General features: G+C 47.4%; 2 protein-coding genes across 3 annotated transcripts in view; one reads left to right on the top strand and one right to left on the bottom strand.

Annotated features, from left to right (window-relative positions):
* SCTR (secretin receptor) overlaps positions 1-45,884 on the bottom strand; it is a 62,749-nt gene extending 16,865 nt beyond the window's left edge. Inside the window, exons 1-7 of one of the 2 annotated variants that reach the window (XM_081241570.1) lie at positions 45,450-45,884; positions 33,365-33,500; positions 16,039-16,146; positions 11,687-11,790; positions 7,172-7,269; positions 5,832-5,964; positions 3,694-3,847 (exon numbers count right to left, since the gene is read on the bottom strand). In XM_081241570.1, coding sequence (XP_081097696.1) covers positions 3,694-3,847; positions 5,832-5,964; positions 7,172-7,269; positions 11,687-11,790; positions 16,039-16,146; positions 33,365-33,500; positions 45,450-45,500 — 784 coding nt within the window. In that variant the 5' untranslated portion in view covers positions 45,501-45,884. The remainder of the gene's footprint in view (positions 1-3,693; positions 3,848-5,831; positions 5,965-7,171; positions 7,270-11,686; positions 11,791-16,038; positions 16,147-33,364; positions 33,501-45,449) is intronic. The other variant, XM_081241571.1, reaches the window with a different exon arrangement.
* A 13,928-nt stretch (positions 45,885-59,812) lies between these two features.
* On the top strand, positions 59,813-143,826 carry CFAP221 (cilia and flagella associated protein 221). Its single transcript, XM_081242407.1, has 24 exons — positions 59,813-59,907; positions 61,285-61,470; positions 64,049-64,149; positions 74,166-74,252; positions 74,413-74,511; positions 76,048-76,148; positions 98,036-98,139; positions 102,991-103,150; positions 105,377-105,497; positions 105,581-105,692; positions 105,855-105,963; positions 108,993-109,080; positions 110,833-110,922; positions 113,964-114,062; positions 117,612-117,717; positions 118,869-119,002; positions 120,517-120,597; positions 121,377-121,484; positions 121,570-121,704; positions 126,518-126,676; positions 128,047-128,138; positions 134,374-134,466; positions 136,643-136,738; positions 141,997-143,826. Exons 2-24 carry the CDS (start codon positions 61,332-61,334, stop codon positions 142,100-142,102), a joined length of 2,520 nt encoding a protein of 839 aa, XP_081098533.1. The 5' UTR covers positions 59,813-59,907; positions 61,285-61,331; the 3' UTR covers positions 142,103-143,826.
* Positions 143,827-144,179: the final 353 nt, after the last annotated feature.

The following is a 144,179-nucleotide window of genomic DNA, read 5'->3' as shown; positions in this document are numbered from 1 at the left end:
TGTGATTTAGCCCCAAACTGTGAAAGACTCTAATGGGAGGATGGAGGTGGCAGATGACGAATTTTATACCCTTCCCTTTAATCACAAGGAGTCAACAAATAATGCCTCAGGACTTCCCTGGCGGTACAGTGGTTAAGAATCCACCTTCCAATCAATGCAGGGGACGCGGGTTGGATCCCTAGCCTGGGAACTAAGATCCCACATGCGGAGGGACAACTAAGCCTGTGTGCTCTAGAGCCCGCACACCACAACAAAAAGATTCTGTGTGCTGCAGCGAAGATCCTGCGTGCCACAACTAAGACACGACGCAGCCAAATAAACAAATAAATATTTTTTTAAGTGGGCCAAGGATGTGAATAGACAGTTAAAAAAAATGCCGCAGATGGACAAATGAAGATATAGTAGAATATTGTTTAGAAACGTGAGAGCAGATATCAAGAGGAGCAGCTAAAGAGCTGGAGGATGTTACATCTGGGTGGCAGAAGTGGGAGCCTCTTCAGGAGGCTGCTTGCTTTTGTTTGTTTCTTCATTTTAGACTTGTAGCTCTATTTAATTCTTTAAACCAAGTACACGTGTGGCTTTGATAAAAAAAAATTCTCTGCCTCAATTGTGGGTACTTTGGGCAAACATGGATTCTGAGGGCCACCTGTTTATGATTATTTGCCTTACATTTTTAACAGTGAGTCAGTGGAAAAGTTTGAAAAGTGGATAATGACTTAAGTCGTGGTTCTCACTGTGGTCCCTACAGCAGCAATATCAGCATCACCTGGGACCTGGTTAGAAATGCAGAGTCTCAGGCCCCACCGCTGGCCCACTGGACTGAGACTGTGGGGTGGGGCCCAGGCAACCAGGTTGACGTGCCCTCTGCATGGTTCCAATGCAGCTCCAGCTGGAGCACCACCAGTCTGAGTTCCCTCAGTGAATGGGAGTTGGACGCAGCTCCTATAAAAGCCAGAGGTGTCCCTCTTTCCTGGGCATAGACTGACCCCCCAGCCACCTTGAAAAAGTGAAAGCTTTGGATAAGTAATAAAAACTTCCAAAGCTTGTGCCCTCTGACTCAGGGGTCCCAATTCCAGGATGCTCTGTTACACGTGGAACAAGCTTTGCCCCTAAAAGTATTCCTCACTGTGTTACTTATCACAGTGAAAAATGAGAAACAACCTAAACATCCAAAAAATAGGTATTTGGTTACATACATCCACACAGTGGTTAAAAATGTTTACTGAAGATTTGAAAGAATACAGAGCATGCTTCTGTGTTCATGGAAAGAGGCAAGATTCAAAATTCTACATACAGGGCGATTGCAACCATGTGGGAAAAACTGGGAGTATAAAAAAAGTCTGGAAGGGAACCCTAGAAAATGTTCAACAGATGGGACTACAGTAATTATTTTTCCTACTTAAAAAAAATTTTTTTTTTTGGCAGAGTTTTATGGTGGCCACATACTCATTTCAGCAACCTATCTCTGGGGAGGGGGGTGAGTACAAACTGAGGCAGGAGCCGCTGCTTTTGCAAGACAAGAGCCTCTCTCAGACAAACAGCTTTAAACCTTCCTGAGTCCATTCATGTCCCCTGGGGGTTGTGCAGGCAGAGAGGCACGTCGAGAAGGAACTGCTGCTGTTTAATGTGCTGCTCTATCCCCAGGGCCTGGCATATAGTAGATGCTCAATAAATATTTGAGGAAGAGGGACTTCACTGGTGGTCCAGTGGCTAAGGCTCTGTGCTCCCAATGCAGGGGGCCCGGGTTCCATCCCTGGTCAGGGAACTAAATCCCACATGCTGCAACTAAAAGATCCCACTTGCTGCAACTAAAGATCCCGCGTGCTACAACTAAGGCCCAGTGCAGCCAGATAAATAAACAAATATTAAAAAAATATATTTGAGTAAGAAAAGAAGGCTCTCATTATCTCACTTAAACCTCCTAAAAACCCGTGATGGAGATATTATCACAATGCACTTTTGTCTCCTTGCTAGACTACAAACCCCTGGAGCGATGGAACCATTTTTGGTTTTGATTTTGTAATCTCCGTAAGCCCTTCTGAGCACAAAGAAGTGCTCAAAGCAAGTTCAGCAAATTATGATCCTGATATTATAGATGACGAAACTGTCCACGTTCATACAGGGAAATCCTGGCAGACCTGGGAGTCAAGGCTCAGTGAGGTGGCTAGACACTGGGGGGCACCTGGACCAGAGTTAGCAGCATAAGGCAAGTCCCTTGTCCCAGGCTCTCTGGAACTGCTGGTCTATGTGGAAATCCAGATCTGCAGAGCCCTACATCTCCTGCTGACTGAGGGTCATGTGCTAATCAGGCTGCCAGAGTTCAGAAGCAGGAGGGCTCAGTGAACTCCGCTGGTTCAGGCAACTTCCCTGATGGTCTGATGAGCAGATAGAGCCCTTGCACATAAGGAGTTAGACAAGCAGAAAAGCCAGTGGAGGGCATTCCTGGCAGGGGCACTTCTTAATTAAAGGCACCAAGAAGAAAGTAAATGAAGCTAATGGCTACTACACATGACTACCCCTGTAAGCCTGTGAGTCACTCACAGAAACCTGACTCTGTCTAGAACCCAGTGGGGAACTTACCTATGTTTATCAAATGAACAACTGATGGATGGATGGAGGGATGGACGGATGGAGGGATGGATGTTTGTTTATGGCAGAATAAGAGTTAAGGGGCTTTGCAAATAGCCAGGCCTTGGTTTGAGTTCCGGTTCTACCCTTGTCTACAGTGTGAGCTGAGCATGTTATGTCATGTCTCTGAGCCAAGGGTCCTCTAAGAGGCCTCTGGAGGTTGTTGTGATGATTAAATAATGCATGCAAAGTGTTGAGCTCAAAGCCTGGCATACGGTAGGTGCTCAAGAAATCAGAATTATTATCATCTTCATGGACCAGAAAGGAAAGGGGGAAGAGAAGCAATGGGGCCTGCAGTTAGCTGTCTTACTACCGTTTCCCCTCCTTCCTGGAAACTGAATCCTGAATTTCCTTTGGGAAGCTATGTGGCTTGAGTAGCTTAAGCCCATCAGTGTATTCCATTCTCTCAGGCCCCTGTGATTGGTTCAAGGATGTGTATAACACTTCAGCTGGTCCAATCAGGGTGAATCTCAGAGTATTTGCCGGGAGTGCTTGGACACAGCCTCTCTCTTTCGTCAGATGTAACAGTGAAGCCAGGAAGAAGCCCAGAGCTGCTGGCAGTTACATTGGGAGCACTTAGTGATAACACTGATGTTACAGAAGGCAAAGCAGAAAAACAAAAAGAAACGTTGAGCTGCTGGATTCAGCCTCACCTGAAGCTGGTGATCCCTGGACTTTTTAGTTACATGAACCAATTAATTTCTTTCATGTTTAAAGCCTATCTAAGCCAGGTTTTACCTACAGTCAAAAGCACCCTGACTGATACAAAAGGAAGCAGGAATATGGATGCAACGTCTGGGGAAGACGAGGCAACAGTGTTGGGGGTATCAAACTGTAAAAGGCTTTGGATGCCAGAAATTGGGGCATCCAAATTTTAGCTATCTTTCCCCATATGACAGACAAACTGAGGCCAGAGAGTTAACCATCAAGCAACTTGTCTAAGATCACACAAGTTCACGAACGTAACTAAGTATAGAGCTGAAACTGGAACCCACACCCTTCTCCTTCTGCCTCAGTGCCCTTTCCCACATAGCATGCAGCCACCGTACCCCTGGAGAAACGTACCCCATCCGAGGGCAATAAATCCCTGGAGCCATTTCCTTTCTGAGAAGAAGGAGATGACGAGGAGTGTGTGAAGGTAGAGGCCTTCCACCAGCAGCCAGGAGTAGTTGGCCATGATGCAGTACTGGAAGAAGACCATGACCAGCTTACAGCCCACCTGCAAAGAGAGGCAGCTGAGTCCCAGGCTGGCGACCCTGCGCTTCCCTCCAGGAGAGGTGGGGTGCGGTAGGGTCAGCAGCCAGGCCAAGGAGCGAGCCCCTGGGGCTCACAGCCACCCCCTCTGGCCTTCCACTATGAGAAGACCAGGCTCATAGTGTTCTCTAGAGTGGAAATCCACAGGCGAGCAGGCTCGGTCAAGATGGCCAAAGGGCTGTTGCAGCAGCAGGAACGGCATTCAAATTCTGGAACCGGCTGCCAGGTGTCAAACAGTCAGATATCGCCCCACTCCCAGCAGCAAAGGAGGGCATTTTTCAGATGAGGGAACTGAGGCCTAGAGAGGGAAAGGGATTTCTGAGCAAAAGGTTAATAAAATCCTTTCCAGGTTTAGTTTTCCTGGAAATAGATGAAGGGACGAGCTAACACTGATGAGAATACACGACCCTGCCTGGTGCACTGCGTCTGGACTGCAGGCCTCTGAATACCCGAGGCGGGTGACAGGGTTGGCCTTGCCTGATGCTGTGACTCTTGTGGCAGGCCTGTCCCTTGCCGGGATCCCTGGAAGCTATGCCTGTGGGACTGTCAGGCCGAGGCTTCTATGCCAGCACGGCTCCCATTCCCGCACTGTGAGGGCCTCCTTTTCTTTCACTGCGCTGTTCCCTGAAGAGAGGACAGCTCCTGGGATGGCCCAAGGGCTGCTGCACAGAGCGCAGGTCACATCCACGTCCACAGGGGAGGAGCGCCCAGGGCCGCCTGTGGCCTCCCAGACACTCCGACCCCAGGCGTGGCCTGTGGCTGGCTCGTTAGTCTGCGGGTTAGTAGAACCTGGAAAGGTTCCCTGCTGGGCACTGCTGGACTTCTCCACTGGTCAGTGATGGGGTGGGGCCTGAATCTGTCTTCTGACTCCCAGGAAATTCCCTGAGACACAGGGGCCCTCCTGGAGGGACCTCTCCGTCTTGAGTCAGAAAACACACACACACGCACACGGAAAACTATAAGCAATGCAAACCTGACAGATCTGTGAGCAATTACAGACGTGAGTGGTGGGAAGTAGCGGGCAGGCTGACTAAACCACTCTTGATTTCCAATCCCCTTCTCCCTTGCTGGCTTCTGCTGTGGAGACTATGATAGTAAAATACTCAACCTCCCAGCTTCCTTTGCAGTTAGATGTTGTCACATGACACAGTTCTAGCCCGTGAGATGTAGACATAGTCTTGGGAAGAGGCAAAGCCTCCCAAAGAGAAAAAAAGTTTAACCTTGACTTTCCCGTTTTTTGCCTGGAACATGGCTGTGAGGCCTGGGGTTGCAGCAGCCATGTTGCTAACATGCAGTGTAAAGCATGGGATCAAGAATGGCAGAGCAGAAAGGGGAAACGACTGTGTCCATCATGGCATGGAGCCAGTGCCACCTCTGGGTCACCCACCTGTGGACTGCTTCTGTGGGGAACAACACCCATCTGTTTAAGGCACTGGTGTACAGTTTTCTGTTACCTACAGCGAAAGGGATCCTCAACTGGTACCCAGTGACATTGCAATGAACAAAGACTCATCTGAGCTTTCAGAAGGAGGACGAGGGTTAGATTGAACAAAACGATTGTTCTACTGCACATCTGGGTGTGCAGACACACAAGCACATGCTCACCTTTCTCTTTCTACAGCCCCAACCCTCTAGCTTAGCTATCTGTCTACATCTGGGACTTGGCAGGAGCAGGGAAGGGAGAGGATTGCTATGTGTCTAATTCCCAGAATGGCTAATCCACTCCGGGACACTGGGAGTTGAACAGCAGCCCCACGGGCTTCTCGACAGACTGCTTTCATGTGGGTCCCAGACTGTGCATCTGGGGACATGAGACTCCCTGAACCTCCCCAGCGCTGGCCCCCTGACTCTAGGCATTAAGTGCAGCCTCAGCAGGGACGGCGGGGGCGGCGGGGGCAGCGGGGTAGCAGGCAGGCCTGGCCACGCCGTGGGCCATGCAGGCGTGTTACCCTGTGGGCATCACAGTGGGCGACGTCGTCGGAGGAGAAGAGCACGGCATCCTTGATGAAGTTGGACAGGGCCCGCAGGATGAAGGACACAAAGAGATGCATGTGGATGTAGTTGCGGGTGCAGTGGAGCTTCCTGGAGGGAGAGGATGCAGGGCCGTAGGGGCCAGAGCCGGAGAGGCCCAGGGCTCGGCCGCCCACCCTCCCCCCACCCCCACGCACCACGGAAACCCAGGCCCTGGACGTGACAACTCTGTGAATCTCCCTGTTTGCAGAACCTGAATAAGCCCAGGCCCCCAGGTGCCCAGCGTACTCTCTCATGCTGCAATTAAAAAAAAAAAAAAAAAGCTGGGGTTATAAGGGCGAGATCCTATTCTGCCCCGACCACCACCTCCAGCTCCCAGAATTGTCAGAAGGGGGTGGGGAAGGGGGCAAGTGGCACAGAACGAACACAGGCTGTGGGGAGAAATCAGACGCGGGCTCTGCCACTTTTCAGCTACACGACCTAGAGCAAGCCCTTCACCAGCCAGAGCCTAGGTTTCCCCCTTGCTGTAGGGGCAGACGTCTCTTAACTGTTCCCCTCCTTCCGCTTCAGGAACCAGGCTTTCTTACGGGGAACGCATGCCAGCTCTGGCTGGGGATGACGCTACCCCTACCCTCATGACAGACCTGACCAGTCAGAGCCCCCTACCTGGCTGCAGTGATTGGCTCAGGGCTGGGCATGTGACCCAAGCCAGCCAGTGAGAATCCCCCCCCAGGACTTTCATTGCAACTAATGGCCCTGGTGTCACTGAGCTGGTAGAATGTACGTCTGCAGCTGCTGGTGGTTGTCTGTGCCAGCCCTGCGTAAAGCCTGCCCGAGGCCAATGCAAGGTGAAGAAATGGCAGGAGACAGACCCAGTTCTGCTGATACCTCTGAGCACCTAGATCCAGGCACACCTAAAGCCAGATGCCCCTGAACTTGTCAGTTGTGTGCATCAGGTCACCTTTGTTTTTCTTAAGGTGTTTTAAGGTGGATTTCTGTTTCTTGCAACCAAGAGTCTGGCTAATATACCTGTAAAATGGGGATGATACCTATCTCACAGCATTGTGTGAAAATTACAAATGATACATGTAAAGCAACTGGTGCAGTAAGTTCTAGTGATGTTCAGTAAATGTCAAATGAATAAAGGAATGAACAAGGTCACAGAAACTTCCAAGTTTTGCCACAGGTAAGCTTTAGATCAAGAGGGGACAAAGTGGCCCACCCAGACCTTCCTCTCTCTGGTCAGAACAATTGAAAGAGACCCGAAGTCTGTGCCGGGGAAGGCTGGGAAGATGGAGAGCTGGCAGCAGGTTCTTACCGAAAGGCACAGAGGATGCTGAGGGCCACCAGGAGCATCACCAGGGAGGAGCTGTAGCCCACGGTGTACATGACCTTCAGCTTCAGGAAGTACTCGTACTGCAGAGAGAGAGGGCCGTGTCAGCCCCACCCACCCACCTGGCTGAACCTGCCCTTTTCTGCCACAGAGTGCACCTGCTCCAGGCTGCCGAAACCCCTTCAACTCTGACCGCTATTCTGTTCATACCCCAAGGACACACATTCACAGACTCATGACATCTTGGCTTGGGAAAAGACCTTGGGGATCATCTGATACCAGTTTAAAATTCTGTCCCACACACAGGGCCCCTGACCATCACCCTGAATTCAAGCCTTTGCTTGAATACCTCCACGGATGAGGCGCTCACTGCTTTTTGAAGAAGTCGCTGGGTATACAACAGTGCAAAGTATTAGATACTTTTTTCTCAAGTGAATCTAAAATCTATTACCTTTAAATTGTACCTATTGGTCCCTTTTCTTCTTCTGGAGTCACTGAAAATAAATTGAATTTGTCTTGTACCTAGAGCCTATAATTATTTTAAAAATAAATTGTTCACTGTAGAATAGCTTTAGACTTATAGAAGAGTGACAAGGATTCTACAGAGAGGCCTGTCCTTTTTGAATACAATTCTTCTGCCCATCTGTCCCCTACTTATCGTCTGGGCATTAAAGATTCCCTGTGTCTTTAATCTCTTTCCATAACCCTTCACCACTTTTCTCAACTAATATGCTCCAGTTTGTGAATATCCTTCTTAAACAAGACACCCAGAACCAGAGAGCTGAAAAGCTCCAGATGCATTCTCTGACCAGGAAGAAATAGAGTGGGACCATCACTTCCCCTGATTTATACACTGCACTCTTAATGCAGCCAAGCAGTCATTTACTTGTTTAGCAGCCACCTCACAGTATTGGCTCATCTTTGATTCAAGAAGATCTCAGTGGAATGGAATAATGTGACATATAGAAATAAATGTGAAGACCTGTATTTTTAAGGTTCAAAAAAAGAAACCAAATTGTACAACAGTCTTTTATTTTTTTAACATCTTTATTGGAGTATAATTGCTCTACAATGGTGTGTTAGTTTCTGCTTTATAATAAAGTGAATCAGTTATACATATACATGTATCCCCACATCTCTTCCCTCTTGCATCTCCCTCCCTCCCACCCTCCCTATCCCACCCCTCTAGGTGGTCACAAACCACCGAGCTGATCTCCCTGTGCTGTGCCACTGCTTCCCACTAGCTATCTATTTTACGTTAAAAAGAATCAAAGAAATAAAAAGTAAAGCAATAATGCCATACCATTTTTTTATCAACCAAATTAACAAATATTTAAAAGTACTAATATTCTATGTAGGTGAAGGTATAGTGGGAGTGAAAATTGGTTCAGTCTCTCTGGAAAGTAGCGTGTATCAAGAACCTCTGAAACATGCATTCTTTCTGACCACCCCTCTACCTCTAAGAATTAATTCTATTCTTATCAGAAATATAAAAGCATACTTATATATAAAGATGTTTACCACAGAACCATTTTTGATGAAAAACACGCAAATGTCCAACAACAGAAGAATAGTTAACTAAATTCTTTTAAATCCAAAGGTAAGACTACATTAAAAAATGGTGCTTACCAAGAGTTTTAAAAGATGTCAGGACATAATGTAATGTTAACTGAAAAGGCAGAATACAAATTTTACCTGTACAGCGTGATTTCTGCTTTATGTAAAAAAGTGTTAGGTTGAATTGTATGAAATTGTCCTTTCCTGTGCATCGAAAAAGACTGAATATTGGCCATCTCGTGTGGTTCAGTCTCACGCACACACAGAAACGAGACCGTGAGGTGTGTAGACATTATTAGTGGTTAACTGTGGAGTATAAACTTGTGGGTACAGTCATTATTTTCATTTGTATTTTTTTCTGTACTTTTCAGTTTTCTTCAGTGGGTAAGTACTATCTTATAACCAGAAGAAAAGGGTAATAAAAAACAAAGAACCACAAGCACAAGAATACTATTGGGGAAACCTGACAGCTGCTCATATGAAAATGACCTTGAGGTTTGAGCGGCCCAAGCTCCATGGCATTAAAGAAGTGTATGCAGAGAGAACATGCACAGGCTTCAGAGACAAGAGACAAGGGTTCCAAACCCAGGACTGCTACTACTCACCGGCTGTGTGACCCTGGGCAAGTTACTTAACTTCTCTGAGCCTCAGATTCCTCATCTGCAAAATGGGGATAATATCTACCATGCAGGCTTTTTGGAAGAACAAACAGGGTATCAGGTAGCGTGTCTAGACAGTGCCTGGCACTTGGAAGACACTCAGCACAGGTTGATTCTTCCCCATCTCCACCCTCTAACCCCCAACCACCGTTCAGTCTAAGTCAGCAGTCTGACACTGCCGGTGTGAGGTATGGGTATGAGGTAGCTGCTAGGACAATTAGGTCCCTTCTCAGTTACATTAATGGAGTGCTGTGAAGCAGGCCACGTTGGAATGTCTGGAGTGTTTGGTCCAGTTCTGGGTATGTTATTTTAAGAGGAGCATTAGTAAAGTGGAGCATTTCCGGAGGAAGGTGACTGCCATCTGAACTGGCTACACTGCACCCTAAAGGAAACAAACAAGTTTAGGGAAGCCGAGTACTAAAACGCCTGAGACTTGATTGTGAGTCCCAGGGGTAGGGGACTGACCACAAAGTTGACGGGACTCAGACCGACTGAAAGTTTTCTGGCAGCAGAGGGAACCTTTGACGGGCTGGCTGCCATGTGACCCTGCGCTTCTGCACTGAGGCGACTTCTCAGCAACAAGCGGGGAGCCACAACGGCAGTAAGTTGCATTGGATGAATGGTTCCTAGACGTGGGGATGTCAAAGAGCAGTGAAATGTCAAAAAATCGGAGGACCGATGTGTCAGCCTAGGATCTCATCACGTGTGGGATGTGCCCCACAGCTGAGGGCGTCAGCCTCACCCCGGGGACACCTGGGTCTGCAGCCCCGGGTCAGGAGCACATCGGGTTAGCCTGTGGCAGCGTGAGGAGGCATGCGGTGACAAGCGAGCAGGGTCCAGGCTGAGCATCTGTCCCCCAGAGGGCTGCTGCCTGTCCTGGATCAAGCTGCCCATCTCTCTGCTGTGTGTCTCGACTGGGCCCCCTCCTTCTCCATCCTCTACATCAGGAGACAGCAGACGTTTTCCATAAAGGGACAGACAGGAAACATTTTAGGCTTTGGGTACTATTTGGTCTCTTTTGCAACTATTCAACTCTGCCCTTACAGTGCAAATGGATGTGGCTGTGTGTCAATAAATCTTTATTTGCAAAAGCAGATGGTGGGCTGGATTTGGCCCAAGGGCCCTAGTTTGCTAACCTCTGCTCTGGGTAAGCAAACTCCATTTTTTTTACCCAAGTGGCAGCTTTGCCTGGTCTTTCTGCTAATCTGAGTGCACTGTTGGCAACTGGTGTGTGCCAAGTCAGGAAGTTGCAAAAAGACAACCAACAAATATATACTTGCACCATCATTTGATTAAAAGAGAAAAAGACATTTCAACACTAAGAAAGGATGATTCAATTCTCAGAATAAAAGAAAAAGTTTGTGGGAATTCCCTGGCAGTCCAGTGGTTAGGACGCCACGCTTTCACTGCCAAGGCCTCGGGTTCAATCCCTGGTCAGGGATCTAAGATCCCACAAGCCCTGGATTTCCCTGGTGGTGCAGTGGTTAAGAACCCACCTGCCAATGCAGGGGACGCGGGTTCATGCCCCGGTCCAGGAAGATCCCACATGCCGTGGAGCGGCTGGGCCTGCGTGTCCGGAGCCTGTGCTCCGCAACGGGAGAGGCCGCAGCAGTTAGAGGCCCGCGTACCACAAAAAAAAAAAAAAAAAAACCTGGGAGAGAAGAATCTCCATCCTCCACGTCAGGCCGCACTCAATCTCCTTTGGGAAGGGCTCTGAACCAGACGGCCCCTTCAGGGAGCCCAGTGCACCAGCGTCCTGTTTCAAACCAGGCCTGCCCACTGCCGGGCTCTCCTGCCTCTGGAGCCCGAGGCTCCTCTGAGAAGGGACATCTGTGAGCAGGCACTGTGGCCAGGCACCCTTGCCTGCACTTCCACAGGTTCACGAGCCTGTGAGGTCAGGACTATTACTAACCCCATTTCCCTGATGAAGAAACTGAGGCACAGAGAAGTTACATCCTCCCCAACCCCCAAGGTCACAGGCAGGTTCAGACTCACCACCGGGCCCCAAGCATTTATCCCTAGTCTCTGCTCTTTGGGTTTCACGCCTGCCCGACCCCAGCATCCCGATGGCACGTGGCAGCTCTCACTGTGCCATGCTCCTCAGGGCCATCACCTCTGGGCTGGTGGACCAGGGCGGGGAAGTGGTGGGCCCATCCAGCCCAGGGGAGCAAGGAGGGTGTGGGGCTGAGAGGGGCTGCCCGGGGTCCCCAACCTCGCCCTGAGCCAGCTTCACTCTCTCCTCCCCAGCCACCTCTGCCCCGCAGGGAGGTGTTGGCAGGCTTACCCTCTTCTCGTTGGAGGAGTCGTTCACGTGGACCCCACAGGCCAGATCGGGCCTGGGGAAGGTCTCTGACCAGCCGCCCTGCGTGCAGTTCCGAAATATGGAACCTGTGGAGGCCAAGCAGCCTGCAGTGAGCAGTGGGGCCCGGACCCAAGGCTGGCTCTCCGGGTGCCCTTGCCGTGTCTCAGGGGCAGCTGGAGCTTCCTTCCGTCACCCTGTCCCTTTCTCTGAACCACACAGGCAGCTGCAATTGGCCCAGCTGGCCCTGGGAGCCTTAGTAAGAGTCAGTCAGGAAAAGCAGTGGGAAAGGTGCGCAGGCAGATGGCTTAGAGCGGATGCGCAAGCATGGGACAGACCCGTGGCTCCCGGATATGTCGACCTGCAAAGCCCTAGGCCGGCCCTGCACCGGTACCCCGCCGGCCCCCGCCTCGCGGCCACTGTGCCAGGCACCGAGCTCCACAGTGAGGGAGACGACTGACACGTGCCCCAGGCCCAGGCCCAGCAGGACTTCCAGCGTCACCACTCGATTCCCTGGGTGCCCCCGGAGAACCTTCAAGCTGGGAGGCACTGCAGTGTCTGCTATGAGGAGAGAGGCTGGATGCAGTGCTTAAGAAGAGCAGGTTACACACCTTGAATCAAACAATGTTGATCTCACACTAACGGCTGTGTATTTACTCAATTATAAAATTTCGTGCTCTGTTGTAACAATACACGGTCACTGCTACGTGTTAGGCACTGTTCTAAGCGTGTGATGGGTATTAACTTATTTAATCCTAACAGGACTAGGAGACCAGCACTGTTACTTTTACAGTAAAATGTACTGTAACATGTAAATACTACACCCATTTTACAGCTAGGGAAACTGTGGAACCCCGTGGTTAAATAACTTGCTCAAGATCACACCACAGTAAATGAGGGCCCTGGGATTCAAACCCCGGGGCTCAGGCCTACACTCCTGGCCGCAGGCTTTGTCCCAACGCCCTTTCTTACTCCTGGCCTTCCTGCTCGCAGGCCCTGCAGCCATCTAATGGGTGGGTCCTCCAGAGAATCTGCCTGGCTGGTGAGCACCCAGCCCCGCCCATAGCGAACCTTCCTCAGGCTCCTGGTCCTACTCCTGCACTAAGAAGTTCTATTTTACGTCTAACTTCACATCCTGCTCCCCAGCATCTGAAAACCAGCAGAGCTAGCCCTCCAGGCAGCCACCCCTGAGGATGGAATGATTAGCTCCTTAACACCAGGCCACACCTCTGCGTTTCTCTGCGTTACAAATCGCAAGGTAGCCGCAGCCCTTCCTCCCTGTCCCGGGGCTCACCGCCCCACCCCTCCAGCACAAGGCTGCAGCCTGCGCCCCACACAGAGGTGACAACGGCCCCCCTGCCTCCCTGGCAGACGACAGTTCCAGAAGGCTCCCCCGGGCCTGGCCAGAGCGCTTGCTCATCAAACATTTGCAGGCTGGCTGGCGAGACAAGCAGATGAGGGGGGATGAAGAGCCTGCTCCGAGCATTTCTACAAGAGGAGAGGGAAGAGCTTGCCCACGAGGAGCTCTTAGAACAGGAGCCCGTAGACTGGGGTACAGGAGCTGCCGGCCAAGAAGGAAGTCTGGGAAATCAGGGGGAGCTGCCCTGCCTGCACTGACCGGCCCAGCTGCATCCTCCTCTCCGGGCTGCCGAGGAGGGCCGAGTTCCGGTCCCCGGGTCTGGCTGCTGTGGAGGCTGCAGGGGTGCAGGGAGCTGACCCTGTACATAGGAGCCCTGCTGCTCCTTTCGCTCTAATCAGTATCCTGTCCAGGGCCCCCAGCCACCCCAGCTGGGCCTGGTGTGTTCCTCTCTGACAGGCCCCAGGGTCTGGGCCACTGGCTTTCAGGGTTCCACTGAGCTGGAGAAATATGGTGGGCATTTCTAGGACCAGCCACCAGGCTAACGTACTGATTCTGATCTCAGCCTCACAGCGCCCCACGGAGGGAGGGGCTGCTGACCTAGCTCACAGACGAGAAAACCAAGGCCCAGAACTGGGTAACAGTGCTCAGCCAGGGTGTGGCCCATCACTGTACGGCCCTCCTGCCTGGCCCTCTCTCTGAGGTCCCACGGGCAGCTCTAGCAGGAGACCGTGGCCTTTGGGCTCTAGGCATGCCAGGTCTAGAATGGCTCACAAGACCTGGACCACTGGTTTAAAACCAGCCAGATCTGAGTTCGAAACCCAGCACTGGCTCTTTGCTGCTGTGTATCCTTCGGGGCATCACGTCTCTGTGCCAAATGGGAATAATCACCCACACTGCAGCACGCGGCAGGAAACACGACAGCACACGGACGTCACGCGGACGTCACCCAGGCTGGTGCCAGACAGAGTGGGAGCCCCAGGGCTACTTCCCTTCTGCTCTTGGCCTTTCTAAGATGGACCAGGACGGTGGGGCTTGGAGTCTTGGAATTTAGGAGATGGGTGGAAGGTTTCCGCAATTAAATCAAACAAGCTAGGCTGTCAGAGAGGAAAGAATGGTGGTCACAGGTACACTGGTTGGATGAGAGGCTGAATTAAAAGCACACACACTGCCTGGCAGCCAGAAGCACTTATCAGACAGCGCGTCCCTGGAGGCTGGGCTGCCTGTCTGGGGGCCTCTCTTCACAGACCCCACAGGATTCCCAAGAGGATGCTGCATGTGGTCCAGGCCACGTGCCCAGAGCAGTAAACAAGGCGGTTCCCTCTGCTGACACGGCTCTTAGTAGAACTGCAGAGGAGACAAGGGGTGGGCTCCCTCTGGAGCCCCTTCCTCCCACCCACTTCCCCGGGTTTAATTCCTAATAGGTAAGGGATTCTGCCCCAAGTTCAGGTCAGTGAACACCTCAAGGGCCCCCGAAACTACAGTCAGCATTTCCGTTCACATATGTATATGTGTGTGCAGTCTGGGGAAGAGCCAGGCCAAAGCTTTTATCTGATTCTCATACGCCCCCAGGACCCTAGTCAGGTTAGGAATCTCTGCTGCTATGAGGCTCCCATCCCCACCAAGGTAAAAGGGAAAAAAAGCCAAGGCCTGACCCCACTCGGGAAGTGTGCTTTCTAATAAGGAACTCTGCAAGGCCAGCGCCCTTTTAAGCATCAAAGGAATGCATCCTCGGTGGAACATTCTAGGCCCTGGCACAGACAGACAAGGCAGAGTCCGGCCTGCAGTTTCCCCAGTCACACAGACACTCATTCCGTCTGGGCCCATGTAGCGGGTGCCCTGAGAAAGAATTAACTCATTCTGTTTCTTTCTTCTTTCAGAAGGAAGGGCCTGGAGTATCAGCTTGTTCTCACTGGGTGCTCCTTCCTTGCTTTGGCTGGGGAGCCCTGGAACCCTTGGGACACCACCAAGAAGCCTTCCTCCGGACCCCGGACCCGAGGTGGCTCCATGGGGAGGGAAGGGGTGGTGGGAGGATGGTTCCCGGTAACTGATGCTGGACTGTCCCGACCTACGCTCCTGGGCTGCCCGATGCCCTGCACCTGCTGCTGGGCATGAGCACAGTGGGACCCAGGCTGAGATGATCCCCCCACCCAGCCCTGGGCGCCGGGCAGCGCAGCCAAGGGGCAGCGCCTCCGTGCCGACGGGAAGGTGGTGGGTCCTGCAGCCCCACAGCGACACAGTGCGGCAGAGAGGACAAACGGCAGTCCCCGCCTCTCCACCTCCCAGCTGTGAACCTGAGGCCAACGGCTAAAGCCCTCTTTGACGCTGTTACTTTTACTCCTGAACTGGGTCAAGCGCAGGGAAAAGGTCTGCGGTTTGCAGTGGCTTTGTGATGACCGAACGAGCTCACGTCTCTAAACATGCCTGGCGCGTGACAGGGCTTTAGCCAGTGTTCGTCCCTGCATGTCCCCCGAGACAACCTCCTCACTCTCCCTTGCCTGAAATTAAGGGAACCCTTATAAACTGCAGCTTTGCCAGAAGCTTCCAGGGAGGGCAGAGTTCACCAGCAGGGCCTGGCAGAGAGGGCACAGAGGAAGTAAGTGTCCTGGAAGGCCAGCCTGGGCCCGGTGTGAGCCAGACACGAGGGCTGGAGCAAGGGCCCCGGGGGCTCAGGGGGCAGAAACGTGGAAGGGAGGAGGGGAGCCCCTTGAAGAGGGCACCGGGCAGGGAGAAGCAGGCCTGGCCTCCTTCAGCACTTCCCCAGTATGTGGCCCCCGGCCCCCTTGCTTGGCGCCCTGACAACTGAGGCCACACCACACCTCCCCAGCCAAGGCTTCCCATCCCCAGCGAGGACCACCCCCACCCTTCCACTCACTCCTTGTCCCCAGAGAAGTCTCCTCGGCCTCAGGCCGCCAGGCCCAGGCCCACCCAGAGGGCCACCCCACAGCCTCCCAGCTGGGCCCCTGGGCTGAGCGGTTACCGTTTCTGCCCACGAGCATCCACAGGAACCGCGGGCAGGCCACTTCCACCGTCTGTCCCAGCGCAGAGGAGGGCCAGCAGCTTGTGTTGTCCCACAGCCCCTGGCAGCCTGCCGAGGAGAGAAGCGGCATCAGACGGGTCGCAGTGTGGACGCAGGGCCTCCCCAGCACCGTGGCACCAGCACCAGCACCCGCGCCTGGGCGTCCCCACTAGCTGCACTCCCGGGACCAGGAAGCATGGCGTCTAATGGGCCCTGTCACCTTTGGGGCGGTGGCCTCGGCATCTACACGGTGAGTGCTCGGTGCTGAAGACACACGGGGACACACTGTCTCACATAAGCCTCGCAAGGACAGGGCTGGGCTCCTCCGGAGCAGAAGATGGAGCGTCTCCTGGCCTCTGCTCGCACCCACTGACCCCATGGCAGTGAGCCTGCACGCTGGCTGCACAGTACAACCACCAGGGAGCTTTAAAAACATACCTAACCAGGCCCTACATCCAGGCAGCCTGATTTCATCGGTCCTGCATGGCACTCAGGCATGATGCAGTGTTAAAGCTTTCTGGGTCATTCTACCGTGATGGCAGGGTTGAGAACTTTGTCCCATGATTCTCAGACTTCAGCTTGTATCAGAATTATCCAGAATGCTTGTTAAAACACAGATGGCTGGGACCCCACCCCCAAAGTCTTGGTGGAGCCTGAGAATTTGCATTTTTAACAAGTTCCCAGGGGAGGCTGGTGTTACTGGTCTGGGACCACACTTTGAGAACCGCTGCCTTGGCTATGGAAGCAGCGCTGCATTTGTGGTAGGAACATCACTGAGGACGCTGCTTTCACCGCACTGGGTTCCCTTGATGAGGCCCCCGCCCCACCCCCAAAGGAGAACATGGTCTCAAGGCAACGTGAAGCTGGACTTAACGGTGAACAACTAGTATACATCTGTCCTTATAGACACTGAATTTGAGGCTGTTTCCTTTTTGCTTTGTTTGGCGGAAGCTCAGAGCCACATCTGTGGCCCACTTCTGGTAACTGAAAGGCTTTGAAATGAAAAGATTATCAGGTGTCTTCAAGGCAAAACTAGGCGTTGTCTAATCACAGCCTTCTGGGTTACCTGATTCTGTGGATCTCTGGCCTTTTACGTCCTTGAGCTATTTTGCAACTCTATAAAATGTAGACAACTGATGTCCTGTCCAAAGGCATTTGAATCCACATTTCTATCTCTTCCTTTGCATTTGCATGACTATCAGTTATCTACAATTTATACAGAATTGTTTCCAGCCAGTTTGCATCTATTTGTAAATTCATTTTACCATTCTGCCTTATGCGTACAGTACTTTGAATTCTCCTGTGAACCCGTGGTAATACCTTACTGGTTCTCTCATTACTTAGGTACAATGTTTGGCAGGTATTCATTTTGCACTTGCCCGTGAGTTATGATTATACTCTGTTAAAAATGATCATTTAACATAACCACCCACCAATTCTCCCTAAGTTGATCCCGGGGGAAGAAAGCCAGGGAAATTACTCCTGTGACAGGCTTCTGGGGGCCCATGCCACCTGGGAGGGCATCACCCGGGGAGGTCTGGAGCAGACCGGAAATAGAGCTGAGGTGACACCCATGAGCTCAGCAGTCACCCCACATCTGGTTTGGGGAACACAGAGCAGACCACACTAACCCGGAGCCCCAACCTTCAGAGAGAACCCAGACTCCTGAGGCCCACAGACCTGGGTTCCAATCTGCCTCACCACACACGCGCTGCCCGAGCCCAGCTCCTCGCTCAGCTCTTCTGGGGGAAACAGATGCCCTCCTCCTGAGGTTGTCCAGGGGAGGAGATCCACCTCACATGGGAAGCCCAGCGCTCTGTGGGGGCAGGGGAATTACAGCTCCTTCCTGCCGTCCTCCCCAGTCCTCTTCCTCCCCAAGCCCTTTCTTGTTTCATCCTGGCATGGGGAGGGCAGGCCAGGCTGGGTCCTCTGAACTGCAGGGCACTTTTTAGCTCCAGGGACTGGCAGATGCGTGTGGCTTGAAGGGGGCCCTTGGATTACCCAGATGGCTAATTCCCAGCTTTTGTAAAGAGCAAGAGTCTCTTTCCAGGCATGAATAAAACCCAGGCTCAAAGCATCAATATCCTCCTGACACCCTCGTCCACTCCACGTAAAGTCCCCTGGTGATGTGCCCCACTTCAGAGGCTCTGATCCTGCAGTGGACGTCAGAATCACCTGGGAGATTCTAATTCAATCATCCTGAGCCCCAGGAATCTGCATGTGAAGACCTCCCTACAGGCACTGCTGTATGTGTCGTCAGGCTTTGCTTTGAGAATCTTTGCACTGCACCTCCCCACAGCGAAGGCCCCTGTTTCCGGGCTCAGACCAGCCTTGGGCTCCCAGGAGCACATGCAAGATGATGGTGAGAGGCCAGAGAGGTCACAGTGAGGTCACCTCCTGGTGCCTGGGTGCAGATGGCTCCCCCCCGACCCCGGGCAGACAGTCCGGAGAGCAGGAACCTGTCTGATTCCTGGCTGCTGGACGCCTGTGCCCGCAAGGGCTGGGCAAGGCACAGACGTCCACAAGCGTCTAAGGAATGGATGAACGCCCCAGCCTCCGGCCCCTTCCCTTCCCCATCACCCATCCCTTGTAAATGGCCTTTCGCTATGATGCCCACTTGACTTCTGAACCCCACGCTAAGGTCCTGGCCTTCCGGTTCTCTGCCACCAGCTCTGCTTTGGTCCCAGCAGGAGTCACTCTGTGCTTCACACACAGCAGCTCACTGAATGCACAGCAGCGCTGCCAGGCACCCGGCTCTGTCCTCGGTTTACAAACAAAGCGGCAGAGCAGGGAGAGGCAGGTTCCTGGAGTCACACAGCCAGGAATGGCCGGGCTGGGAGGCGACCGTCCAGCCAGGCTCCGCCCACCTGCCTGTCTCCAGGGCATCAGCCCTAGCTTCCTGGAGGAGGGTGTCTGGGGGGCTCTGGAGGTGGAGAGCCCCGGGAGGGACAGGGAGGCTGTGGCCCTGGACAAGGAAGGGGAGGGCGAGGGAGGAGAGCCGCCATGGGCACACAGGGCGGGGCCTGGATGGGGCTCCCACGAGGACAGTGAAGGCATCCAGGAGTCCAAGGACCAGGTGTCTGCGTCCTTCGAGGAATGTGGGACTTGAGACCCCCTTGGATATTCCCGAGGCTTCACCCCAGCTCTCACAGAGCACCCTGAACGAGGGCGGGCTGGACCTTCTCTCTTCTTGAAACTCCCCAGGGCACCCAGGCAGGGTTCTGCCACTTCTGGGCGCCGGTCCTGCAGATTTCCACCATGGACGTGGCTCACCTGGCCCCCGGATGCCCTTGGGACAGTGACACGGTCCTGAGGGCCCTGGACAGACAAGCACAGTTTGCCTCCACTCTGAGTTCTCCCACACCTGGAGGCTGGAGGGTGAGGGGACCCCACGGCCTCGTTGCTTCTAAAGAAGCCCCACCAGCTCAGGCACGCCGCCTGGGAGCAGACGGGCTATTTCCCCACTGGGGAAACACACGGGAGCCTCTTCCCTCACTTTGGGAGAAGTGGCTTCAGGGCTGAGGCTGGCCAGGTCAGCCAGGGCACTGGTCCATGGCCCCAGTCCATGAGGCCGGACGACCCATGTCCGGCTGGCCAGACAGATGGGAAGGGGGCCAGGGTGTCTGGCGGGCTTCCTGAGCTGGGGCATGTCAGGCCGGGCCCACAGGGACACTGGCCTGTGCTGGCAGAAGGCCGGGCGGGAGCGGCTGGTGGGGGCTGGGAGGGAAGCGGGATCCCCCTACAGCTGGTTCACACCCACGCCCTTCCTATCGCCCAAGTAGGCAGAAGAGGCTGGGAAGCGGCCATCCAGCCCTGCGCTGGACACACAGCAGGCACTGTGCGCCGCAGGGGTCGAGTAGGGTTGCTGTCCCATGGCAGAGACGAGGAACCCAGGCCCCAAGAGGCGAAGTGACATGCAGGGCGACAGCAGGACTGGCAGAGCTGAGGTCCCATGCCAGGCTGAGCACTGGCGGTAGGAGGCCTGGATGCTGACTCCACACGGCATCTCTCACGTCCCGAGCCCTGTGACATGGCCACAGTCTCCCAGCCTTGGCCTCACTGTCCGGGCAGGGCAGGGCAGGTGCTGACACACACCCAGGGGACCAGCGTGTGAGGAGCGCATGGTGGCGGTGTGCCCCTTTAGCTGGTACATGGTTGAACCCTTTTAACAGCTGTACATGTGTAAAAAGAGAATTGAACATGCATTAAAAGGTTACAGAAGAAGCACATCACAGTTGTGACTCTGAGGGTTCCTACTGTTTAGGATGAGGCTCAGTTAAAAAGAAGTCAGTTGAAAAAAAGGGAACCCTCATGCACTGTTGGTGGGAATGTCAGTTGGCGCAGCCACTGTGGGAAACGGTATGGAGCTTCCTCAAAAACTTAAACTAGAGCCGCCATATGACCCAGCAATGCCACCCCTGGACACACACCCAAAGGAAATCAAGTCACTGTCTCAGGAGCGATCTGCACCCCACACGCACTGCAGCGTTATCTGCCGCAAAGTCTGGAGACAGCCTAAGTGTCCATCAAAGGGTGAACGGGTAAGGAGAAGTACAGTGAAATATTATTCAGCCTTACTGGGATTCCCTGGCAGCCCAGTGGCTAGGACTGTGCACTGCAGGGGGCATAGGTTCGGTCCCTGGTCCTAAGATCCCTGAGATCCTGCGTGCCAGGCCGCACGGCCCAAAGCACACAAACGAAAGGGAACCCTGCCGTGTGTGACACCACAGCCGATCTCAGAGGGCGCGATGCTCGGTGAAGTAGTGACAGACACAGGGACACAGATACTGTTATCGACTCCCTGGTATGGGGAACCCAGGAGAGTCAGACGCACAAAAGCAGAGAGTAGAACGGTGGTTCCCAGGGGCTGGGGTTGCAGGGAGCGGTGGAGAGGTTGGTCCAAGATTCCAGAGCTCCAGTCAGGTATGATGAATAAGCCTAAGAGCTAACGTACAGCGTGCTGAAAAAAAGTCAGCCAATTGATTTAAAGGAAAAAACATTAAGGAAACCACGGTCCCTAAGGGGCATGGTGCAAGCGGGCTGGAGGGACTCTGGCCGGGGGAGCAGGGGGTCTGCGCAGCCCCCTGGCTGCTTGCAGGGACCCCTTTTCTGCTGCTCCAGGGTGTAAGTGGAGGGCCTCAGACCCCACTCCCCACAGGCTCCTGCTCTGAGTGCGGGGAAGGCTGCCCAAGTGGAACAGGAAAGGGAGGGGGGCGTCCTGGTCTGGCCTCCCGTGGGGCTCTGGTTCGGAAGGGACGAAGCACAGAACTCGGGTCACTGTGGGGGGCTGGGAGTTTTAGACCCAGAGCAGCAAAGCTCAGCGCCTGAGCCGGGGTTGAGGGGGACCCATGAGGTAAGGGATAGGGGAGCTTTGTAAACAGAGCCACTAGGGAGGGCTCAGCGCCTCTGGGAGGGCAGGGCTGGAATGAACGTAAACTGGCTGCTGCAGGGCAAGCAGGGCCAAAGGCATCCCCACAACCCTCCACCACCTCTGAGGTCATCTGCTGACACTGACTGCCTGGCTGGAGGGGAAGGGATGGAAGGGTGTGCAAGTTTAAGCAGGGAAACAAGAAAAGACACCATGGGACCACAGATGTCACCTGGAGGGGCCCACGGCACAGCATGGCATCCTTGGCGGAAGTCAAGTGTGGCGGAGACGGACTGAGCTTTGGACATGCCACTTACCTCTACGAGCCTCACTTTCCTCATCTATAAAATGGGCATAGTAACATCCCCCAGGATTTTGGTGGGAATTAATGATTTGTGTTTGCAGTGGATCTTTTTTTCCTTTTTTCTGTCCTTCCTCCTCAGATTACTAGTTCACAGTCTCCGAGGAGGGCAGGAAAACTTACGATCTCCCTGACTTGGGCTTCCAAAGGCCCCTGGGGCAGGGGGATCAAGAGGAATTCTGGTGTAATCAAAACGCTTAGGAGAAAACAGAAAAAGAGCAAGACTTCCCTCAGACTAGGGAGACAAGGGGTGATGTGATGAGCAGGCACACAGAAGGTTCCAGAAAGAGGCATGAGTGCCCTGCTGCCCATTCGCCCCAGATGGCGGGAAAGCCCAGAGGAGAAACGGCTGCGGGAACACGTCCAGATGGGCAGGACCGACAGCCTGTTTCCTGGCTTCATCATGCCCGCTCTGCCTTCTGAGCCCACCCCCAGGGGCAACCTAGGGCGGTCTCCTTGGCTTTGCAGTATTTACGGTATTTAGGCGTTGCCCTGCTTGTGATGGCTGGACCACACACGGAGGTGGTCAGGGTGGGTTAGAGGAACTGAAGGCCCAGGGTGGCAACGGTGTTTACAGGCATGGCACAGGAGCGACAGCAACGAGGCTGGGGGTGTTCCTCTTTAAGCCAAGAAGCACAAACCGTTCCACAGAACTATCTTGGGGAGTAGTGGGGTGCCCACCACCTAGAGTGTTCAGAGAGGGTCATGCAATTAGGAGGCTGCATGGGATGAGACGAAGGACCCTTTGAATGTGAGGCTGAGCGCCACTTCCCTGAGGCAGGCTGGGTCCGGGAGGCTTGCTCAAGGTGGCTTCTGAGCCCAGACGCTGAGCCTCCCCACCCCCTCCCCGACGGCACAAGCCACGCCTGGGGCCCGAAAAGTCCTCCTAGTCCTCCCTGGCTGAAACACTTCCTTTCACGCCGCCCCTCACACTAAACAGACATTAACTGGTATCAACAGTCTCTCTCTTCCTCTTTTTTTTTTTTTTTTCCCAAATGCCAATCTTTTCTTGCGGGGTGAGAATATCAGTCCCTCACAGCTCAGTCTGGATTGTAAAATAGACAATCCTCAGGATTTGCAGTCAAAAGATATAGGCTGAGAGTCCTGTTTCAGCTCTGGGTGATACTGTGCCTCTAAGAGCCTCAATTTCCTCATCTGTGAAGTGGGGATGACAATGGTACTTACTGCACAGGTTGCTTTAAGAACTGAAAAAATATGTCGAAAATGCTACATGAACATAAGTTACTTGTTTCTGAAATACGAGCCCAGATCAGTAGTGCCAAGGAAAGGGTCAAGAGAGCTGGGCTCTGGGCAGGGGAGGGAGGTCCCAGGTTGCCTGGCTGCCAGTGGCCCTCAGGAGCCAGGAGAAGCCAGAAAAGGACTGGAATGTTTGTTAGAGAAACTGCATTAAAAGCCAGCACGTGAGACACACTGAGAGCAGTGCCACAACGTGGATGAACCTTGGAAACATTAGTGGAAGGAGGTGACACAAAGGTCATGGACTGTGGCTCCATTCGTTATGAAATGTCCAGAGTCAGCAAAAGCATAGAGACAGGGAGTGGATGCATGGTTGCCAGGGGCGGAGCAGGGGGCAAGATGAGGAGTGACTACTCAACAGGTACAGGTCTTACTTTGGGGGTGATGAGAATGCTTTGGAGCTACGTAGAGGTGGTGGTGGTTGCACTGTGAATGCACCAAATGCCACTGAGTTGTTTGCTTGAGGATGGTTAATATTGTGAATTTCACCTCAATAAAAAAGCACTGCCCCCTGCCACCCGCTAGAAGCCAGCCCATGTTCTTTGGGAGTGGGCAACCAGCTGGCAGAGACAAGAAGAAAAGGGGATGCTGTGCCCCCATTTTGAAGGCGAGGACACGAAGGCCCAGAGAGGATCGGGGTCTTGCCCAAGGTCACACGGCCCCTAAGCGACAGAGCAGCACACCTGCCCAGGTCTGTCCAAAATGCTAAGCCCACATCTTTCCTGCCACCGCACTGTCTCTCGGGAACATTCTTCCTTAGGGAGAGGCAAAGCCCTTCAACCGGCCAGCTCTGAAGGCGTATCAGCTTCTGAAAACAGAGCAATAAATAGCCGGGTAGAGCACGCCATGCAGCTATTAGGGTGACCCTGAAATATGCCCACAAAATGTTCCGAAGGCCTTGGCCACCTAACCCGGAATAGCTGAAGAGTTAATTTTTTATTCGTGATAAGTGTGCCGGGCTTGGTGACAGCTCGGTGAGTGGTGTTTCCTGGGACTCTTCTGGCGTTCAAACATTAACCTCCTCCCCAGGGAAGACCGGGCAGCTTAACCATTAACCTATACCCCCAACAGAGAGTCCGCCAGCCCCTCCCCGCCTCAGGCGCCAGACAGATCCTTGCTGGGGACGGAGGGCCTGTGGGCCCTGGCACCCAGGACTTCAGGAGTCGCGCTCCTGAGTGGAGGTTATGGGGTCGGACCGCCCCCAGGCGGCCTCAGCCCTGGCCCACCCCCGCAACCTGGTCCTGATGGGGATCTGCGGGGCGGAGCCTGACCAAGGGCTCTATGCCTTTGCTGTTTCTCCTGTTTTCATTCTTTGAAGGAATCTTCCCCCGCGGAAACCATGTCGGTTCTAAGCTCCACGATGGGTCTTCTGGCTCAGCTTTCTCAACCTGTCAACGGAACAGGCCTCAAGACTTTCCCAGGAGTCCAGGTCCTTAGAAGACTTCAGAAGACTCAGAAGTCTTCTGGCTCAGGGGCTTTTAAACCAGGTTTTCAAAACAATAGACCTCTTTTCCTAAATGAAAATTGCAGAAGGCCAAACAAAATGCAAAACAGATCTAAGCAGCCTGAGCCTTTGTGATGGGACGGGGCCGACCTGGCCCCGTTCACCCAGCTGCCACGGCCTGGCCAGACACAGTTGCAATTACTGCGTGCGCAGCACAGCCCCATCACACACGAGGAGAGCGAGGTCTCCCCAGGGAGCTCACGGCAGAACCCGGCAGGAGTCCCACTGCGCCTTCTCAGCCCTGGATGCACAAGTAGGACCACATGGGAGCCTCTGGGGACAGAAGATGGCTAGACCTGCTCCAGGTCGGTCAAGCTGGGCACATTCGCAGCCTCCCAGGAACTGCAATGTGAGGTCGGCATCCACAGGGTGACGGGCCCACAGGTGAGGCTCTGGGGAGCACTACCCATGGGTGACGTGGCTACGCTGCTCACCCCGGCTGGTCTGTGACGAGCGGGGCAGGCCGGGGGCGTCCACATCCTCTGCTGCAAAGGCTCTGCTTCACCTCCCTCTCTCTCCTTCAAGTCTCCTCTCTCCCTGCCCTCAGTCAAACGTCTACACTCACTCATTCACCCAGTAAGCCATCAATAAACACACAACAACTACTAGGCCTTGCAGGCCCTGTGCCCCACGCTGGGGAAAAAGAGGAAAGTGACACAGTCCCTCCCAATCCAGGAAACATCCCTACGATGCAGTGCAGAGGTGCCAGGAGGGAGAGAAACAGAGGGTCCTGCAGAAGTCCGGGTGGCCAGCTGCACGGGGAGAAATGGTTCCTGGAGGAGTCTAAAAAGGAGAGTGGTTGGCAGGGTGGAAAAGAGGGAATGGTGTTGGAGCAGAGGGATCAGCATGTGCAAAGGCCCAGAGGCAGGAGAGAAACAGACACGGTCAGGGAGTTGTAAGCAATCTGGTTGAGCCAAGTGGAAATGTCCCTGGGGTGGATGCGTGGACAAGGGAGTGAGGAGCTGAACCTCATCCTGGAGCCACTGGGGAGCAAAAGGCCATTTAAACACGTCAGACGCTTATTTTTAAAATAACCATCTGTAACCTCTCAGTGTGAACTAAAGCTCACCATCAGCTCTCCCAGTGGCTTGCCATTCTAGGCTTTATCCCTCAGGCCTGAATGCAAGTCCCACGCCCTGTCACGGGAATTTCTGGCGTTCACCTTGGGGACATGCAGGCAGCTGTAGTTTCTGGGGTGGCAGGAGGGCCCAGGAAGTCAGGAGGCTGTGGCTCAATGGTGGGCCCCTGTGAGCCGTCAGACTACTGTCTGGCTCCCCCGAAGCACCTTCCACAGCCAGCAGAGGGGAAGGAAAGGCTCAACCTACAGAAGAAAGTTGTCATCCTGCCCTGTCCCTCATGCAGAGGACGGGTGACTCGACTGAAGCCCATTGCAGCACCCACACTGCTGGGCCTCTGCCGCCCACGGCACCACCTTCCTCCTGCCCACGGCTGCTCCTGACGGATTCGTGCGGGGGCTCGAGCCGCTCCCGGGCCCTCTCCTCCTCCCCTTCCCTCGCCCTCTCCTCCTGCAACCTCAGCCTCAGTTGCCAGCCAGACAGAAGCATTCCCCAGCCGGCCCTCCTCTGAAGCCTCCACTCCGTGTGTCTAAAACTGAACTCATGACGTTCATCTCTTCTCCCCCAAAATACTCCCCCCTCCTCCCTGGAGGTGCTACAGCCACCTTACGACCAGGAGGTGAATGCCACACACTGAGCAGAAAGACAGGAGGAATCTGGGATCTGAGGAAACCCGGGAACTCTGCACGAGCTCTGGATCTTTTGTGGTGTCTAAGAAACCAACCCCTATTTAGTGAAGCTCGCTTATCAAGTCTCTGCCACATGTGCAAAAACACATTCCTAAGCCATAAGAGAGGAGCCTGAGCTCCTTTTTTCTCACCATTCTCACCTCACAACAAGAAGTGCTAACTATTTTTTGCATGAATGCTTTCCATTTCACACCAACCCCATAAAATAGATGTCGAAACGGAGGCCCAGAGACATAGGACTTGTTCAGGATCACACAGCCTCATTTAAAAGCCTGGGCTCCCTCCTCCCCCTCTCCTCCCCTGCACCCCTCTTCCTCTCTCTTTCTTTTGGAAAGTACAGAGATGGGGCTGCCTTCCCCTTGCAGCCACACACATACCGCCGCCATCGCCACCAGAGGGCAGACAGTTGTCTTCAGGGAGCGAGAAGCGGGACAGGAAGGGAAGGGAGGGGACGGCCTGGCGGACACAGCTGAGAGGACCAGAAGGCACAGACGCGGCAGCAGTTTGGGTGGCAGCCAGCTTCCTGGGAGGGTTGAGCACGGTGGGAGGGGGGCTGGGAAGGAGTCACCGGCCTGGCCATGGGGGACAAGAAAGTGGACGACCAACAGTCCAAGGATTTCAAGAATAAAGGCCATGACTTGGAGATAAGAGTACTGCGAAAGGAGCTGTCCGGTCTGTACACCAACAAGCTGGATAACCTAGATGAAAAGGATCCATCCCCAGAAACACACAACCCACCAAGATGGAAGCATGAGCAAGCAGAAACACGGAGCAGACCTCTAACTGGTCGGGAGATGGAATCTGTCATAAAAAATCTCCCAACAGCAAAAGCCCAGATGGCCTCACTGATAGAGTCTACCAAACATTTAAAGAGGAATGAACACCAAGCCTCCTCAAAGGCTTCCAAAAACCTGTACAGGAGGAAACACTTGCAAAATCATTCTATGAGGCCAGCATTACCCTGATACCAAAGCCACACAAAGACTCTACAAGAAAAGAAAACTACAGACCAGTATCTGTGATGAACATTGATGTAAAAATTCTCAACAAAACACTAGCACATTGAATTGAACAGCACATTAAAAGAATTATACACTATGACCAAGTGGGATCTATTCCTGCGATGCAGGGATGGTTCAAAATGTGAATATTGCTCAATGTGATACACCACATTAACAAAATGAAGAACAAAAACCACAGGATCATCTCAGCTGATGCAGAAAAAGTATTTGACAAGATTCAACACCCTTTCATGATAAAAAACACTTAAACTAGAAATAAAAAGAAACTGTCTCAATATAATAAAGGCCATATATATAAAGGCCACAGTGAACATCATACTCAGTGATGAAGCCTGAAAGCTTTTTCTATAAGATCAGGAACAAGACAAGGACACCCACTTTTGCCACTTGTATTCAGCATAGTACTGGAAGCCCCAGCGTATAGCAAGTAGGCAAGAAAAATAAATAAAAGGTGTCCAAATTGGAGGAAAGAAGTAAAATTATCTCTGTTTGCAAACGATGTGATCTTATATGTAGAAAACCCTAATGATGCCTCAAATGGACTCACCAAAGTGACAGGGTAGATGTAAAATCAACACACAAAAATTAGTTGCATTCCTATACACTAGTAAGGAACAACCTACAAAGGAAATTATGAAACAAATCCATGTACAGTAGCATTAAAAAGAATAAAAAACTTATGAATAAACCTAACTACCAAGGTGAAAGATGTGCACTCTGAAAACTACCAAACAGTGGTGAAAGAAATTAAAGACACAGATAAATGGAAAGATGTCCTGTATTCATGGATTAGATGACTTAATATGTTTATGTCAATACTACCCAAAGTGATCTACAGAGTCAAAGCAATCTTTATCAAAATCCCAATGACAGGGAGTTCCCTGGTGGCCTAGTGGTTAGGATTATGGGCTTTCACTGCCATGGCCCAGGTTCAATCCGTGGTCAGGGAACTGAGATCCCGCAAAACGCACGGCACAGCCAAAAAAAAAAAAAAAAGAAAAAAAGAAAACCCAATGACAGAAATATTTCATTTAATATTTATTTATTTAATATTATTTTCAGAAATAGAAAAATGCATCCTAAAGTTCTTAATGGAATCTCAAAGGACCTAGGAATAGTTAAAACCATCTTGAAAAACAACAAATTTGGGGATCTCATACTTCCTGATTTCAAAACCCATTTGAAAGCTACAATAATCAAAACCGTGTGGTAGTGGTATAAAGACAGACATATAGACCAATGGAATAGGAAAGAGAGCCCCCAAATAAACCTTCACATATATGGTCAAGTGATTTTTTTACCAAGGTGCCAAGCCCATTCAATGGCAACAAATGGTGCTGAGAAAACTGAACGTCCATGTGCAAACGAATGAAGATGGACCTTTACCTTATACCACACATAAAACTTAACTCAAAGATGGACCACGGACCTAAATGTCGGAGCTAAAACTATACAATTCTTAGAGGAAGTTTCCTGAGATTGGATTTGGCAACGCTTTCTTGGATATGACACCAAAAGAACTGACAACAAAAGTAAAATTAGATATTGTGGGTTTTGTCATCAAATTTAAAAACGTCTACATCACAGGACACAATCAACAGAATGAAAAGGCAACCTACAGAACGACAGAAATTATTTGCAAATCATATATCTGATAAAGGGCTAACAGCCAGAATATATAAAGAACTACAACTCAGTAACAAAATACCAAACAACCCTACGTAAAAATGGTCAAAGGACTGGAAAGGACGTTTCTTTAAAGAAGACATACAAATGGCCAAGAAACACAGGAAAATATGCTCAACATCACTAACCATCATGTAAATGCAGATCAAAACCTCAATGAGATACCACAAGCCAATCACAAAAAGACAAATACCGTATGATTCCAGTTATTTGTGGTACCTAGAACCATTCAATCCACAGAAACAGAAAGTAGAATGATGGTTCCCAGGGGATAATGGAAGAGAGGAAAAGAGTTGTTGTTTAATGGGTATAGAGCTCCAGTTTTGCAAGATAAAAGGTTTTGGAGATTGGGTGCACAGCAATGTGAACTTAACACAACTGGACTGTACACTGAGAAATGGTTAAGTTGATGAAATTTACATGTTTTTGTAAACTACATTTCTTCAAAGAAGACATACAGATGGCCAACAGGCACATGAAAAGATGCTCAACATCACTGATCATCAGGGAAATACAAATCAAAACCACCACAAGATATCACCTGCCACCTGTCAGAATGACTATTATCAAAAGACAAGACTTTAGCAATACTATCAGAGTAAATAATGGAGTCTTTTTTTAGCAGGTCTGCAGTAAAAGGTATCTTTTCTTAGTCATCCTGCTCTCAATCTCCATACTTTGCCCATTAACATTTTGCCTGTCAATACATGAGTCTTAGTATAGATAACTCAGAATGGTAACTATTTCCAAAGCAGCAACCATACTGAATCCTTGTGACTTAAGAGAAGCTTTCTATAGTTGCTGACATTAATTGCAAGAAATAACTATATTCTACTTTGAGAAATAAACATGTCAAAAAAAGTTCTGATATGTGGCGAAACTGAAAAACCTAGTAACATTTGTAAGCAAAATTGAGTGAAAAGAATTATAATACCAACTTAAAAATCAGTTTGTTTCAAACTGACTTTTGGGGGTAATGATCATTGTTTTGCATTTCAAAAGTATTGAGTTTAGAAATCAGTTGTATGATAATGCCTTTGTATGTTTGTCTTTTCTCATGTATTTTTAAATAACCAGTAATCCATACTTTAATAAATTTTTCTTTGGTGTAAAAAAAAAAAAAAAGACAAGAAATAACAAGTGTTGACGAGGGTGTGGAGAAAAGGGAACCCTCGTGCGCTGTTGGTGGGAATGTAACTGCTTCACCCACTGGGGAGAAACTACGGAAAGTCCTCAAAAACTTAAAAAATAGAACTATCATATGATCCAGCAATTCCACTCCTGGGTATTTATCCAAAGAAAACAAAAACACTAATTAGAAAAGATACATGCACCCCTATGCTCACTGCGTTATTTACAATAGTCAAGATACGGAAGCAACCCAAGTGCCCATCAACAGATGAATGAACAGATAAAGAAGATGTGATACATATATACACAATGGAATATTACTCAGTCATAAAAAAGAATGAAATCTTGCCAGTTATGACAATATGCATGGACCTAGAGGGTATTATGATAAGTGAAATAAGTCAGACAAAGACAAATACTATACGATTTCACTATGATTTCTATGATTTTATAAATGTGGAATCTATAAAACAAATGAACAAACATAACTACAAAGAAACACATTACAGAGAACAAACAGGTGGTTGCCAGAGAGAGGCAGGGTGGGGGAGGAAAGAAATAGGTGGGGGATATTAAGAGATACAAAGTTCCAGTTGCAAAATAAATGAGTCACTGGTATGAAACGTACAGAGTGGGGAATATAGTTAATAACTATGTAGTATCTTTGTATGGTGACACATCATAACTAGACTTGTCTTGGTGATCATTTTGAAACGTATAGAAATATTATATTACTATGTTCTGTATCAGAAACTAACATAGCATTGTAGGTCCATTATACTTCGAAAACAATCAAACAAACAAATTCACAGACAGAGATCAGATTTGTGGTACCAGAGGCCGAGCTGGGGGGAATTGCAGGAAGGTAGTCAAAAGGTACAAACTTCCAGTTACAAGACAAATAAGTACTAGGGATGTGACGTGCAGCATGATAAATACAGTTACCACTGCTGTGTGTTATACGTGAAAGTTGTTAAGAGAGCAATCTCAAGAGTTCTCGTCACACCATTGTTTTCTATTTCTTTAACTCTGCATCTATAAGAGATGACGGTGTTCACTAAACTTCTTGTGATAGTCACTTCATGATATATGTAAGTCAAATCATTATGCTGTGCACCTTAAACCTATATACTGCTGTATGTCAACTATATCTCAATAAAACTGGAAGAAAAAGAAATAAATAAAAATGGTTAAGACAGTAAAATTTATGTTACATGTATTTTACTACAATTAAAAAAAACAAAGCAAAACACTGACAACATCAAATGTTGTCAAGGATGTGGAGCTACAGGAACCCTCATTCACTGCTGGTGGGAAATTAAAATGGTGCAGCCACTTGGAAGACAGTTTGGCAGCTTCTTACAAAACTGAACATGCTCTCACCATACGATCTAGCAACAATTCTCTTTGGTATTTATCCAAATGAATTGAAAACTTATGTCTGCACAGAACAACTTGAAATAGAATTGCCAAAACTTGGAAGCAACCAAGATGTCTTTCAGTAGGAGAATGGATAAACTGTGGCACATCCAGACGGTGGAATATCCTTCAGCTCAAAGAAGAAATGAACTACCAAGCCATGAAAAGACATGAGAAAAACCTTAAATGTATATTACCAAGTGAAAGAAACCAACCTGAAAAGATTACACACTGCATGATTCCAACTATATGACTTTCTGGAAAAGGCAAAACTATGGAGAGAGTAAAAAGATCAGTGGTTGCCAGGGGTTAGAGGAGAGAGAGGGATGCATAGGTGGAGCACAGAGGATTTTCAGGCCAGAGAGACTACTCTGTATGATAGTAGAATTGTGGATACGTGCAATCATACATTTTTCAAAGCACGCTGAATATGAACACTAAGGGTGACCCCTAATGTAAACTGTGGACTCTGAGTGACGATGGTGTGTAGGTTCATCAGCTGTAACAAATGCAGCACCGGCTGCAGGATGCTGACGGTGAGGACGGCTGTGTGTTTGGGTGGCAGCGGGTAGCAGAGAGTACGTGGGAATGCTCTGTAATTCCGCTCCACTCTGCAGGGAACTGCTTTAAAAAATAAAGTCTGTTAAAAAGAAATTCACCTCACATAAAATTAACCACTAGCCATTTTAAAGTGTACAATCAGTGGCATTTAGTACATTCACAGTGTTGTGTGACCGGCACCTCTATCTAGTTGTAGACATTTCACCACCACCAAAAGGCAGTTTCTACACAGTTACTCCCCAGCCGTTTCCCCTGAGCCCCTGACAACCACGAATCTAACTTGTCTCTATGAATTTGTCTAATCGGGACATTTCCTACAAGGAGAATCAGATAACACATGGCCTCTTACAACAGACTTCTTTCACTTCACGTTTTTTAAAATTTATCCACGTGGTAGTATGTATCAGTACTTCATTCCTTTTTAAGACTGAATACTGTTCTATTTTATGTACAGACCACACCTTCTTTACCCATTCATCAGCTGACAGACACATGGGTTGTTTCCACCTGTTGGCTATTGTAACCCGTCCTGCTAAGACCTTGCCTGTACAAGTCGTTGTCTGACTATCTGTAAAGGATTATTCTCTTAATGCCACATCCCTCCCTGCCCTTAGATGAGTGAAAGCAAAGCAGGTAAGTGAAAGAAGGGAACAGAAATAAAATTAACATGTAAATATCAAATTAATAATATTTACAGTCCTGACTAACAATATTTAAATTAATAATATTTAAGAAACACCTGTATTAACATACTTTATCTCATATATCTTTATAATTCTGATGTAGACTTTATCACCTGTGTTTTATAGATCAGTAAAGCGAGACTTGAAAGGTTAAATAATTTGTCCGTGTTCAAACAGCCGGTGAGGGTCAGCCAGCCATGGACTCCAAGTTTTCCAGACCCCACGCTGCCTCTCCCATCAAACTAGCAGTAGAGGTGAGAGAATGGGTGAGAAGTACACTGCCTTGATGAGTAATTCCAGCTAAACGCTTACCTTGGTAAAGTCATCATGTAGAAGCTAATGGTTCAACAACCCTGGCTGTAACCACAAACTCAGAGAACCAAAGAGAGGCGATGACGTGGTTTCTCTGTGTGTGTAAAGACTGGTCACCAGGGTCACTCCAGGTCCTTCCCCTCAGCTTATTCTCTGAAAGGACGCAGCTGCTCCAGCCCCTACCTGCCCCCAACCCAGTGGACCTGGACGTAACTCACATCTCAGAGTGGGCCCAGGTGTGCACGTACCTGGGGCCAGGCGCCTGGCCCTCTCCTCGGCGAGTCCCTGTAGACACTGGTCCCGCTCTTCCCGCAGCACCTGCAGCACAGCGCACAGCCGAGGGAGGGCTCCCACCTGCAAGCCCAAAGCCAAGAATGTTCGTCACTGCCACGAAGCTGAATCTAGTACGCAGGGAAGGGCCAGACAATGGAGACTCAAAACGCGGAAGACAAACTAGTGAATATAACAGAAAAAGAGCGTGCTCACAGATACAGGCAACAGACTTGTGGTTACCAGCAGGGAGAGGGAAGGAGGGCAAGCTAGGGGCAGGGCAGTAAGAGGCACAAACTGCTCGGTATAAAATAAGCTACAAGGATATGTTGTACAACACGGGGAACGGAGCCCATATTCTACAATAACTATAAATGGAGCATAACCTTTAAAAATTGTGAATCACTAGTTGTACACCTAGAGCCTATACAGTATCGTACAGCAACTATACTTCAATAAAAAAGACTTGTAAAAAAAGTAATGTAAATTAGAGACTTTGGTTAACGTATCAATATTAGCTCATCAATTTTAACAAATGCACCACTTTTATGCAAGACATTAGTAATAGGAGACACTGGAGAGGAAGGGTTGAGGGGGTATATGGTCATTCTTTGTACTTTCTGCAGAATTTTTCTGTAAACCTAAATCCTCTCAACAAAATAAATTATATTTAAAAAAATAAGTGGGAGGAATCAGTTCACCTAGTTTAAAGACTCACTGTATAGCTACAGTAATCAAAACAGCATGGTATTAGAAGAAGAATAGGCAATGGTGTTAGAGCAACTGGACAGCTACAGATAACAAAATGAACCTTGAACTAAGACTCGTACCTAGTACAAAAATTACCTCAAAATGATCATGGACTTGAGCGCAAAACATTAAACTAAAACTTTTAGAAAAAACATAGAAAATCTTCAAGATGTAGGGCCAGGCAAAGATTTCTTATACTTGACACCAAAAGCACGATCCATAAAAAGAGAAATTGATAAATTGGACTTCACCAAAATTAAAAACTTTTGCTCCAAGAAAAACCATGTTAAGAGGATGAAAAGGCAAGCTACAGATGAGGAGACGATATTTGCAATCCGCAAATTAGAACTAATATCTAGAACAGACAGAGAACATTCAAAACTCAATAGTAAACAAATTAAAAAATCTATTTAGGGACTTCCCTGGTGGCGCAGTGGTTAAGAATCCGCCTGCCAGTGCAGGGGAAGCAGGTTCGATCCCTGGTCCAGGAAGATGCCGCGGAGCAACTAAGCCCATGCGCCACAACTACTGAAGCCTGTGTGCCCTAGAGCCCACAAGCCGCAACTACTGAGCCTGCGCTCTAGAGCCTTTGAGCCACAACTACTGAGCCTGTGCGCTGCAGCTACTGAAGCCCGCACACCTAGAGCCTGTGCTCCACAACAAGAGAAGCCACCGCAATGAGAAACCCACGCACCGCAAAGAAGAGTAGCCCCTGCTCGCCACAACTAGAGAAAGTCCGCACGCAGCAATGAAGACCCAACGTGGCCAGAAAAAAAAAATCTATTTAGAACATAGGCAAAATGCAAGAAAAGACATTTCAGAGAAGACACACAGATGGCAAATAAGCACATGAAAAGATGTTCAACATTATTAGCTATTAGGTAAATGCAAACTGAAATCGTAATGTGATATCACTACATGCTTATCAGAATATCTAACATAAAAAATGACAACAATGCTGGCAAGGTTGTGGTGAAACTAGCTCACTGACAAATTGCTGGTGGGACTGTAAAATGAGACAACCACTCTGGAAAACAGGTTGACAGTGTCTTAAGAAAAGCTAAACATGCAACTACCATATGACCCAGCCATTGCACTCTTGGGCATTTACCTCAGAGAAGTGAAAACTTATATTCACAAAAAACCTTGTACACTACTATTTGTAGCAGCTTTATTCCTAACAGCCCAAAACTGTAACAGTCCAGATGCCTTTCAATGAGTAAATGGTTAAACAAACTATGGTACATCCATACTATGAAATTCTACTCAGCAATAAAAAGGAACAAAGTAGTAGTACATGGACCAACTTAAATGAATATCCAGAGAGATACGCTGAATGAAAAAAGCCAATCCCAAATGGTTACATACTGTATGATTCCATTTATATAACATTCTTTTTTAAATTTAATTAGTTTATATTGGGGTATAGTTGATTTACAGCCTTTGTGTTAGTTTCAGGTGTGCAGCAAAGTGATTCATTTATACGTGTGTCCATTCTTTTTCAGATTCTTTCCCCTTACAGGTTATTACAGAGTACTGAGTAGAGTTCCCTGTGCTGTACAGTAGGTCCTTGTTGGTTATCTATTTTATATAGTGTGTATATGTTAGTCCCAAACACCTAATGTATCCCTCCACACCCTTTCCCCTTTGGTAACCATAAGTTTGTTCTCTATGTCTGTGAGTCTGTTTTGTAAATACGTTCATTTGTATCATTTTTTTTAGATTCCACATCATTTATATAACGTTCTTGAAACAGCAAAATTATATCAATAGAAATGGAGACCCTATTAGTGGTTGTCAGGAGTGAAGGGAGGGGGAGGGTGGGTGGGAGGGAGGGAGGTATGACTCTAACAGGGCACCACGCAGGGTCCTCAGGGTTGCAGACTTGTTTTGCACCTTGACTGGATCAACGTCAGTATCATAGCTGGTCAAACCCCGGCTCACTTGCAAACGCTAAGAAAGAAGTAAACATGCATTGCTATGTGGCACTAAGTTTCTGTGACTGTTACACAGCACAGCTGACTGGGTAGGAGTGACGTTTCCCAAAAGTGGGAGGCCATGTGCATTGCTGGAAATGAAGAAAGGGACACTGCAGCAAAGAGGGTCCTGAGAGCGATGGAGCAAGATGAGGAAGGAGGGAACACCTACAATGGGAACCTCTCCAAGAAAAATTTAACTTCCCTTGTGTTTTTCCCTGGGACTATGGAAAAATAAACATCAGAAGACAGTTTAACTTTTTCTTTTCATTCTACATTTCTTTTTCTTAAGTTGTAGTCAACTATACATAACATTTACCATTTTAACCATGGTTCAGTGTACAAAGTTGTACAATGATCCCCCCATCCATCTCCAGGACTTTTCAACTGGCCCAACAGAAACTCTGTATCAATTAAACAGTAACTATCCGTTACCCTTCCTGGAGCCCCTGGTCACCTCTATTCTACTTTCTGATTCTATGAATGTGTCTGTTCTAGGTACTTCATATAAGTGGAGTCATGCAATATCGGCTTTTTTGTGTCTGGCTCATTTCACATCCACATTGTAGCATCTATGAGAATTTCATTCCCTTTTAAGGATGAATACTATTCCATTGTATGGACAGACCGCACTTTGTTCATCCATTCATCGCTGGTTTGTTTCCAGCTCTTGGCTACTGTGAATAATGCAGCCAGGAACAGAGGTGTACAAATATCTTTTCGAGTCCCTGCTTTGATTCTTCTGGGTACATACCCAGAAGCACAATGTGTGGATCGTACGGTAATTCTGTGTTTACTGTTTTAAGAAACCACCACACTGTTCTCCACAGCAGCTGCCCCGTTTTGCCTTCCCGCCAGCCATGTACAGAGTTCTAATTTCTCTAGGTCCTCATCAGCCTTTGTTATTCTGTGTTAATAATATCCATCTTAGTGGGTACGAAGGGGATCATCCCACATTTCCTTTACCCTTATCCTTCCATTAAAATTGAATAAACTGGGACTTCCCTGGTGGTCTAGTGGTTAAGACTCCATGCTGCCAATACAGGGAGCCAAAAAATATTTTTTAAGACAAAATAGAAAAATAAAAGATGAAGAAGAAAAAAACTACCCTCTAGAGTTCACCCCCTTTAAAAAAAGTATTAAATATAATTTTACTTAAAATTCACAGGACGAGAAACCAGGGAAGGTGAAAGTATTGCTAAAATGTATATAAAATTTTCCTCAAGAGCTATTACTACTGAAAAGTTCCCTTTAAACAGTTTTTAAAAATCAAGTTGGTCTTTGTCTCTTAGGGGAAAACATAGGCAGAACACACTATGACATAAATCACAGCAAGATCCTTTTGGACCCACCACATAGAGTAATGGAAATAAAAACAAAAATAAACAAATGGGACCTAATGAAACTCAAAAGCTCTTGCACAGCAAAGGAAACCATAAACAAGACAAAAAGACAACCCTCAGAATGGGAGAAAATATTTGCAAATGAAGCAACTGACAAAGGATTAATCTCCAAAATATACAAGCAGCTCATGCAGCTCAATATCAAAAAAACAAACAACCCAATCCAAAAATGGGCAGAAGACCTAAATAGACATTTCTCCAAAGAAGATATACAGATGGCCAACAAACACATGAAAGGATGCTCAACATCATTAATCATTAGAGAAATGCAAATCAAAACTACCATGAGATATCATCTCACACCAGTCAGAATGGCCATCATCAAAAAATCTACAAACAATAAATGCTGGAGAGGGTGTGGAGAAAAGGGAACCCTCTTGCACTGCTGGTGGGAATGTAAACTGATACAGCCACTATGGAGTGCAGTATGGAGGTTCCTTAAAAAACTAAAAATAGAACTACCATACGACCAGCAATCTCACTACTGGGCATATACACTGAGAAAACCATAATTCAAAAAAAGTCATGTACCACAATGCTCACTGCAGCTCTATTTACAATAGCCAGGACATGGAAACAACCTAAGTGTCCATCGACAGATGAATGGATAAAGAAGATGTGGCACATATATACAACGGAATATTACTCAGCCATAAAAAGAAACGAAATTGAGCTATTTGTAGTGAGGTGGATGGACCCAGAGTCTGTCATACAGAGTGAAGTAAGTCAGAAAGAGAAAAACAAATACCGTATGCTAACACATATATATGGAATCTAGGGGGTGAAAATGGTCATGAAGAACCTAGGGGCAGGACAGGAATAAAGATGCAGACGTAGAGAATGGACTTGAGGACATGGCGAGAGGGAAGGGTAAGCTGGGACGAAGTGAGAGAGTGGCATGGACATATATACACTACCAAACGTAAGGTAGATAGCTAGTGGGAAGCAGCCGCACAGCACAGGGAGATCAGCTCAGTGCTTTGTGACCGCCTGGAGGGGTGGGATAGGGAGGGTGGGAGGGAGGGAGACACAAGAGGGAAGAGATATGGGGATATATGTACATGTATAACTGATTCACTTTGTTATAAAGCAGAAATTAACACACCATTGTAAAGCAACTATACTCCAATAAAGATGTTAAAAAAAAACAACAGTCCTATTCGTTTTCCCCTGGAGCCCTCCCTCCCCCAGACCTCCTTCCTCTTCCCAACACCGGCCTGTGGTTTTGGGGGCCGCTTCCCGCTCCCCCGGCCAGAGTTCCATTTCCTGGACTCCCTTTTTCTTTACTCTTCTTCCTTGTTTTACAGAAGCACGTTCTCTAGTCACTTCCTAAGAAAGCACACGGAGGAAGTAAATTTTTGAATCTCTGAAGGAGTGAAAAAGCTCTTATTCACTTGAGTAATTATCCAATTAATTAATAATTTGGGGATAGAAAAGTCCAACCTGCAGAGAAAGAAAATAACGAGGCAGACCCCAAAATAAGAGAGGAAAGATGTTAAGAGAGGGTTCTGTTAGCTATTTTGGGCTCTTAAATCCGAAAAGGTAAAATCTGGGAGGAGATACAATGAAAACCTGTTGAATTCTGAAGGTGAAGAAACGCAGCATCACTTTGCTCATCACACTTTACAATATAATTACTCACCTGCCAACACTGAGACCGGAAAGGAATAGTTTCAAGGGGGAAACAAGAGAAATACTAGTCTAGTTTATAGGATGAGAAAGAAAAAGAGGGAACTCGATCGTACAACCAGTTCGAAGCACAAAACGTCATCAAACACTTACTGGGCCCCCAGGACGCTCCGCGATCAAAGGCGAATAGACGCGGGTCCTGCTCCCGGAGCTCACCGGCTCCAAGGAGTCAGAGTGGCCCGAGGCGGGAGCGCGTGGGGAAGGCAGCCACCAGGTCACGAGGGACCACCAGCAGCGGCAGGGGCCCCCGGGAGGCGCCTGCACCCGAGAAGTCATCCCCACAGAGCGAAGATGCGGACGGACGAAACGGAGCCGGCAGGGGCCTGAGGGCCGGCTGAGGGCAGGGCCGGCGTGGCTCCCATGATGCGTCTGCTCTGGGGGTCTCGACAGCTCCAAGAACAGGGAAAACAAGGAAAGGAGACGTAGGCCTGGGAGCTGAGGTGAGAGAAGTGTGGTTGAGCAAGACTGGGTTTGTGACGCGGTAAGACAACCAAAGAAGCTCACACGGTAAGAGGGAGCAGATCCAGAAGATCAAGGGCCAGAGACAGGGCCTCGGGGAACGACCCCCACAGGCTGGGAATAAGAGCGTAAGGAAAGATCACGCCAGAGGAGGAACCTCGCGCGAGGAGGAGCCAGCCACGCGAGAGGAGCCAGCCACGCGAGAAGGAGCCAGCCACGCGAGAGGAGCCAGCCACGCGAGAGGAGGGGCCTAGCCACTGGAGGAACCATTGCGAGAGGAGGAATGTCTCGAGAGGCGTAGTGGGACCAGCGAAAGGTAGGAGCCAAGGCGGGGAAAGGGTCAGGGTGTCCTGGCACGGAATGCTTCCAAGAGCCTGGAGTCCCATGGGTGTCCTGCCCAGTTTGACCAGGACAGTCTGGGTGTGCGCCTGCTACCTTGATCTTGTTATTCATTAACGCCCAGCGCCTCTCATCAGTCACGTGGTCCCCGGGTAGACCAAAGACTGCACCCTGTCTAGTGAATGTGGCAACACAGGCCCTGGTGACTGAAGCCTGTGGGTGGCGGGTGGGAGCTAGGGTGCGGCTGGCTGAGAAATGGGCGGAGGTGGAGGCAGGGGTCGTGGACGCTTCTTCTAAGATGACGCTGGCCGTAAGACGTCAGAGATGGAACTGTGGCCAGAAGGCCCAGAGTGCAGGGGGAGGACCCTGTGCCACCAGGCTTGGCAAGGTTGAGCAGCTGATGGAAAAAGCCAGTCAAGAGGAGGACAGTGAGGACTGGGCTGCCTCTGTGTCGTCTCAGGACACAAGTCACTGAGCATGGTAGGGGTGGGGTGGGAGCACAGGTGTAGGGATGGCCGTGGGCTGGAGCAGACCCTCTGTTCTGCCTGGATGTGTTATGGACAGGATATCTGTGTCCCCCAACGAATACATTGGTGCCCTAACCCCGGGTGTGGCTCTGTTTGGAGCCGGGCCCATAAGGAGGTAATTAAGGTCAAATGAGGTCCAAGGGGTTGGGGCCCGGATCTGATAGGTTCGTGTCGTTATGAGAAGAGACACCCGAGGGCGCACTCTCTCTCTGTGCCCGCTCAGAGGAAAGGCCATGTGAGGATAAGGCAGCTGTCTACAAGCCATCTGGGGAGGGAGGGCTCCCCAGAACCCGACCATGCTGGCCCTGGATCTGGGACTTCCAGCCTCCAGAACTATGAGAAGATAAACGTCCACTGTTTAAGGGCCCCCAGTCTGTGGTGGTCTGTTATGGTAGGAGGAAGGGCACAGGAGGGTACAATTCAGACACCTCTGTGAGAGCAAGATGTTGCTCAGAGGAGGTTCATTCCCTGACTCTCAGGAAATGGGAGGTAGACCCGGTCTGTTGAAAATGAAAGAGGAGGTGGTGAGGTCAGAAATCTGAGAAGACACCAGGGGGAGCCTCTGGGAGCCAAGGTAAAGGGAACTGATGTGGGGCACGAAGGGATTCTGGAGAAGTCTGGAAAACTCAGGAATCCTGGCAGCACGCCGGGCAGGACATGATGCACCGGAGAGGTCCCTTCCCCAGAGGCCCCTTGGACTCTGTCAGACATGGCCTGTTGAAGCTGGGTGGGTCCCAGGAGATCCCTGTTTTCTCGTGTCCTCTCGAATGCTGGGCAGCCCTCTGTTTGTCATGTAAGCAAGCAGATAGGATCTGAGTGTTGTGGGGCTTGCCTTGGGCTGCAGGTTGTTCCAGAGCCCTAGCGAAGGTCAGTGGTGAGAAACCTCAGCTTGCTAAGGGCAGGGGTGCAGGCACCAAACCAGGGGCCACTGCAGGGGCCGCCCTGTGGGCAGAGCTCTAATCCTGGTTATGAAGTCTGCGCTTTCAACAAGGGGTGCCAGGAAGAAAGCTCTGCCCGTGCCTGGCATGCGGGGAATACTGGGGCTGGGACAGAGGGAGGGGAACTCTATAGCATCTCCTAAAAGGGGTGCCAAAGCCTGGAGGACTCCCCTAAACAGTGTGGGAAGCGCACCTTCTGTTGGACTCCGTGACCCCAGGCTCATCTCTGGCCCCCTCAATAAAATGCTGTGTGTAATCCAGTATTTTGTTTATGTTTTATGAAGCGATTAGATTAAACTGAAATTAGTGTCATTTTGCGGTGTGGGAGAGAATTTCATGACAGCACCTTGGGCACCAGAAACCAGAGCGGCCTCTCTTTGGGAGCAGACGCACGTTCTGGCTAAGAACCGCTGGGTTTGGGTCCTCACGCCACCGTGTCCAGCTGGGTGACCTTGACCAATGGCTTCACCTCTCTCTGAGCCTCTGTTTCATGTGCACAGTGGGGATACTGGTTGTTGGTGTGAGAAGTAAATCAGACAGTGCCAGGAAGGGCTGAGCAAAGCACCTGGCGGGAAGCAAGAGCTCAGTAAGGGAAGCCTTCACCATCATCACCATCATCGTCATCAGTCACGCTAATCTAGGGGCAGTAAACACTCAAAAAGAAACGCACAGATACTTCCTCAGAATATTGTCCAAAACTGCCAGTGACTTTCCTCTAAAAGGCTGCAGAAGCCAGATCCTCTGGTGACCTTTGCAGGCCTTCCTAAAATTCTGCTCACCCAGCTGCCACAGAGCTCGTCAGCCTCTGGGTCCAGATGCAGCCCAGAGAGGCGTGGGGACCACCATGTGTGCCAGACCCCATCCTTGGAGTTTCTGTGTTTCTGAGCCGTCAACTGAGAAGGAATGAAGGTGCGGGGGAAGGGAGGGTGGAGAAGCCCAAGGAACCCATGCCCTGCAGAAGTCTTCTTGTCTGGAAATGGGTCTCCATCAGGGACACCTGCTTCTGTCCTCTGGCTCAGATTCCCTGTCACCAACCCCACCACCCTGAATCCAACATCCAGTGACACCTGTTGTGAACCCTGTTCACGCATTTCCCCTGAAACATTACATTTAAGACAGTGGTTCTCAACCAGGGCAGTCTTGCCCTGCCTGCTCCCCGAGGGCATTTGGCAACGTCTGGAGACACTTTGTGTTGGAACGACTGGCAGAGATGGCACTGGCTTCTGGTGGCTAGAGTTCGGGGATGCTGCTGGACAGCACACAAGGCACAAGACAGCACAGCCTCCGCCCCACCCCCTGTCTCCACCCCCTCGTTCCCTCCCGTGCCAGGGGACGGCCTAGCTCTCTTCCCAGCACCCCTTGTGAAAAGCCCAGGTTTAATATCCAGAATTACAGCGTCAAAGTTAAGAAGCCCTGCTTGAAGGAAGAAGCAGCCCTGCACCCCGCTTGACTCAGGTTCTCGGATGGGCAGCTTGCCAGACGCCCTGGATTAAAGAGCCCTCCCCTGAGTGACTCCTCCCCCTTTCCTGACATATTTGTGTACAATTTTGTAAGCAACGATTGCTTTCAAGATATCATGCTTCGCTACCTGTTGCTATATGAAACTGTCCCAGCTGAGGACAGCCACTATGGATAGCACCATCATTTCATTCACCCATTCGTGCATTCATTCAGCCCACACACACTCGTTGACTCCCCCTTACGCTGGGACAGGCTCTAGGGATAAAGGATGAGCGACACTAAGGCTCAAGCTCGAAGTGAACATACTGGGGAGGACAGATGTGCTGGTAAACAATGACAATAGCATGCCAGGTAGAAGCCCTCATGAGAGACACGGGTGGGGACAGGCGAGGTGTGGCCAGGGTTTCCTACCCAGGTCTCAGAAAACTGCCCCATCAGCCATCAGCACTTGTTAGTCCACTGGCAAGGGACCCTCCCGACATCACCCTGTATGGAAAGGTGGGGGAGGGGATAGTAATCAGCATTTGGCCTTAGTGACTGCCCCCCCCCAATTAGAAATATGCCTATGATTTCCCTCAAGAGGGAGCACGGAATGAATAAAGAATTGTTTGAATGCCCTTCAGTTTCAAAATCGAATGTCTGACACCTCAAACAAACAGGAAAAAAAAAGCAGGGTTTCATAGGCTGGGAAATAGTCCAACCGAAGTAGGTCAGTTCCACTCCTACTTGTTGAAGGAGTTCTCTGCCAAGAAGTGTGAACCTCAGGTCTGGATAAGCCCATAAAATCACCAGAGAACCAAGACTGACACACAGGAACCCACCTCGAAGAACACAGAGTGGTACCGGCGTGGATGAAAATGAACGTAAAGACAAGGGGCGTCCCGGACAGAGCTCTGGGCCCTAGTCTCAGCGCTGCCACAAACCATCTGATGTGGAACAGGTCCCTGCTCTCTGTGGGTCTCAGTTTGCTCCCCTGTAAAAGGAGGTAACTGGACCAGGGCATAATAAAACATCCTTCCAAGGCACACAGAAGACTTGAACCAAGGGGAGGCTCTCCTTTCCCCTCTGTTTATTCCTGAGATGACACCGGGGTCCCCTCGAGATTAAAATGTAGGTTGAGCCTCAGTCCTGAAGCCCAGCTACCTGTCGATTTCTTCTGATAACCGCAGAGTTACTGCAGATACTTAAAAAGGAGGCTGGGAGGATCACCAAGAGGGAGCGGCTGCCTCCCAGCCCTGGGCACCGAATAACAACACACCTGGAGGCTGCACTGGGCTTCGAACTGTCCCCACCGTCTGAGGTGGCGTTTCCCCAAAGTGGGAGCTCAGACTAACGAGCGGGTGCTGTTGCCCTAGCACCTTCCAACTCCAGCCCTAGGACAAGAGGCTCCAAGTTACAAGCGAGCTGGGAACAGAGCCCCAAACCCCAGCCTGGATGCCACACAGCTGCCCCTCCTGCGTGCCAACACTCCTGTCAGCTCGGGAAGCAGGTCTTTCTTGCAGTCAAACAGGATAGGACTACAGGAAGGCGAGGTCACTGGACGCCAGAAAGGACTTGCCCAGGACTGAGACTGCACACTCAGAATTAGGTGCCCAAGTGCTCTCCCTGGGAAGTCTCTTGGGACAGAGGCCCCGGGGGCCAGTTTGGAAGGCTGGTGGGAAAGAGTGGTTCTGGAATCTGTGCGCCCACTTCCCAAGCCCCCGCCCTCGCTTCCAGCCAGCCAGTCTGGGTGCAGCCACTTTCCCATTCACAAATCCCACAGGGAGAGGCCCGGATTCCCTGGAGTTTCCGAGAAAGAAAGAAAAACACGCCACCCACTCTGCTGCCTTCTCGTTCTCGGCCAGCTCCTCCCTGGGCCTGATTTGGGGAGACCAGCTGCTCCCAGGAGTCCCCAGACACACAGACATTGGGGAGCCAAACCCACAGGAGAGACGAGGGGGAGAGCCGCAGATGCGGTCCCATCACAGAACCAGCAGCTGCTGCGGCCAGAGTTTTCGGAGGTCTTCCCATCCGCAGCCCGGTGTGTGTGCAAATGTCAAGGCTTTGGAGCAGACGGATTGGGTTCCAGTTGTCTTTTCTTGGGGCAAGATTTTTGGTCTTTCCAAGTCTCGCTTTCCTTGTCCGCAAAGTGAGGGTGAAAACATCAACCTCGAAAGGCGATGATGAGGTTTCAAGGAGAGAACGCAGGCAAAGCGGCCGGCACACAAAACGCACGGCCAGGGGCGGCTCCAGAACTCCGCCTAGGAGGGCCCCGGAGGCGCAGCCCGGGAGGAAGGGGTGGGCTGGAGGGCAAGGGGGTTATCTCAGCGCTCCCTGCCCCCGGGCTCACGCCGATGGTGTTTTGGAGGAGCGGGCCCTCAGGAGAGGAGCGGAGAGACATCGTAGCTGTAGGGGACGCATGCGGAGGAAGGGCTCCCACTCCCCAGCGGAAGATCGGCCCCCCACCCCCACCCCCACCCCGCGTGGGACCCGCAGAGGCGCGCGTACTCACGGCGTGCGCAGCGCAGGCGAGCAGCAGCAACGGAGGCAGGAGGGCGTGCATGGTGCCGCGTGCGCTCCCTGGGCGCCCCGACGGCCGCCTGCCCGCGCGCACCGCCCGTTCCGGGCTCAGCGCTCCCCGCCTCCCCTCGGACCCTGGTCGGCCGCCGCGCCCCGGGGAGCCATGGCCGCACCCGGGACTTCGCCTCCTCGGACTAGGTGGCCGCGAGCCACGCCGCCCGGCCGGTTGATACGTACGCAGCGCGGCGTGCGGTCCTCCGCCCACCGCGGCTGGCTGGGGGCCGGCGCGGAGGTCGGCGGCGGAAGAGGCAGAGGGAGGGCGCGGCCGCAGCGGCTCCCACGGGCTCGGCCTGCCCCGCCGCCACACCCCCGCGGACGGAAAGAGCCCTCCCCAAAGCCCGGGTCCGCCCCGCCGCCGCTGCGCGGCGTGCGCCACCTTTTCGAGCCTCTGTTCTCCTCCGGAACAACACGTCTAATAATACCCACCTACCTTCCGGTGAAAGAAGGTTGGGCGAGTGCCCTGGGACACAGCGGGCGCTGGGGAAATCGCTATGGCATCTGTTCTGGGGGGCAGCTACTCTATTTCCTATTTTCACTTTATTTTTCTGATTAGTTACACACGCTCATTCCAGAAAGTTGCACACCCATCACGCTGAGAAGCCTTTGATGAGCACGTGAGATGGAGGAAGACCATCCGGTGTACCCAGGCGTTTGGGGCTGTGCTGGAGGCTTTGTGCTTCCTGGCGTCCCCGGGAGGCTCTTTCAGCATCAGGCAGGTGTGCCCGGCAGCCGCTCATGCTGAGTCTGAGGCCTCAGATGTCCTGGAGGTTGGCTTTTGGCCTCTCAGTACAAGGCATCTTCAAGTGGCTTTTGTAGACCCGAGTTTTTCTTTTTCTGCCCTGGTGCCCATTCCCTTTCCTCGTGTCTCTCCTATCTAGATCTTTCTCTCAGGCACTTAAAGTCCGTCAGCTCATTGAATTCCCCCCTCCCCCCACCCGCTCCCGCACACGTGGAGGTGAGGCGAGCTCTGCGTGATTGACGCATTTGGGATAAGGATTGGCCTGAGGTTCTGCACGCGTGCACACACACACGCACATGCACGCGCACGCACGCGCACGCACAGTGCTCCCACTAGCAGAGAGCCTATAACTGGATTGCCCCGGGCCAGGCTGTCATTGGAGGTCAAGGTTCTGACTGCCTTGATCCAGTGGTCAGTGGCAGGTGGTGGTTTTTATCTCATTCCAGCCCACAAGTATAAGCCACATTCTCCAACATTATCAGTGACAAACCCACTTGCCCACAAGTATAAGCCATATTCTCCGAGACCAACCTTATCACTAATTAAAGTGATATTGGGCCCCATCTGTCTTAATCGTTTTTCTCAACTGGTTCAAGATTCAGGCTGGAAAAAAAGTTACCAACTGGGTTTCCCTAAACCCTGACGTCATAAACGTGCATTAGAAAGTGCATGAGTTAAAGACGTGCCATTTTTACTGTACAGACTTTGATGTTACTTGAATAGTTTCTGTAACCACTGTGTGTATTGCTTTTTCGATGGAAAGACAAAAAAGGAAACAATACAAGATGCAATCTGTGCTCTATACCGGAACCTCGTGAGTGCCAGTGAAAAAGCAAAACGACATTTGTTCTGGGCAATTCAATCAATGGCCTGTGGCAAGCTATTCTTCCTTAAACAGGATACTCTGTCTCTCAGAGTATCGAGGAAAAGATCTGAAATGCTCTGTGGGATGCCGTGGATGCAGTCAGTGGCTTTGTAAAACCTGCCTGAGAAAACAATTTCAGAATAGGAGTGGAAGGGAGAAGGTAGGGAACTAACCATGTTTTTAATACCCGCCATGTGCTAGGGAGTCTTTTAGTAATTTGGGGGGTGTTACCATAGCCACTCCTCCAAGACTCAATGAGAGGCATTCACTTTCTCTGATGAATAGGATGGGAACTGGAGGCTTGGGGAAGGTAAACACTTGGCCCCAGTAACACAGCCCAGGACTGAGCCCAAAGCCCCGGCCCTGCGTCCTTTGCGGGGCACTAGGATTTCTCTCAATCGTGAAGATGACTTCCTTACCCTCAGGATTTCCAAAGCTCTTTTGCCTGCAGCATCTCCTTGGATCCTCGAAACAACTCCAGGGGTCGGTAGGACCAACGATCAGGGGCTGCAGGAGAGGGAGACCCCATGGCTCACATGGTTTCATTGAAGAGCTTAATGAAAGGACACCGTGCAGAGGTGTGGGCAGGACTGAGGGAACTGAGAGGGGACGTGAGGTGCCGGGCTCAGCCGCAGCGGGCCTGACGGGGGACGGAGACCCTCTCCTTGACCAAACGTTGGTCAGGCTCCTCTGAGCCTCTTCTCGACTAGGCTCTGACCTTGGCCCCGTCTGCCTTTGGCCTGCACGCCCAGCCTCAGCACGACTCCGGCCGCCGGTCACTGGGAATCCTCCCCCCTTGAGGTCTGATCGAGCTCCTTGGCCCCCACCTTTGATGTCTAATCCCATCCTGCCTTCAGCAAGAAGGCTGTTCTCTCAGTTTAGCAGGAAGTCTCGGTGCCTTGATGTCTCCTCTTAGCAGTCTTCCATCCGCTGCCGCCCTCACCCTGCTCCCTGGCTATGAACCCCCGCTTGTTCTTGCTGTACTGGAAGTTGAGCCCCAGCTCTCTACCCTATTGCAATACCTCTGTTGTAACAGTCTTTTTTTAATTCATTTTTATTGGAGTATAGTTGATTTACAATGTCGTGTTAGTTTCTGCTGTACAGCAGAGTGAAATCAGTTATACGTATACATATATCCACTCCTTTTAGATTTGGTACCCATATAGGTCATTACAGAATACTGAGTAGAGCTCCTTTTGCTATACAGTAGGTTCTTATTAGTTACCTGTTTTATATATAGTAGCATGTATAAGTCAATCCCAACATCCCAATATTATCCCTCCCTCCCCTTATCCCCTGGTAATCTGGATGTTTGTTTTTTGTACAGCCGTGACTCTACTTCTGTTTTGTAAATAAGTTCATTTGTACCCGTTTCTTAGATTCCACATATAAGCAATATCATATGGTATTTGTCTTTCTCTGTCGGACTTAATATTACTTAGTATGACAATCTCTAGGTCCATCCATCCTGCTGCAAATGGCATTATTTCACTCCTTTTTATGGCTGAGTAATATGCCATTGTGTATATATACCACATCTTCTTTATCCATTCCTCTGTCGATGGACATTTAGGTTGCTTCCATGTCCTGGCTATTGTAACACTCTTGAATAAAGGCTTCCTCACCATTTTAACAAGAATCAGAATAATCTTCCTTTAACAAGGAGCAGAGAGAGAAAGCAGTGTCCCCCGAAGCTGGCAAGAGCTGCCCTTGGGAATGCAGCCCCTGTCACAACTGTGGCCTGGCAAGGGGTCAGGTTGGGATAAGTACCCTGACCTCTCCTCTGCCCGCAGAATCTCTTGGCAATCTCTTCCATCAGCTGGACCCAACCCAAAGCCAGAAACAAGGCAGACAGAGGGGGAAGAAACTGTCCACAGAGTTTAACCTCCTGCGTGGAGAAGGTAGGGATGAGGCAAAAGGAGAATAACCCCACCTGAATATATCATTGTGCCCATTTAACAGATGAAGAAGCCAAAGTGGATGGGGCCAGAGGTCCAGATCACACAGGACTGTCTGTACTGAAATGCTGGTCTTTTGATTCCCAGCCCTGAGTTGTCTCCATCACGCTTATACCCCTTACACCTGAATCTAGTGATGGAAAATCAGAGCAATGATTTACTATCCTTTCAAAGTCCTGGGGGCTACCTGGACTCGGCAGGCCGTTCTGGTTCAGGGTGTCTCACGTGGCTGTAGTCAGAGTCACCCTAAGACATGCTTGCTTGGATGGCTGGGGTTCCTCGGTGTCCCCCTCTATCTGCGTGGATCTCTGCATACTCCCTACACATGGTCCCAGCGTCAGGCAGCCTCAGGGTGCCTGGGCTTCTTTTTTTTCTTTTAACTTATCTTTCATTTATTATTTATTTATTTATTTATTTATTTTTGACCACACTGTGTGGCATGTGGGATCTTAGTTCCCCGACAACGGATCGATCCTGTGGCCCTTGCATTGGAAGCCCAGAGTCCTAACCACTGGACCACCAGGGAAGTCCCCTGCCTGGGCTTCTTACATCGTGGCTCTTGACCCCCAAGGTGCTTGTCCCAAGAGAGAGCAGGTGGACAGTATACCGTAATTTATGACCCAGCCTCGGAGGTCATACAGTGCTGCTTCCGCTGCTTTCTGTTGTCTAGACAATCACAAAAGCCGGCCCCGGTTCTAGGCGAGGCAGAATAGATGCCGCCTCTCGATGGAAGAGTACGAAGATCCTGGAGGAGCATGTGAGACCCTAAGTACCGCTAGGTGGGATGTGGAAAGAAACTGTATGTCCACCCCCTGAATTCATTATAACCCTTACGAGCGACAGAGAGGGGCGTCTCTTTGATTTTGATGACTTTCTAGGTCTTCAGTCCTATCCCTTTCTCCAAGTTACACTGCAGAGGTGGAGTAGGGTATATAAACCTAAGTCATGGCCGCTTCAAACACTAGAAGTCATGTTCTCACAACAGCAACTTAAAAGTTACCCTGAAACTCTAATTCGAAAAGATATATGCGCCCCAACGTTCATAGCAGCGCTATTTACAGCAGCCAAGACGTGGAAGCGACCTAAGTGTAAGTGTCCATCGACAGAGGAATGGATAAAGGAGACGTGATATATATAAACAATGGAATATGACTCAGCCATAAAAAAAGAATGAAATAATGCCATTTGCAGCAACATGGATGGACCTAGACATCATACAAAGTGAAGTAAGTCAGAAAGAGAAAGACAAATACCGTATGATATCACTTATATGTGGAATCTAAAATATGATACAAATGAACTTATTTACAAAACAGAAACAGACTCACAGACATAGAAAACAAACATAAGTTTACCAAAGGGGAAAGGGGATGGAGGAAGGATAAATTAGGAGTTTGGGATTAGCAGATACAAACTACTATATATAAAATAGATAAACAACAAGGACCTACTGTATAGCATGGGAACTATACTCAATATTTTGTAATAACCTCTAATGGAAAAGAATCTAAAAAGAATATCTATCTATAAATTATATATCTGAATCACTTTGCTGTACACCTGCAACTAACACAACAATGTAAATCAACTATACTTCAATAAAAAAAATTTTTTTAAGTTACCCTGAGGATGGGAGATCCTGTATTTGGTTCCAGGGTAACTTGTTCCCTAACTGTTTCATACAGATATTCTTATCACCCCTGTAAGGCAGAGTGTAAGGCTAAATACTGAAGGGCACCAGAACGTCACCCCAAATATGCCACTTTGGCATAAGGATTCTTTTGAGCTAAAGGGAATTGAGAACCAGCAGACACAGGAAAAGCTTTTCACCTCCCCAGAACTGCCCAAAAGTAAAGTACAAAGGTGCCCTTTTGTAAAGGAAATGTCCATTTATAAGAAGTCTCTGTAGCAGGAAGAGAGCTACTCCTCAAGACAAGCCTGATCACCTGAGAGAGTCTTCCCTGCACAGCCAGACAAACCTCATTCACCATCCAGCCACCCCTCCTTCCTAGCTCACCTCCCCACCCAGAAGCCCCGAAACCACTTTTCCTTTGTTTAGCCTGAGACGGTATATACACCTCAATCATCTGGGGACTTCCCTGGTGCCCAGTGGTGAAGACTCCGTGCTCCCAAAGCAGGGGAGCCGAGTTCGGTCCCTGGTCAGGGAAGTAGATCCCACATGCCGCAACTAAGACCTGGTGCAGCCAAATAAATAAATAAATATTTTAAAAAATAATAAATAAACCTCCATCATGTGGCTGCCTCCTGGACTCTGGTTTCCTTGTGAAAGTCCATGCATAAGTGGGTAATTAAAACTGTTTTTTTCTCTTGTTAATCTGTCTTTTATCAGACTGATTCTCACAGGCTTCAGCCATTGAACCTGGGAGGGGAGAAGGAATAAGATTTCTCCTCCCCTAGAATGCAAATTCCCCACCTCCTACCAAAATGAAATATAAACATTCCCCTGGCATCAAAAGGGAAAGAGAGCTTTTCTTCTCTCCCTTTTCTTTCAACATTTCCTCTAGAAAACTTATAAATCCCATTTGTCTCTTTGAGATGTATGTAAATCTTTATAAAAGCTCAATAGCCTTTTGCCAGTTTTGCATCCCAGCAATGTCTTTCATGAAGGTCTTGGAACCATCTCTTTGCAATGTGAATGTCAAGGAGGATGGTGCCCTGTCTTCCTAATACTGTGGGAGTTTAGCCCAAGCACTTGGCTCCAAGTTGTAATTTCCTGCTTGTCAAAAAGATAGGAGAAGTTTTATTTTTCCTTTGGTAAAGACAGTTAGCATGTGTGCTATGGATTGTATCTGTCTGGCTTTATAAAAGGGTAAGATTTCTGTTTGTCTTTGCCGTGGGATTGCCAGTGATGTGCATCAGAGTCTGGTTATTAATGGTCACTCAGTGATAAAACTGATTCATTCTTTTCTTCATTTTGTGGAGAGGGGTCACGTGGTTGGCTGGAGATTTATGTTTAACTACTTCAACAAGAAATTAGGATATATATATATATATATTTTTTTTTTTTTGGCCTGTTTTCAATAGCGATAAACACTTGTCAGAGAACTTAGCTAAGCACATCCACTCAGTGCGGGGTTATTCTCCTTTTGCCTCATCCCTACCTTCTCCACGCAGTGCTTATTTATTGAGCAGCTACTCTGTTCCAGGTGCGGTACCAGACCAATAGAGGCCTGGAGAAATTGCCTGCCCGAGGCCCATGGTGCTGTGATTGCACCCCTCCCCCAGGAGGGGGGCCGGGAAAGATGACTGAGGCTGGTGGTCAAGACTTCAGACGTTTGCACAACCACGCATTTCACAAACCTGTTGGTTGGCTGGAGCAAGCAACTGCAGAATGTATGGTGGGTATGATACACTGGGATGAATTCTGTGGGAGCGCATACGTACTAAAGGACCAGACTAAGCCTTGAGGGTTAATGTATTAGCCTGTCATGTCACTCATCATGTTTGTAGATAAATTACATCTGGGTAGTGATGAGTTTACAAGGTTCAACCTCCTAGGCGTGTGTTGGTTGTGTCTGGCCAACCGCCATTCCCTCTCCAACTGACCACAGTGACCGCTTCAGGGATGGACACACGGCTGAAGCAGGGCCAATAGGAGTGGCACCAACAGAACCTACATGATGGCATGTTACGCAGAAGCTGGTAGCAAGATGGCCGCCTTCCAACGTTATGGAGAGACCCAAGGGACAAAGAAGCCATCCTCTGGCACCTGCACGCAGCTGTGATGGACGCCTCGATAGATAAGGAGGTGGGTAGATACATAGGTACGTAGATAAATAGATACTTTTTATTATTTCATTTTATTTTCAAATGTTGAGCATAGTTGATTTTCAGCATTGTGTGAATTTCTGCTGTACAGCAAAGTGAATCGGTTATACATACATATGTATTCTTTTTCATATTCTTTTCCTTTGTGGATTATCACAGGGTATTGAATAGAGTTCCCTCAGATAGATAGTTTTCAAACTTTTATTTTTTTAACTTTTTAACTGTCACTTGTAACAAAAAGAGCCCTGCATACACTATGGAAGCTTCCCAGGACAGTGATGCTTGAGCTGCAGGGGCTGCTTTGGGGGCGGGGGGATGAAGAGAGTGCTGGGGGAGGGGTGTGGTGGGGGGGGTGAGGAGCTGGCCTGCGGGTCCAGGTCTAAGCCCCCTGAACGACTACACCAGTGAAGCCTCACTGAACTTGCTCTGCCCTTCAGCTACTCAATAAACCAAACAAAAAGGTCTGTTCTCCCTTGCGTGTGACCTCCTGTGGGACTCAAGCTAATGTATTATTGATGAGCCATAAATGATGGGGCCGGCATGCTTTCCTATTCAGTGCTGAAGTGCAAAGGTGTACACTGACGTTTTCATGAGGTTTTAGGGCTCGGGCCCACTGGTTACTCTGGCATGGGGGCTGGCTTTTTCAGGAAAGCAGTTTTTACTTTACTTCTCTACCTTTCCTCCTCCATTTGTCAGCATCCTTTTAAACATTTGTATGAAATATTATCATGAAAACAGATCAGATAAAAGAGAGCAAATAAAACCATATCTGAAAGACAGTGTTGCTAGTGCTCTCCAGGCCTTATCTTCACTGGACGGAGCGGAGAAAGGTCAGGTGCACGCTGGCCTCCCAGAGGCTCCCTGCTTTTCCGCCAACTAAGGCAGTTTGACTTGGCACACAGAAAAGAAGCTTGGCAACAGACAAACGTGGAATCAGTTCCTAACTTAGTCATCAATTACTGTGACCCTGAGCAAGTTACTTTAGCCCTTTAAGCCTCGATTTCCTCATCTGTAAAGTGGGGAAAATAATACCAATCTTTCAGCATTGCCTGAGGTTGAAAATAATCCAGTGCAATTAAATTATCTAGCGATACTAATTAAGATGCATGTGGCGGGGCTTCCCTGGTGGTGCAGTGGTTAAGAATCCACCTGCTAATGCAGAGGACACGGGTTCGAGCCTTGGTCCGGGAAGACCTCACATGCCGCGGAGCAACTAAGCCCATGCACCACAACTACTGAGCCTGTGCTCTACAGCCCGCGAGTCACAACTACTGAAGCCTGCTCGCCTAGAGCCCGTGCTCTGCAAAAAGAGAAGCCACCGCAATGAGAAACCCGTGCACCGCAACGAAGAGTAGCCCCCGCTCACCGCAACTAGAGAAAGCCCCTGCGCAGCAACGAAGACCCAATGCAGCCAGAAATAAATAAATAAATAAATAAATAAATAAATAAATAAAATAAAAAGATGTGATACACACACACACACACACACACACACACACACACACAATGGAATACTACTCAGCCATAGAAAAGAATGAAATAATGCCATTTGCAGCAACTCAGATGGACCTAGATATGATCATACTAAGGGACATAAGTTAGACAAAGACAAATATATGATATCGCTTATATGTGGAATCTAAAAAAATGATACAAATGAACTTATTTACAAAACAGAAATAGACCCACAGACATAGAAAACAAAATCATGGTTACCAAAGGAGCTAGTGGGGGGTTGGGAGATAAATTAAGAGTTTGGGATTAACATATACACACTACTCTATATAAAATAGATAACCAACAACAACCTACTGTATAGCATAGGGAACTCTACTCAATATCTTGAAATAACCTATAAGGGAAAAGAATCTGAAAAAGGATATACACATATATACGAATTACTTTGCTATACACTTGAAACTAACACATTGCAAATTAACTATACTTCAATTTAAAAAAATGTTAAAAAGGAAATACAGGGGGCTTCCCTGGTGGCACAGTGGTTGGGAGTCCGCCTGCCGATGCAGGGGACGCGGGTTCATGACCCAGTCCGGGAGGATCCCACATGCCACGGAGCAGCTGGGCCCGTGAGCCGTGGCCGGTGGGCCTGCGCGTCCGGAGCCTGTGCTCTGCAGCGGGAGAGGCCGCAGCAGTGAGAGGCCCGCGTACCGCAAAAAAAAAAAAAAGGAAGTACAGCTTAAACCTGGCTCTCTCCTGGGATACTTGCCCTGTGAACCCAGCAACCACGTTGTGAAGAAGTCCAGGCCATTTGTGGGTATTCTGGGCAAGATCCTCATCTACGCTTGCAGCTGGCAGCTTTAGTGTCAACTGCCTTCTGACAACTTCACCTCCCCGATTTCGGGTCTTCCAACTGAAGCCCCAGACATTATGGAGCAGAAACAAGCCATCTCTGCTGTGCCCTGTCTGAACTCCTGTCCCACAGAAATCATGACAGATAGTAAGTGCTTGCAGTTGTTGTTTTAAAAAATATTTTTTGACTATTACTTATTGGCCACACCACGTGGCATATAGGATCTTAATTCCTGGACCAGGAATCGAACCCATGCCCCCTGCAGTGGAAGTGTGGAGTCTTAACCACTAGACCATGATGGAATTCCCCGTAGTTGTTTTAAACCACTAAGTTTTGGGGTAATTTGTTATGGAGCAATACATGATGAATACAACATAAATTTTTTTTTTAATTCTGCAAGGCAAAAACCATTAACAGCAAAGTCAAATGACAAGTGCTGGAAAAATTTTTGCAACACTTATCAAGGAATGAAAGACAAATCCCCTGATATGTAAAGAGCTTCAACAAGTCAATATGAAAAAGATGAAGAACCCAATGGAAAAATGATTAAGGGACATGGATTACAGAAAAGGAAACACAAATGTCTCCTAAACATGTGAAAACATGCTCACCTTCACTGATCATTAGAGAGATACAAAATCAAACCAAACTGAAATACCATTTCTCACCTATCAGATTGGCAAAAGTATAAATGTTTTGTAATATATTCTGTTAGTGAGGCCGTAAGAAAACAAATGACCTCATACTTTGCAAGTAGGAGCAAAAATTAATGCAAAGCCCATGATGGGTGACCCAACAGTAGTTATCAATAGGACAGAGGCACAGACCCTTCGGCCTAGCACTTCTACTTCAGGGACGTTTCCTACAGATATACTCACATGTACGTGAATGAATATATGCAAAAGTTTGTAGAAATGATATATGCATTGTATAAGTCATTACAACACTTTGTGTTTTTTTTTGGCTGCGTTGGGTCTTTGTTGATGCGCACAGGCTTTCTCTAGTTGCGGCGAGCAGGGGCTACTCTTTGTTGCGGTGCGCGGGCTTCTCATTGCGGTGGCTTCTCTTGTTGTGGAACACAAGCTGTAGTCGAGCAGGCTCAGTAGTTGTGGCACGTGGGCTCAGTAGTTGTGGCTCGCACGCTCTAGAGCGCAGGCTCAGTAGTTGTGGCACACAGGCTTCGTTGCTCCGCAGCATGTGGGATCCTCCCGGACCAGGACTCAAACCCATGTCCCCTGTATTGGCAGGTGGGTTCTTCACCTCTGTGCCACCAGGGAAATCCTACAACATTGTTTATAATGGTGAAAGATCAGGAACAACCACATATCCAACAATAGGGGACAGGTTACATAAAATACTGAATATACGCAGCCATAAAAAAAGAATGAGGAGGTACCTTATGTACAGATATGGAATGATTGTTATGGAACTGTCCATTTGCCAGACTCACAGCAAGCCAACAACTAGACGCCAAGGTTTACAGCAGAGAAAGAGTTTATTCACAAGGCAGCCAAGTGAGGAGATGGGAGAACCAGTCTCAGATCCACCTCCCCAAAGGCAAGGGGCTTGGGATATTTATGGGATAAGCAGGGTGGTCTTAGGCGTGAGGAAAGGGGATTAGAGGTAGAGGAAAGGTGAGGTAATCGCTGTTCTGTGCAGGTGCATCTCGGATACCTGCTTCTGGATATTCAAAATGGAGGCACTGACCATGATTGGGGGGTGGGGTTTTCCAGGCCTCTGAGGTCAACAGGCCATTCATAGGGCATCTGCACAGGCCCAGTTTTAGGGTCTGTGGTCTCAACCAGCCCCAGCTGGCTCACACAGGGCAGGAGCTGAACGGTCTTGTAAAATAAGTGGGCTAAGTAGGGCTGGGAAGGTATGCAATTAAAGAGAGAGAGAGAGAAAGGCAGGGAGGGAAGGAGGGAGGGAGGAAAGAAACTAAAGCAAACGTCATCACTGAAGGTGGTTGACAATGAAGACAGAAGCAAAGTGCTTTACAGGCTGTGCCCTTAACTATTGTCCTGTAAGACAAGTTCAAGAATTTCTATTAGTTATCAGCTCCTGTGGACTCTGTGGGGCAGTTTCATGATCACTCAGATTTACTGTAAGTGGAAGAAAGAGGAGACAGAAGAGTGAGCAGTTCGGCTTTTAAATAGGGGCTGAACTGCTTACAAATAGAAGCATAGATACAATTGCTTGTGTGCGCATAGCATATGCCTGGAAAGAGAAATGAGAGTCTGGCAACATGTGTTACCTCTAGGAAAGGGAACCTGGTGGCTTATGGACAGGGGTTGGGGGGGGTACTTTCTGAATTTTGAACCATATGAATATATTGCCTATATTTCAAACACATGTGTGTGTGTTCTAAATATATATGTGTGTATGTGTGTGTGTGTGTATATATGTGTGTGTGTGTGTATATATATGTGTGTATGTATATGTGTGTGTATATATGTGTGTGCATGTATATATGTGTGTATATATGTGTGTGTGTGTCTGTATATACCTGTGTATATATGTGTGTGTATATGTGTGTGTGTTCTAAATATATATGTGTGTGTATATATATTGTGTGTATATATGTGTGTTTGTGTATATATGTGTGTGTATGTGTATATATGTGTGTGTGTGTTCTAAATATATATGTGTGTGTGTATATGTGTGTGTATACTATATATTGTGTGTATATATATGTGTGTGTTTGTGTATGTATATGTGTGTATGTGTGTATATATATACTGTGTGTATATATATGTGTGTGTATATATGTGTGTGTGTATGTGTGTGTATATATATATGTATATATGTATGTATATATATATATAAGTTTAGGACTCTCTTGGCATAATTCATTAATGACTTAATTCTCTGAATATTTTGGAGGTCCCACCATGTCCCAGGCAGTGTGCAAGGTGATGAGTATATGGTGGTGAGCAAGTCAAACTTCACTGAGCTTATGGTCTAGGAAGACAGATGTCAAAGACGTAAAGCCATCGGTCTAGAATCACACACTGCGAAAAATGCAATGAAGGAGAAGAACCTGGGGCTGGGAGAGAGGACGATGGGGTAGGACCTGATTGAGCTCGGGAAGCCAGGAAGAGCCCCTCTAAGGAAGGGATCCTCAAGCTGGGTAGGACTTAGCCGAGTTTTCCATTATTCATTGCTGCAGCTAGATGTGTCCCAGAGCTTTCAGGCTTGAAACAACAACCATTTTATTCTATTGCATGAATTTTGGGGTCAGAAATTCCTGCAGGACTGGACTGGGCAGTTAAAGTAGTCCCAGACCCACCCAGATTCAAAGAGAGGGCACAGGGTCCCCACCTCTCATGGGAGGAGTGTCAGAGAACCTTCAGCCAGCTTTAACTCACCACACCAGGCAAAGGGCTGTCAGGGGAGAAGAGTGGAGCCTGGGGTGAGGGAGAAGGTGGAGAGAGGGGCCAGCAGTCAGCCTTGAATGTTGCGTTAAGGATTTTGAATTTTATTTTCTGCACAATGTGAAGCCACCGAGGAGTTTCAGGCAAGGAAATTCACCGCTCCCCTGTGCACCAGCTTCTGTGCCTCTTGTCACACCCATTTCATTGCATTAGTTTCGCAGAGGCTGGGATACCCTTGTATTCTGCTCACTGCAAACTCTAAGTGAAATAAATGTGAAATACGTAAATGAATTGATTAAATAATTGATGATCTAGAACAGCTGGAATTGTACGGCATCAGTTCAGTCATTTCGAAACTTTAATGTGTCCATGAATCTCCTGGGGAGGGGGTCTTATTAAAATGCAGATTGTGATTTGGGCGTTCCGAGGTGACCTGAAATTCTGCATTTCTAACAAGCCTCTGTGCTACCACTTTTGAGTAGTGAGTGTTTAGAAATCATTGTATGTCAGAATGTTTTCAGCTGAAAGAAAGAGGTCATGGGATTTGGGTACCAAACAATCAGAGTTGAGATGACGTCATCCAGGTGGCGTCTCAGTCCTGCTCTGCTATCCTCACCACCGCCACCTTCACCATAACACTAGGACCCCTCAATGCCTCTGCGGGCTGCTGCACTTCCAAGGAATCACTTCTGGATACTACACTGTCCAGAAAGAGAAAGATACTGTATGTCTCTTTCTTAGGAGAAAGGAAGCCTTTTTCCAGGGTTCCCCGGAAGCCTTACTCTAATGTCTCTGTGGCCAGAATTGAGTTACATACTCAACTGTTTGAAATTTGTATATGTTTGAAATTTGTCATAATAGAAAGTGTAAAGTGAACTATATTACAGTAGGATGTCTAGGACTGAATGTCTCTGGGGAAGCTCCACCCGCTGAGCTTGGTAGGCCCCGTCCCCTTCGGCCCCGCCCCACCCCTTCAGCTTCAGCCCCGCCCCATCAGCTTCAGCACCACCCCTTTAAGCCCCGCCCGTTTCAGCCCAGCTCTCCCGCCGTCTGCTCTCAGGGTGTGCAGTTTATGGTGTGTTCCGACTTCCTCATGTCCGCTCGGGAATTCGTGGTCCTCAGACCCTATAAGTCGCTCTCTTTGTTCTTCCCCAGGCCGTAGAGACTGCTCCGAGTCCCCAGAACTGACCCACGGCCTCCAGACCTCCAGCAGCGGCTGCCCGGGTCCCCCCCCACGTCCCAGGGGAGTTTGGTCGCGTCCGGTCGTGACCCAGGGAGCGCGTCCGCGTCGTCTTGGCGACGCTCGGGGAAGGTGGCGGCGCCCGCGGAATCCCGCCCGGGAACCCGCTTCGGGGTGAGCGGCCTGGGACCTGGGGTCGTGAAGGCAGCCTGAACCCCGGACGGGTGTCCAGCCGCAAGTCAGCCTGGGTTGGGGGCGGAGGAGAGCTCGGGCCCATAGGGGTAAATGAGGATGCGGGTGGCGCGTGGGTCTGGATTCGACCCTGCTCTGGAGTCAAGGGGTGCTGAGGGGAGCAGGCGTTTGTCAAGGGTGAGAGGGCCTGCCCCCTAGAGCACGGGGCCGTGAAACCGAGGATGCCTGGGGGTGTGGGGGTGGGGGAGAAGGGGGAGAGTTCACCTTGGGGGTGAGTGACCTGGGATGGGAGCTTGGGTGACAACGGCTTAGCTATTGTGTCTCCCTGAAGTACAGGCAGGGAATGTGAGGGGAGGGGGCTGGAGAGTGAACCGGGGCGGGTGTTGAAGGGGTGGCGGGGAAGGAGGTGGGCGAGGTGAAGCTTCAGCCATGCTGGCGAGAGGGCACGGGCCGAGAGTGGACAGGAGAACCTTCCGTCAGAAAGTGATTGCTGAGCACCTCTTCAGGGTGCTCAGTGTATTTTGCTTGATGCTGTGCTCTTTGGGGAATCTAAAGCTATGAGCCTTCTCAAAACAAAAAACGAAAGAACACACGTAAAGATCCACATGTGATTTTACGTCAGTCTCAGGGGCTTCACAGAGCAGCCCCCAAGCTTGGAGACGCAGCTGTGGGAGATACAAAGATGTGTGGAATTTGCAAAGTGCCATCACAAGGCAATACATTATTAATGCCAGAAGTAGTGGAGGCAGCAATTGCTAAAGAACGTTAAGGGGCATTGGGATGAGTGTGAACTTTAGGAAGGCAAGCCTGGCAAAGGGTGTGATGGAACCGGGACCCTCAGTCCTAGGACAGAGCTCCTAACAAAGCGCCCAGTGGCGGGGGAGGAGGTCTATGGCTCTCCACCTCCTCTCCCCAGAGAGGGGCTCAGGAAGGTGGCTCAGAAATGCCAGTGTCTCCCAATGTTGAAGGGTCTCATGGTCACGTCCATCTATGAAACTTGATTCGGAGAAATCTCAGAAAGAAAAGCCCTGTTTAACTGCTGACTTCAACATTTTCCAAACTTCATCAACTGTGAGAGCCTCAGGAAGCATCAGGGCTACATTTTGGGAAAAGCTCTTGAGGAGAATTAAGGACCACAGAAGGGTTTTGAGCAATGGCACGGCACTGGGTGCAATGTGTGATGCAAGATGAATGGGACCGCCTGTGTGGGAACGGAGCGGCCGCGAGAGAGAGGAGGTGGGGTGGGGGCCCTGAGCCACAGTAAACCACACAGTGACAAGGAGTACCTTTGTCAAGGGTTGAGAAAAAACAGTGTGTGGTTTCCTGTGGATGATTATATGACTACTGTTTTCTTCCCAGGAAATGACCTTTGGCTCTAAAAAGAAGGCTCCATTTTTCATGATAAAATGGCAGCGGTGAAAACCCCCAGCAGAGAAGTAAAGAATGCTGAAGAACCTTTTCATGATGTATCACCCCTCCTTTTAAGGAGCCTAGTGGAGGAACCCAAGAAACCAAAAGAAGTACCTAATCACCTCCTGGAATCAAGTAGGTGGTTAGGAAACAGATTTGCTTTACAACTCACGTCTTCCCAGAGGATCCAAAGTCCAGAAAGCATAATGGAATGTTGGGTGCTGATTTATCTGTATTGTTTTACAGGCTGGTAATCGTGTTCATCATTAAGAACAATGGGTCCATTCAGATCCATCCACTTCACTGGTAGACTTTATTTTTTTAAATATTTATTTATTTTTTTGGCTGCGTCAGGTCTTAGTTGCAGCACATGGGATCTTCTGTTGCGGCATAGGCTCTTCGTTGTGGTGCTCAGGCTTCTCTCTAGTTGTGGTGGCGGGTTTTCTCTCTAATTGTGGCGCCTGGGCTCCAGAGCACGTGAGGTCTGTAGTTTGCGACACGTGGGCTCTCTCGTTGAGACGCGTGAGCTCAGTAGTTGTGGCGCACGGGCTTAGTTGCCTGGCCACATTTGGGATCTTAGTTCCCTCGACCAGAGATCAAACCCGCTTCCCCTGCATGGGAGCGTGGAGCCTTATCCACTGGACAGCCAGGGGAGTCCTGTAACTGGTAGACTTTTGTGGTGGAAATTGGTCACCGAGTTCTGCCACCTCCACTTCCCCAAATATCTTTCCTCTCTGTCCCCACTTCATCCTCAGCAGGTCACCAGGACTACTGCAGGGCCCTTCTCCCTGGCCACACTCTTCACAGCCCTGGCAGTGTCCTTCCTAGAATCCATGCTGGCTCCTGCCCCCATCCTGTCTGGATGCTCTCAGGGGATCCCCTGTGCGCAGTTCCTTTGCTTGGCACTTGGCCCTCTTTGCTGTCGATCTGAGCCTGCCCACCCAGGGCCCCTCCAGTCCCCCAGCTCCGGCCACACCGGTTACTCCTGCTCCTTCAAGGATACTTGCCTTTTCCCACGCACATCCCTGAGCCTGGAAAGCCTGTTAAATCCTATAGCTGTTATGCAGGAGGCTAATTATGCAGAAGGTTATGCATTTTGCCTACGGTCTTCTCACTGAATCCATCGCATCATCACGATACCGTCTATTTCCATTTTACTGTTGGGGAAGCTGGGGTGGCCCAGCTAAGCAGAGAGGTGGTGTTCAGCTGTTGCAGCCCAGTGTCCCGCTCCCTACGTCCCACTAGCTTGCTTCCCACTTGCCATTCAAGGCCCCTCACGAATGCTGGAAATGCAGCATTTGCTGTGGCTCTGTTGTCACTGAAGAGCACACTGAGTGCGAGTTAGTATACTTGACTGTTTCTGGGCATTAACAGAAAAATGCCCGTTTTACATCTATTTTGTGGCCCTACACACAAAATCTTCAGCATTAAAAAAAATGACCAAGAGACTTACCCGGTGGTCCAGTGGGTAAGACTCCACGCTCCCAATGCAGGGGGCCCGGGTTTGATCCCTGGTCAGGGAACTAGATCCTTCATGCTGCAACTAAAGATCCCACATGCCACAAGTAAGACCTGGTGCAGCCAAAATAAATACAAATAAATAAAAAATTTAAAAATTACCAAGTAATGTTCAATACTTAAAAGTAATTACCAATACTTACAAATTTACCAAATAAACTACGGAGATCATAATCCCCCTGAGACACCACCCTTACCCCAGTCCAGCCCTTCAGTTTGGCCCACAGTTGATGACAGTGACCATTCACCTGCAGAGGAGAAAAACACAAAATGTTTCACACCCACTGTAGATGGGTACGAAACACGGCGGCAAAGGGTGGGGTCAGGGTGTCTGTGACTCACAAGATTTAGCTATAGCCAAAGGAGACAGGTCGTCATTTATAGGAAACTGGACAGGGCATTCATACCGCAGGAGGCAGTTTACTGGTCGAAACCCGGCCTGGGCTTGATTTTTACAAACTGGAAAGAATGGAGGGTTATAAACAGATGCCTGGCCTGAAGCACAGAAGGCGCGGAAAGGCTTGGGACCCAGTGTCTTCTCCACACGTCTCAGTTCCTGCTGCGTGAAGAGCCGGGACAAGTTTTGTAGCCCTGGACTCTTCTGTGAGCTCAGCTGTCCTAACCTTGTTCTCAAAACTCGGAGCAAAAAAAGACACTCCCATGACAAGAGCAGTTTGAGACTGTACTGTCCAGAGGCATAATTTTTCAGAGCCTTAGGATTATTCTGTATTGCACTGTAATTCAGTTCAGAGGAAATCAAATAATAGCAGTTAAATACACAGTAATAAAATTAAACCCTTGGTGTTTGGATTCTTTGAAGTGGATATTCATTACATAATAAACAATTGCAGTGTTATACAGAGAAAACACAGGGTGTGTGCTCTTCACAAGCTTTTTTTATTATGAAGACTTGTATAAAATGTGTACAGAGCAAGTTATTTTAATAGATAATAAATGTGAATTTGTATTGTGATGATAATATCTCCCAAATGATGTGTAAAAATAGAGGGAGAAGCAGTCCAGTTCATGTGGAATAATCATTAATCTTGTTGACAGCTGTATCCTCTGTCTGAAACTTTCGTATGCTTAAAATACCCTAGATTAAAGGGAGCTCACGTTGATAGGATCTTCTTTCATTTAATATACGTTTTTATGTCTCAACTCATGATATACTTAATCTGCATTGTTTTTATAGAGGTTTATGCAAATCTTCTGAAGAATAAGGTCATACAGGCAAAACCTGGCATATTGCATTTTGGAGGCTATCAAGTAGAAAAACAACACCAGCAGATACTGGTAGGTACTTTAAAAAAAACTTTTTTTTAAATTTCGTTGAAATATAGTTGATTTACAATGTTGTGATAGTTTCTGCTGTACAACAAAGTGATTCAGTTATACATAAATATACATTCTTTTTCATAGTCTTTTCCATTATGGTTTATCACAGGATATTGAATATAGTTCCCTGTGCTCTACAGTAGGACCTTGCTGTTTCTCTCTATAATAGTTTGCATCTGCTGACCCCAAACTCCCGATCCATCCCTCCCTCACCCCTGGGTAGGCACTTTCTAAGTGGGATAATTAACCCTAATAATGAAATGACATGAACGTTCTGCATTTATATTACTCATTCATGTAAAGAGCACCATAATCAGCAGAAGTGCAGGTGTAAACTGGACCAGAAAGGTAGTTCTAGGATGAGAAATTTTAAAGTTGCGTCAGTGTCCTCGGCCAGCTTTCCTCCCCCTGCCAAAGGCTCATCCCAACAATCTCCAAACTGGTGCTGTTGCTGAGTGACCTTAGGGGCCAGGAACTGTGCTTTGTGTCTCACGTGGTCCAATTTAGTCTTTACACTAGCTTTGTGGCGGTTGTATTGTGGCTCTCTCTGTAGAGATGAGGAAACCGTGATTCCAGAAGGTTAAATACAATACTTGCCTCAAGAGCACGGCGACGGAGACAGAGTGACTCTTAGGCTGCCTGCCTCCCAACCAGTGAACTTTTTTTTTTTTTTTAGATTTATTTATTTATTTTTTGGCTGTGTTGGGTCTCTGTTGCTGTGTACAGGCTTTCTCTAGTTGCGGCGAGCGGGGGCTGCTCTGTTGCGGCATGCAGGCTTCTCACTGTGGTGGCCTCTCTTTTTGCGGAGCACGGGCTCTAGGTGCGCAGGCTCAGTAGTTGTGGCGCACGGGCTTAGCTGCTCCGCAGCACGTGAGATCTTCCCGGTCCAGGGCTCAAACCCGTGTCCCCTGCATCGGCAGGCGGGTTCTTAACCGCTGCGCCACCAGGGAAGTCCCTCAAGTGCCCTGTGCTCCACGCCTCCCCCACCAGGGAAAAGGTGTCCCTTTCTTAGAAGGGCCCAGCAAAGGTTCCGTTTTTCCTGCTCAGGTCAGATGCCCAGGCCTAAATCAGTCACTGAGGCCAGAGACACTCCGGCCTGACCTGGGGCAGCAGCTCCGCTGAAAGGGCTCCGGTAGGGACAGGTGAAAGGACGCACTGAGGAGTGGCTGAAGCTGTGAGGACAGCAGTCCACCGCAAAGCCACATGAGTCCGGGTCTTCCTGGCTCCCCGTCCTTGACCCGGATGTCCAGACTGGGGAGGGCCCGGGGTGGCTACAGCACCCCTGATCCGCCACGAAAAGGGGTCCTGAGCATTAGAGCAGCTGCAGCGCCTCAGCAACCCCGCCGTGACCCTCCAGAGTCACGCTGAGCAGGACGTCAGAACGACGGCAGCCGGCCGTGGAGCTGGGCTACACCGGGCTGCGGGCACGTGCTGGAGTGGGGCCGATAGGCGTGGGCTCTCTCACGTGGGCCCTGCGGCTCCGGCTTTGTGGGTGGCGTCCCCTGCCACCGCAGGCGTCTCCGCGTTTACGCGCAGTGCGTTCTTATAAGCCATGTCTTTCACTTATTTATTTTTGTTTTCACATAGCGTATTTTCTAAAATTTTTTAAATTTAATTTTTATTTTATATTGGAGTATAGTTGATTTACACTGTATTCGTTTCAGGAGTACAGCAAAGTGATTCAGTTATACACATACGTATATCCACTCTTTTTTAGATTCTATTCCCGTATAGGTCATTACAGGGTATTTTTTTTTCTTTTTTTTTTTTTTTTTTCGGTACACGGGCCTCTCACTGCTGTGGCCTCTCCCGTTGTGGAGCACAGGCTCCGGACGCGCAGGCTCAGCAGCCATGGCTCACAGGCCCAGCCACTCCGCGGCATGTGGGATCCTCCCGGACCAGGGCACGAACCCGTGTCCCCTGCATTGGCAGGCGGACTCCCAACCACTGCACCACCAGGGAAGCCCCCATTACAGGGCATTGAGTAGAGTTCCCTGTGCTGTACAGTAGGTCCTTGTTGATTATTTTATTTATACAGTGTGTATATGTCAATTCCAAACTCCTCATTTATCCCTCCCGCCGAAACCGTGTCTTAAAGTGGATCATTTAGAGCCAGAATTCCAACTATCGTGTTAGTCTCATTCTCAGAGTGAGGAAAACCGCTGGAGGAAACTGACACATGGTAAAGCTGTCAGGAAGTGAGGTCAGGTTCTATCGGGCAGACCCCTGCCGACAGAGAATGCAGCTTCCAGAGAATGCAGCTTCCGTGAGTCCTTACACATCTAAGAGGGTGGAGAGAGAAGGGATCAGGAGAGGAACCTGTTAGGTGCCCAGTGCTTCCTCTTAGGAAAAGGGTCAGGATTTAAAACTGTGATTAGGAACTTTACCCCTCAATCTATAAGGACACATTCCTTAGAACACAGCATCAAAGACCAAAGTTAATCATTCATTTTGGAACTTGCTTTTCCTGGTTATTAGGTTTGCTATCTAGATGATGGTAGGGTAAATCTAAAATAATTATTGTTCATAATTACTCATTGTTTGCAATGAGTGAACAATTCACTACCCGTTCCCAGCCGCCTCACTCTCCTCCTTCCTTTACCCACCCGCCCCAACCTAGGCAGCCACTGATCCACCTTCTGTTGGTATAGATTTGCCTATTCTGGACGTTCCACATAAGTGGAATCACACAACATGTGGTCTTTTGCGACTGGCTTCTCTCATTCAGCATGTTTTCCAGGCTTGTTCAATTTGTAGCATGAATCAGTACTTCATTACTTTTTATGGCCAAATAATATTCTGTTGTATGGCTTTATTACATTTTGTTTTGTTTTTTTAATTAAAAAAATTTTATTGACATATACTTGATTTACAATGCTGTGTTAGTTTCAGATGCACAGTAAAGTGATTCAATTATACATATCTATATAACTATATATTCCTGTTTTACATTCTCTTCCGCTAAAGGTTGTTGCAAGATATTGAGTATAGTTCCCTGTGCTATACAGTAGGTCCTTGTTGTTTATCCATTTTATATATAGTGGTGTGTATCTTTTAATCCCAAACTTCTAATTTATCCCTCCCCCACCATTCCTCTTTGGTAACCATAAGTTTGTTTTCTATGTCTGTGAGTCTATTTCTGTTTTGTAAATAAGTTCATTTGTATCAAATTTTAGATTCCATGTATAAATGATATCATATGATATCTGTCTTTCTTTTTCTGACTGACTTCACTTAGTATGAGAGTCTCTAGGTCCATCCATGTTGCTGTAAATGGTGTTATTTCATTCCTTTTTATGGCTGAGTAGTATTGCACTGTATATATGTACCACATCTTCTTTAAACATTCCTCTGTCGATGGACATTTAGGTTGCTTCCATGTCTTGGCTGTTGTAAATAGTGTTGCTATGAACATTGGAGTGCATGTATGTTTTCAAATTATGGCTTTCTCTGGATATATGCCCAGAAGTGGGATTACTGGATGATATGGTAGCTCTATCTTTAGTTTTTTAAGGAACCTTCATACTGTTCACATTTCATCAGTTGATGGACATTTGGATTTTGTCTTTGGGGCTGCTAGGAATAATGTCATCGTGGACATGCGTGTCCATGTTTTTGTGTGGATATATTTTTAATTCTCTCGGATATATATTAAGAAGTGGAATTGGGTTGTATGGTATGCTCGTTTTCTGTGGCTGCCATAACAAATTACCACAAATTTAGGGACTTAGAAAACTAGAAACTTATTCTGGAGACCAGAGTCCAAAGTCAAGGTGTCAGCCGGGCCTCTCTCCTTCCACGGGCTCTTGGGAGGAATCTTTCCTTGCCTCTTCCAGGTTGTGGTGGCTCTAGGTGTTCTTTGTTTTGAGGCTTCATGATCCTAAACCTTGGCCTCCATCTTCACATGGCTTCTCCTCCCACTCCCTTTTGTCTTCTCTTCTGTCTCTAAAAGGATACTTGTCGTTGGACTTAGGGCCCATCCGGGTAATCCAGGATGATCTCATCTCAAGGTCCTTAACTTAATAGCATCTGCAGTCACTCTTTTCCCAAGTAAGGTCACATTCACAAGTTCCAGTTATTAGGGTGTGGTTGTATCTTTTTGAGTTCACCATTCAACTCACTGTTGTTCTACTTGCATTTCCTTAATCATGAATGATGTTGAGCGTCTTTTCATGAGCTTACTGGTCACATTGCACCAAAGGCTTGTGGTGGAGAAGCCATCTGGGATAGCCCAAGAGCAAAGTGAGAGATGGGGAGCCGACACCCAGGGCACAGAGGGAGACGAGAGAGGCTCGGGGAGCAAGCATGTGGCGTATTTGGAGACCAGTGTGAGGTCTGCTTTACCCAGATCATAGGCTTTTTGGAGGGAGGTAAAAGCTTCATTCTGCTGAAGAACAGAGGCCGTCTCTGTCTTTTGTACAACACAATGCCTAACACACACAAGGCACTCAATAAACACTTGTCAAGATATTGAACTCACTTTACTGGAAGAGAGTGACTTGGTAGAGACTCGTGAATTCCAAGTAAATACAGGCTAGGGTCTAAATAATCATACTGCTTCTATCAGACATTGAAACAAACAGAAATGGATACAAGTACAAAATTTCATCTTAATAACATTCTGGGAGAGCCAGCCTCCTGTTTCTATCAGCAAACTTAAGCAGACGCCTAAGGGAATTACCTTGAGACTCTTGGCAAACAAGGGGGGAAATCCAACTCTGCCTTTATCTTGGTTTTGTTACAGGAAACTGTGTAAATTACCCAAGAATGGAATGATTGAATGTGTGTTTAAAACGACAATAAATTGTTCATTAACATTTGAGATTGATCCAGATCTGGTTAAAGGCTTTAAAGCCTTTTACTTGGATTCATATCGAAATCAATCTTTCGATTTAAAAGTTGAAATAATGGTTCCCACTTTTCTCAAAACCAAGACCTCTTAAAATCCCTTTCCCTCTGTGGAAAGACTTTGTCTGGGAAACTATATTTATTAAGGAAATAATTAATCAATTTTCCCATGAGACAACCAGTGTTACTGTGGCCAGCCCCAAAGTTGTCAGCCTCTACAGCCTTCTCTTATTCAGAGCAGCATTCCCTTCAGGCTTTCTGCAATAATTGTATTAGTTTTCAGGTCCCTGTTGCAGCATTCAGAGACACCCCTGCCCCAGGATCTTGGTTCTCAAACTGGGGCCACGAATCCCAATGCCTTCTAGTCAGTGTGCGAGGGTGGGGACTTGAAGCTACAGTGTAAACAAACATGGTGCATCCTCTGGAGCATCAATTTTACTCTCCCATTTTGGAGAAATGCAGTATAGAGTAAAATTTTACAGTAAAATCAATTGCCAACCTGCATTTTAAGGTAAAACTGTTACCGACCAGGGTCCTTGGACTCCGTAATCAGTAGAAATTAATAGGAGGCCAGAGGAGACATTCAGGCAAGGCTTTACTGGGGCCCTTGCTGCAGCAGTGGGGAGCGAGAACAAGTAGCAGGTTCCCAGTTCCCTTGCTGGCTCCTCGAGGTGGGGCGGGCTGGTTCCCTATATGGGGTGAGGCTGGGGGCAGGTCCAGGGGTTGGGCCTGAGGGGTGGCCTAGGTGCCCTGCCTACCCCCTGGGTGGGCTGTGTGCAGGCATCCTACGCAGGGCCCTGCTTTTGCTACCGGCTCCTCAGAAGTGGCAGTTGGGTTTTCTTGTTTGTTTGTTTGTTTTTTGTTTTGCTTTGGTCTTTTTGTATCTTGTTGTCCATATTTGCCCCAGCTGCACGTGCACGCAGTTATTTTTAGTCCCTTATAGTTTCTTTGTATCTGTTGCTCCAGGAGACGTCTGTCCCGGTGCCAGCACTGCAGCAAAGGGTCCCAGGTCCCAGGTCCCAGCCTGTCTCAAAACACTTTAAAGAACTTAGAGGGCTGCTTGCATTTTGCCCCCAGATCCCTGGCGTCGGGTATTAACCTCTGAGGAACTGTGTCCCTGAGGGGAGGGGTCGGAGGACCCCGACTTGGAGGCTGAGCTGTGTTTGGAAAATGCTATGATTAGTGCCCGGGGTTGAAGGTTAGGCCCGACGCTCTGCCCGGTGGAGGGGCTGGAAGGAAAGAGCAGAGTGGGGACGGAGGGGCGGGAGCTGTGAGCAGCCCTTGGGAGAGCCCTGTGACCCTTGAGTAAAAGCTGTTCAACCCCGGACTGCCTGGTTGGTGATTCCATGCTTGCTTGCCTGTTCTGGGGGCACGTTCTGAAACACTGAAGCGGGGGCTGTCAGTTGGGGCCCGGGGGGGTCAGGGGAGGGAGTGTCAAGGTCGTGAGGACCCACGGGGCCAGGAGAAGGTCAGCTCCCAGGGGCGCAGAGAGCTTGGGGGGGTGGGGAAGTAAGGATATCTATTGACCCCAGAATTGCGGGACAGAATAGGGTTTTAGGTGAGTTTATCTTGTCTCGCCTCAAGGGCAGTCCTGGGTTGCTCACGTTTTCAAATAAACTTTAAATATTAATTTAACATACACTTTCTAAACACTTGATCTTCCCAAGGCTTTTTTTCTCCTTTCAATGATGATTATTTCACCCCCAGTTTTAGTTATGAATGAAAAGGCAGGAATGCCATTTTAGCCCTGAAAGCATATTACTTTTTAAAAAGAAATCAAACTGACCTGCTGACAAAGTGTAAAAAAAAAGATAGATAGGGAATGCAGTTTGGGTACTGAGACATCCTGAGCTCTGAGACGGGAAGAGCCCTAGGTTCCAGGCATCCTGGGCCCCAGCATACCAGTGTCTCCTGGAAGGAACATTCTCCTGGGTAGGAGACCCAGGAGCCCACACCTCACCAAGATTCCCCCATGCAGAACCCCTGGAGGTCAAGAGAGGCCTGGGCAACTTTTATTTTTTCAGCCTTCTCACATATTAAAGAGGTATGCCAGACTTCCCCAGTGGCACAGTGGTTAAGAATCTGCCTGCCAGTTCAGGGGACACGGGTTCAGTCCCTGGTCCGGGAAGATCCCACATGCCGCGGAGCAATGAAGCCCGTGCACCACAACTACTGAGCCTGTGCTCTAGAGCCCACGAGCCACAACTACTGAGCCTGCATGTTGCAACTACTGAAGCCCACGTGCCTAGAGCCCACGTGCCTAGAGCCCATGCTCTGCAACAAGAGAAGCCACTGCAATGAGAAGCCCGCGCACCACAACAAAGAGTAGCCCCCGCTCGCCGCAACTAGAGAAAGCCCACGCGCAGCAACGAGGACCCAACGCAGCCAAAAATAAATAAAAAAAAAATAACTTAAAAAAAAAAATTAAAAAAATAAAGAGATATGCCATGTTGCTGCAAATGGCAATATTTCCTTCTTTTTTATAGCTGAGTAATATTCCATTATATGTGTGTACCACATCTTCTTTATCCGTTCATCTGTTGATGGACATTTAGGTTTGCAGCAACATGGATGGACCTAGAGATTATCATACTAAGTGAAGTAAGGCAGAGAAAGACAGATATTATATCACTTATATGTGGAATCTAAAAAAATAATACAAATCAAGTTATTTACAAAACAAAAACAGACTCATAGACAAAGAAAACAACCTTATGGTTACCAGAGGGGAAAGGGGATGGGGGAGGGATAAATTAGGAGTTTGGAATTAACAGATACACACTACTATATATAAAATAGATAAATAACAGGCTTTTACTGTATAGCATAGGGAACTATTTTCAGTATCTTGTAATAATCTATAATGGAAAAGAATCTGAAGCTTGAATTTGACAGTTGAAACTAACACAGTATTGTAAAGCAACTATAGTTAAATAAAAAAAATAAAAAAGATATGCCAAAACAGGGTCACAAAAATTGTGGTCCTTTAAGAATATTCACAGGTGAACAGATAACTAATAAGAACCTGCTGTATAAAAAAATAAAATAAGATAAAATTCAAAAAAATATATTCACAGGTGACAAATGAGAACTTTTAACAAATGCAAGCATCGGTATAATCTCATCAAGAGATTACGTCTTAAGTCTGACTTAGGGCCTCAGTGAACTCGAGGCCTTGGGCAGTGGCTGTGTGACAGGCCCAGCCTCTGGCCTGGACTTTGGAGACCAAGGGCCTCTTAGCTGTCCTCCGGCCCAGGTGAAGGCCAGATCCCAGAACCCAAGGTCCTTGCTCTCCTTTCATGTAGGGGAAGGAAAAACCCCTCTACTCAGAGACCCAGTTAACTTACCCAGCAGGTTGTCCTGCCTTGAACGAGGGCCTCCTCCCGACCCCATCAGAGAACTCCTGACTTTGTGTTCTTTTTTATCAGCCCTAGCGATGGATTGGAGGCTGTCCTCTCCACACTCCTTTTCCTGATTTTTTGACTGCCTTAGTGTCACCAGGTCCCCAGGACAAGTGGCATGTAATTAGAGAAACTGGGAGTGGGTGGGTGGCTGGCTTCTAAGCTCAGCTGAACCACAGGACTAAATTGAGTTCAACAAAAAGGTGCACAGGTAACCAGTCAGGGCAGGAGGAGGGGAGTGTGCAAGGCCATGCCGGGGAGTACCTGGGGCTGTAGCTCTGGAAAAGTCTTAGGTTGGGCAGAGAGACATGGGCATATTTCATTATTCTTTAAGTGGTGTTGTATTTATTATTCGTTAAGTGGTGTATGATAGATTTTGAATCTCTTAAAGCGTTTAAACATGCACTGAAGCCAAAGCAATCTTGAGAAAGATAAAATGGAGCGAGAGGAATCAGGCTCCCTGACTTCAGACTATACTAGAAAGCCACAGTAATCAAAACAGTATGGGACTGGCACAAAAACAGACACACAAATCAATGGAACGGGATAGAAAACTCAGAGATAAACCCACACACGTATGGTCACTTTATTTTTGATAAAGGAGTCAAGGATATATAATGGAGAAATGACAGCCTCTTGGATAAGTGGTGCTGGGAAAACTGGACAGCTACATGTAAAAGAATGAAATTAGAACACTCCCTAACACCATACACAAAAATAAGCTCAGAATGGATTAAAGACCTAAATGTAAGGCCAGACACTATAAAACTCTTAGAGGAAAACATAGGCAGAACACTCTCTGACATAAATCTCAGCAAGATCTTTTTGGATCCACCTCCTAGAGTAATAAAGAAATAATGCCATTTGCAGCAACATGGATGGACTTAGAGATTATCATACTTAGTGAAGTAAGTCAGACAGAGGAAGACAAATACCATATGATATCACTTACATGTGGAATCTTAAAAAATGATACAAATGAACTTATTTATGTACAAAACAGAAATAGACTCAGAGACATAGAACACAAACTTATGGGGACTTCCCGGGTGGTGCAGTGGTTAAGAATCTGCCTGCCATTGCAGGAGACACAGGTTCGATTCCTGGTCCAGGAAGATCCCACATGCCGTGGAGCAGCTAAGCCCGTGCGCCACAACTGCTGAAGCCCACACACCTAGAGCCCGTGGTCCACAACAAGAGAAGCCACCGCAATGAGAAGCCCGCACACCAATGAAGAGTAGCCCCCGCTGGCTGCAACTAGAGAAAGCCCGCGCGCAGCGACGAAGACCCAATGCAGCCAAAAAAAAAAAAAATCATAAAAAAACCCCTTATGGTTACCAAGGGGAAAGGTTGGGGGGGAGAAATAAATTAGGAGTTTGGGATTAACATATACACACTCCTATAGATAAAATAAACAACAAGGACCTACTGTACAGCACAGGGGACTCTACTCAATATTCTGTAATGACCTAAATGGGAAAAGAATCTGAAAAAGAATAGATGTATGTATATGTATAACTGAATCACTTTGCTGTACACCTGAAATTAAAGCAACGTTGTAAATCAACTCTACATCAATATAGAATAAAAATTTAAAAAATAATCAAAGTGCACCGTATCTCCTCACATCCCTTTAGGAACAAGATGAGGTAAAGATAAATGAGGAGGTGCATGTGCAGGTAGATGAAGCAGTGTGTTCATGGGAATGCTTCTTTTTCTCTCCAGCACGTGGTCAATATTTGCAATGAAGATTTACACGTTCATATTCTACGCCCCCAAACCAAACACTTTCAGATCAAGAATGTGAAAAAGGTAAGTGTCCCTGGGGGGCGTCTTCTCCCAAGGTGTTCATCGCCGGGGGTGGCTTTCCGTGCCGCAGGTCTGCCCGGGGTGGCATGTAGCGTGTTGTCCCCGTGGTCCCGCTCCCGTGGGCGCTGGGGCTCGTCCGGACAGGAACCCCCTTGTCTTCTAGGAGCACCGCCTTGTCCCTGGCTTGTCCTTCACGGTCACCATTACGTTTACTCCAGATGAGTGCCGGTACTACTATGATTGCATCCGCATTCACTGTAAGGTGTGTCCCTTAATATCGGGGGGTTTGGGGGGCTTGGGGGTGGCACCTTACATCTTCAAGGGAAGAAGAGAGACGGAGTGACAAGGATGAGGTTTCTCAGCCTGATGCCTTGGGCAGCCGGTCTGAGTGGCTTGAGGGTCCTGGTCCGGTGACGTGGGTCCCAGCTGGGGAAGCTCCAGGCTGCCGAGAACTGGGGCAGAGCCAGAGACACTGCTTGCTGCAGGTTCCCACCTGCCCTGGCCTAAAAGTCTCCTTTATCTTGTGGTGCTGGGAGTTGAGGAAGGCTTGTCAAATAACTTAAACATCCTCCTTTAAGAGCTAGGTGAGAAGATCAGCAACAACCCCCCTAGGCACCAGCAGCAAATGTCCTCCGAGGCAGCCCTGGGGAGTCTGCAGGGAGGCTACTTGTGTGGTCCGACCCCGGAGACTGGGCTGTAGGAGTTCTCGCCGGCCTTTTCCAGGTCACCTCATTCATCCCCGTCCTCCAGCCTCCAGCCCCACCTGCTGTCAGTCCTTCCCTTAAAACTGGCACCTCCACACCCCTCTGCTCTGGGTTCCACGCCCAGCCCTTACACGTTGAGAAGCCTTAAGGTTAAGGAAATTTCCCTTTTCAAAATTAAAGTGGAAGACTGTGCTTTAGTAACAGATGAGTCTCAGTTTTTAAAAAGAGGGGGAAAATAAACTGAAAATGAAACCAGAATAGTGCTTTCAGGAGGAATGTTCTGTACCAAGAACAAAAATCCTTAGGACAGGCATTGCCCAGAGCACCAGGGCAGGTGCCCTGCTACTTCATAGCCATGCTATTAGTAGCTTGTATCTATGTGGTGCTTTAAACTTTTTAAGGCCAGTGTCTGCTTTAATTCTCAAAAATACCTTTAAAGAAAGGTGGCCTTATCCCCACTTGAAAGCAAAGGAAGAAACGAGCTGTGGAGAGGTCAGAGGGCTTACTCAAGGTCACGCACTGTGCAGGTCTAGAAGCAGGCCTCTGCGCCTCTGGCTGGCCCAGTGCTTACTGTTCGGCGCTGTCCAGACCAGCTGATTCTGTGCTGGTTTCTGTTTATCTCAGGCCGCTCACGATTGTGTTTCCCTATAACTCTCTTATATCGAAACAGATGACTGTTTTCATCTCTACGTGAAGGCATCATTAGCTTTCCTGGATAATATTGAATATCATTTCAGTGAAATACACTAAAAAGTTTCTATACTTTGTTCATAGCTAAGAAAACTCAATATTTCAACGGTTATATTTAAGCACTCAGTTGTTGTTTTTTTAAGGAAATGTTTTCCCTTTTTTTCTGGAAGTATTTTTTAATGATAGAAAACAAGATAAGAAGTAAAGGATCTACAAATTCATCTTTGAAAATTATAGTCTTGGGACTTCCCTGGCGGTCCAGTTGTTCCAAAGCAGGGGGCGTGGGTTCAACCCCTGGTCGGGGAACTAAGTTCCCACATGCTGCGAGGCGCAGCCAAAAACAAAGAAAAAGAAAATTATAGTCTTAAGCATGGTAAACTTGACTTTTTTCCCATTAATTTTAGGGAGGTGAGACTTTGCTTGTCCCCATCCATGCCTATCCTGTCATGAATAGACTGGACTTTCCCTCATTTATAAATCTATCAAATGTTCTACTTGGTGAAAGGTAAGTTATCACAATGAATTACCAAACTGTCATGGGGATGTGAAAAGTTAAGAGAGACTCACATAGATAAAAACTTAGATTTCTATTTTTCCTAATGGAAAGTTTTCCTTCCAGCTGAGTTAGACTGGACTTGTAGCTGCAAAGGCAAAGCAAACAACCAACAAACAAACTCAACCGAGTCAAAATATCGTTAAGCAAGAAAGGAATTTATTGGGTCATCAACCTGAAAGGTGCAAGATGGCACGCACCTTCAGGCATGGCTGGGTCTAGGGGTTTAACAGGGGTTGCAGGGACCTGACCCTCCCCGGATCTTGGTTTTGCTGCCCTGTGCAGGCTTCTTTCTCCACAGGCTGGGAGTTGAGGAAGGCTTGTCAAATAACTTAAACATCCTCCTTTAAGAGCTAGGTGAGAAGATCAGCAACAACCCCCCTGGGCACCAGCAGCAAATGTCCTCCGAGGCAGCCCTGGGGAGTCTGCAGGGAGGCTACTTGTGTGGTCCGACCCCGGAGACTGGGCTGTAGGAGTTCTCGCCGGCCTTTTCCAGGTCACCTCATTCATCCCCGTCCTCCAGCCTCCAGCCCCATACTGTTGGCTACAGCGGCAGTTGGAGGGCCTGCAGGGTTGGGAGTATTGGTGTCGGAGTCCCAGGGAGGCATCGCATGCCTGGACATGAACCAGCATCTGTTTTTGGACGGAATGGCTACAGGGAAGGCCAAGACCCTGGACAGTCACTATGGAAGCCAAATCTCAAATCCTCCCTGCTCGTTGCGAAAATAGTCGATGACTCTAGTTGTACTTCAAGGTGTCTTGTTTCAGCAGTAAATATTTACTAAATACCTACTACCAGGCACAGTGCTGTCTGTCCCTAGGGACATAAAGAAGGTGGATATTGAGCTGTTAGATACCGAGATACAGTGGCCATGCCAGTTGTTAAAATCTTGTTAAACGCTGAAATATTTCTGTACTGGTTGGGAAATATATACTGTCCTGAGCCCCCGATGCCTCCCTGCCATCTGCTTGACCCCTCTCCTGCCGCCCCTCACCTCCAGTGATTCCGTAACTAAGTTGTTAATACCTAGCCATCTGGCGGGGTCGGGGGGCGGGTGGGGACCTGCAGGACCTGGCTCCAGCTTTGTATCCACGCTAGTGGCGCACTGCCCGTGAAGTCCTGTCTGGGTGATATTTTGAATGTCACCTGTGGTAAAAAGATGAGTAGACAAAAGCTCTCATTCTGAAGGTCTTAAAGTCTGACGGGGACAGAGCCACGCCCCTGATTAATTACACCGCGTGCTACGCGTTGTGATCTGGGCGCACACAGGTCCCATGCAGGCCCAGGAGAGCGAGCACAGCACTGATTGGAGGCATGGGGAAAGTCCTCACGCCTAAGCAGGGGACGTCCGGTTATCCTATCCGGTTAGCCACTATGGGGTGGGCCGTGAGGGGGGCAGTCCAGGCAGGGAAACAGCACATACGAAAGCACAGTGGCGGCAAAGAGTGTGGACTACGTCTTGCAGGTGATGAAGCCACCCAGTAGCCGGTAGATACTAGATGCCTTGTGGTCTAGGCCCAGACAGTGAGCCAAGACTGGGGGCTTCAGCCTGTGTCTGGGGGTGAAAGCAAGTTCGGGTGCCTGCAGGCAGCTCTGAGCAGGGGATACAAGTTGCTAGTGACTGGGTAGTAGAGGTAGAGAGGGGGCAACTGAAGCTTTTTGGTGCTGGCGGGGGACCAAGGTGTATGAGCTTCAGAGCCCTTGAATGGAACTCACCATCTAGATCTGAACAATCGCGTTGGTTCAGCTGACGTGAGATCCCCTCCCCCGCCCAGCGGCTTCGCATGAGCTTCTGATGCACCATGTCTCTTTACTTAGTTTTTTAAAAACAGCTCTTTAAGAATTGTCAATAAGGGACTTTCTTGGTGGTCCGGTGGTTAAGACTCTGCACTTCAAATGCAGGGGATGTGGGTTCGATCCCTGGTCAGGGAACTAAGATCCCTGCACGGCGTGGTCAAAAACTAGACTGAAAATAAAATAAAATAAAAATTCTCAAAAAAAAAGAATTGTCAATAAATTATACATACAAAAGGGGCTGATAGAGGTGAACCCCTCCTGGCAGGACCCACTCACTCTGCATTTTGAGGCCAAGCATAGCTATTTCCTTTAAATGGGTGAATAAGCAATTTTTAACCAAAATTGAAGTGTCAGGAAACAACTAACTTCCTAGTTCGTCTGTCTTCCTCCCTCCCTCCCTTCCTCTCTCTCTCTCTCCCTCTTTTTCTTTCTTTCCCTCCACAAATCCCTCCTTGTTTGGACCGTAAGCAAGGCTGTCCAGGTTGAGAGCACTGGTCCATAGGCAGGAGGCAATGATGCAGACATCAGCCTTGGTTCTTCTTCTTCTTTTTTTTTTTAGTGGAGTATAATTGCTTTACAATGTTGTGTTAGTTTCTGCTGTACAACAAAGTGATTCAGCCATGCGTATACATGTATCCCCTCCCTCTTGGACCTTCGTAACAGATAAATCTGCCCACTTCCCTGGAGGCTTCTCCCAAGCTGTTGCATACATCATGCCCTTCATTTGTAATCAGAATGAAAATGTCAGCTAAACAGTTTATGAACCTGAGTTACTGTGTGTAACACTGTGATATTTTTTTAAAATCTTTCAAAAGATAAGCCTGCTACTTTGTTTCTCCAAGCATTCTGGCAGCAGCGCCTTCCCAAGCCTTGATGCACTTGACTTAATGGCTTTTCCCCAACTTCTAACTACGCAAACTGCCCAGCACTGCATTGCATCCACAATGTCTGGTAGCAGCCCGGCGTGGGGGGCGGTGGTGGTGGTGACTATTTGAAAGGGTTTTCACCTGAAATGTCCTCTGTTAATCCTAGGCTGCCTTGGGGGTTGAAGGTATTATTTAGGTAGGTTCTTTATTCAACATTCATTCATTCATTCATTCAACAAACCTTTATTGAACGCCTACTATGTGCCAGGCACAATGGTAGGTACTAAGGAAGTAGAGGTGATTAAACCCTCAACTCGTGATTAAACAGACAATTCTTTATTTTATTGAAGTATAGTTGATTTACAATGCTGTGTTAATTACTGCTGTATAGCAAAGTGATTCACACACACACACACACACACACACACACACACACACACACACACACACACACACACACACACACACACACACACACACACACACACACACACACACACACACACACACACACACACACACACACACACTCCTTTTGTTTTTTTCCGGCTGCAGTGGAAGTGTGGTGTCTTAACCACTGCACCGCTAGGGAAGCTCCCTACACACACATTCTTTTTCATAGTCTTTTCCATGATGGTTCATCACAGGATATTGAATAGATTTCCCTGTGCTCTGCAGTAGGACCTTGTTGTTTATCCATCCTCTGTGTACTAGTTTGCACCTGCTGACCCCAAACTCCCACTCCTTCCCCACACACCCCGCTCCTCAGCAACCACAAGTCTGTTCTCTACGTCTGCAAGTCTGTTTCTGTCTCGTAAGTTCATTTGTGTCATATTTTAGATTCCACGTATAAGTGATATCATATGGTATTTGTCTTTCTCTGTCTGACTTACTTCACTTAGTATGAGGATCTCTAGGTCCATCCGTGTTGCTGCAAATGGCATTATTTCATTCCTTTTTATGACTGAGTAGTCTTCTATTGTATGTGTACTACATATTCTTTATCCATTCCTCTGTCGATGGACACTTATGTTGCTTCCATGTCTTGTCTATTGTAAATAGTGCTGCTATGAACATAGGGGTGCATGTATCTTTTTGAATTACAGTTTTGTTTGGATATATGCCCAGGAGTGGGATTGCTGGATCATATGGCAGCTCTATTTTGAGTTTTTTGAGGAGCCTCCATACTGTTCTCCATAGTGGCTGCACCAATTTACGTTCCCACCAACAGTGTAGGGTTTCCACACCCTCTCCAGCATTTATTGTTTGTAGACTTTTTGTTGATGGCCATTCTGACCGGTGTGAGGTGGTACCTCATTGTAGTTTTCATTTGCATTTCTCTAATAAGTAGTGATGATGAGCATCTTTTCACGTGCCTATTGTCCCTATGTATGTCTTCTTTTTTTTTTTTAATAAATTTATTTATTTATTTTTGGCTGCGTTGGGTCTTCGTTGCTGCACACGGGCTTTCTCTAGTTACGGCGAGTGGGGGCTACTCATCATTGCGGTGCACGGGCTTCTCATTGTGGTGGCTTCTCTTGTTGAGGAGCATGGGCTGTAGGCGCACGGGCTTTGGTAGTTGTGGCACGTGGGCTCAGTAGTTGTGGCTCGTGGGCTTAGTTGCTCTGCAGCATGTGGGATCTTCCCGGACCAGGGCTCGAACCCATGTCCCCTGCGTTGGCTGGCAGATTCTTAACCACTGTGGCACCAGGGAAGCCCTGTATGTCTTCTTTGGAGAAATGTCTATTTGGGTCTTCTGCCCATTTTTCGATTGGGATGTTTGCTTTTTTGTTGTTAAGTTGTTTGGGCTGTTTGTTAAATGGACGATTCTCATTTCTAATTCAGTGTGTTCTGAGGAAGGACATGTAACCCAGCTCAGTGTGAAGTGAGTTGGGGGCAGGTGGGACGGCGGAGCTCAGACAAGACTTCCTAGAGGAGAGTGCGCCTGCCGTGAGCTTTTGAAGCGCGACTAGACCTCAGGCAGCGGCAGGGAGCAGGAGGGAAGAAGGGTGTTTCAGGCAGTGTGGAGGCTTAGGCACAGGCAGGGGCGTGGCACCTGTGGACTGCTCTGGGGCGTCCGCGAGCCTGGACCTGGGTTATCCGCGCTGTGGCAGGGAAAGGGCTGCGCGAGAAGGGCCTCAGAGGCTTTGCTGGCGAATGTGGATTTCACTGAGGCCACCGCTGAACAAGGGAAGCAGAGAAATGCACGGTCCTGTGTACCTTGTAGAAACTGCACTCTGGGGACTTCCCCGGTGGTCCAGCAGCTGAGGCTCGGTGCTCCCAGTGAGGGGCCCAGGTTTGATCCCTGCTCAGGGAACTGGATCCCGAATGCCTGCCACAGCTAAGACCAGGGCAGCCAAATAAATAAATAAATATTTTTAAAAAAGAAACCGCTTCTCTTTGAAAGTTGGGGCATATTATATTGCATTTGATTGTCAGACTTCTAAGAGTTTGACTTTTCAAAGCTTACATTCACGTCATATTTGTGTGGGCTTATGTGACTATAGTAAAACTGTTTTGTACCTTTCTTTAAAATTTGCATGTAAGAGGTAAAAATACTACAATGATCATCAGAAGTATAATCATTTCACTGGTGTCTTTCAGCTAATGAATTGTATCTGAAAGCTATGTGAAAGCCAGGTGTTGAATAGTAGAGATTGTGAATTGAAACAGTGTATTTATTTATTTATTTATTCATTTATTATACAGCGGGTTCTTATTAGTTATCTATTTTATACATGTTAGTGTATATATGTCCATCCCAATCTCCCAATTTATTCCACCGCCACCCCCCCCCGCCCACTTTCCCCCCTTGGTGTCCATACGTTTGTTGTCCACATCTGAAACAGTGTTTTTAATTAACTATAAATGTGGCTGACATATTGTTTATTTTAAAATTTGGATTTTTTTTATACTCTTTACCTACCTCAGTTATCAGTGAGTTTCAGAAGGGGGCTTTGAAGTATAATCTTATGTTCTACTTGATACTGTAGCAATTTCTATATATAGTATAACAACTCTATTAAATAAACACATCATGTACTTAACACTGCTGTGGAGAGGGGCCTGGAACACCTCAAAAGCAGGCACTGATGGCAAGTATTTAAATGTAGCAGTGGGGCCTTAGGTTCCTTAGAAGCAGAAACAAGGATTCATTGCGCCTGACTTACTAAGGCATAAGCCATAAAGGAGTGCAGGACAGGGATGGGGGTGCCCAGCCCCTCAGCCAAGGGCACTTCTCTGGAGAAGGTCAAGGGGAGAGTCCTCAGCTCCAGCCCTCCCAGAGCCGGGAGATGGGTCCCCCAGCTGGCCAAGGGGAGGGCACGCAGCATCACCACAAATCCACAGCAGGCAGACAGGCCCTCGATTCAGACACCCGTCTGTCCACCCTCCGTCCGGCTTCATCGGGCTCTGGAATTGTCCTTCTCTGGGGTGATGGTGTGGATTTGTGCGAGGTTGAGCTGATGGGAGCTGCCACCTGGCAGAGGTGACGGTCTCCCGGTGGACAGTGTCATGATGGAGAGTGTGGGGTGACTATGTGGCGGTCCATCTCGGGGCTGCCTTCCCTCCCTGGGACAGCGGGGCGTTCGAATGTGACCACGCACTGTTCAAAGGTTATTTATTGTTTTAGCTGGTATAACACTTGGGTAGTTGCTGCATTCTTTATGTAGATTCTTCTTTTTTACATTACATGGCAATGTACACTATTCTGATACACATAGTACATAAAATAAGATTCTTTAGAACAGTTATGCACAAGACATGCAATACTGGATTTATACATTAGGTCCCAGGATGTGATTAATTGGAGGAAGAAGACGTTGGACTAGGCATTTTGACTACAGGAACCAGAAGTTATATAACACAGAGTCGACACACATATGGTTTGAAGAGCAGATGCTAAATATTCTCCGTGAGGAAACACTCCTCCCACAAGGGCGGGCGGGCTGCAGCCACGGCTGGGTGCGTAAGAAGCGGCGATGCCCCGTCTGTGACCTCCAGTCTCACTGTGGTCCCGAGGTCCCAGGCGTGCCGCTCGCCTGGGAGCCCATCAGCCCTCGCCCTCGAGGCTGCACTGCAGTCCGGCTCCTGCTGTTTCTCTGCCTCAGGCCCGCAGCCCCGTCCCACGTGCACACAAATACCCGACTCTGCTCCGTCACTTCTTCAGGGGCTGCTGGTGAGCTCCGGCTGCGAACGACACACCTGCAGGTGCTGCCTTTCTGTGCTTGTCCCAGCTGCTCGGCAGCTTCTGCGCCCAACCTCACCCACTGTCGGCCCCACCCCGCCCACCCAGAGGACCAGCACGCCCTCCAGCTGCACCGCCAACCTGTCACTGTGTCTTACGAGGTGGGCGCCTGGCTGCTGGCAGCCGTACCTCTGGTTCCTTCTCCCGTCTCGTCCCCTCAACCTCAGTCTTTTCCTTTGTAGCTCCCTGTGGGGAGTAAAGCCCAGGCTGGTTCTCTGAGGAATTTTTAGATTGTTGGGGAGAGTGGGGAGCGCCCCACCCACCCTCCTGTCTTGTCTGGTGCAGACAGTTTACCCCTCAGCCTGCCACCCCTCCATCCACTCTGAATTTGTGGCTCTGATTTCATTAAACTGCTGACCTGCTTCATTTGGTCCACGTGGTTGGGGCCCACATGATTTATTTTTTGTAAACATTTCAGGCTTATGGTTGCCAGAGGGGAGAGGTGGGTGAGTGGGGGATGGGGACTGGGAGTTTGGGATTAGCAGATGCAAACTATTATGTATAGAATAGGTAAACAATAAGGTCCTGCTGTGTAGCACAGGGAACTGTATCCAACCTCCTGGGATAAACCATCATGGAAAAGAGTATGCAAAAGAATGTATACATATGCATAACTGAGTCACTTTGCTTACAGCAGAAATGAACACAACATTGTAAATCAACTAGACTCCAATAAAATAAATTTTAAAAATTTCAGTTAGTTGCCAACACTTAGAAATCAGAAGACTGCACATGAAAATTTAGATTTCCACTCTTTGTTTAAAAAAAAAAAAAAAAGAGGAGGATCCAGCAGTACTAGACACACATTCCTGCATGACCACAGTCAGTTCCTTCAGAGGGCAGTGCCTTTGCCAGGCCACCGCAGTCCCCACCGCTCCCTGTTACCTCACACGTAGCCCTCTCCTCTCACTGTTACCCGCCTGGCCTGCAAGGACCCTCAATAAAGAAACTCAAAAGGAGACGAGGCAGTGCAGTGTCTAGATTCCAATCCAGACTCCGCTTCGTGATGGCTGTATGACCCTGAAAGTGACCCCAAAAATTAGGGGTTTTTTTTCAAGTTTTTCTCACAAAACGTTGAATCCCAGGCTTTCGACTCCTGGAGAAGGCCATCAAAAGGCTGAAAAACTGAAATGTGGGAAAACAATACTGACCTTATGAGAGCCTAGCTTGAAAATGTAATACTCTGCTTTTCTCCCTTCGATTTTGTGCAATTTTTTTTTTGGCTGTGTTGCCTCTTCTCACTCAAAATTGTTACAGACTGCAATTTCAGAACCCAAAGTATTCGAAAATACCCTGCTTTGATTTAAAAATTCACTTCTTATTCCACTGCCGGGTGAGTTTTTGTTCTTATAATTGCTGGTGGGTGAGCGGCAGGGACTTGGAGCTGCAGCCGGGCGCCCGGCTGGCAGGACAGGTCATTCATCTCCAGCCGAGTGTGTTTTAATACCTTCAGTGTGGGCTGGCTTCTCCCTTGTCTCCTAAAATAGGAAAAGGCCACCAGTAGTTCTTAGTGTATCCTCTTATCTTCTCCCAATAAGTGCTGTATTTTTCTCAACTAAAAAGGAAATCGATCTGCAGGAGGCTTTTCAAGCCTTTTCAAGGCCTTTTTGGTGATGGTTGCATAACAGTGTGAATGCACCTAATTCCACTAAAGTGTACCTTAGAAATGGGTAAAATGTTAAATTTTATGTACATTTTACCACATTTTTTTTTTTTTCTTTTTTTTATGGTATGTGGGCCTCTCACTGCCGTGGCCTCTCCCGTTGCGGAGCACAGGCTCCGGACGCGCAGGCCCAGCGGCCATGGCTCACGGGCCCAGCCGCTCCGCGGCATATGGGATCCTCCCAGACCGGGGCACGAACCTGTATCCCCTGCATCGGCAGGCGGACTCTCAACCACTGCGCCACCAGGGAGGCCCTTACCACATTTTTTAAAAAGGTGTTTAACCAGTATGAATAGGGTACATACTGGCTCTGCAGACGACATGTCATCTAGTCACCTCTAACTTTTCCAGAATTCAGTTCCCTTCCACCCCCCAGAGAAATACCGACCGTAACTTCCTTTACCAAGTATGCAAAGGGGACCTCATTTAATTCCCATTGTTCCCTAGTGATTTTAGCAGAACTCCACCTTCTCCTAAACTACTGGGGTGTGGGTGAGGGTGAGGTTTTTCCAGTAGGAAGAACTAAGTAGGGTTGGGGAGAGAACTGAAGTAAGGGCAAGAAAGGGGCTTGAAGGCCAGGCCAGCAAGAGAAGAAACATCGAACCTCCCTGACACTTTGACTCTTTATCGGTCTTTGCCTCTAACACTGGTCTAAGCCTAGTCTAAAATGAGTGTGGCGTTTAATTCTATAAGGGCAAAAGAATAATGAGACGCCTGTTCCCTGAACGTTTCTTTATGTGAATTTGTGCTTGTCTTTATTTGACTATGTCATTAAGGACCATGGGTCCACTGTGCTTCTGGTTTCAGGCCCCAATCCCAGTGAAGTTAATTGTATCTTTGAAAACAAGATAAGCAGCCTATGAAAGTTCACAAGAACATAAATCATCTGAGATAAAAGAGCATTTTGAAATTGGAAACATAATTTACTCTCCACTCTTTGTATCTTTTCAAATTGTGGCCCATTCGTTTGGGGGTTTCGGGGTCTGGCTTATCCGGCAACTAATCATTATGTCTGATTTCTTTCTGTTTTTGTTGGTCATATTCTGAATACAGCAATGTACATCTCAAGCTTAAAGGAAAATAACTGGCCAGGCCCCAGATTTCTCCCTTTCTCTCTACATGCATGCCAGGACTTGAGGGGAGGTGGGTAACATCTGAGAAAAGGTCTTAGGACTTTATAAGCCTTTGTTGCTGATGGGCTAATTAAAGGACACGTCTTTCAAAAAGCTCAAGAAATAAAGCACAGAGGGATCAGGGTTTTTTGTTTGTTTTTTGTTTTGAATTTTATTTATTTTTTTATACAGCAGGTTCTTATTAGTTATCTATTTTTTACATATTAGTGTATATATGCCAATCCCAATCTCACACTTCATCACACCACCACCCCTCCCCCCCTCCACGTTCCCCCCTTGGTGTCCATATGTTTGTTCTGTACATCTGTCTCAATTTCTGCCCTGCAAACCAGTTCATCTGTACCATTTTTCTAGGTTCCACATATATGCGTTAATATACGATACTTGTTTTTCTCTTTCTGACTTACTTCACTCTGTATGACAGTCTCTACATCCATCCACATCTCTACAAATGACTCAATTTTGTTCCTTTTTATGGCTGAGTAATATTCCATTGTATATATGTACCACATCTTCTTTATCCATTCTTCTGTCAGGGGGCATTTAGGTTGCTTCCATGACCTGGCTATTGTAAATAGTGCTGCAGTGAACATTGGGGTTCATGTGTCTTTTTGAATTATGGTTTTCTCTGGGTATATGCCCAGTAGTGGGATTGCTGGGTCATATGGTAATTCTACTTTTAGTTTTTTAAGGAACCTCCATACTGTTCTCCGTAGTGGCTGTATCAATTTACATTCCCACCAACAGTGCAAAAGGGTTCCCTTTTCTCCACACCCTCTCTAGCATTTATTGTTTATAGATTTTCTGATGATGCCCATTCTAACTGGTGTGAGGTGATACCTCACTGTAGTTTTGATTGCATGTCTCTTAAGAATTAGTGACGTTGAGCAGCTTTTCATGTGCTTCTTGGCCATCTGTATGTCTTCTTTGGAGAAATGTCTATTTAGGTCTTCTGCTCATTTTTGGTTTGGGTTGTTTGCTTTTTTAATATTGAGTTGCAACAGCTGTTTATATATTTTGGAGATTAATCCTTTGTCCGTTGATTGATTTGCAAATATTTTCTCCCATTCTGAGGGTTGTCTTTTCATCTTGTTTGTAGTTTCCTTTGCTTTGCAAAAGCTTTTGTTTCATTAGGTCCCATTTGTTTATTTTTGTTTTTATTTCCATTACTCTAGGAGGTGGATCGAAAAAGATCTTGCTGCGATTTATGTGAAAGAGTGTGTTCTTCCTATGTTTTCCTCTAAGAGTTTTATAGTGTCCAGTCTTACATTTAGGTCTCTAATCCATTTTGAGTTTATTTTTGTGTATGGTGTTAGGGAGTGTTCTGATTTCATTCTTTTACATGTAGCTGTCCAGTTTTCCCAGCACCACTTATTGAAGAGACTGTCTTTTCTCCGTTGTATATTCCTGCCTCCTTTGTCATAGATTAGTTGACCATAGGTGTGTGGGTTTATCTCTGGGCTTTCTATCCTGTTCCATTAATACATATTTCTGTTTTTGTGCCAGTACCATATTGTCTTGATTACTGTAGCTTTGTAGTATAGTCTGAAATCAGGGACTCTGATTCCTCCAGCTCCATTTTTTTCCCTCAAGACCGCTTTGGCTATTCGGGGTCTGTTGTGTCTCCACACAAATTTTAAGATTTTTTTGTTCTAGTTCTATAAAAAATGCCATTGGTAATTTGATAGGGATTGCATTGAATCTGTAGATTGCTTTGGGTAGTAGGGTCATTTTCACAATATTGATTCTTCCAATCCAAGAACATGGTATATCTCTCCATCTGTTGGTATCATCTTTAATTTCTTTCATCAGTGTCTTATAGTTTTCTGCATACAGGTCTTTTGTCTCCCTAGGTAGGTTTATTCCTAGGTATTTTATTCTTTTTGTTGCGATGGTAAATGGGAGTGTTTCCTTAATTTCTCTTTCAGATTTTTCATCATTAGTGTATAGGAATGCAAGAGATTTCTGTGCATTAATTTTGTATCCTGCAACTTTACCAAATTCACTGATTAGCTCTAGTAGTTTTCTGGTGGCATCTTTAGGATTCTCTATGTATAGTATCGTGTCATCTGCAAACACTTACAGGTTTACTTCTTCTTTTCCAATTTGTATTCCTATTATTTCTTTTTCTTCTCTGATTGCTGTGGCTAAGACTGCCAAAACTGTGTTGAATAATAGTGGTGAGAGTGGACATCCTTGTCTTATTCCTGATCTTAGAGGAAATGCTTTCAGTTTTTCAACATTGAGAATGATGTTTGCTGTGGGTTTGTCATATATGGCCTTTATTATGTTGAGGTAGGTTCCCTCTGTGCCCACTTTCTGGAGAGTTTTTATCATAAATGGGTGTTGAATTTTGTCAGAAGCTTTTTCTGCATCTATTGAGATGATCATATGGTTTTTCCTCTTCAGTTTCCTAATATGGTGTATCACATTGATTGATTTGTGTATATTGAAGAATCCTTGCATCCCTGGGTTAAACCCCACTTGATCATGGTGTATGATCCTTTTAATGTGTTGTTGGATGCTGTTTGCTAGTATTTTGTTGAGGATTTTTGCATCTATATTCATCAGTGATATTGGTTTGTAATTTTTTTTTTTTTTTTTTAGTATCTTTGTCTGGTTTTGGTATCAGGGTGATGGTGGCCTCATAGAATGAGTTTGGGAGTGTTCCTTCCTCTGCAATTTTTTGGAAGACTTTGAGAAGGATGGGTGTTAGCTCTTCTCTAAATGTTTGATAGAATTCACCTGTGAAGCCATCTGGTCCTGGACTTTTGTTTGTTGGAAGATTTTTAATCACAGTTTCAATTTCGTTACTTGTGATTGGTCTGTACATATTTTCTATTTCTTCCTGGTTCAGTCTCGGAAAGTTATACCTTTCTAAGAGTTTGTCCATTTCTTCCAGGTGTCCATTTTATTGGCATAGAGTTGCTTGTAGTAGTCTCTTACGATGCTTTGTATTTCTGCAGTGTCTGTTGTAACTTCTCCTTTTTCATTTCTAATTTCATTGATTTGAGTCCTCTCCCTCTTTTTCTTGATGAGTCTGGCTAATGATTTATCAATTTTGTTTATCTTCTTAAAGAACCAGCTCTTAGTTTTATTGATCTTTGCTATTGTCTTCTTTGTTTCTATTTCATTTATTTCTGCTCTAATCTTTATTATTTCTTTCCTTCTACTAACTTTGGGTTTTGTTTGTTCTTCCTTCTCTAGTTCCTTTAGGTGTAAGGTTAGGTTGTTTATTTGAGATGTTTGTTCTTTCTTGAGGTAGGATTGTATTGCTATAAACTTCTCTCTTAGAACTGCTTTCGCTGCATCCCATAGGTTTCAGATCGTTGTGTTTTCATTGTCATTTGTCTCTAGGTATTTTTTGATTTCCTCTTAGATTTCTTCAGTGATCTCTTGGTTATTTAGTAATGTATTGTTTAGCCTCCATGTGTTTGTGTTTTTTACGTTTTTTCCATGTAATTGATTTCTAATCTCATAAGCGTTGTGGTCAGAAAAGTTGCTTGATATGATTTCAATTTTCTTAAATTTACTGAGGCTTGATCTGTGCCCCAAGATGTGATCTGTCCTGGAGAATGCTCCATGCACACTTGAGAAGAAAGTGTAATCTGCTGTTTTGGGATGGAATGTCCTATAAATATCAATTAAATGTCTCTGGTCTATTGTGTCATTTAAAGCTTGTGTTTCCTTATTAATTTTCTGTTTGGATGATCTGTCCATTGGTGTAAGTGAGGTATTAAAATCCCCCACTATTATTGTGTTACTGTCGATTTCCTCTTGTATAGCTGTTAGCAGTTGCCTTATGTATTGAGGTGCTCCTATGTTGGGTGCATATATATTTACAATTGTTATATCTTCTTCTTGGATCGATCCCTTGATCATTATATAGTGTCCTTCCTTGTCTCTGGCAACATTCTTCATTTTGAAGTCTATTTTATCTAATACAACTATTGCTACTCCAGCTTTCTTTTGATTTCCATTTGCATGTAATATCTTTTTCCATCCCCTCACTTTCAGTCTGTATGTGTCCCTAGATCTGAAGTGGGTCCCTTGTAGACAGCATATATATGGGTCTTTTTTTGTATCCATTTAGTGAGCCTGTGTCTTTTGGTTGGAGCATTTAATCCATTCACGTTTAAGGTAATTATTGATACGTATATTCCTGTTACCATTTTCTTGATTGTTTTGGGTTTGTTTTTGTAGGTCTTTTTCTTCTCTTGTGTTTCCCACTTAGAGAAGTTCCTTTAGCAGTTGTTGTAGAGCTGGTTTGGTGGTGCTGAATTCTCTTAGCTTTTGCTCGTCTGTAAAGCTTTTGATTTCTCCATAGAATCTGAATGAGATCCTTGCCAGGTAGAGTGATCTTTATTGTAGGTTCTTCCCTTTCATCACTTTAAATATGTCATGCCACTCGCTTCTGGCTTGTAGAGTTTCTGCTGAGAAATCAGCTGTTAACCTTATGGGAGTTCCCTTGTATGTTATTTGTCATTTTTCCCTTGCTGCTTTCAATAATTTTTCTTTGTCTTTAATTTTTGCCAGTTTGATTACTATGTGTCTCAGTGTGTTTCTCCTTGGGTTTATCCTGCCTGGGACTCTCTGCGCTTCCTGAACTTGGGTGGCTATTTCCTTTCCCATGTTAGGGAAGTTTTCGACTATAATCTCTTCAAATATTTTCTGAGGTCCTTTCTCTCTCTCTTCTTCTTCTGGGACCCCTATAATGTGAATGTTGTTGTGTTTAATGTTGTCCCAGAGGTCTCTTAGGCTGTCTTCATTTCTTTTCATTCTTTTTTCTTTATTCTGTTCTGCAACAGTGAATTCCACCATTCTGTCTTCCAGGTCACTTATCTGTTCTTCTGCCTCAGTTATTCTGCTATTGATTCCTTCTAGTGTAGTTTTCATTTCAGTTATTGTATTGTTCATCTCTGTTTGTTTGTTCTTTAATTCTTCTAGGTCTTTGTTAAACATTGCTTGCATCTTCTCGATCTTTGCCTCCATTCTTTTTCCAAAGTCCTGGATCATCTTCACTATCATTATTCTGAATTCTTTTTCTGTAAGGTTGCCTATCTCCACTTCATTTAGTTGTTTTTCTAAGGTTTTATCTTTTTCCTTCATCTGGTACAAGGTTGCCTATCTCCACTTCATTTAGTTGTTTTTCTGGGGTTTTATCTTTTTCCTTCATCTGGTACATCTGCCTTTTCATCTTGTCTATCTTTCTGTGAATGTGGTTTTTGTTCCACACACTGCAGAATTGTAGTTCTTCTTGCTTCTGCTGTCTGCCCTCTGGTGGATGAGAATATCTAAGAGGCTTGTGCAAGTTTCCTGATGGGAGGGACTGGTGGTGGGTAGAGCTGGCTGTTACTCTGGTGGGCAGAGCTCAGTAAAACTTTAATCCGCTTGTCTGCTGATAGGTGGGGCTGGGTTCCCTCCCTGTTGGTTGTTTGGCCTGATGCGACCCAACACTGGAGCCTACCGGGGCTCTTTGGTGGGGCTAGCAACGGACTCTGGGAAGGCTCACGCCAATGAGTACTTCCCAGAATTTCTGTTGTCAGTGTCCTTGTCCTCACGGTGAGACACAGCCACCCCCCGCCTCTGCCGGAGACCCTCCAACACTAGCAGGTAGGTCTGGTTCTGTCTCCTACAGGGTCACTGCTCCTTCCCCTGGGTCCTGATGCGCACACTACTTTGTGTGTGCCCTCCAAGAGTGGAGTCTCTGTGTCCCCCAGTCCTGTTGAAGTCCTGCAATCAAATCCCGCTAGCCTTCAAAGTCTGATTCTCTAGGAATTCCTCCTCCCGTTGCTGGACCCCCAGGTTGGGAAGCCTGACGTGGGGCTCAGAACCTTCACTCCAGTCGGTGGACTTCTGTGGTATAATTGTTCTCCAGTTTGTGAGTCACCCACCCAGCAGTAATGGGATTTGATTTTATTGTGGTTGCACCCCTCCTACCGTCTCATTGTGGCTTCTTTGTCTTTGGATGTGGGGTATCTTTTTTGCTGAGTTCCAATGTCTTCCTGTCAATGACTGTTCAGCAGTTAGTTGTGATTCTGATGCTCTCGCAAGAGGGAGTGAGAGCACGTCCTTCTACTCCGCCACCTTGAGCCAATCCTCAATCGAGTTTTAAATCGAGGGATCAGTTTTAAAGAGAAAGTCAATAGGGAAGAGGACGGCAGTGCTAGCAGTGAGATGTTCTTAGCTCTTGGTTGCTATTAGAGACCGAGAAGAGAGGTATAGTATCGCAGTTAAGGGTCCTGGGGTCCTGGCTTTAATTTCCACCTCATCTCTTATTAACTGTGTGTCCTTGGACCACCTCACAGGTCAGTTTATTTGTCCATGAAGTGGGCATAGTAATAGTACTCACCTCACAGGGTTGTTAAGAGGTTTAGCTGGGGGGCAAGCACAGTGTGACCAGGACATATGAAGGGCTAGTACCAAAAAGAGAAAAAAGACTTAAAAATTGCCAGATTATTATTCCAGACAGAAATGGGGTAAGGTAATCATTCACTAAAGGAGAAATGAGATGAGAAAGAATGCTGTTTGGGTCTGTTTTTTCCTTACTGCTGTGTAACAAAACACCCTACAAGTAGTCGCTTAGAGTAACAGCAGTCATTTGTTTTGCTCCTGGATCTACTATTTGAACATGGCCTGATGGAGAAGGCTGCTTTGCTTCGTGCAGAGTTAGCTGGGGGCTCAGACATCCCCTTCCTGAGATGGTCCACTCACACGCTGGCCATTTTCTGGGCTCAGCTGGGTGGAGGGCGGGAGCATCGGTTCTCTCCACATGGGCCTCTCCACAGGCTGCTTGGGCTTCCTGAGGGCATGGCAATGAGGTGAGTATACAGGAGCAGCAAGAGATGGCAGTTTCCCAGGTGTGGTCTTTAGAAAGCAGTACGGCATCATTCCACTGCATTCTAGTAGCTGAGTGGCCAGAGAGCCCAGATTCCAGGGAAGGAAACCTCTCAATAGAAGAAATGTTGAAGAGTCCGTAGACTTTTTTGTTGTTGTTTGTTTGTTTTTTAATATTTATTTATTTATTTATTTGGCTGTGCTGGGTCTTAGTTGCCACATGCGGGCTCTTAGTTGTGGCATGCAGGATCTAGTTCCCTGACCAGGGATTGAACCTGGGCCCCCTGCATTGAGAGCACAGAGTCTTAACTGCTGGACCACCAGGGAAGTCCCAATAGATGTGTTTTTAAACTGCTATAATATATAGTTCCAAAGCTTGCTCAGATTTGATTTTCCCATGCGTTTTCTGTACATTTGGAAGGGAATGGATGTCACACAAACATCATTGCTGTCCACATCTTCTGATCTATAAATGGTTCTTGTATCAGTGAGTAGTTGACAAAGGAGAAGTCCTGCTAAATTGGCATGTTATAGTCTACATTATAGTTTAAATTATACATATGTCTCTGTGGGAAGGCTTCCCTTTATCTTGATGGTGTTTCTCTCAAAGTTTTGTACATGTGTAATAGCTAATGATTAATTTATTGTGCTGTCTGAATCCAGCATCTTGTAATAAGTTAGCATTTGTCATGCTTATTATTGTTACCGAACCAAACTTGGGTCTGCTCACCCACGTGCAGCAAAGCCAATCTGCTGACACTGGGTCGTGATGAAGGAAAGTGCAGCATTTACTGCAGGTGCCAAGCAAGGAGTCCAGGCAGCTAGTGCTTAAAAGGGCCAAACTCCTTGGAAGCTCTCAGGGAAGGTTTTTTTAAAGACAGGGTGAGGGAGGTGGGTTGTGGGGTGTGTGATCAGCTTGGGGGCATTCTTCTGCTCGGCTGGTGGTGAGGTGATTGGGAGTCAGCGTCATCAACCTTCCAGTTCCAGTGGGTCTGGGGTCTACGTGCTTGTGGGCAGCGTGCAGTTAACTTCTCCCACCTGGCGGGGGTTTCAGTATCTGCAAAACAGCTCAAAGGACATGGCTCAGGATATTCTCTACAGCCCTTGAGGAGGAACTAAAAGTCCTTGAGATTGTATAATGGCTAAACTATTATTGTTTTGTCTTGATTGACGGTTTTCCTTTCTTCCTGCATTTTCTCACTTCTCTTATTAAATTTACTCTTTGGAACTCAGGGAAGACCTAGGAGGCTACAGGTTTTCTACAGCAAAGAGGCAGGTAGAGGACATGAGTCGGGGGGGTGTCTGTTCCGGGAAGGCCCCATGGTATCCTGCTCACTTACATTATCAGTTATTACCATAATTCTCCAAAAAGGAGTCCAGCGCTATTGATGGCAAGATGGTTCACTCATTCCACTGTCTAAACATTGAGACTTTTTAATTAGGGAGGAAATTTGATTTTAGGTTATATACAATAAGTTCACAAGATCATTCATTCTCTCAAGGAATCCTTGATTACTCCTGAGACAAACACAATGTTAGATTTTAGGGTAAATGATAAAATAAGATCAGAGTAAAGTAAAAACAAATGTTATATAATTTACTAGAAATTACTGTGGTGTCTGGCCCTCTACTTGCATTTATTTAGAGAAGGGACAAGAAAGAAATCTGAGTTTATATTAAGTTATTTTATAATATTTACTTTCTGTGAGGCAAATTTATACTCTTTTCTTCTAATAGGCACAGAGTTTGTACATGATTATAATATGTAAGTCTAGTATTTAAAAGGTGTGAGTTGGATTTTACTAAAAATAAGGAATAATTCTTTAAAAGTACTTAATATATTTTTAGACATAGCCTTAGCATGTTTGGTTAAATGTTTAAATACTAAAGTAGCAGGGGACTTCCCTGGTGGTCCACTGGTTAAGACTCTGCACTTCCACTGCAGGGGGTTCAGGTTCGATCCCTGGTCGGAGAAGTTCCGCATGCCTCGCAGTGCGGCCAGAAAAAAAAAACCACATAAAGTATCAGGGATAAAAGTTGTCATTACCTCCAAAAGGACTAACTTCTATCTGCTTTACTATTTTAATTGACTGCTTTCTATAAGTTATGGAAGAGCTCTTAATTCAGGCTCCTATTTGCATCTGAAGATTAATAGGCATAAGATATGTATATTTATTCACGTTTCTTCACTGCAGATCAGTTTTAATTGTATTTAGCAATGGGGATTTAGTTGATAATTTTTAAGTTCCCCCAGAATTTAACAGTATTCTGTTTCTTGACATATGGAAAACTTCTAAAAATACTAAACTTCGTATTTGCCAAAATTGCTCTTGACCCAAATTAATCTAGACTGTCCTTGATTTATGATGAAGGAAGCCAGCCACACTAATCTGACATCCGTAATGTGAACAGCAGCAATGAAAGCAAAGGTCAGTTCTTCCACTGAATTTGCATTCCTTGCACTGCTGTGTCTCTTTCTGAATCAAAGCCCTTGGAATTTTGCGCCCTTAATGAACTGTTTGTTTTTCCAACTGGTTAATGCATCAGGAACTTGGCTTCATGTAACCATCATTAAACAAATACTCTGACACTTTTTCTATGGGAATTATCAGAGCTCTGAAATTAGCTACAGATTAGGCATACATAAAAAGCCCTAGCAGCTTTTGTTTGTTTGTTTTAGTTCAGGAAAATGCAAACATTCAGCTTCTAGCAGGAGAACCCTGAGCAGCTGCTGGGGCAGCTCTGAGTTAGTACCCAGGTACTCACTGGAGGGCCACATAGCCCAGGTGGCCTGGGAGTCACTGGCTTGATCTTCAGGGACCAGGTTTGGGCAGTTTCATGCTTCACGTTGACCATTACCCAAAGCTGCTTACACCTTGAGAGGCATGTGTAATTTGTAATGTTTGTTTTGTCTACCCAGTGCTGTAAAGGACCTGATGCTCAGTGGGGCCTGAGTGTTTGTTAGGTTGAATTGCCTTGAAAATGTGACGACTTTTATGTACCCTGTATTTCAGAATTAGCATCTCAGAGTGTTAAGATGGATGAACTGATACTTGTAGTAGAGCCTGATTTAGGACAGAGTCTATGAGTTTGGTAAGACAAAACAAAACAAACAAACAAAAAAAACTATGAAGTATTCATCTCACTGTTGGCTGAAGTGATTACTCTGTATAATGACCCTTATCTAGAATTTATATCAATGGATGTAATTGACAAAATGAATATCTAGAATTTCCAAATTAATAAGAGAACAGAACAACCCAATAGAAAAATGGGCAAAGAATATGCACAGGCAGTTCATAGGAGAGGGAACCCAAATGGGTACCCATGAGTAGGTCAACCTCAAAGAAATGAAAATGAAAATAAAATGAGATACCATTTCACCCCCATCAGGTTGGAAGAAGTTAAAATGTCTGAGAATGCTGTGCTGGTAATCAGATGCTGCTTGTGGAAGGGTAAATTGGTCCAAGGGCTTTGGAGGGTGTTTTGGCCATATGTAGTAAAGCTGATATTTTCACTTTACTGCTAACCAGTAATTCCATTTCTTGGTTATAGCTAGAGCAGCTCTGGTCCAGATGCATAAGGAGTCCCATCCAAGGACTGTCCCCACCACAGTGCAGTAGTGAAACGGTGCAAACAACCTAAACGCTTTCAGCACGAGAGTAGAGAAACAAGGAAGATGTCCTCATAAATGGTTAAACCAGTTGTCCCTGGTTAAAACGAACGAACAGAACTTCGTGGGTCAACCTCAAAAGCATAGTGCTGGGCAAAACCAGCACATTATCGAACCATACTGTTGAAAACAAATAGTAAATATTATACATTGTATGGGTGCATACATATGTGGTGATACTATAAAAACCCATGGGATTGATGGTGAATCCAGGTGAGGTCACCCCTGGGAAGGCAGGAAGGAGCAGGGGACCCGGGAGACGGGGACAGGGAGCTGCAGCTGTTCTGCAGTGTTTTATTTCTTTAAGAATATGACATTGATTTACCCAGAGCAGAAGACTTGATAGACGTTGGTAGTGGAATAAGGGATCTTTATTTTATTCTTCTCAATATTTTTCTTTATATTTGGAATATTTCAGAAATGTTTAAAAGATAAGGAGTTTAAAGCCAAATAAAAATGCATCGTTTTTCAAACCATGTTTGCACTATACTGTATCCCCCAAAGTCCTACTGACAAGGGGTGATTTCACTTTGCTCCAACAAATCCTCGTTGGGCTCCTCTGTTCGGGACTCGGGGGCTTGGCTGAGGCTGTGCAGCGGAAGCCGGTCGACTCGGCGGTGCCTTCATGGCGCTTGGAGCTCCCAGGCAGACGGGCGCTGGCCGCTGAGGGAGTGGGCCGTGATGTGAAATCCCACAGCCAGCCCGGCGGCAGCACGAGAGCTGCCCAAACCCCCTGCGATCAATCTCGCTCTCCCGGCGTTGGAGCCGGGCGCGAGGGGCAGAGCGGCCGGGCGGAAGGGCGCGCGCAGCCCCGAGGAGAGGGAGGAGCTACCGGAAGGGGCCCGGGTGACCTGCCCCAGCCCCGCTCGGGATGCCACCGAACGCCTGGAGGGCTCTGTTCTCCTGCCAACGCGTCCCGCACACTCGGGCCTCCCGGGCGCGCCCCGTAGAAGGAGGGGCCGTCAGGCGAAGCGCAGGGCTCTCTAAGAAGAGCAGGTGGCCTTGTCCCCGTGAGAGCATTTCTCTCCAGCTCCTCTGCTGGTTTGCAGCTTCTAACCGAATAGCCTCTAGCATATTTCGGCCAACGAAAGCCACCGTGTGGTTTCTTCAACACGGGCCAGTTCCAGGCTCTGCAGGGGCCAGGACTTCGCAGGCTGTCCATGACGCCTGCCTCTGCAGCGTCCCCAGCCTCCCCGGGGCCCGTCGTGTGGCAGAGATGCCCTTTCCCTGTGACCGAGCACCCGTAGGTTAAAGCTGCCCGACTCGACAAGTGGCAGGCAGAGCTGATGTCGGGACAGTGGACCTGCACTGAATCCTGGTTCTGCCTTTAACCAGCTGTGTCCCGCCTTTAACCAGCTGTGTCCCCTTGGGCAGGACAGGAACCTGCGCTGTACCTTGGTTTCCTCTTCTGTCAATGGAGAAAATCATCTTACCACCTGATAGGATTAGACTAGTTTACTATTGGCTAGCTGTCACCCGGGAATTATTGTATGAGTGTCGACTGTCCTCATGGTTGGGATTGTTTATTACATAACCTGAGTTTTTTTCCTTGATACCGAAAGATCTAGTTATAAAGAAAAATAGTATTTTCCGTTTTTCTTTTCTTTTCTTTTCTTTTTGCAGCAAAAGCTATGTGATTCCTTTGCAATGCAGTAGCCCTCTAGATTTCGAGTTTCATGTTGCTTTGGTTCAGTCTCATCAAGCCTTTACTGTTGAGCCAACATCAGGTAAGGAGAATGAATTCTCAAGTTGCCAGAGTTCTCGGATAGAAGATGATTTGGAAAGTAGCTCTCCAGTTATGGAAAAGAATAAGCCACATTTGAATATGTTATTTTCAAATGTGTAAGAGTTGGGGCTTCCCTGGTGGCGCAGTGGTTGAGAGTCCGCCTGCCGATGCAGGGGACACGGGTTCATGCCCTGGTCCGGGAAGATCCCACATGCCGCGGAGTGGCTGGGCCAGTGAGCCATGGCTGCTGAGCCTGCACGTCCGGAGCCTGTGCTCCGCAACGGGAGAGGCCACAATAGTGAGAGGCCCGCATACCGCAAAAAAAAAAAAAAAAAAAAAAAAAAAAAAATGTGTAAGAGTAACAGACTTTACCTTTCTGACGTGATGTGAATTGGAACCGGAAATTTGGGAGTAAAAACAGTTTGGGATAATTTGTGTCATGCAGATAATTTATAATAATGCCCAGGTAAATTTCTCCCAGAGTCAAAACTTGAAATCAGAAGTTGATCCATTCTCATTCTAGTTTTGACTCTTGGTACGTCCTTGGTTTTGTAGTCACCTTTAATTCATGTTCAAATAAAATGGGAATATTATTTCTTTCCAAGTCTTCAGAATCTTAGTGAAGGGTCTAAGGACTTTGTCTCACAGGTGGCGTAGGCCATCTGTCTCTGCACTCCCCAAAGGATATAGATCCCAAAGATGCTCAGGACCTCTGAGAGGGAAATCTCCACCCGAACTGATTTCTGCTTCCCACTTTCTGTCTCTTGATGTTTAGGTTTCAGATTGAAATATCTGCCCTCTGTGATCTGCTGTGAATGCTAAGATCGTTTTGGTTTTATTTTGTATTTTTTTTCTTATTTTTTGAGGTATAGTTGACACATAAAATTATCTTTTTAAAGTGTACAATGTGATGATTTGATGTATGTACACATTGTGAAAGGATTCCTTCATTGAGTTAATTAATATGTCCATCACTTCACATAGTTACTTTTTTTTTTTTTTTTGGTGAAACATTTAAGTTCTACTCCACTCAGCAAATTTCAGTTATACAGTACGATGTTACCAACTATAGCCACCGTGTTTTACATTAGGTCCTCCCTCAGACCTTACTCATCCTGCAGTTGGAAGTCTACACCCTTTTACCAACCTCTCCTTTTTCCCTCACCCCTCAGCCCCTGGAAATCACTGTTTCTAAGTTTCTACTCTCTGTTTCTAAGAATTGGACTTTTCTTCTTTTAGATATGCGTACAAGTGATACCATGCAGTCTTTGTCTCTGTCTGGCTTATTTTACTTGTTTATTAATAGCCATTCTAATAGGTGTGAGGTGATATCTCATTATGTTTTTTATTTGCATTTCCCTGATGATTAGTGTTGTTGAACACGTACCTGTTGGTCATTTGTATATATTCTTTGGGAAAATGTCTATTCAGGTCCTTTGCTCATGAAAAAAATTGGGTTATCTGGGTTTTTCTGCTACTGAGTTATATGAGATCCTTGTATATCTGGGGTATTAATGCCTTACTGGATATGTAGTTTGCAAATATTTCCTTCCATTCCATAGGTTGCCTTTTCATTTTGTTGATGGTCTCCTTTACTGTGCAGAAGCTTTTGAATTTGATGTAGTCTCACTTGTTTATTTTTGCTTTCATTGCTTTTGCTTTTGGTATCAAATCCCCAAAATCATTGCCAAGACCAGTGTCAGGGAGCTTTTTTCTGTGTTTTGTTCTAGGAGTTTTATGGTCAGGTCTTACATTCAAGTCTTTAATCCACTTTGAAATCATGTTTTTTAATGTTTTAACTTTTTACTGATATATAGTTGATTTACAATGTTGTGTTAGGGTAGGGGGTACAGCAAAGTGATTCAGTTATACATTCATATATATATTCTTTTTTAGATTATTTTCCCTTATAGGTTATTACAAACTATTGAGTAGAGCTCCCTGTGCTATACAGTAGGTCCTTGTTGGTTGTCTGTTTTATATACAGTCGTGTGTACATGTCAATCCCAAACTCCTAAGTAATCCGCTTCCCACATTCACTTTTGTATGTGGTATAAGATAGTGGTTCAGTTTTGTTCTCTTACATGTGGCTGTTCAGTTTTCCCAACACTATTTATTGAAGAGACTGTCCTTTCCCCTGTGTATGTTCTGGGATCCTTTGTTGCCAATTAATTGACCACGTATGCATGGGTTTATTCCTGGGCTCTCTATTCTTTTCCATGAATCTATTTATCTATTTTTATGTCAATATCATTCTATTTTAATTACTGTAGCTTTGTGATAGGATTTGAAATCACAAAGCGTGGTGCTTTAGCTCTGTTCTATTCCAAGATTGTTTTAGCTACTCTGAGTCTTTTGTGATTCCATACAAATTTTAGGATTGTTTGTTCTATTTCTATGAAAAGTACCGTTAGAAGTCTGATAAGGTTGCATTGAATTTGTATATCTCTTTGGATAGCATGGACATTTTAACAATATTAATTCTTCCAATCCATGAACATGGAATATCTTTCCGTTTATTTGTGTCTTCTTCAGTTTCTTTCATCAATGTCTTACAGTTTTCAGTGTACAGGTCTTTCACTTCCTTGGTTAAATTTATGCCTCATCACAAGAAGAATTTTTTCTTTTCTTTTTATTGTATCTATTTGAGATAATAAACGTTAATTAAACCTATTGTGGTCATCGTTTCACAAATATGTAAATCAAACCATCATGCTGTGTACCTTAAACTTATACAGAAATGTATGTCAATTATTTCTCAATAAAACTGGAAAAAATTTATTCCTAGGTATTTTATTCTTTTTGTTGCTATTGTAAATGGGATTGTTTTGGGGGGGTTTGTTTTTAATTTTTATTTTATTTTTGGCTGTGTTGGGTCTTTGTTGCTGCACGTGGGCTTTCTCTAGTTGCGGCGAGCGGGAGCTACTCTTCATTGCGGTGTGCGGGCTTCTCATTGCGGTGACTTCTCTTGTTGCGGAGCACGGGCTCAAGGGCTAGCGGGCTTCAGCAGTTGTGGCTCGTGGGCTCCAGAGCGCAGGCTCAGTAGTTGTGGCTCACGGGCCCAGCTGCTCTGCGACATGTGGGATCCTCCTGGACCAGGGATCAAACCCGTGTTCCCCGCATTGGCAGGTGGATTCTTAACCACTGTGCCACCAGCGAAGTCCCCAGTGGGATTGTTTTCTTAATTTCACTTTCTGATGGTTTGTTGTTGGTGTATAGAAACACAACTGATTTTTCTATGTTGATTTGTATCCTGCAACTTTACTGACTTTTTAACGGAGTCTTTAGGGTTTTCTGTAGTTTTCTGAAGCACCGTGCCTGGGATCTGGGAAGATAAAAGAGCTCTGGGGCCTGGTGTCTGCCTTAGGGGCTTGCAGTCTAGTTGGGAGACTGGTAAACATATCAGGGTGACAGCTGGGGTGGCATCCGAGGATTGCAGGGTGATGGAGTGTCGGGGGTGGAGGCTCCTGGGGGTGGAGCGTCAGGAGGAGTTTGGAGGAGTTTGCTGTAACACGTAGGCTGATGCAGGCTTTGAAGTTTTATTTATGGAGCTGGGAACACCTGTAATGAGCAGGCACTTGCTTTTTTGAGACTTAGTAGGGGAGGCAGACAGCAGAGAGATGGTTTCAGGGGTGGGAATCAGCAGCTGAAAGAAGACTTGGAGGGGAAGGGCTTTCCAGGCGGGGGAACGGCGATGCCAAGGCCCTGGGGTGCAGGAGCCCGTGTCTGGGGGTTGGAGCAGAAGCCGTTCTCCTCCTCACCTCAGCCTGATGTCCCCGTCGCTCAGACAGCCCCTTGTGCTTCACTTGCCTCCCCAAGGCCTGCTCTGTATTCATGCCATGACTTGAGAGTTTATCTTCACTTGCTTATTTCTTTTTGTTTTCTATCCCGACTAGCATGTAAACTTTGGGAACTCTGGGACTTTTCTTTGTTTATTGCTGTATCTCAAATGCCTGAAAGAGTGCCTGGCACCCAGCAGTGCTCAGTGAATGCTTGGATGGCTGAATGAAAGGGCTGTGCGGTTGGCACAGAGAGCAAGGCAGAGGGTGGACCAAGATTCAGAGGCCATGAATGGGAAGGAGGGGATGCCAGGCATTTATGAGGGGGTGTACAAGGCCTCTGCAGAGGCCATAGAAAGACCCGATGCACCGGGACAGAGGGAACCACCTAGAAAGCAAACCAGAGAGCCTTCAGTGGAAGTCAGAAACATTAGCCCCTCTCACCCTTAGGGCATTGACCCTCCCTCCGTCCCTGCCTTTTATTTTCCTTTCCATGTTTTTTGAACACTTACTGGGTTCCAAGCCCTGCTGGCACCACAGATACAAAGGAGAAATAAACATCGTGTGATATCTGACTTTGGAGAGAACAGTCATCCATCCTGAAGGTTTGAAAGGAGAGAATCAAATTAAAACACAAAAGTATAGGGAACTGAATAATTTGGACACAAACTTTTATGTGTGTTCCTTGCTTTTCCTTGTGGCTTACGGCATGAACATTGACATGTGGGAATTAGCTTAAAGATTATGGTTCTGGGAGTTCACTTCTGAGTCAGTAACGCTGACTGATAGGTATATGTTTATATAACTGACACAATCGAGTTATTATTATAAAGAATTAAGGTAGTAGTTGGATAAATAAGGTCAATGTAAGCATGCAGCAGTTGATTCACATGTATTTAATGAAAAGACTATATAAAGATAATAGAAATGCTGGTGCTTCTCACGGGAAGAATGTATTTGTGTGTGTGTGTATGGTGTGTGTGGTGTGTGTGGTGTGTGTGTGTGTGAGCCTCTTTGCTGGGACTTGGCAGGAAGAGAACGCATCACGTTTTTTCTCATGTCTTTCCTCCCAGGAATAATACCAGCGAACGGGAAGATGCATGTGACAGTGAGGTTTACCCCCTTTCAGTGTGGGATCGCACAGATGACAGTGCAGCTGTGGATTTCACAGTTCAACTCTCAGCCGTACGAGTGTGTCTTCACCGGCACGTGCTACCCCAACGTGGCTTTAAAGTACGGCCGCCTGGGGGAGCTTCTGTGTATTCTTCAAACTTTTTCATAACCCCAGGTCTTCTTCCTTCCATTCTGTGTTCCTTTCTTGTAGCAGAATGCCATCAAAAGCGTACTTACTATGCCTGAAACGAATATACTGTTTTCTGTCAATTCTATGTCAGTTTCAAAAACTTATTTAAACGATGAACCTTCATAAAATACACTTAAGATACAACAGCAATGCGGAGGATATCTCTGCACTTGTAGCCATAGTTGCTTCTGGCAATAGGGGAAGAGATGACTGAGGAAAGGAAAATTTCACAGTATAAACCCCAACCTTGGAAAACCCTGACAAATATTTTGAAAACGATAAAGAAAAAGTTTGATTTTCTCCTCTCCCGTTCATGCACAGGTACACATCACACAGGAACATCATTAGGCACATTAAATAAAGTGGAGTAACAACCTAGTATCAAAGAAAGAACTAACGCCATGGTTTATTATATATTTATGTTATTATTTTTTTTCTAAAAAGCCAAAGCAGCTAAAGTCTAGACTATTAGCAGCTAGACTATTAGCAGCTATTTAGCACGTAAAGTCTAGCTAAAGTATAGACTATTCGTGTGGCCCGCTGAGCCCAAATCTTGCAAGTTCCCACAGTAGAACTAACATGAGTCAGCCGATGAAGAAGTGGCGTTGGATGTAACTGAAAAGCAGTGCTCATTCTCCTGGTGTCAGTTAGTGGCCGAGCGGAGCGCCACTGGCCAGCTCACGTCACGTGCTGCGACACCCAAACTGCCTCCTCAACGGCATCGCCTGAGTGGGACGTTGACTTGCCCCTCTTTGACCTTGACTTCGACAGGCGTGTTCGTACATACGATGGCGCATTGCGCGGCCCAGGCTCCGTACGAGAGCGGGAGCAGACCTTTTCTAACTGATGTTTTGGTTTCCCAACTGGAGTTTGATGTCTTGTTTAGAGCACTCTTGATGTTTTCCAGGACTGTGTCTCCCCAGGCTGCAGGTGGGGCTAGAACAGACATTCCACCAGGAAGGAGAAAAGTGACCCAGCTGCAGTGTGTTCTGAAAGTGTCATAGGTTGCTTTTTTGTTTCAGAGTTGGGTGCGTGATGGATGCACTCACGTATGTCCTGACTTTGGCACTGCCAATTCCACGTAACTCTTTGGTTTCTCGTTTTCTCATTTGCATCCTTAACACTAGCAATTAGACTTCCTAAGGAGACTGGGTTTTTTGCTGTTGCTGTTAATTTTCATTGGAGTATGGTTGCTTTAGGAGACTGGTTTTTAACACCCTCAGAAATTTGGGGTTGTTTCCCAGATATCTACGGCAGAGGTGGTATCAGAGCTCTGTTGAGATGCAGATGCCAGGCCACAGCTCACTCGTCCCCACACCTCACAGCGCGTCAGTCAGTGTGGACAGGTTCTCCCGTGCCGTGACCTTTCAGGACTCTCACACAGGCCACGTTAAGTTTGGGATCGCAGGCCTGTGGCCCGTGTTGTGCAGTGGGGCCGGGTCAGTAGGCTCTAGGCCAATGCACCTGGCATGTCAGAATGCATGAATGGTCGCAATCTCTCATCTTACCTCTGTAATGTCACGGACACGTGTCATCCCCCCAAACACGTGTTCACACGTTCTTGCTTAAGAAAATGCTTTCATGGGTAGCATTTATAAACATACGTGGTTCTACTACATCTCATGATAAATAAGCAGCTTCTGCAGACCTGGAAGCAGCCCTGTCTATACCTGCCTATGTTTAAAGCAGTTTTCATTCACAGAAAAGGTCTCAAACATTAACCTGAGTCACTTTTTTTTAAAAAGATCTTGCTACGAACAGTGGGGAAAATTATTCTTTTACTAGGAACATAGATCAATGTAAGAGTTTTTAAATGTGGTAAGTAAATTTAGCTGTGGAAATCCAACAGCCCAGAAATGAATTATGCTGGACGCTGAGAGCATTTTTCAGCATGTCCTGTTTTCCAATTGTTACGGTCTTTGAGAACATAAGGAAAACAGCCATCGAACAGCTGTTTGTATATGATTACGCTCTGTTATCCTGACCTTGCATTTATTTTAGTAAACCACTGTTTTAGCACTCAGTTTGATTTTTAGTTTAGATATAGTATTGATATTTAATGGACTGTAAGTCATGGTATTATTGGAAAGAACTAAAATTAGGAGCCTTGCGTTGTTGCATTACATACTAATTTAATCATCTGTTCTCAACTCTAGGTTAGAAGAATTTGAAAGATTAAATACTCTTTCTAGGAAAGTAGTTGTTCCTCCAGAAAAGGCAAGGACACATGTACATTTTCACCGATTGACAGCAAAGGCAAAACCTCCCAAGATTAAGGTAAAGTGGGTGTTACGTGAACCACGAAGGAAGGAATGACGCAGAAGGGAAATAATGACTTTTCCCTCCTGGTTTGGTCTCAGGAAATCGAATATCAGAACTTGAGATTTCCGGTAGATTTATCGAATCCATTTGCTGTGGCAACTGTTCTAAACCAAGAACCAGGAAAACTGAAGATTAAAGAATTAAGAGAAGGTAAGCAGTTGGTCCTCTGTAAATCAGCCCCTGGGCAGAATCCGAAGCAGCAGCCAAACTCCGTTAGATCGCTGTTTTGTTTTGCCATTAGAAATGTGTTTTTCTCTCAGCCAATGATTCGGATTTGATTACTGGTATAATCGTGTTTGCTCCCTCCCTCAGTTTTGGACCAAGGCACTGAGGTTTCACCAACAAGACAGATGAAGGAAGCTCTCTTCGAACAGAAAGTCAAACAGGACACTTATGAAGAGCTCAGAAATCACCTTAAGTGGTAAATATTGTGCAATTATTTGCATCAAGTGTTGGTGTTCTTGGTAATGGCTTTTTATCCATGAGACACAATGAAATGTAATACCTTTTTATGCCCTTTGAAAATTTTGATTATTCTCTCCCCTTTAATGGACCTTCTGTTTCAGAGTGAAGTTTCTATTGGGAATAAACTAACGTGACCATGCTGTTTCCTAAGCATGACCAGTGGCAAAGCCAGAGTGTACCCCCCTTGCTCAGGACCGAGCTGGGTGACAGGCACCCCGGGTCTTGCCCCATCACCTCTCACCCCACCCCGAGCCCCCTGTGTCCTGGGCTGTGTGCCCCAGAGGCCATCCGGGGATCCTGGCAGTGCAGGCAGGGCTCGGGGAGGCTCCCGGTGGAGGTTTTCAAACTCAGATGCGGGGCTTCTTCTTTGTGCTTCTGCAAACAAAATGGAACCCTTTTTACAAATTTTTACCAGATCACACCAGGTATATCTACATGTACAGATTCACCTGAAGTAACTTTAGAAACTTAAACTGAGTTCAAAAAGAGACTCCTGGAGGCACTTCCCTGGCCGTCCAGTGGTTAAGACTCTGCGCTTCCACTGCAGAGGGTACGGGTCCGATCCCTGGTCTGGGAACTGAGAGCCCACATGCCTCCCAGACAGGCCACGCACCCTGAGCTCTGGGCCGGCCCAGGTGTCCCCACCCTGCCACCCCCTCAGGAGAAACAGCCCCTCTGTGAATTCACAGAATCCTGTGTGAGCCTGTACTCGGGGTCTGGCCTCAGTTGAATAGGGCATACGCCGGGTTACCCAGGACCATTTAAAAAAAAATACTCTTTCCCTGTTGTAAAAAAAGTGGACACGTCGTCATTGTAGAAACTTGAAGATTTTTTTTTGAGTGTACAAGAGAAAAAAAAATCACTGTTAGTACAGTGACCACTGTTAACCCTCGTGTTTTCTCTTCCACCTATGCTTCTTTGTAACAGACTCGAAATCACATCCTAAATTTTGTTTTTTGTTTATTTATTTATCTATTTATCTATCTATTTATTTATTTATTTTGGGCTGTGTTGGGTCTTCATTGCGGTGCGTGGGCTTCTCATTGCGGTGGCTTCTCTTGTTGCAGAGCATGGGCTCCAGGTGCGCGGGCTCAGTAGTTGTGGCACACGGGCTCTAGAGCGCAGGCTCAGCAGTTGTGGCGCCCGGGCTTAGTTGCTCTGCGGCATGTGGGATCTTCCCAGACCAGGGCTCGAACCCGTGTCCCCTGCATTGGCAGGCGATTCTTAACCACTGCACCACCAGGGAAGTCCCTAAATTCACTTTTGATCATGTGTTGTTCACTTAATACTTTCTCCCTAGCTTTTTGTTAAAATATTTTAACCCTGCCAGTAAGAGGCACACACACTGATGTAGGGTCAGTGGTTAACACCACGTGCATGCACACGTGCACAAATGTTCACATGCAGACACACCTTTTATCCCCCTGAGCCCTTTGAAAGCAAGTTGCAGGTAAAGGGGCCATGAACCCTCGTCCCTAAAGGCTTTAGCACGTAGCTCCTAAAAGCAGGGACATTCTCCAACATCACCATAATCACTTCCGAGAGGTTTACCATTGATGAAGCACCAAATAATCAGCCTATATGCAGATTTACCTTGTTGTCCCAGTAATGACTCTTATACCAAGGGGTTTTGGGTTTTGGAGTGGGGAATCCAAGGTCCAATCAAAGATCATACAATTTGTGTGTAGTTTTCATTTCTCTTTAGTTTCCTTTAATCTAAGACAGTTATCCAGAACTTTAAAAACCACAGCTACTGTATCCTTGTTTTGTTCTTTTTTTTTTTGGCCGCGCCATGCAGCTTTCGGGATCTTAGTTCCCCGAACAGGGATCGAACCCACGCCCTCGGCGGTGAAAGCCGAGAATCCTAACCACTGGACTGCCGGGGAACTCTGCTACTATATACTTTGAACACGTATCAGACTCCATGATGGGTACATTACATACCAGAGGTGTTTTAAGTGTGATAAAATTCACATCACATAAAATGAACCATTTTAACCATTTTAAAGTGTACAAGCCAGAAGTTCTTAGCACGTTCACGGTGTTGTGGGACCATCACCACTTATTTCCAGAACATTTGCGTCCCTCCAGAAAGGAAGCCCATCGTAAGCATGAAACAGTCACGCCCTGTCCTCTTTCCCCAGCCCCTGGCGACCACTAATCCGCTTTCTGTCTCTGTGGCATTGCCCCTTATTTCATATGAATGCAGTCGTAGAACACGTGGCCTTTAGTAACTGTTTTCTTTCACCGTTTGTGTTTTCAAGCTTCATCCACGTCACAGCACCTGTCAGTACTTCATTCATTTTTATGGCTGAATAAGATTCTATTTTATGGACATACTACATTGTGTTTATTCATTCATCAGTTGATGGACACTTGGGTGGTCTCCACCTCTTGGCTATTTTAAATAATGCTGCTACGAACATTTATATACAGGTTTTTGTGTGAACTTATCTCTTCAGGACTCTTGGGTGTATGCGTAGGAGAGGAATCGCTGGGTCGTACGGTCATTGTATGTTTACCTTTTTGAGAACGGCCAAGCTGTGCTCTGCGTGGCTGCAGCATTTTACATTCCCGTCCGCAACATACGAAGCTTCCAGTTCCTCCACCTCCTTGGCAGTTCCTGCTGTTTCCCTTTGTTATGATTGTCGTCACCATCATCACCATGGATCGTCACAGCCACCCAAGGGGGTGTGCAGTGGTGGTCCATCTCTGTGGTTTTGATTTGCATTTCCCTAATAACAACTGAGGTTGAGGACCCAGGTTTCTCTATTATTCATAAATATTTTCGTGTGTGTCACTGGAAGATGAGCTTCGTCTTGTGGAACACATCATTCACCCTAGTTGTGTTGCTGTGGTCTCTGCAGCTTCTCTACCCCACGGTGTGTCCTTCCTCTTCAGCTGTGCAGTGTGGCTAAGACACTCCGTCCTGAAGTCGACTATGGTATTCTGATGGGTTCTGGAAGCTGGTTTTTTTCTCCCCAGGCAGGTACACCTCGGTAAAGATCACATGTCCTTTAAATTTAAAAAAGACCTTACTGAGGAGCGGCAGAGAATAAACAACAAATACAAGGTCAGAATCACTGCTAATTCGATGTCATTTATTTCACTAAATATTGTGAATTCCTGCTGTATGCAAGATGTCATATAAAGAGAGAAAACCTTACAATTAAGTCGGGAGGGGAGGCTGATAACCAGCCCACGGTTAACTGTAAATCGAGGCTGCCTGTAACTGTCACCGAGACCTCTGCTAAGCAGTGTGGGGCTTCAGGGTCCAGCTAGCAGAGGACTCATCCAGCTGGAAAGCCTCCTAGAAGACACGGTGTACGTTTGAAAATTAGTAAAGAGGAGAAAGGCGTCCAGCTTAGAGGCAGGGAATGGCTCCAGTTCGGGCTGGAATGCTGGGCATGAGCTGCAGAGCACGAAGGTAAGAGAGACCCAGAGACGGTGACCAGGAGCGAAGCCAGAGCCAGGTCCAGACCAAAGCTGGAGGCCGAGCCCTGTGGCAGGAAACCGAGCAAAAGCGACAGGGAGGGAGGGTGCAGAACAAGTGGGCGTGGGAACCGCAGGGCCCAGACCCTCGGGAGCGGCGGCTTCTTGCTCAAGGGAGACGGCCAGTGATGCTAAATTCTGAGATGTTCATCGTAAATGAGTAGAGTCTAAATAAAGGTACAAGAAGTTTCCCTCTTTCGTCTAACAACGCATCTGCCAATCCCTTCTTTAAATTCCCTCTATTTTATTTGACTTTTAGTCGTCATGGAGGTCTGGGTCTCTCCCCACGGAATCTGTATTTTGAACCTAAGGTCTCCAGTCTCAAACTCAACCTCCTGCTGCGTGCAAATCAGACTGGACAGCTCACCACCCTGGTGACAATCATAGGCATTTGTTATTTCTTGTTTTCTTTGATTGCAGTAGAGTTGATTTACAATATTGTGTTAGTTTCAGGTATACAGCTCAGTGATTCAGTTACACACACACACACACACACATCTCTTCTTTTTCAGATTCTTTTCCCTTAGAGGTTATTACAAAATATTGAGTAGAGTTCCCTGTGCTCTCCAGTAGATCCTCTCATTTTCGAGTAGGGTGTTAATGTTTTGGTCGGATTTCTTCCAATTTAGTCTATAAAAATGTTTGTGAACAGCATACCTGAAAGCCAAGCTAGTTTTAGAAGTTACCTAACACAAAAATAATAAAAACCACAGAGAGGCAAAAGCTAACACATGTTTGCAGGCGCACGGCCCTGTTGCCGTGGAGGCAGGTGTGGGGAGACACGGAGCCAAGCCCGGCGGCCTTCCTGGGAGCGACCCGGCAGTGCCAGTGGCTCCGGGGTAGGGAACATTGCTCGGGGGCCAGGGAGCAGGCGGCGGGGGACACCTATCCACGGAAGAGACAGACCCCCAACTTCCACCACCCAGGAAAGGGAAGGGATCACGTGCCTCTGTTAAAACCTGACACTTGGATAATCGTCTCTGAGGAGCTTAAAACTCCCCTGGGAGGTTAGATTTCTTTTAAATGAAATCTCTCTACTCCCATGTGACACAGTTTCCTAAGATCCATTCTGTGAGTTTTAAATGCCTCAGAAATAATTTCCAGAGACTATCCTCTAATTAGAAGAAGAAGGTATTAGGTTTGTGCTTCTGTAGAAACTTTCCATGTTTAAACAGTAAGTGTACTTAAAACGATCATTTTAACCACCACTCCCAGCAGAACTTCATGGGTGGATTGGACCAATGGCTTAATGGGTTTCTACCAGTTTCAAAGAGAAATGCAGTTGTGTGCCTCTGTATTCCACTTTAACATTTTTGATGATTGAAAACCCCAGCTAGATAGAGGAGATCCTGTTTTGGATGACGAATTCCAGCGACTCAAGACAGAAGTTCACCAGAAACGGGTTGTACGCGACCTGGAAGAAGTAAGTAACTTCCTTTATTTGGAATCTAATTATCAGCAGCTCTTTATATGCTTATTTTTTAAGCATATAAGCAATTTTATAGAAATCCTTTTACCAAGAGATTTGTAATCGTTTTTAATTTGCGTACCTTTCGGAGTGTTTTTTCTTACAACGTATCCACAAGTCAGGCATCCACTTGTCATTAATGTTTCCCTTGAAATTAACAGCCTTGTATATGGGCCCCTGCTTCCCACACCTCCGATTTCTCCTCTTGGTCTCCTTTGTTCTTTCCCTTTGCTGCCCATGCCCCTGTCCGCAGGTCCTCGGGGGGGGGTCCCTGGGTGCGTTCCTCGCCCCCTCCCCTCCCCTTGTAAGAAGACAGCCAGTCAGACGCCAGAGCTCTGGTCCCAGCTCCACCTCAGATTTGGGACCCGGGAAGAGCCCTCTGAGCCTTCGTGCCTCGGTGTCCTCAAATGTAAAGTGGGGACAGTAGTCCCCCCCACCAGAGTTTCCTCTGTCATGTGATCGTTTCTGGTTAAAACCCCAATTTTTAATTTTTTTACTTAAAGAAATTTTTTTGAGCATAGCTGATTTACGATGTTGTGTTAATTTCTGCTGTACAGAAGTGATTCACTTATACATATATATACATTCTTTTTCATATTCTTTTCCATTATGTTTTATCACAGGATATTGAATACAGTTCCCTGTGTTCTACAGTAGGACCTTGTTGTTTACCCCAATTTTTAATTTTAACAACGGAAAAATGCTTCCCAGTCTCCCCACCTCCACCATTCTCGGTTTTCTCTTCTGGGTCTGCACGCCGGCACTGTTTTTACCTCTCTTCTCCCCCCGCCCCGTCTCATCTGGCCACACAGTCCTGCTAGTCGCTGTTCCACGAGGCCATCCCCCGGTCCACCTCCACGGCTCACCCTCAGCTCATCCTGCAGGTGAATCGTTTGTGTTCCGCCCCTCCGCCCTCTCCTCCGTGGCCCACTGCCCGGGCCAACGCTGGACTGACTCACTTCCGATGACTTTGTCTTCACGTTGCTCCCCTGTTCAGTGACCTGCAGCGCCCAAGGCTCTGGCCGGCGTCACGACACCCCCAGACACCCTTTCCTTCCCAGTCTTTACTGATCCACACACGCTTGTGCCCCCGGTGCGCGGGCTCCACTGGGGACCACACGGTCTGGCCTCCTGCTTCTGCAGCATCCCAGCACCCGACGCAGGGTTCTGATTTCTGTGTGACTTTATTCTTCCTCTCTAGACTGTACATTTCTTTCTTTCTTTTTCTTGATTTAATAGTCACAGTTTTCTAAAAAGAAAACTCTTAACAAATGAGGGAAACAGAAGCTTTTGTAAACTCACAAATTGTTTTTTCAAAAAAATTGCAGTAAAAGTCATTCTAATTGGCGAACAAATAGAAGTACTGTATATATACAAGCAAGTACCAATTTTTTTTTTTTTTTTTTTTTTTTTTTTTTGTGGTACGTGGGCCTCTCACTGCTGTGGCCCCTCCCGTTGCGGAGCACAGGCTCCGGATGCGCAGGCTCAGCGGCCATGGCTCACGGGCCCAGCCGCTCTGCGGCATGTGGGATCTTCCCAGACCGGGGCACGAACCCGTGTCCCCTGCATCGGCAGGCGGACTCTCAACCACTGCGCCACCAGGGAAGCCCCTACAAACTCTTCTATTCAATATTGTGTTAGAGGTTCTGGATAGTACAGGATGATAAGAGAAAGATACAAGAAAAGTTATAAGTATTGGAGAGAAATAAAAAGATCATTGATTTTATATGATATAATTAACTGTGATTGTAGAAAACCTAAAAGCATCTATTGCCAGATTAATTAAATCTACCGAATTTGTAAGAGAATTTGGCAATTGCGTATAAAATACAAGAATATCTACTGTATTTTCATATACAAGAAATAAAACGTTAACATATAATTTAATAGACATGTAATTTATAATAGCAAGCAAGTACCTAGAAGCAAATCTAACAATTACAAAACTTTACATTAAAACAATAACAAAGATCTAAATAAATTGAAAGATATTTATAGACGTCTCATGGAAGAGAATAAGCATTGTAAAGACGTTACGTTTTTCCAAATTGATCTACAGATTAAATGCAATCCCAATCAATATCTCAGTAGGCTTTGTCATGGAATTTTATAACTCTTTAAGTACATATATATGTACATATACACAACATGAACATGAATATTATGTATATATACGCATATATATGAAAGAGCAAAGGCTCAAGAATTTTTTTAACTTAAAATGAATAAACCAGGGGAGAGGACTTTCTCTGAAGGAGACAAAGCTTTATGACCAAGTTAGGTCATTAAGGCAGTGTGGTATTATTGGCATACGGATAGGCAAAAGATAAATTAAACCAAATAGACAGAAACAGATCCACGTATGTATCAAGTCTTGATATATGATTGATGTGGCATTGTAAGTCACTTGAAAAATGAGATTAGATTGTACTTTTTTAAAAATACAAATTTATTTATTTATTTATTTTTGGCTGTGTTGGGTCTTTGTTGCTGTGCACGGGCTTTCTTTAGTTGCAGCGAGGGGGCTACTCTTCGTTGCGGTGTGCGGGCTTCTCACTATGGTGGCTTCTCTTGTTGTGGACCACGGGCTCTAGGCACGTGGGCTTCAGTAGTTGTGGCTCATGAGCTCTAGAGCGCAGGCTCAGTAGTGATGGCGTACAGGACTTAGTTGCTCCGCAGCATGTGGGATCTTCCCAGACTGGGGATCGAACCTGTGTCCCCTGCACTGGCAGGTGGACTTATCCAGTGCGCCACCAGGGAAGTCCCTAGATTGTACATTTCTTGAAACCCAAATCCTGTCTTCCACTTTTGGTCCCTAACCCAAGAAGTATTCCCTATAATGCTAGGTACACCAAAAGTGCTTTAAAAGTGCTCATTACATGGAAGAACAAATAATAACTTGGTTTGGGATCCAACTCTGAAACATTTTTATTAAATGCTTTTATGCCAGGAATTAAAATTTAAATCTAACATGCGCCTATATTTTGTGTTCACAGAAAACCAGGGAATTTCATCCTAATTTTGATCCACTCGTAAATAACACTTGGGTCAACAGGTTCTGGGCGCAGAGACGGTTTCAGCAAGCAGCACGCAAGGTAAGTCTCAGCACCAGGTTGAAAATTTAGTTTCTTTAGTTATCAGCACAGGGAAGTTGAACAGTGAGGTTTTTTTTATAGCAGCTTTATTGAGATGCAATTCACATGCCTTAAAATTCACTCCTGTAAAGTGTACAGTTCAGTCGTTTTTACTGGAGTACAGCCATCACCGTACTATCTGATTTTAGGGTGTTTTTATCACTGCTTAAAGAAGCCTGGTCCCCAGCAGCAGTCGCTCTCCACCTCCCACCCCCTTCCCTGTTCACTTTCTGCCTCTGTGAATTTGCCTATTCTGGACGTTTCGTATACACGGAATCCTACAATACATGGCCTTTTGTAACTGGCTTCTCTCTCTTAACATGCTTTCAAGGTTCATCCACGCTGTAGCGTGTTTCAGTACCTCATTCCTTTTTCAGGATGAATAGTATTCACCCTTGAACGGAGATACCACACTCTTTATCTAGTCATCGGTTGAAACATTTGGGCTGTTCTCACCTTTTGGCTGTCCTGGTGAGGATAACGGCGCTACAAACATTTATGTGCAAGTTTGTGGACGTGTTTTCAGTTCTCTGGGGCGCGTACACCTAGGAGCAGAATGGCTGGGCCGTATGGAAGGATGCTGGTTAGTGATTTCTAGGGAGGACAGTGGGGTGCTCCTGTGCCCCTCAGCCTCTACAGTCCATAAAGGGTGTGAGGTGACCCCCTGGCCTGGCTCCGCCTCCCCTCCGCAGCTGCCCCGGTCCTCTGTGTGGTCCCAGAACACCACCTGAAACCCCATCCCATCTCCCTTCCCTCCACCCACACCTGTCCTTCAGCCAGCTCAGCCTGCCCCTCCTCCAACAAACAGCCTTGTAAGCACTAGCGCTTGGCCGTCTTGGGGTGCCTCTTGCGTCTTATGTTGCCTGTGGACCTCTCGTCCCAGCCACTGGAGCCTGGCTGCCTGGGGGGCAGACCCCCTCCCGCCCCCACCCCGGCAGGGAGACCGGCGGTGGAGACACGGACTCTGGAGACCGGCTTCTTGCCCCTCATTCTTTTTTTCTTTTTCTTTAATAAATTATTTCATTTTTATTTTAGATAATCATTTTACTCTTTTTTTCCACTAGTAAATGTGTTTGATGGATGGATGGATGGATTGATGTTTGGTCACGCCGTGCAGCGTGTGGGATCTTAGTTCCCCAACCAGGGATCAAACCTGTGCCCCCTGCAGTGGAAGCGCAGAGTCCTAACCACTGGGCCACCAGGGAAGTCTCTTGCCCTTCATTCTTGGTGCTACTTCTTTTTTTATGGTTTTTAAAAGTTTTTTATTCAAGTATAGCTGATTTGCAATGCTGTGTGAATTTCTGGTGTACAGCAAAGTGATTCAGTTATACATATATAATGCTTTTTAAAAATTCTGTTCCATGATGGTTTATCACAGGGTATTGGATATAGTTCCCTGTGCTCTACAGTAGGACCTTGTTGTTTATCCGTCCTGTATATACTAGTTGGCACCTGCTGACCCCAAACTCCTGATCCATCCCTCCCCCACACCCCCTCCCCTTTGGCCACCACAAGTCTGTTCTCTATGTCTATCAGTCTGTTTCTGTTTTGTAGGTAGGTTCCTTTGTGTCATATTTTAGATTCCACATATAAGTGATACCATGTGGTACTTGTCTTTCTCTGTCTGACTTACTTCACTTAGTATGAGAATCTCTAGGGCCATCCATGTTGCTGCAAGCGGCATTATTTCATTCTCTTTGATGGCTGAGTCATATTCCATTGTATATATGGACCACATCCTCTTTATCCATTCCTCTGTTGGTGGACATTTAAGTTGTTTCCATGCCTTGGCTATTGTGAATAGTGTTGCTGTGAACACAGGGATGCATGTGTGTCTTCAAATTAGAGTTTTGTCTGGATATATGCCGAGGAGTGGGAATGCTGGATCATACAGCAGCTCTATTTGTAGTCCTTTGAGGACCCTCCAGACTGTTCTCCATAGTGGCTGCACCAGTTTACGTTCCCATCGTGGTGCTACTTCTCATGAGTTTTCCAGTCTTGGACAAGTTCCATGACCTGTGTGCCTTTGTCTCCTCATCTGTCACTGAGGAGACCAGTAAGACCTATCTCAGGGCTGTCATGAAGGTCAGGTGAGTCAACACGTAGAAGACTCCAAGAGTTTACGTTACAGGTGATCTCTCAAGCAGTGCTTGCAGCCTAGGCTGATGTCTGTAAACCAGTGTCCCTGCTGGGGCTTTGTCTGGGTGGGCTCTGTGCGTGTGCAGGACAGAGGTGGCCACGAGACACTTGCTGCTCGTGGGCCAGCCCCGGGCACGCTGGAGCCAGCCCTCCTGGGTCAGCAGCTGTGTGTCTGGCTCTGTCTGAGTGGAGGCCCCGTCTTTCCCGCACACTCCCCAGCACATGCTGCCACTTAGATGTGCCAACACGTCCCCAGCCCGACGGCCCCTGCCATCCCCCTGGCCCAGTCACAGCCCCATCCTCTCTGTCTGGACCATCGTAGCCAGAAGAGGCCTCCCAGAGCTTGGACGTGATCGGACGTTGCCCCTGGGAAAACCTTCCAAAGGCCCCCCATTGCAATTGGAATAAAAGGCGCAATTTTCATCGAGGCGACAAGGCCATCCTGGGTGTCCCTCTGCCCTTTAAGCCTGTCTCCTTTGTTCCTGAATCAGGATCTTTGCACCTGCTGCTTCCTCTGCTCAGAACTCCTTCCAAGGCCAGCGTCTCCTCACTGTTCAAGTCTCAGATCAAACCTCACCTCCCAGAAAGGCCTTCCTTACGTCGTCCCCGCGGGAGTGGCCAGACCCCCTCCCAGCCCCTCAGTCATGCCCCCGTGTGTCTAGTCTTCTTCATTTTCTTCATGGTGTTTAGCCTGTGTGCTCGTGTGTCTCCTGCCGTCCCACTCCACACACACGCACGTAGAGGACGTCAGCTCTGTGCGGGCTGGACCCTTGTCCGCTCCCCACTGTGTCCGCAGTACCTGAACAGGACTGTTCACGGAGCAGCCACCTCATCGTACTGGATAAGTGGCAAGGCCGCGGGCGGATGGGAAGGAGCGGGAACCGTGAAAGGAGCGGCCCCAGCTCTGGGCGCAGGGAGCGCTCACCTCCAGCAGCGCCTGCTCTGGACGCAGAGCGTGGGGTGTGCAGCCAGCGCCGCCCAACCCACTGCCCGGTGTCTATGGAAATGTCCGCTTAGTTTGTCCTTCAGCTCTGAAAACAACATGGCAGCAGTGTCACGACTCAGATATACCGAGAAGAAAGACCGTAGAACTAGTCACTCTCTCCACTCCAGAAATATGAGAAAACTGGGGCTCGTAAATTGGGAGGGTCAAGGCCAGATGACAGCCGGGTCTCTGTTTGCGTTCAGGCAGGTCTGCACCGCCCAGACCTCGGTGCCCGTGGCCTTGTCCAGGGCACTGTGACCCTCCCTGGGAATTCCACGTAGATCGGTGGCCTCAGCCCCTGGCTGTGGTTGAGGAAATTGAGCTAAACTGAATGCCAAAGTGAGCACCGATGAGCACTGTGAAATCCTTCTTCTCTCTAATTCCAGGTCATGATTCATCACCGCTTGCAGAGCGTGCTGACTGCGATCCGTAACATGCACGGAGACGCCATCGTGAAAAGGTTCACTCACGGAAGACAGTCCACAGCGCAAGGTAGAGCCGGCTGCAAACAGCTGTGCTTCCATCAACACGTGTCCTGAGCAGCGGGCTTCTCTGTTAGGAAGTCAGCTGGGTACAAATGCATGGCTTCATCAATCACATGTCCTGGATTTTAAAAAGTTTTACTGAAGTCTGGTTGATTTACAGTGTTGCATTGATTTCTGCTGTGCATCACAGTGATTCAGTCAGTTATACACATATATTCACATTCTTTTCCATGATGGTTTATCCCAGGATATTGAATGTAGTTCCCTGTGCTCTACAGTAGGACCTTGTTGTGTATCCATCCTATAGATAAAAATTTGTATCTAGTAACCCCAAACTCCCACTCCATCCCTCCCTCACCCCCCACCCTTAGCAACCGCAAGTCTGTTCTCTATGTCTGTGAGTCTGTTTCTGTTTTGTAGATAAGTTCATTTGTGTCATATTTTAGATTCCACATATAAGTGATACCATATGGTATTTGTCTTTCTTTTTCTGACTGACTTCACTTAGTATGATAATCTCTAGGTCCATCCATGTTGCTACAAATTGCATTCTTTCATTCTTTTTTATGGCTGAGTCATATTCCATTGTATATATGTCCCACATCTTCTTTATCCATTCTTCTGTCGATGGACATTTAGGTTGCTTCCATGTCTTGGCTATTGTGAATATTGATGCTATGAACATAGGATATTTTATTACATTTTAATTATCCTTTTTCCTCCTATATTATTTTATCTCTGATGCTGACGTTTCTAATGAAGAAACTCTTTTAAAAAACATTGTAAAATTTACCTGTGAGTTACATACGGACACCTGTAAAATGTCTTTACATGCTTCTTTAATTTGATCTCTTTCTTTGCTGACAAGGGCAAAGAATATTCATCAGAGAGACTTTCACTACGAATTATAGTGTTTTGGAAGTAAGAATACAATGTTTTAAACATTGGAGACGGGGTTGAGGTAAAGAACAAAAGAGAAACTAAAAACGAGACGACACACAGACATACGCACACACACGCGTTCCTTCTGAAATGGCGTGTGCCGGGGACCCAGTAACTGGTGTGTGGCAAACGCACACATGCACACAACCAGAGACGGTGGTTTCGCACACATACCTTACGATTCTCCCAAAGCGCTGTTTTGTTTTTCACCCGCAGACGAGAATTCCTCCAGACACCTTGGGGCGCGGGTCAGTCAGGACGATTACGGCAGCTGCTTCTCTGTGTCACCCCAGCAAGTGCTACCCTTCGCCTTCCCGGCCTACAGCGCCCCCCAGGGCTCCAACGAGCTGGTGGGTGTGCAGGGCTGCGGTGGCCCAGGTGCCATCATGGTCGCAGGCAGGTGCCCAAGGGAGCTCCGCCCTGTCTCTGCCCCTCCGCCGCCTCCTGAGAGGCTCCCAAGGCAGACCTGCGTCCAGGTCATTGTGATGAACGGGAAACCGAGTGGCCCCCGCTGGCCCCTGCCTGGCCCCTGGGATGCCTGTGCTCAGGCCCTGCCCAGCCTGGAGGCCGCCGGGTGCGTGGGATCTGCGGGGGCCAGGGGTGGGTGGCCACAGCCTCGAACAGGCCAACCTCGGACTCACAGGTCCACCCCTGTCTCCCTCTTGGTGGCAAGACGTGTGACAGCCAAATGATGCATCGTCATAATTCACATCGGGGCTAGACCACGAGTCAGGCAGTTTCTTACGTGCTTCCATTCTACCAATTCATTTCACCTTCAACAGGTCCACGTGGTACGTTGATCCTCTTACAGCTGAGAAGGAGCCTGGGACACCAGGTCACAGAGACAGTCATGAAATGTTGCCGGAGTTCCCCAAGTTCGCGTAGTTAGCCATAAAAAGTGTGTTTTCATCGATAGTGAAAGGGCACAAGCACAACAGTGCTTTGGTTTCAAAGAATGAACTTGCCGTTCACATCCTGTACAATGTGCTGAGCCTGGCGGGTTAATCCACTCAAGCATTACAGGAGTGACTTTAGAGATTCCACGTGTTTTCCATTAGAAAATCAAATGACTTAAAAGATGAGAATATTTAGTTCCTAGGAAATGACAAATCTGAGATTTTCAAGCATTAAGAATTATCTGATACTCAACAATTAATGGGGGAAAGACCGACAGGGATGAAGAGAGGCTGTCCCTGTGCTGTGGAGCCCGTCTTTTTCTCTTTTTTTTTTTTTAATAATTCAAAGCTTATCATTTCATTTGGTACTTGAGTGAGTGCTGCAGGAACTTCTGTGCTGCTCAGCATTCCTGTCCATAAAGAATTTAGTAATTCATTCCATAAATACTGTATTTCACCTATTCTAAGATCGTGTTTTAAAAGATACAGCACCTTTGAGATTGGGAAATGTCTTATAATGGGTGGCACATTCACACTGCATCGTATCAGTCTAACGACGGTGTCTCAGCTCGGTGAGCCGTAGTATTCGCTGAGCGCCTGTCACAGGTGGGGCACCGTTGCAGGCTCTGGGTGATGCGGCAGATCCGCGTGCAGGACATTTGGGAGGGGGTGCTTCGGGATTAGCATCCGTGGAAGGGACGCAGCCGCGGTGGGCGGAGGAGAAGTCAGGCTGCATCCTTTGACAGAGGCCTCAGCTGCCATCCTGAGAATCACACCCTAAGAGACAAGGGGGGCGGGGCCCCACGCTGCCTCCAGGCCACTCGCGGGAAGCGGCAGCTGTGGTCACGGGAAGGGTCACTTAGAGGGAGGGGCTGTTTGTGTAACGTGCAAAATGTAGAGAAACAGAAGCATGGCTGCCCGCACTCCGTGATGATCACGTGTCACTTCTTTGAATTTTCACGTTTTAGGATCCTGGTGGCCTGGGACCTGTTCCAATTAAACCTTCAGAAATTCAAGTCAAGCAGGCCTATCCCATCTTCAGTCTGCAGGTTAGACCCGTCATGTGGTTCTGTGAGTTGGGTTTCTTATGAAGTGAACAGAATCGTCTTGAATTTGAATTGCGCTCTTTTTATTAGTTTTGTCCTATGACGGATTATGCCGCGTAGCATACTGTGTGTATTTCTCTGCTGTTATTGTATGCGACGTGCAAGGTGTAGCAGATTCTCTTTTCCTCACGTGGCCTATGGAAACCAGGATCTTTATTCTGTGGATATACCATATAGTATGCATATCTGAAGCTGTCTGAACTACATATGTTAGAAACTTGAAGAAAAGACACAAGTGAACAAAGTGAGTCAGCCTTTGTGTGTGACCACTTCTGTTTTTGAAAATATGCATGTCTTATTTCTTTTTTCTCTTCTTTCTTTTCTTTTTTTTAATTGAAGTATCGTTGAATCTCAATATCTTGTTAGTTTCAGGCATACAGCGCAGTGATTCAGTTATACACACACACGGATGTATATTCTTTTTCAGATCCTTTTCCCTTTTAGGTTATTTCAGAATATTGAGTATACTTCCCCGTGCTGTCCAGTAGGTCCTTGTAAAATATGCATGTTTTAAACTGACAAACCAGTGTTCAGTGTATTGCAGTTAAGCCCTAAGACAGGGGCGAGGAACTGAGAACACCGCTGTGTGCTGGGACCCAGAACAGTGCCCAGGACGGCGCTGACAAAGCTGCTGGTTAAACGTGGCGCTCATTTTCCTTTTACCCCCAGACGGCTGGGAAGTGCCGCCCAAGGGCTTCGAGCGCCTGCCTTCTCTCCCCCAGGTTCCTCAGCTGTACCAGATCAAGAGGTACCAGCCGGTCTCTGTGCAGAGGTCTTCAACCAGCTACCGGCCTCAGAAGCTTGCCCGGGCCCTGAAGCCAGGAGCTGAGGTGACAGGTCCCCACCCTCGGGAACGCCCCACCTTCCCGCCACCCTGGCGCGTGGACTAACGCGCTGTCCTTGGTCTTGGCCCAGGACGAAGCCACCGCCGTCATGGCCCTGCCCAAGCAGGACTCCGCGCCCCAGCTCCCTGGAGAGACCTCCGTCCTGAGCATACGACTCCCCGAGGCCTTGGCCCAGGCTCCAGAGTACGACCCGCTCTATATCTTTGTAAGTGACATCAGCAGAAGTCATTCTTCCCTGTCCCTTTCTCCAGCAGTTACTTCATAAGAAAGCAGAAACAAATAGAAAACAATCTTATTTTTGGTTACCAAAGGGGAAAGGGGGGGGGTAAACTAGGGGTGTGGGATTAGCAGACACACACTACTGCACGTAAAAAAGATAAACAGCAAGGACTGACTGTGTAGCACAGGGAAATGTACTCACGGTCTTGTAATAACCTGTAGGGGAAAAGAACTGGAAAAAAAAAATATATATATAGGGCTTCCCTGGTGGCGCAGTGGTTGAGAGTCCGCCTGCCGATGCAGGGGACGCGGGTTCGTGCCCCGGTCCGGGAAGATCCCACATGCCGCGGAGTGGCTGGGCCCGTGAGCCATGGCCGCTGAGCCTGCGCGTCCGGAGCCTGTGCTCCGCAACAGGAGAGGCCACAGCAGTGAGAGGCTGGCGTACTGGAAAAAAAAAAAAAAATATATATATATATATATATATATATATATAACTGAATCACTTTGCTGTACACCTGAAACTGACACAATATTGTACATCAACTATACTTCAGTTTTTTAAAAAAAAAACATTGAGAAAAAGAAGACAGAAGCACTAATTGGGAATATTTTTCTGTTTTTGGAATTTCAAGGGTTAAACCACATCTCACCTTTGAAATTGCTGGCCAGCCTTTATCATTTGGAGAATATCAATGTTTTTGTCTTTTAACAACTCCAGCATTTATTTTTTTATGACAATAGCTTTATGATCTTTTCTAATTATCTATAATATGCACATGTGTATTTTTGTGTTTCTTTTAAGTATAGTTGCTGTGCAATATTAGGTAAGTTACAGGTGTACAATACAGTGATTCACAATTTTTAAAGGTAGTATATATGTATATATATTTTAAGAAGAAAGTATACAACAGAAAAAAAGTAAAGTCACCCCAGCCCCGTCCTGCGGCGCTTAGTTGATTCTTTATCCCATCTTCGGGCACTGTGTCCCTGCCACACCGACGCCTGATTCCCTGTCTTCTACCAAATTGAGTCCAGTCTCCCAGCGATGTGGGGTCCAGCCGGTTCTTCCCCCTCCCCTGTGTGTGTCCTCCTGTCACCTGCCCTCAGGGGCACCCCCTTCCCCCTTATCCTTCTAGGTACCCAAGCCCTAAGTGACTGAAGGCCAGACAGGAAATCTGAGGAGGTTCTATGTAAGAACGGAATCATCGGCGAAATGCCACGGTAGTTGACCTAGTTACGGTCTGTTTTTTAAGGACACGCACACACACACAAACACAGACGAACACACACACACACACGCAGGATGAGGAAGGGCCTCAGACACTACCTGAGAAAGTCTCCTCTGGGAGAATCTACACGTGAGCCTCTGAATCTCTGACAGGGCAGAGATGCTGGTGGTCGCACCCAAGGGCAGAGCAGGGACAGACGCCTGCCTGTTTCCTGGTTGTTTGCCTCGGGGCTCCTTCTCTGAGCTCTGCTGCTTTCCTCCAGGGAGCTGTGCTGTTTGTGTTTTGGCCAAACACAAACACAGCGTGTTCTGGTGGTCTCATTGCGGGGCGGCGGAGGGCTGTCCCTCAGAGACAGAGTCAGGGCTGGGATGGCTTCACGGGACATCTAACTCAGTGATTTTCAGACTTCACTTAGCACCAGCACCCTATCGCCAGCTGAAATTTTACACAGCAGGGCAATATGCAAAATAGGGTCCCGGTTGCTGGGCTGGCAGTGGGTAAGGGGCTTTCCTGAGGAGGGTATCCCTGCAAAACCCCAGGGTCTTCACAGTCTCCCCCAGACCCACCCTCTACCACTCCTCACCACTCTGCAAGTGAGAGAGCTGGTCTAGAGACCGGTTTTGCAGATGTAACATACATCAACATTTACCGGATTACATACTTTTCACATGGGCAGTTTATCTCATATCACTTATACATCAGTATGGCTATAAAAGAAAGAATTCGAAAAGCCTAAGAAAAGAAACAAAAATAAAAGGCAAGCGATGCTGGTCGCAACGAGTAGAGCATTGCAGTGGAGTCTTGGGGGGATTGTGCGCTGTCTGCAGGGGGTAGGGGGCTCTGGGGAGGAGACGTTGGGGCAGGGTGGACCCCACGCGCCGACGGTGCAGCTGAGGCCATGGAAACGCTGGAGGGTCCTATAGAGGCGCGTTACTAAAACAAAACACAAGGCCATTATCAACTCCAGGGGGGAGAGTCAACTAAAACTCGATGTATGTTCCCAGTAGGAAGCCAAACTGAAATCTGGCATGATTTTTAAGACTTGACGGGAAATTGAAAAATAGAATCCGTCTGGCCTTGATACTAGAACTTCCCTCTGTCACTGACCCAGAGGTCGTGATAGTGACCCTTCACCAGAAAGCTATAATCCAGGCCTCGGCTTGGCCTGGCAGAGGGACATACTTAGACAGTTAAGACAGAGTAAATGCTGTTTACTAGTTTCCAGCTTTCAGAGACAACTTATGAACGAAGCGTACAGGTCTCGGTGTGGTTCCAGAATGCAGATGTTGACGATCTCAATAATACAAAAGTAAGATTGTGGAAGAGAGGAAGAAAGGAACAAGACAGGATGGGAGTGGGAATGCCTTCATTTCACCTGAGGGGGAGTTGAAATACTCAACTAAAGATGATGAAACAGGAAATAGGTGGATCAGTGCATCATTTCAAGTCGCAGCAAAACTAACGATAACCATGTGATTTTCAAAGTCCGGAAGGAGCATCTGTGTACACGAGCAAGACCCTTACCTTACATGGTAATGAGTCAGCGGATACTGTGAGGTCGACAGTCAAGAGATGGAAGAAGAAGCGTGATGTTTAGAGTTAGTGACCATCCCAGGCACAAACCCAGACCTGAACCTGAGGTAGGAGGGGCTCACACGAGCCCCCTTGCTTTTCACCACGAATCCTTCCAGCCTGGGTGAGCCGCTCCCATATGCATGCGGTGCTCTGAGGGAAATTAAAATTAAAATAGTCACGGGCTGACCACTCAGACCTCTTGCTCTGGTAGCGATGGCCACCCTGGGGGAGGTGAGGTGTGGCAACTATTAGAGACGGTGGCATGGCCATTTCCAGAAAGATTTCATCCACTGCACTTGACCCAAGGCAGGTCCAGAGAGTCGGCCACACGGCGGGTGTCCCCCCCACCCCGGTGCTGTGCACCTTTGCCCCCGTCCCCGTTCCCGTGAGACTGCCAGCCCCTCCCCGATCGGTGACTCCACCTCTTGGTCACACTGTGACCAGGCCCAGCTGGGGTCTCTGTCATCCTGCCCGAAACCCCTGAGGCATCCCTTCCCAGGGGCTGTCCTGATTGTCCTTTGTCACCACAGGGGTGACTCCTGGTGACGGAGGCCAGCAGCCTCCAGATTCTGGTCCTCGCCCTATTTCTGGGGAGGTAGTTGTGCCCAGAGCGCCTGGGCGGCTCCGGCTGGGTGCTCGCCCTGCCTCCTGTCCTTTGCCCCTCCTTCCGGCACGTCCTCGCACGCTGGGGGATTTAAGGGGCCCTGCACGGCGACAGGACGCGTCCCCCACTTGCCCACCCACACCCGCCTTCCTCTGCATCCTCAGCCTCCCCGGCTTTGTCTCACCACACCCCACCTTTCCCCTTGGTCCCTCCCAGCCCTCCAGCCCCGACCTGGGTCAGGGTGGGAACCCAATGTTTGCCTTCACCTCTGTCCCTGTCCCCATTCCGTGCGGCACCGTGATGGACGGGAGAAGAGCTGCCGTGGACACACACATACTCCACTCCTGCCTCCCTCGGGGGGTCATCGCCTCCCTGCCGTCCTGTTGCCTTTACATCCATGCGTTCACGCAAGAGCCTCTCCGCGGCCCTGGCTGCAAGTCAGCCTCCCTGCGTGACCAGAGGACAGGCAGCCCAGCGTTCGTGGCCGGGACGCCTTCATCACACCCACGCTAGCCGGGCCGTCCTCTGGGTGCTCTCACGTCGCCTTCAAGTTGTTGGGGACGTTTGTTTCTTGGCAGTGAGACTGGGTTCCTGTCAGTCGTGTGGAGTTCTGTGGGTTAAAAATTTTTTTTTAATTATTCAAACAAACAGAACAGAATCTCAACTTAGTGGTTCCTAAACATCTGCAATTAAACAACCACAAGGGAGCTAAAAGCTATGTTGTTTGGGACAAGAGCTGGGTTTTTGTTAGGCCCCAGAAGGAACATTAAAAGGCTCCACATTTTTGTATATTTTGATATAATTGCTCTGTGCCTCCATTAGTTCTGCTGGAAAATTAGTAAAAAACAGGAACTCCCTTAAAGCCAGATACTTCATCCAAATGGAGCCTTCCTGAATTAAAAACATCACCAAAACAATGTTAAATGCTGATGTTTCCTGATATATCACATGCCACCCTCTCCTTTGTCTTCTCTTTAAAGTTACTTTTTAGAAGCTGTTCTTTTGTTTCCAAAACCAGAAGTTCATTGCTTTTTAAAACCAGTTTCCTTATTTAATAAATCCCCCTAATTGATCAAATTTAGAAACAAATACTTTAAGCTGTTTAAGCTGCAGTTTCATTTGTACTCGTTTCCATGGGAGCTCAGTGAATCCGCGTGGTACGTAATGAAGCGCGTCAACCGGAAAAGTGACATTTGTGAATGACCGTGACCACTGCCCATCTGAAGCCACCTCTGCTCTCCTGCTTCTCTTTCCCAGATAGGCTGACAGAGGTGGGGTCAGAGTGCGCGTGCCAGGGGGGGGGGGCCGAAGGGAGCCTTAGCTGACGCCTGTGCTGTGGCAGAGGAGGAAACAGGTCAACAAAGGAGACCCCGTTTTTGTCTCTCCCGCAGAACCCCAGCCCAGGGTTATTTGCCGTGAAGCACCCACTGACCTACGCAGAAACCTCGATCGATTACCATCTGTGCACCCACCCCAAGTACAAGTTCACCAAGGAGTCCCACTGCAGCTCCAGCATCCCCCTAACCCAGAAGCAGTTTCTCCATCACACGGTAAAGCCATCCCGGCTCAGCGGCAGAGCTGGCCCTGGGCTGCGGGGACGGGCAGGGGACAAGGAGGGAGGGTCACCTCTGGAACCTAGGAATAGAGGGTTTGCCGCCACAGCTGCAGGACAAGGACGGTAACCGTGGCGCTGTGGAGCCTGTCACACCCTAGCCCTGAGGGGGGGCAGGTGGGGACTCAGCACCGTCCCCGTCCGCCCGTACCCAGCTCCCAGGCTTCACGTTGCCCCCTTTTCAACATTCTTAGTCTCTTTTTCCCTTGAAGGTCATGCCTAATATCATCTTATCCCCACTGCAACCATGGAAAAGCAGTCACGTGGCAGCCGTAACCCCGTGGCCTGACCCCCCTCTTTGTTTGGTCCCCAGCAAGGACAGAAACGTCATAATGGGCAAGGTGGTGATGTGACAAATGCACAGTGAGGCAGAGGCCCCCGAGATCTCCTTCTTCCCCCAAATAACCAACCTGACCTCAGCCCCCAGGCACCTCCTGGGGTGGCCCTCACCCTCCGCTCGGGATGAAACCCTCACTTAGGTGGGTCGCTGTCAGCCCCGCCCCCGCCAGCTCCGCCTCACGCCTCTTCCCGCCTCACCTTCCTGCCTCTTGGTTCTAGGACTCCAGCCTGATCTCCGTGCTCCTTGCTCGCTGCCTCTTCCCCAGCCCCGCAGCCAGCCGCCCCCCGGGCCCTCCCTGGATCCCACCGGCCAGCCTCACGCGCCACGTGACTCCCTGTCCTGCGCCCCAGGGCCCCAGCAGCGCACCGTCACCCTCCTGAGAAGCCTTCCTTCCACACAAATCCGATCCGGTCGTTTTCCAGTTTGGAAACCCTCCGTGGTCCCTGCTGCCCCTGGCAGCAGCTCCAGGCTCACTAGCTTGGCCCACGAGGCCCTTCACGACCAGCCCGCCTCTCCAGCCTCATTTCCTGTCACCCCCGTCACCCGTCCTGCACTCGATGCTCTCCTGACAGCACCCTCCTCACATCTTCCACGCCTTTGCGCGCACTTAGCCCTGCCTGGAAAGCCCTCTGATGAACCGACCCATCCTCTGAATGTTGCGTTAGCCTCACATGCACAGTAGTCAAAACGGATGGAAAGGCCAGGCCTGTCCTCCACCACCAGGACCGTTGCTCCTGTGCCTCATAAGTCAGGGGCGGGAGCCTGTCCGTCCTCCCTGCGTTAATGCCTGTTGCCTTGTTACAGCAGTTGCTGGAACAGTTGTCTTTTTTAGCCTCAGAAAAGTTCTACTAAACTTAATGAAATGATACATTTTGGAGCTCAACTTGGATTGAAAAATATTCAGTTGAATGAAACGGAAGTCCTTCCTGAACTTTACACGTGGTCCCCCTGTGCCGGCTCTATTACAGGATGTCATTCCTGGAGTGATGACCTGGAAGAGTTTCCAGTGCCCGGTCCTCTCGTCCCTGCCCGAAACCTCTAAGACAGAGATGACGCAGCGGTAAGCCCAGCTCCCCGTCGCCTCACAGAGGTGTGTGTGCCCCGCAGAGTGCAGAAGCTGCAGCCCCAAAAGTCACCTGCCAGTAGTATGTCAAAGCACACTTGTAGTGCATCGTGAGGGAAGTCTGCTAGCCAGAGGAATATGATGGTGTGTATGAAGTCATATCTTGACTTCATCTTAATTGAGATATACTTTATTTTTTAACTTTTATTGAAATATAGTTGATTTACAATGTTATGTTAGTTTCGGATGTACAGCAAAGTGACTCAGTTATATGTGTGTGTGTGTGTGTGTATATATATATGTATATATACATATATTCTTTTTTACATTCTCTTCCTTAATAGGTTATTATAATATATCGAATATAGTTCCCTGTGCTATGCAGTAGGCCCTTGTTGTTTGCTTTATATAAATTAGTGTTGTGTATCTGTTGATCCCAAACTCCTGATTCATCCCCACCCACTTCCTCCACCCCCTCTTCCCCCTGGTAACCATAAGTTTGTTTTCTATGTCTGTGAGTATATTTCTGTTTTGTAAATAAGTTCATTAGTATCATTTTTTTAGATTCCACATATAAGTGATATCATATGACATTTGTCTTTCTCTTTCTGACTGACTTCACTTAGTATGGTAGTCTCTAGGTCCATCCATGTTGCTGCAAATGGCATTATTTTGTTCTTTTTTATGGCTGAGTAATATGCCATTGTATATATGTACCACATCTTTTTTTTTTAACATCTTTATTGGAGTATAATTGCTTTACAATGGTGTGTTAGTTTCTGCTTTATAACAAAGTGAATCAGTTATACATATACATGTATCCCCACATCTCTTCCCTCTTGCGTCTCCCTCCCTCCCACCCTCCCTATTCCACCCCTCTAGGTGGTCACAAAGCACCGAGCTGATCTCCCTGTGCTGTGCGGCTGCTTCCCACTAGCTATCTCTTTTACGTTTGGTAGTGTATATATGTCCATGCGACTCTCTCACTTTGTCACAGCTTACCCTTCCCCCTCCCCGTGTCCTCAAGTCCATTCTCTATGTCTGCATCTTTATTCCTGTCCTGCCCCTAGGTTCTTCATGACCATTTTTTTTTTTAGATTCTATATATATATGTGTTAGCACACAGTATTTGTTTTTCTCTTTCTGACTTACTTCACTCTGTATGACAGACTCTAGGTCTATCCACCTCACTACAAATAACTCAATTTCGTTTCTTTTTATGGCTGAGTAATGGAATCATTGTGTATATGTACCACATCTTCTTTATCCATTCATCTGTCAATGGACGCTTAGGTTGCTTCCATGTCGTGGCTATTGTAAATAGTGTTGCTATGAACATAGGGATGCATGTATCTTTTCGAATAAGAGTTTTATTCAGATACACGCCCAGGAGTGGGATTGCTGGATCATATGGTAGCTCTTGAGATATACTTTAAAAAAGTCAATGTGACAGGTGGCTCGTTGGCCATACTTCAATAAAAGCAGACAACCAATCCATATAATTCAGCCGAAATAGTCATGGTCCATTTTTAACATTTTAGAGTTGCCAAGATTAATCGTCCACACCCTCCATATCCACTCCCAAAGGATCCACGTCTCTCCATGCCCCAGCCCGGCCGTTCACCGGGCGGCCCCGCAGCTGTCATCACACAGAGACCGAGCAGGTAGATGAGAATATTGTTAGACCAAAGGAGGAGGAAATTTAGAGTAAGCACATTTTTGCTAGTTTGCTCATTTAACACCTCTTCAGAGCCCTAAGGTCTCAAACAAGTAGACTGATGCCTTTGCTTTAAGACACGGCCTGGTCAGTGATCTGCTCCTGAGCCCTGGAGTTTGTTTCTTTGGCCCATTGTCCTTATAAAACGTAGTGAAACGAGTCGCTGGTGAGCAAATGTGACTAGTGTCCCAACCCAATGATCACCAATGGCGACCTTCTGTTCAAATCCTCCGGTCCAGGGTGAGGCCCAGCCCAAGGGGCAGAGCCCTGCCACGGCCCAGGAGCGCTCAGCTCTGCCGGAGCACTGCCACCAACCAGGGTCGGCAGGGACTCGCACCCTCGACTCCCACCAGCGTGTCCCGGCTCCTCCCCGTCACCAGGACGGCCCGCAGCCTCCCGGAGCTGGGTGACCCCGGCCATGCTCCACGGCCAGCTCTCTGGGCCCAGTCCTCTCGTGCAGAGCACAAGCCGATCGGACTTGCTGTGAAGACCCCGCTGAGCCTCGACATTTTCGTTTTAGCAGAGGTAGGAAGGCTCACTCCGGTGTGCACCCACCCCGCATGTACCACCTGTCACCTGCCCCTCCCCGGGTATTTGAGGAGGTCGTTGAAATCCAGTTTGTGACCCTGGAACACTTACCTTTACTTCCTCCTGCACTGCCAGCCAAAAAGCTCTTCCTGAATGAAGCAGAATCTAGGCTTGTCCACCTGCTGTTCCCTGCGGGTTATTTGCTCAGCGCTTCTCAGCTGCCCCCGCTCTGCCTGGAGATTAACATGAGACCAAGATTTGGCCCATGGTAGGGGCTCGAAAATATGAGTTCCTTTTCTGTGAGTTCATGTTACTGAACCAAACTTGGGTCCACTCGCCTGTGCCCAGCAAAGCCAATCTACTGACACCGGGAGATTGTGGTGGAGGCCAGTGCAGCGTTTGTTGCAGGCGCCAAGCAAAGAGTCAGGGACAGTTAAAGCTCAGGAAGCCCCAACTCCCCGATGGCTTCCAGGGAAGTATTTTTAAAGGCCAGGTGAGGGAGGGGTGTCGCAGGGTGTGTGATCAGCTCATGCACAATTCTCTGATTGGTCGGTGGTGAGGTTACAGGGTGGTGTCTCATTGTCAGTCCTCAGGTCTGGGGGCTACATGCTCATGGTCATCAAGTAGTTAACTTCTTCCGCTTGACAGGGGTTTCGGCATCTGTAAGACAACTGAGGAGTGTGCATCAGATACTGTTATCTGGGTACACCTCAGAGAGGAGCCATGGCAGAGGACATGGGAAGGGGTCTGTACCTCCCCACCAGCCAGACAGAAGACGGTCACACACCCTGCAGCCTTCACCCCAAATTTCGCCTTTAAAAACACCTGCCTGAAAACCACTGGGCAGTTCTGGGTTTTTGGGGCACAAGCCACCTCGTCTCCTTGCTGGCCCTGAGCCTTTCTCTGCTCCAGACTCCGACGTTTCGGGTTGCTTAGCCTTGCTGTGCGTCAGGCACACGAAATTGTGTTTGGTAACATTAGCCTATTTCTAAAATCTGAAAACTCCAGAATCAAGGGCTGGGTGGAACAGTGGCCTTGTAGGGAGAAGGAATGCTTTGGTGTCTGAGAGACCTGCCTCATAACCCGCTAGCCCTGTCACCCACTCTGTGTCCCTGGGCCACAGTTACCTATTACTGGAGCCCACTGAGCAATCATTTCCTCGTCTGTGAAACGGGGACGGTGAAGGGGTCCTCACGGACCACGTGCGTCGTGAGGACTCAAGTGGTGCGTCTAGCACCACCCGTAGTAGCCCTTCCCGCTTCTGCCCTCCCCCACCCACTACACCTTGCGGTGACTCTGCTACCACCGTACGGCGAGGACCCGCCACCAGCTAGACACACGGCCTCATTCTGCTGTGGGGTGAGGGCACTGCCGAATGGACCGCAGTCATCAGTAGACCAAACACAGCTGGGTGTGGGTACCGTCCAGAGACTGAATACGCACATTGAGCACGGTAGGCAGTGGACACGCCGGGGTCCACCCGCTGTCAGCAAGCACCGGTCTCAGGAATTAAGAAACAAAATCCTGGTTTTTTTTCCAAAGCAGTGTTCTTGGAAAAATCTCCCGAGGCTGTTCTTTCAAAAGGCACTCAGAATGCAGTCACCTTGGGCTTGAACTAACCATGAATTAAACGTGAATTAAATGCGAATTAAACAAGAAAACTCCCCACCTAGGACTTGTTACCTCCAGCTTCTGTGCTCAAGTGCTCTGTTGGCCAATTTGTTTCATAATAAACCATAATTGCACCACAGATTATAAAATCAGGAGAGGATTCTTCATTTCTTTATCATGGATTTCTATGATGTAAGACCCTAGATAATGTTTTTATTTCTAAAAGAGTTACAGAATTATAATATTATTCCTTTTTAAACTTCCTACACATCTGCTAATGATACTTCAAGTCTGCAGTCATTTTTCTGGAATAGGTTACCTATTTCTTAGCTGCTATTTCCCCTGTATTTCTGCCCGAGAGTTGCTGTTAAACCACACAGTATCCTTAGTTAATGTTTATTCACTCCAAGTCATTTTTGCATTCGTAATGATCAAAACAGCTCACTTGGGTTCTCTGCTCGTTAATAAATTCAGAGAGAATTTACTGAGTCTCTGTGACTTCCATGCAATCTGAGTAAGTAGCGACAAAGAAGTCGTCTAATCCAGTGGTGCCCAGAGTTTGGGGTTTTATAGACAACTAAAATTTCCAGAAGAATCTTAGGAATTGACTTAGAGTTTTCGGCGTTTTACTTTTCCAAGAAAGGCATGAAACAAAACAAAGCAAAACAAAACACCCAACCTCCGTCCACTGCCACCACCCTTTCAGTTCCAGAGGAACATATTAACACATGGAAAAGTAAGCAGGACATGGTCTCAGAATTTTAAAATTAGGCAAGTTTGGTGTCATGAAAAACCCTTAGTTGTTGCCGTTCTGTCTTCCAGACCACCCTGGCCCCTGGGGAGTGGTCCAGGCTTCCACCTTCTCCCACCCTCCTCTCGGCTACACGTGTTCTGAGGTCTCACTGGGATTGTGCGTTAGAACCTGCATTCTCTGTCACCAAGTCAGTAAATAGGACTAATCTCTGGGTGGTGGAGGCCAGGTGCCTTTTCAGTGAGGAATGGTGTTAGAGACCAAAATCTGGGTTCCTGGTGCACATATCGTTACTGCGGGTGGAGCGGGGGGCGGGGTCGTCTCCTGGCCTCCTCAGCAGACAAGCCAGAGTGTGTACGTGGGGAAATGCATACATATATATGCACACACATACACACGTATGTACACATTCGTACAAAAATACATGACCACATACATCTACACACATATGCACATGTCCATGTGCACATATGCACACATATACACACCTATACCCATTTTAGACATCATGAATCCACACCGGTGCTCGTAATCCCAGTCCACATTCATGGAGTTGCTGCTTGCTTTTCCCCATTCCATAGTTGTCCGTTTCTTCTTTCCCCTGTGAGAACCCCCAGTCTCCTAACACATTCACTCCCTCAGTTTTATAGAACGTCAAAAATAGTTTCAGAATTGCTTCACCTATACCCACTTTAATAAACCAGCATTTTTGCTTATTAAACAAGGAGAAGAAACTTATCTCCAAGACGTATCTGCACACACCAAGGAGGCTTCAATAAACCTCCTGGTTTTCCGTTCCTGCCACCTGCCTTACCCTCCGCCTGCAGCCTTTCTAGAGCCCGCGAGGAGGTCAGTTTCCTGCCATGGGTCATTCTTTACTCTCTTCTATGAGACAACATTCCTCTCAGCTTCTAGAAACTTATTCCAGAAAATTATTTTAAAAGTTTATCCATTTGTGACTCTTTTCCTATTCTCTTTGCTGTTGTGGGTTCAGTTTTTATTCCTCTAATATCAGTTGAGAGGCATGTTAAGAAGGAGCTGAGACAAAAGGGAAATTTTTTTAAAAGGTGAGTGTTTGCTCCACCAACTTGAAACAGAAGTCTGCCGCTGACTTTAAAAATAACAAAATGTCTTTTCTCCCCATCTCAATTCTTTTAATGCCCTCAACACCCAGTAATTCGTATATGAAGATGTAAAATCATGATACCAAACAATATATAAGGGGGTGGGGAGGAGGTTTGATACTGAATAAACAGCTAAGGAAGAGTATAAACATGGGAAAAAAATATTAAGAACAAAAAAAGCAAACTAACTGCCCCACGCCAGCCCGACCCCCAGGAAATAGTATAAGTTGAGACACCACAAGTTTGACAGTTCTGTTTCTAAACTCTGGGAAATGTCTTTCTCAAAACTGAAGTATAGTTGATTTACAGTAACACCGGGAAGTGTCTTCTTTGGCTCCATTCTCTTGGGTTTGAGTGGTACCTATCGCAGCCCCGCCTTTACCTCTAGGGAGACATGAGTGGGTTTGCAGGAACGGAGGAGGGAAGAACGATAGTGTAAAACACCAGTGGTGGAAAGAAAAGTGCTTTAGGACATTGTGTAAATGTGTGATGTTTCCACAGCCGCGATTCCTTCAACTTAGCCATGCTTCCTATAGATGTCCCTGCCGTCCTTGACGCCTTACCAGAAGAAGACAGGATGGAGACCATCGAACGGTACTCTTTTCCTTTTGGTCTCTCGTGTTGTCTATTTTCCAGAAATAGTCCCGGTGCTATGAGAGATTTCCAAGGAGCCCCCAGTGCCCGAGCTTGCACCCCAGCCGAGACACAGCTAACACCCAGCCATACACCCAACTAGATAGGATGCTGGATTCATGGTGGAGAACAGTCTAAGGTCTCACACTGGCTGGTCGTTCCGTGCTGCAGGCGCTCAGGGGAGGGGCGAGCGGAGGGGGAGCTGAGTGGGCTTCCAAGGCTGCAGAGTCGCGTGGACTCAGGTTAGTACTCGAAGGGTGGGTGGGGTTTGGAGGGGCGTAAAGAAATAGAGCGCCCCCAGATAAACAAAAAAGAGGAAAACGAGAAAAACAAAAACAAAGGAAATTCTAAAAGAAAGAGTGAAAACAAACAAAAAAGGAAAAAATAAAAAAATATCAGCCCCAAACTAAGCTGCTTAAACTTGATTTTACTGATGAGCATCCAACATCCGGTGGGAATGCATCCTTGAATCTCCTGTGGCTGTGCCCACTCGACCACTTTTCCCTGTAGACAATCAGTGAGTGAAGTCCTGAATATCCGAGGCGTGTGTCGGTTTCCGTGAGACCTGCCCACACACAAGTGTGATACTTGAGCGCCTGAAGCTTGGAACCCAGGTGTGAACAGGGAGGTTGAGTGTCTGCCACTCAAACCCCGGAGCACGAGGCCGTTTCCTGAGGACACTGCAGCCGGGCGGGCGGGGGTGACACACGGTTACTTGAGGGTCAGTGCCGGGGGCAGCTGGGGAGACGCTCGGCAGGCCCCTCCCCCATTCAGCACTGATGCGCGGACCCCCGGGGCTCAGTGCCCTCATCTCTGAAATGGGAATAGTAGCACCTGCTTCTCAGGGATTGTCACCCAGGACGACGAGGAGGAGGTGGGGTGAGCGACATCTACTGAGCACTAAATGGGCGTCAGGCAAATGCGTCGCTCACCCGCAACAAGGTCTTGTTATTTTCCGCTCTTGGGGGTGAGGAAAGCCTAACGGGAAGGCGCTCCCCGCACAGCGCCGGCTTCACGCGAGGCTGGCCCGGAGCCGCTGCTCAGCGAAGCTCACGGATCCGAGCGACTCCGCGGTTTTCACGGTGTTTTCCCAGCAGAAAACTGCTCTGCCCACCTCTGTTTACGTATCGCTGTCAGCAGAGGGTTCCCGCTGCTAATTCTAAATTTTGAAGCCTTCGTTGGTCTTGGGAGCATTTCTCTGAGTGTAGCAGAGACGGCCTCTCTCAAAAAAACGGTCCCCTCTTCTAAAGAAATAGACTTGTGGAAACCGGCTCATCGTCCCAGCCTCCCCTGCAGCTACGTCATCCATGTCACTCGGCCTCTGCCAGAGGCACAGGAGCAGACGTGAGATCTCCTCCCGAGGGCAGGACCAAGATGGAGTGGGCTCCTGCACCCTCCCTCTCGCTGCTTCGTGGAGCCGGAACCCACATGTGCAGGGACCCAGCTGTAACCATCCAACACCCAAGCCCAAGGCCAGGGGTCCGCAAACGGCCTAATCCGGCCTGCCGCCTGCTTTTGCAGACCATTTTATTGAAATACAGCCACAGTCATTCATGTATGTGTTTTTCCATGATTCCTTTCATGCTGCAACAGCAGAGCTGAGTAGTTGTAAAAGAGACCCTACGACCCGCAGAGGCCTTTACAGGAAAAGTTTGCTGACCCCTGCTCTAGGGGATCGCGGAGCCCAAGATAAAAATAACCTCGGTCCCTGTGATGTCTTCTCTCACCCATAGGTTATTTAGAAATATACTGTTTCATTTATAAAGCAGTCGTGGATTTTTTTACTCTTCTTTGCTGTTGATTTCTATTCGAATTCCATGTGGCCATAGAACATTCTCTGAATGATTTCAATCTTTTGAAACATTCATGCTCTCCTTATGGTCCAAGATATGGTCAATATTGGTAAATGTTCCACGTGCACCTGAAGAGAATATGAATTCTGTAACCGCATTTCTAAACCGCTTTTTATTCTCTGCTTATAAATAACCATTCCCACTACTGGGGGTTGGTAGAAAGCTATTTGTCAGCCTTATGCTTTTTCTTAACGTAGATTCCAGAAGAGTAGGTGGGAGGAATGTTGAAGGAATTGCATAACGCTTAAATGACGACAATATTTCTCGATTTTATTCCTTTTCAGCGAGCTCTGTGAGCAGAGTATAGACATCACGCTGACTCCAGAAATGATGGAGGTGGAATTCCCTATGTTGGACTACAAGGACACCAAGAAGGAGAAGTAAGTGGATGCTTTGATGGCTTAGGAAGAGGCAGCCAGGATAAAGTTCATCCTACAGGACGCACAGAACTGCCGTGCTGTTTGGATCTAAGAACGTGTCAAAAGGGGCACGTTTCCAATGCTTCAGATGTTTAGATGTGTATTTTATGCATAGCGACGCTCCCTCAAATGTTGTTGGCAAATAAACCTTTAGAACAGAGTCCAGCATTCCCAGTTGCTTATCGTGTGATTTCAGAGCTGTGTTTGTTTCTTATGAGTAGCTGAATGAGCTTCGTGCAGTGTAAGAGGCCCAGGCTCTGGAGCCTGGCAAGACCCGGGGCCGCATCCCATTTAGCGCCCGTGCCACCTCCAGCTGCACTGCTCATCTTCAGTAACTGGGCAGTTGTGAGGGTTAAATGAGATGCCGGTACGAAGATACCTCTCCAGCTGCTTGATGTGAACTCGCTTGGCACGCGCGAATTCTTCTCTTTGCCTCTCCCTTGGGCCAACTAGCCAAGCAAACCGTCACCCTTCAAGAATTGGTTTTGAAGAATACTTTGGTAAAGTAAATAACCACCAGAGTTCATATGGTTTGTAAGTTTGAAATTCCAGTTATCCTTTTTAGAATTCTTTTTCTCTTTAAAAAAAAAAAAAGTCTTTTTTGGGACTTCCTTGGAGGTCCAGTGGTTCAGACTCCGCGCTTCCACTGCAGGGGGTGTGGGTTCAGTCCCTGGTCGGGGATCTAAGATCCCGCATGCCGTGTGGCCAAAAAATAAACAAAAATAGAAATAAATCAGTGATTTTTAAAAAAAAATTCTACTGAAAAAAATAAAAATAAGCCTTTTTTTTACTATTAAAATGTTAGAAAATACAGAAAAATATAAAGAATAAAATAAAAACAATAATCCTACCACCCAGAGGCAGTAACTTGTACATTTTGATGTGTGGTCTTCCAAGGATTTATATGTTTGTTTGTTTGTTTAAATAAACCATAAACACCTATTATATTTTGTTAAACCATACATAAATTCATCACTCGGTATCCACAGGGGATTGGTTCCAGGACACTCCCCCACCCCGGGTACCAAAATCTGTGGATGCTCAAGTCCCTAGATAAAATGCGGTAGAATTTGCATATAACCTACGCATATCTTCCCATATACTTTAAATCATCTCTAGATTACTTATAATACCTCATACAATGTAAATGATTTGTAAATAGTTGCCAGCGCACGGCAAATTCAAGTTTTGCATTTTGGAACTTCCTGAAATATTTTTTCATCCGGGGTTGGTTGCATCTGAAGATGCAGGACCTACGGATACAGAGTGCCAACTGTATGTGTTGGTATGTGTTCATACATGCATACCTTATATATATATGAATTCAATCATATTGTTCATATTGTTTTATCTTCTAGAATTTTATTTAGCAGTATGTCATAAACATAGATGTACAGACACAGCTACACACCTTTGTATCTCATTGGTGGATGTGCCATCGTGCATTCACACGTCCTTCTCCTGATGACCACATCTCCTCTTTCCAATGTTCTGCTGTTGCCAGTAGCCCTGCAGCAAACCTCCCTGTGCCATAATTCCCTGCAGACTTATCAGCCTGTCTCCTTGGGATAAATTCCTAGAAACATAAATGTTAGATCCATGTTCATTTTAAGGTTTTAATATAGAGTGCTTCACCACCATCCAGAAAATTCATCAACAAACCTGCTACCAGCAGAGGTCAGGACGCCCCCATTCAAATGCCCTGAACAACGTGTTACATAATCAGGCTTTTTTTCTTTACCAGTATGATAGGTTTTTAAATGGCCATATCATTGTTTTAATTTTAAACTTCTTTGTTTACAAGTGATGGCAAAAAATTTCCTATGTTTATCAATTGTTTTTCTTCTTTTATGAAGGGATTTTTTGCCTATATTGTAGAAAGTGTTTACCTTTTTCTTACTTATTTGTAAGACTGCCTCATATTTTAGGGATAATTACCCTTCCTGTGTATACTGTAAATTTCTCAGTTTGTCTTCCATGTTTGGGGTGTTTGGGGGAGGCCCTGCCTTTTTGGAAGGGAATACCCATGTATCTTGGAGGAGCATGGGGTCCCCTTGGTTTGTTTGTGATAGTAGCAGAGGCCTACAGCAAACCAACACTTCTCAGAAAGTAGACTGGCAGTTTCCCGTCAAAGAAAATTGAGGAAATAAAAATTTTAAATAGAATTTCAGTAAGCATCTGTTTTAAGCAGCTAATTAACAATAAAATATCATGTTACACTACATAGCACATAGGACCTCTGACACCTCAACAAAGAGATGTACTTTGCATTTTGTTTCAGGTTTCAAACGGTTGACCAAGAGTTTTTTTTTCAATTAATTTTTTTAAAAATTATTTTATTTATTTATTTTTGGCTGCATTGGGTCTTTGTTGCTGTGTGTGGGTTTTCTCTAGTTGCAGCAAGCGGGGGCTACTCTTCATTGCAGTGTGCAGGCTTCTCATTGCGATGGCTTCTCTTGTTGCAGAGCACGGGCTCTAGGCGCGCAGGCTCAGTAGTTGTGGCTCACAGGCTTAGTAGTTGTGGCTCGCGGGCTCTAGGCGTGCAGGCTCAGTAGTTGCGGCGCACGGGCTTAGTTGCTCCACCACCTGTGAGATCTTCCCGGACCAGGGCTCGAACCCGTGTCCCCTGCATTGGCAGGCGGATTCTTAACCACTGCACCACCAGGGAAGTGTCCCTAAGAGTTTTAAATACAACCCCTTTTTTTTTTTCAATTTCAAAAATTACCCTTGGACTTAGAATGGTTTGCCCCATGAGTGGGGCAATATCTAATACCTCTTTGCTTACTTGGTATTTAACCTGGTTTTTCACCATTTTCACTACAGAAGCTAATATTTGAATGCCATTGGATTATCAAATGATTATTGAATGAAGTAGAACTTATTACTTTATATATTCACCCAAAGTGGAAGATCTTCTTTTCTTGTTCAATGTATTTTAGCTACTTTACCAAAAACAACAAAAAACAAAAAAACCAACAATGAACTCTAAACATTTTCTGCACAACTTAGCTTCCAATTTTTTTTCAAAATACACATACATTTCACACATTTTCAATAAATAGATCCATGCCTTTTGAATTCATCTAGTTTGCAGTTTAAATGATTTTTTGTATGTTTTTTCATGGGTCAAAATTGTCAATGTAATTATCAGTTTATTGGCTGCATAGTATTCCAACTGATTGATATCCCACAGATGATTTTGTTTCATTTTTTTCAAATCTTTATTGAAATATAATTGATTTACAGTTGTGTTAGTTTCAGGTGTACAGCAGAGTGACTCAGTTACACATATATATATCTATTCTTTTTCAGATTCTTTTCCCTTATAGGTTATTACAAGATACGAGTAGAGTTCCCTGTGCTGTACAGCAGGTATTTGGTTCTGAAATTCTCTCCAGTGCATAGCAAGCATGACCCAATGCTCAGTTCTGTCTTCTCTGTCCTTGCGCCTTTTCCTCACCTCCTTCAGCCTCAGCCAGAAGCGGACAGAGTCAGACGCACACACACCAGAGCTTGGTCAGACAGGGACAGAAATAAAGAGCCCATCAGTGGGACTTAATGTCCCCATGAAGACTGCTGTCTATTGGGTTTGTGGCAAATATTTATCTTCATGGAGGCAAAGAATCATCTGCTCTCCCTCGATGGCTGTAATCAACCCGAGAGATTCTTTGCTGCCTTGATGGTGATCTCACCCTCTCCAGACCCACTAAGGAGAGTCATATTGCAAAACGTCCAAGAAACTGTGAGAGTGACTTTAGTTGCCAACATATCATTCAACTCCCCTTAGATGATCATATCACTCAGTCATTAATATCTTTAAGGGCTGACATGACCTATATATTTTTACCCTGATTCCATAAGGTGGTGCCAATTAGTTTTTTCTTTTAATTATACACATTAGGGAACATTTTAGTTCTTCATTTTCAGATATTTCTGCTTTTGCAAACTTTCGGGTATTTGCCAAAACTTCACATTTCACCCTCTTTAGGAAATATTTCAGAAGCACTTAATTTTATTTTTTTAAATTTTACTGAAGTATAGTTGATTTACAGTGTTGTGTTAGTTTGTGCTGTACAGCAAAGCGATTCAGTTATACATACATATATATATATATTCTTTTTCATATTCTTTTCCATTATGGTTTATCACAGGACATTGACTATATCTCCCTGTGCTACACAGTAGGACCTTGTTGGTTATCCATCTTATAGATAATAGTTTGCATCTGCCAATTCAGCCCTCCCCCACCTTGGCAACCACTAGTCTGTTCTCTATGCCCATGAGTCTGTTTCTGTAAATAAGTTCATTTGTGTCAATTTTAGATTCCACATATAAGTGATATCATACGGTATTTGTCTTTCTCTTTCTGAGTTACTTCACTTAGTATGATAATCTCTGGGTCCATCCATGTTGCTGCAAATGGCATTATTTCGTTCTTTTTTATGGCTGAGTCATATTCCATTGTGTATATGTGCCACATCTTCTTTATCCATTCGTCTGTCGATGGACATTTAGGTGGCTTCCGTGTCTTGGCTATTGTGAATAGTGCTGCTTGAGGGGAGAAGCACTGAATTCTGTATTGAATTCTTCTGTCTGGTCAGATCGTATAGCTGAGCTCACAGTCCTTAGACATCTGTGCTTCCAACCAAATACACTCATCACGTCCTCCCAGATATTTGGAAAGTTCTACCCCTCGCCACACCGGCGACACCTGGCCTCCACAACAGCCACTCCTCCACCCAGGTGCAGAGCCCTCCCTCTTGATTCCCACCTTCTGGAGCTACGGCCAGAGTCAGAGATACTGTGCGTCCACTCGACTCATAAACATGAAGAACCAGCTCCTGCCAACTGCGCCTTCAGAAGCCATCGTGCCGGGATGTGTACGAAGAAGTTCTCCCTTCCCCTTTGCAGCAATCCTGGGGGACGGGATGCACACCAGCTGTGTGTCTGGAAACGGCGGCTGAGAGCTTAGGTCACGTGGCTCTGCTAAGAAACCGGTGCGGCTCAGACTGGAAACCAGGCTTGAGCCACTTACCAGTTGGGTGTTTCCACTGGTAACTAAGGGATCGCTAAGCGGGGTTTCAACTGTGTATGCGGATAAACAGCCCTCCGACCTTCGCAAGGCATCTTTCTCAACGGTGGGCCCGGCAGCAGGTTGGTGGTGCTTCATGACGGCCCTGATGCGCCTTGCCGGGTCTGTGTTTGATGTATATACTTAGAGAGGCGAGAGACCAAGCACAGCCACTGGAGAAGGCAGGAGAAAAGGTGTTTGAGGAGATGAAGCCCCTGCGGGGCAAAGCTCTCAACTCCTTGACTCTGGAGTAACAACAGTCACCGGGGGGTCAGTTCCGCTCACTTGCTTTCTGCAGGTCACCGTGGTCCTCTCGGTCTGTTTATGTTCCAGCCATTTGGGGAATTAAAGTCTCCAGAGGAAAAAAAAATTGGAATGTGGATGATGTATATACTTTTATTTTTCTCTGTAACAATAAAATGTCATCAGTATGATGGCAACGTTTGGAGCTCCTGGCTGCAAGCTTCGGCGTGGGCGCAACGGCTTCCGGCGTGCGAGAGGCTGAGCGCCCTCTGGGGGGCGGGGGCGGGGTTGCTCCCCCCCTTCCCCGCCGCCACCGCCAGCTCCCACGGCCCCCCAGCACCAGACCCTGGCTTTGGCGGCCGCTCCCGGAAAGAGCAGCACTGGTGAGGGCGACACTGGCTCCCCAGCGGCTGTGACGGGGGCAGACCCAGGCGGCGGGCGACCGGAGCCCGCAGACTGGCTTGGGAGAAGAGGGGGAGGCCCCTGCGAGGGTTCTCGGGAGAAGCTGGGGCGCGAGGGCGTCGCCTCGGGCCCAGGAGTCCCTGCGAAGGGTCAGTGGAAAGCAGGCCTTTTGACCGCGTGTGTCAACGTGACTCCAGTTCTTATGCACAGGCTGGCTGCACGTCAGAATCACTTGGAGAGCTTCAAAAACAACAGCTGAATCACTGCTATACTTAAAATGCATAACCAACAAGGACCTTCTCTACAGCACGGGGAACTCTCTTCAATGTTCTGTAATGACCTAAATGGGAAAAGAATCTGAAAAAGATCACATACATGTATATGTATAAGTGAGTCACTTTGCTGTACTCCTGTGAAACTGACACAGCACCGTTAATCAAGTCTACTCCAATATAAAAAACAAAACAAAACAAAACCAAAACAACAGCTGAGTCAGACTTCCTGGGGTAGGACCCAGGCAGTAAGCATCTTCAGAGCTCTCCGGAGGATCTGATGTGCAGCCCAGATTGAGACCCACTGGCCTCCAGGATAAAGTCCAAACTCCTCGCCGGGGGCTGCAAGCCCTTGCTTCTCTGGGTTCCGCCTCGAGCTTTCTTCTGCGCTGGCTCCAGGCTCTCCCTGTGGGGGCGGTGGGGCAACTGGCATGGGTGGCCGTCTGGTCCCAGGTGAATCCTGGTCCTCTTCTCATCAACCACATGGCTTCCTTAGTGTCTCTGAGCTTCCACTTTCCCCGTACAACCGGCTCCAGGGCTCGCCTCCCATGGGGCTGTGAGGATTACATTAGGAAATGGGAGAAGTGTACCTGGCATTAAACAAGAGTTCAGAAACCTGAGCTCCCCTTAACTCACAGGGCAGGACCAAGGCAGCAGTCATTTAAATTTTTTTTTCATTTTGAAATAATTTTAGACCTAAGGAGAAGTTGCAAAACCAGAACGGAGAGCTCGCATATACAGTACTCAGCTTCCCCTGATGTTAACCTCTGCTGTGGCACAATCACCAAAAACAGGAAATGAAGACGGGCTCAGCGCTGTCGACTGAGGTGCTTTCACTGTTCAGGAGCCACGTGGCGTTTAGTCTCAAGTCTCCTTACTTTCTTCTCACCTGTGACAACCCCTCAAGTCCCTGAGCCAAGCAGTTCCCAGCCAGCCCGGTACCAGGGCTCCGCCTCACAACAGCCCCTCTTTTCTTGAAGAAGTTTGAGGGCGTCTGTGTCTTACCACCAAGGAGCTGAATCAGATCTCAGGACTCAGCCAAGACACGGACACGGGGGTCTGGTGACACATTCTCCAACAGTGGTGTCTTCAACAAATGTTTCTTTTCAGATACTCTGTTTGCGGGAAGTTTGTTAAAGCCCTTGTGAAAGAGGGGAAGCGATGCAAAGGAAGGAGCTAGAAGCATACACAGAAGATCAACAGACAATACTTACACTCCCCAAGCCCTTGTGCATGCACATGCCCTTAACCAGGTCCAGCTCAATGTCTCGCCAGCTAGAGGCCCACAGAAGGTGGGCCCTTTTTTATACACTTCCTCTCCCTGATGGTAGAGTTGACCTGAACCTGAGGACAGGCTACTCTTCGGGTCCCCACTGCCTGGAGCTCGACCAGCCACCCCTGGGGCACCGGTGGC

Source organism: Mesoplodon bidens, assembly GCF_964165515.1.
Source record: "Mesoplodon bidens genome assembly, chromosome: 8".
Lineage (NCBI taxonomy): Eukaryota > Metazoa > Chordata > Mammalia > Artiodactyla > Ziphiidae > Mesoplodon > Mesoplodon bidens.
This window is presented reverse-complemented; position numbering and strand designations above follow the sequence as displayed.

Bases quoted from the DNA above. Each gene is read 5' to 3' on its own strand.
- CFAP221 (XM_081242407.1), top strand. From the start codon at position 61,332: ATGGCAGCGGTGAAAACCCCCAGCAGAGAAGTAAAGAATGCTGAAGAA. The intron at 119,003-120,516 runs GTGGGTGTGCAG...TTCACGTTTTAG, and splicing joins CCCAGGGCTCCAACGAGCTG to GATCCTGGTGGCCTGGGACC. The intron at 128,139-134,373 runs GTAAGCCCAGCT...ATGTTTCCACAG, and splicing joins AAGACAGAGATGACGCAGCG to CCGCGATTCCTTCAACTTAG.